The 144,179-nt window shown below is 41.2% G+C and overlaps 5 protein-coding genes across 6 annotated transcripts; 1 reads left to right on the plus strand and 4 right to left on the minus strand.

Annotated features, from left to right (window-relative positions):
• The first annotated feature begins 35,760 nt into the window (after positions 1 to 35,760).
• On the plus strand, positions 35,761 to 39,482 carry NOBOX (NOBOX oogenesis homeobox). The gene is made up of 7 exons (XM_003791616.1): positions 35,761 to 36,184; positions 36,595 to 36,803; positions 37,018 to 37,130; positions 37,408 to 37,493; positions 37,717 to 37,945; positions 38,226 to 38,530; positions 39,181 to 39,482. Exons 1-7 carry the CDS (start codon positions 35,761 to 35,763, stop codon positions 39,480 to 39,482), a joined length of 1,668 nt encoding a protein of 555 aa, XP_003791664.1.
• Positions 39,483 to 54,360: 14,878 nt separating this feature from the next.
• On the minus strand, positions 54,361 to 77,689 carry ARHGEF5 (Rho guanine nucleotide exchange factor 5). Of its 2 annotated transcripts, none has more exons than XM_012806298.2 (15): positions 77,583 to 77,689; positions 68,207 to 71,399; positions 67,670 to 67,727; positions 67,111 to 67,175; positions 66,683 to 66,936; positions 63,814 to 63,974; positions 63,088 to 63,240; positions 62,680 to 62,809; positions 62,334 to 62,408; positions 61,844 to 61,933; positions 60,464 to 60,621; positions 59,695 to 59,856; positions 57,815 to 57,885; positions 56,073 to 56,177; positions 54,361 to 55,254 (listed from the first exon to the last, which is right to left on the minus strand). In XM_012806298.2, the coding sequence occupies exons 2-15, from the start codon at positions 71,385 to 71,387 to the stop codon at positions 55,097 to 55,099; spliced, it is 4,821 nt and encodes a 1,606-aa protein (XP_012661752.1). In that variant the 5' UTR covers positions 71,388 to 71,399; positions 77,583 to 77,689; the 3' UTR covers positions 54,361 to 55,096. The 2 variants fall into 2 exon arrangements, with proteins under 2 accessions (XP_012661752.1, XP_023370003.1); XM_023514235.1 differs by having other exon boundaries at positions 57,815 to 57,924.
• Positions 77,690 to 100,307: 22,618 nt separating this feature from the next.
• On the minus strand, positions 100,308 to 101,292 carry LOC100958499 (olfactory receptor 2A1/2A42). Its single transcript, XM_003791532.3, has one exon. It carries the CDS (start codon positions 101,278 to 101,280, stop codon positions 100,333 to 100,335), a length of 948 nt encoding a protein of 315 aa, XP_003791580.1. The 5' UTR covers positions 101,281 to 101,292; the 3' UTR covers positions 100,308 to 100,332.
• An 8,176-nt stretch (positions 101,293 to 109,468) lies between these two features.
• Positions 109,469 to 110,543, minus strand: LOC100958820 (olfactory receptor 2A7). The gene has a single exon (XM_003791533.2). It carries the CDS (start codon positions 110,523 to 110,525, stop codon positions 109,542 to 109,544), a length of 984 nt encoding a protein of 327 aa, XP_003791581.1. The 5' UTR covers positions 110,526 to 110,543; the 3' UTR covers positions 109,469 to 109,541.
• Positions 110,544 to 131,173: 20,630 nt separating this feature from the next.
• LOC100961432 (olfactory receptor 2A2-like) lies at positions 131,174 to 132,107 on the minus strand. The gene has a single exon (XM_003791618.2). The coding sequence runs from the start codon at positions 132,105 to 132,107 to the stop codon at positions 131,175 to 131,177; it is 933 nt and encodes a 310-aa protein (XP_003791666.1). The 3' UTR covers position 131,174.
• Positions 132,108 to 144,179: the final 12,072 nt, after the last annotated feature.

Below are 144,179 nucleotides of genomic sequence, written 5' to 3' on the forward strand. Positions count from 1 at the left end.
GACTTTGTGTTGAATGATTGTGCCCGATTGTCGGCTAATGTAAGTGTTCTGAGCACATTTAAGACAGGGTAGCTAAGCTATTCTGTTCAGTAGGTTGGATGAATTAAATGCATTTTCAACTTTTTATGTTTTCAACTTAACAATGGGTTTATCAGGATGGGACCTCATTATAAGTAAAGAAGTCTCTGTATACCGAAGTTGTCTTTGAGCGTGTCCCTCAGTGCTAAAGTGCTAAAGATAAATGTTCTAATTCTACATTAGATAGATCTGGTTAGATCCTATTGGATCACATATCTGAAAAAGAAAGTAATGTCCACAGGGCCAAGGCCACGCTCAAAGGCATCATCCAAGGCAAAAAACATTCAGCTAGTAACAAAAGAAAGTCAAAAGGCCAAGGAATTTCAAGTTACTCAAAATAAATAGATAAGGAAAAGTGAAAGCCTCAAGTGATAACAGAGGGTTGGAACACTGGTATGGGTTTAGGATCGAGGTCAAAGTTAATGTGAAGAGTGGGGGGGGTTTGTTTGTTTATTTTTTTGTTGCAGTTTGGCCAGGGCAGGGTTCAAATCTGCCACCCTCGGCATATGGGGTTGGCACCCTACCCACTGAGCCACAGGCGCCACCCTTTTTTTTGAGCCATAGTCTCACTACTTCACTTTTGGTGGAGTGCGGTGGCATCACAGCTCACAGAAACCTCTTAGGCTTAATTGATTATCTTGCCTCAGCCTCCCAAGTAGCTGGAACTACAGGCCCCCACCACAACACCCAGCTATTTTTTTTGTTGTTGTTGTCATTGTTGTTTGGCAGGCCCAGGCTGGATTCAAACCTGCCAGCTCTGGTGTATGTGGCTGGCGCCCTAGCCACTGAGATACAGGGTGCGGAGCCAAAGAGTGGATTTAATTAGCCTGACCTACCAGGAAAAATGGAAGATTAAGAGGTTAATAGAAAAATTTCAGAGTTAGAAATCTTGTAGCTAGAGTAGTTTCCAGATGTGAAGGTTTAAGGCCTGACCATAGCTGAGACTCGTTGAAGTATTCCAGAAAGAGTACGTGTTATTTTCAAACACAGTAGAACCTCCATACTTGACCATCTCCCTACATTGAACACCTCCGTAAACTGACCTAATTTTCTTAGACCAGACACACCACATGTACGTATCAGTACAGTAGGCCTAGTTCCTTATGTTGACCACCTCCCTGTGTCAGTAAGCTTATTAGAGCCTTGGTGGTCAACTTACCGAGAGGTTCTACTCTACTTTGTAACCACGACATTCAATTCAGAGGTTTTCTTGTTTTGTGTTTAAATCTACTTGTTCCATGAATTAAACTTTTAACATGCATATGAAATTAGCCTGAGGACTCTAAGACCATAAAAAAAGAAATGGTAAGTTGTCACCAACTGAACTATGCACACTAAATCTTATTATTTGTGATTTTGATTTAATGTTCCCCACCAAATAAATAAATGTTACTGTTATCTAACTTTTGAAACATTACTAAGGCCATAGAAGAGTTTGTTACCCTAAAAAAACCTTACTCAAATAACTTTATATCACTTTTATTAATGCAAATAATTACTCAGCAAACATTTGTAGAATGCATGAAAAAGCTTTCTATGTAATATTATGACACTCTACTCACCTCTTGTAGAAATTCACATGCTTTGTTTTACCATAACTTTCTGAATAACCCTAACAATTTTAGGATCATAAGTGATGAAATTTTAAAATTAATGAGGCTTTCAATACTATAGCTATGGGAGCAAATATATGAAGGAAATAGAGTAAGGGATTTCTTGAAATAAAATAAAAATTTTACTGTTTTGTACTATAGAAAAATACTTGGGCACCCATCAATTCTCCACTGTGTCAACTTCATTAATTTAAGAGATACCATTCACCGTTCCGTTATTTCCTTATTCATGAAAAGGACTTGGGCCCCAATGTTCCATACATTCTGCTTCTTCATTTGCACTGCTTAAAATTCAGGGATGCCTACATGAATAATGAGATGAAGAGAAATGATGCAGAAAGTTGTTGGGATAGCTTTTAGTGAGTGAATTTATTATGCATATTTTAAAGTTGACCTTTTAATCCAAGTTTTTATTCAATTCAATTGCAAGGAACTGGGCAACATGGTCACTTTGAATATTTGTATGCCAGTGGCATTGAACAATGAGTTACGTGAGGAAAAAGTCACAGATTTAATCATGAAGAAGCCAATATATTCTTTTTAAAGCTAAATGGAGATTGGCAATAGAGATTTTTTAAGGAAGAAAGTTTTACACAGGAAATTTTTGCTCTAAATTTTAAAAAGTGGATATGCAAATCATTTTCATAATTCCTTCTCTAGATGAGATATTGCTAGTAATTGTGTATCTGTATAAATACATTAATGATGTTAGTCATATTGATGCCACTGTTCTTCACTCCTGATTTTAGGAATGAATAACTTTTCACAAGTTGCTCTGAGGCTTAACCTTTCTCTTGGGTACATGTGTAATTTATAAGAGCTGAGGCTTCACAGAACTAGAATCAAGTAAATAAGGTTAGAGGTAAAGGTGAGACGATAAATGGATTGATAACAAAGAATTATAGGAGTTAAAGAAGCCCCAAGTTACTGAAGTTTCCAATTACTCACATTCTAGTCTCCATAAAAAATTGCGTATACCAGGACCTTTTCATAGACTTTGTTGGAGGCACATTTCATCTTGATGTAAAAAAAGACTCTAACAATGTTGCCATCCAGGAACCACAGAACTATAACTTTCCTACCTAGACTCATTCCTATTAGACACTGCAAACTCCCAGCAAATGCTTCTGGGGGATCTGTCTCCAAAATTACCCGTCAAATTTCTGTGTTGAGTAACACCCTTGGAAATCCAAGATTTTATAGCCATATGAAGTTTGATGTATATACTTCCATCTGGAATTGTGCTGCTTAGCTAAAATCATCACAAGCAATCTTAACTTTATATTTCTTGCAAATGTATTCTGTTGGCCTGGTTGAAAATGTTCTGATACTGTATCTGCTGTTCGGTTTCTTGGTCGAAGATTTAAGACTTCAGCACTTGATCTATGTAAAAATGCACACGAAAGAATGTAGGTAAAAATGAGTTTCCCTGGGTAGATGAGACACAGGGCAGGAAGTTAACTAACCTTGTGTCATTTCACAATAACAGTGAGTTAACTTTCAATAAAATAGAAAATTGGTTAAATGGATATTCCATATTGTCCTTAAAGACAAACCTGAATGCCTACTGTAAGGCAGACACTGGGGACACTATAGTTAAATGAATGAGACAAATGAGAAGGGGAAAGGCAGGAGGGAGGGAGAGGGGAGAGGAGGGAGGAAAACAGAAGGGAGATGGGAACACAGACAAGAAAGACTGCAGAGAGGATGCAAAGTGGGCATTAACTTCAGGCAAAGGAGAGAGGAAAGTCTCCTTCCTCTTTCTAAACCACTTTGGAGAGCCAGTTCGCACGACCATAGTGACACAAAGGTTGCCATAGAAGTAAGATAGACTTCCATGCATTCAGTAAAAAGGATGTTTGTGAGAAGTTTATAATAATATGTTAATGTTAAGTGCACAAAGAAGTATGCAGTGATAAGAACATTTTGACCACAATTATGTAAAGATGAACTAATGCTAAAAGAGAATATATTTAAATTTTTAACATAGTTACTTTGAATAATGATATTATAGGTAGTTTTTCATTATACGTTAGCTTCATTTTTCTGTTTTTTGTAAAAAAGTATGTATGATTATAAATCAGATTTTTTTAAAACCACCTAATTGTATTATTCAATTTAAAATATTTAAAAATTTCTTTATGTAACAAAAAAATCATTAAAATATTTTCATAAAAATGTTTTGAACATTGTGAAGACACTCACGGAAGCAGAGAGGTTCAAAGACAGGCAGAAGCAGACTGGGTCAGATTCTGAAAGGCACCGAGAGAGAGAACTGTGTAGACAGAGGGAGAACTGGGTGGAGCCTGACAGCACACACAGGCTATCAACCAGCGTGAAGCCTCCCGGGCTGACTCCTGCATTTTCTCAGGCACTGAGATAGCATTTGTTCTTCTCAAAAGCATTATTTTTATCTTTGTCATAAATAAAAGTTTCAGCTTTTCATTATTTACTTATTTAACAATCATTAAGCATCTCCTCCTTAAATTCCATTTCAATTATTATATTCATGCCCTTTTTATATCCCCCACTCTTTGTGCTCACTGTTCAAAGCCAAAACCCAGTTGAAATCCAGCTCTCCACCTTTCACTGGTATCATTGCCGTGATCACCGAAGAACTCGCAGACTCCACCACCCCTCCCCACCCTAGCATGTGCCCCAGGCTCTCGGCTTTTCCACCTGTTTCCACAGATGACCTATCCACATTCCCACCTAAGCCAGCCCCTCTGCTAGTGTTCATTCCTCCTTTCCCACCCCTTCAAGGTCATTCTGCCATCTGCCCCCCTCTGTCCTGCATCATGGCTTTTCCCCTTTCCTGGACCACTTTCCATTGGCATTAAATTGTTTCATGGCCCTACTTTCCTTGCCAGCCACTACCTCATTTCTTTATTTTTCTTTGCAGCAAACTTTTTAACCCACTGCAGGGATGCCTTGGCCTTAGTACTTCACCAAAACTACTGTCTTTATGGGCACCGAGGACAACCATGTTGCTAAGATCGCTGATCAAGCCTCAGTTCTCACAGGACACGACCCATCTCAACATTTAATACTGTGATCATGGTGCCCTTGATTTCCAGGAAGCCACACACACACACACACACACACACACACACACACCCCGTGTTACTCCTACCTCACTTTCATTCCTCTTCACCCTTTTCTGTTCCTCACCTTTTCCTCCAGCTTTTAAATGTGGGGTCGCTCCCTGCTGAGGCCCTGTCCTTTTCTTTGTCACTCTCTTAGTGATTTCATCTAGTACTTACGGCCTCTAACAATGTCCATGTGGAAACCCACGTATTAAACTGTCTACTTGGCATCTCTGCTGTGATGTCTAATCGACTTTTCACATTTAACTTGTTTAAACCTGTGCTCTTCTCCCAAAAGCCTGCTCCATCTGCCTTCCCATCTCAATAATGGGTAATCCCAGCCTTCCAGTTGTTCAAGCTCAAGCCCTAAGTCACTCTGCTCTCCTCTTCACACCTACTGGCTCTAGTTCCACAACCTACTTTGAATCTGACCACTTCTCCCCTCTCCACCATCAACCATTACCACCGGGTCCAGGACACCATGGGCTCTCATGTGAATTACTGCACCAGCCTCCTAGTGGCCACTGCTTCTGCCTCAGGCTCCTGCTCAACTGTTCCCAGCACAATAGCTGTGCCCCATGGTACCTTTTCTCGACTAAAACTCCTGCCTTGGCCGTAGGAAAAAAAGCAGTGTTCACAATGGACTGACATGCCCCAGATGATCCCACCACTTCCTTCATAAATTCTCCAGTCTTATTTAGACTCTCCCAGCTGCTCACTCTGTTCAAACCCAGGGGCTCCCGTGTTCTTCCTCTCACCTCCCCCCCTCCTCCCTGAGGCCCTTGTACTAACTCTCCTCTCTGCCTGGAATGCTCCTCCCCAAAAATCCACCTGGATGGGGCGCCGGCCATTTGTATATCATTTTTCAAATCTCACCTTCTGCAGAGGACCTCCCTGGTATATCCTATTTTTGTGTGATTTCTGCATATTTTTTATCTTTTATTTATTTATATTTCATTATCACTGCCTCACATGTGATGCAGAAGCATTCTATTTAAAACAGAAGTGGGCTCACTACCACTCCACCTCGCCCTATCCCTGGCACTTTCAGTATCCCTTACATTACTTTTTTCAAAGAATTTATCACCTAGCAGATCACATATTTGACTTGTTTATTATGTTATCTCTCCTCCCTGTGCTAGAATAGAATCTCTATGAAGGCAGGAATTTTTGTTGTTTTCACTGATGTATCCCAAAGCCTTCAGTGGTTCTCAACCTGTGGGACATTCCTGCATATCAGATATTTATGATTTATAACAGTAGCAAACTTATAGTTATGAAGTAGCAACGAAAATAATTTTATGGTTGGGGGTCACCACAACATGAGGGACTATATTAAAGGATCGCAGCATTAGGAAGGTTGAGAACCACTGCCCTAGAGCCATGTGTAGTAGGTGGTGGATTCCTTCATTCAATAAATGTTTATGGAGAATTGGCCCAGGGCAAGGCCTGGGGAATTGAGCATGGCATCACAACTGTGGTGCCTGTTCCTTTAAAACTTACAGTCTCAGGGCAGGGCCTGTGGCTCAAGGAGTAGGGCACTGGCCTCTTATACTAGGGTTGGTGGGTTCAAACCTGGCCCTGGTCAAAACTGCAATAAATAAATAAAACTTACAGTCTAGAGTTCTTATTGAGATTTCCTGGAGACACTTAATTTTAAAAATATTCAAACATGGGAAAGTACTAAGAAGAACTAGATCAGCCACCTTCACAGCAAGTTCACTGCTCTATCAAACCATCAGGTTCTGTTTATGGAAATAAATGCTAAACTCCTGTGCTTTGGGCTTCAGGCTCCACTGCTATCTCAGATGATTAAAAGAAACACACACCAGGACCTCACAGTTCCGAACTTGCCCTAATGACACTGGATATAATTAATGATGAACAAAATAAAACAAATAATAAACTATGTCTTCCTCTCCCCTGGATTCTAGGCCCTTAATAATCTTTGTCTCTCAAATAATTCCTCCCCTAAATTAAAAAGAAAACATCCCCGTTTAAAAAAATTCCCCTGATATGGTAATCAAGTCTTATGCTTTAGTCAATAATTAGCTGGACTGAAGTCCTTCCATGCCCATTTTTCTGCAATTCTGGCAGCAAATTGATAACCCCAGGCAATTTTTAATTAGCACCCTTTTAAAAAAAATGGTTTGCTAAATTAGCCGACTATGAAATCACCTCACCCAAGTGATTAAGTTCAAATTGCATTTCAAATCCATCACCTGTTTTTACTGTACGAACGCGCCATCACTCCAGGACGGCTAATTACAATGTTTATCTGCCCATGTTCTAATGCACACAGGGCACAGCACGCAGCAGATGCCACCGGTACGTCCCTGCTCTGCTGCGACAGTGGCCTGCCGGCTGCTTGGCATCGACATTTCTATTACTAGCAATAGTTTTGGCTCCATCCTCAGCCCAATGGAGACAGTCTTTAAAGATCACCTTCTTTATGTGGTGGCCTTGCTTACCTGGCATGACGGCTGTCTCATTCACTCCTTCCTCACACCCAAACAGCACCTATTATTTGGCAAGTAGCATCATATGATTTCATTTAATTCTCAAAGGAAGATTGGGAATCAGGCAGTTTTAACTCTGACCTGAAGATGAGAACATGGAACCTCAGGAGGCTTAAATAACTCACCCAAAGTTAGCAAAAGAGTCAGAAGAAGCTCTCTGGGCACCTGACCTCAAGACAACTGCCACCTCCACCCTAGTGCCAGCACCACCCCCAGCTTCCCCCTCCCACCCATCTCCTTACACAGCTCCCCTCCTCCACCCTAGTGCCAGCACCACCCCCAGCTTCCCCCTCCCACCCATCTCCTTACACAGCTCCTCTCCTCGAGTTTTGCCTCCCTCTAATTATGTCCATCACTGCAGAGAGTGAGCCTTACAAGGCAAACCTGTTTGCATCACTGTGGCTTAGATGACTCTCCACTGCACTAAGGCTAAGGGCCAAGGTCATTATACCAAGCCATGTGTCACCTTTGTCTAGCTTCCTCACCTCACCTACCACACTCCAGCCATGCTGAACTCTTCCAGCGCTCTGGACTCCCTTTGCTCTCCAAGACCTTTGTACAAGGTCATCCCTCTGCCTGTAACCCAGTCCTGACACGTGCACTTCTGCCAGTATTGTCATGAGGCCTTCCAGGCAGCCACCAGGAAGCACTTCACTGAGGTCTCCACTGGCCTCCCTGAGGGGAGTGTGGGCTCTAGCGCAGCCTTCACTGAACTTGTCACAGTGGGAGCTACAGCAGTGCTGGTGCCCACACCTGACCTGACTACACCCAGAGAGCCCAGCCTTCCCTCTGGAGAAAATGAAGGTGGATAGTGGTGTCAGGTGAGGAGACAGTACGGTGGGACTCTGCAAGAGCAAGCAGCCAGTGGTCTAGGAAAAGGGGACCCAGGAAATCCTGGAAAGGATATAATTCTGATTCAGTATATTATTAATCTTTTTTTTTAAGAGTCAAAGTCTCACTTTGTTGCCCTTGGTAGAGTGCTGTGGCATTACAGCTCACAGCAACCTGCAAATCTAGGGTTTAGACAATTCTCTTGCCTCAGCCTCCTGAGCAGCTGGGACTACAGGTGCCCGCCACAATGCCCAGCTGTTTTTTTGTTATTGTTGTTATTGTTGCAGTTTGCCAGGGCCAGGCTGGATCATGCCATCCTTGGTATATGGGGCCGGCGCCCCACTCACGGAGCCACAGGCACTGCCCTATTATTAATCATTTTATAATACAATATCAAGATGCCTTTCTTATACCCTAGATCAGTGTATTTCAACTTTTTATATCTCATGGCACACTTGCACCTATAGATAAACTTTCTCAGCACACCTAAGATTCTCTCACAGAACACCAGTGTGCACCAGAACACCGGCTGGAAATGACTGCCCTAGATGATGCCATAAGTCAAAGCAAATAAATAGATCACTCTCCTTGTTTGGGGTGGTTCTTTATGGCACTGGTAAGGAAGAAATCAAGTTAGGGAACATGAATCAAGTGCTTTGCATCATTAAAATTTACCTTTCCTGCTTTTCCATGAGGATTCCTCACCCACTTCCTGTAGGTATTTGTTCCATGAGATCCGTTCTAAGAATGGGTGGTTTCCAGGAGATTCACACCTGGCATGAAAATGATAGGATTCTATTCTAGCTTCAGACGGCAGTAAGAATCCTAATGATTCTGGCCTCAAAATTGTTTTTAAGACCTAGGTCTAGACTTATACAACCTCAGAGCTGGAAAAAATCCGAGGAGACCCTGGATGTGGTACTCAAGTGTTATTTCATTAATGAGCAGCTATTGTTGCAGATAGCATGACTTCACATACACGCCCTAACACAATCACAGTTACAAGTGTTTAATTCCCCTAAGGCAACAGAATGATTTCAAAATATTTTCAGGTATCCAAACATACGTAATGTCAAAATTAACATATTACAGAATTTTCTCCACTAGGTGGCAGCCAAACCTTACTAAAATACAGTGTTTAGAGGTCCACTTTGGCCATGTATGTGGAATAGAACTTATGCCTAAGCCTTTGTCAGATTTGTAATAGGCAAATATCTTTTCCCATTCTGAAGATTGTCTGTTTGCTTTGGTTTTTGTGTCCTTAGCTGTGCAGAAGCTTTTCATTTTAGTTAAATCCCATTTGTTTTTGTTGTTGTTGCAATTGCCACAGAACTCTTTATAAAATCTTTTCCCAGGCTGACATCTTCAAGAGTTTTTCACACATTTTCTTCTAGGATTTTTATTGTTTCATGCTTTATATTTAAATCTTTTATCCATCTAGAACCAATTTTTATAGATGGTGAAAGGTGTGGGTCCAGTTTCAGTCTTTTACAGGTGATTATGCAGTTGCCCAAGCACCATTTATTGAATAGGAATTCTTTTCCCTTGTTTGGTTTATCAAAAGTCTATAGATAACTCAAATTAATCAATAAGAAAAGAGATAACAATCCCATCTATCACCAGGCAAGAGACATGAACAGAACGATCTCTGAGAAAGACAGACAAATGGCTAACAAACATGAAAAATACTCGTCATCCCTAATTATCAGAGAAATGCAAACAAAACCACCCAGATTTATCACCTAACTCCAGTAAGATTAACCCACATCACAAAGTCCCAAAGCTACAGATGCTGATGTGGATGTGGAGAAAGGGAATACTTTTATACTGTTAGTGGGACTACAAACTAATACAGCTTCTTTGGGAAGAAGTATGGAGAATCCTCAAAGAACTCAAAGTACATCTCCCATTTGACTCCACTACTAGGCATCTACCGAGAAGAAAAAAAATCATTTTATCATAAGGACATTTGCACTGGATTGTTTATCACAGCTCAATTTACAAACAAGTTAAATGCCCATAAACTCAGGAATGGATTAACAAATTGTAGTACATGCACACCATGGAATACCATTCTGCCATAAAAAAGATGGTGACTTCACATCTTTTGTATTAACCTGGATGGAGTTGAAACACATTTTTCTTAGTAAAGTATTACAATAATGGAAAAGCAATTATCTGTACTCAATACCAATATGAATGAAACCAGTATACAATGTATGTCCACATAGAAGAAAATGTATGTATGTATGAAGCCAGTATACAATGTTATGTCCACATAGAAGAAAAATTCATTTCAATTCAAGTTGGGCAGAGGAAGAATAAGGGAAGGTGAGCAGGATGCTGAATGGACACTGTGAGGGGGTGTTTGGCACACTTTTTGAGTGTAGGACATAACTACAAGAGGGACTCTATCTAACAAATTCAAATATTTTGATCTGGTGGTTTGGACCCTCACATTAACCTGAAATTTAAAAAAGAAAGTTATACTCATTATTTTCAGCTCAGTTCAGGAGACCTACCATCTGCAAACCCTATGAAGAGTTGTATGGTGTGTCTATTATAGTGATTTCTAATGACAAAGTACTGAGAAAATGGGGAATTGGGAAGTGTGGCATTCTTAGGGTACTAAGGGCTAACCAGCTGTTCTGGGTTAGCTGTTGCAAGTCCAGATTGAATTGGGTTCATGTCCCTGATAATCTTCATTTAACCATAGACACTGAGGATATCAGTAGTGGAGCACTGATGCAAGCCTAAGTATAAGACTTCCAGCGAATCTCAGGTGCCTCAGTTCAATAAACCATGCACTGCTTGGTGGCTTTTGTCAACCAGGATAGTAGACTCCACTATACACAGATGTAGTCCTTGACTAAAAAAATATGTTCATATCTGTTGGGTAAAAAATAAACTAATACACAGTAAGAGGAGTAAAATTAAAAAGAAAATTATCCTTATGAATCTCTCTTCTAATCCTTCCTGCAAATAAAGTCTTTGAGCAAACTACAGAAATACTAAGAACAAGAGGTCAATGTATTTAGTTCTTACATAAATTGTGATGTATGATGGCTAGGAAGACCATCCACTGGGTTTAATGTAAGCAAAGAAAGAGAGATGGTAGTCTATGGAAACATATTACCAGAGATGCTAACATTTCTTTCAGTGGGAAAAAGTCTATAAATTTGATATGGCTTTCTTTCCCCTCTTGCTACTCCTTTTAACCAAACCTTGCCTGTCCTGTCCCCATCTCCCAGAGTCCTGTAAGTTTGCAAGAGTGGACAGAAGAGGAAAGTTCACTCATCAGACACAGTGCACTATGTGTGTGATTGTGTGACTTGCAGGGACTGCAGCATGCTCTCAATTCCTGTATTAATAGAGAGTGGAAATAGATGTCTCTTTCAGACAGCTGATCTAAACAGATCGGAGATGATCACATGGAAAGTGAATGGTCTGAAAGGTTTTCTCAGCTCACAAGAGTTTAATATGAGAAAAAGCTTAAAATAGAAAATGTTAAATAATTACAAGCACACCACTGAACCTCATTCCCACATTCAGATTGGCATCTACAACATCCTGTCCCATTGTATCTAAATGCAATTGCAAGTACTTGCCAGTATAATGCTTGAAGCAGCCACTTCTAGTCAACTGCAATTTGCACAAGAGTTGAAAACTATTTCCCAAAACTCAACTATAAAGTTAACCTATACACAAAACTCTTTTGATTCTAGAACTGTCCAGCATGGGAGCCACTATCCATTATGGGTCTACCAAGCACTTGAATTGTGGCTAGTGTGAATAAGGAGCTAAAACTTTTATTTTATTTTAATTAAAGTTTAAAATTAAATAGCCACATATGATTAGTGGCTACTGTAATGGACAGTGTGCTTCTAGAACATTTCCATAATCACAGAAAGTTCTATTAGACTACACTAGTCTGTTCCATAGCTGTATTGGAAGGCTCTAGATATTCACAGACCTCACAACCAGAACTTTGTTTTATTATCTGAATATCCCATTTCAGGCAATCCTGCAACTTCTTTACAGGTTAATGCCTACATTTGTAAAAACACTTGAATCAAATCAAGTGTGATTCAGGGCTCACATGCCCAGCACATTGAGAAACTCAAATTCAGTAATGTTTAGGGCATGAGAATCTTTAGTATACATTGCTGCTTAGATGCTGCTTGTCTAAGTTGATGTTATCCATTCATAGATGGCTGGCATATTCCATTATGCTAAGCCTGGGCCAGGAGATCCTCTTAACTCTGTTGTAGGGGCATAAAAGACCACCCTCCCACTACTGTCTCTGGTCTTGGATTCAAATTTCTGCTAGCTAAGTAAAGGCAGTATTTGCTGCCTTAAATGTAGGGGATGAGAAGGTTGAGTTGCCCACAAAGAAATAATGGCTTCCATTCTTTTAGCTTTGTTTACAGTGGTAATACCAAAATGCAGATTACTACTTTAATAAAGTTAGTCTTCCAGACTGATCAGATGTTTCTATTTTCTAAATAGCAGTGGTACATAGTAATAAAGCTATCCAACATGTTGCATTATGTAGTCAATACTAACTGCCCTGATTAATGAAAACAATGCAAATCAATGCAAATGATATGTCATTTTCCCAACTCAAGTATGACATTTCACCACTGACAAGAAAAGTTGCAAGAAAAAGAATTTTAAAGGAGTTTCCCTACTTAGAATGCTCCACAGTTTATGCAAGGCAGCCTGTTTTCTTCCCTCTTGTCCAGTAGTAGTATTTGATCATCAGCATTGCCATTGTGTGAGCTTTTAAAGGACCAGAAACATAGCTTAAAACCATCCTTTTTCTATGAACACCTAAGCTGTCACTGTAACTAAGCTATGTCTTCCTTTATGAGTATAAAGGTCTAGTTCCCACCTACCCATAAAATACTTTAAGGGTGGCTTGGCACCTGTGGCTCAAGCGGCTAAGGTGCCAGCCACATACACCTAAGGTGGCGGGTTCAAATCCTGCTGGGGCCCACCAAAACAATGACAGCTGCAACCAAAAAAAAAATAGCCGGGTGTTGTGGCAGGCACCTGTGGTCCCAGCTACTTCGGAGGCTAGGGCAGGAGACTCACTTGAGCCCAGGAGTTGGAGGTTGCTATGAGCTGTGATGCCATGGTACTCTACCCAGGGGGACAGCTTGAAGCTCTGTCTCAAAAAAAAAAAAATCCTTTAAGGGCAAAGACCAGATTATTCATCTTCGTTTCCCTTTCTCCAACTTCAGTGGCTGGCCTCTATTTATTTTCTTAAGTTTCTTCTCTCATTGATCTGGCTAACTCCATTTCATTTGTTTTTTTCTTTTTGTTTTTTGTTTGTTTGTTTGTTTGTTTATTTCTTTGTAGGGGGGGAGATTTCCTGATATCTTTAGAACCTTTTGCTTAAATTTGTAAGAATTGATTTTTGTTGATTGAAACATTGAGCCCTGCCTGATGGAGGTAAAGACAACAATATATACTCAATGCTTCACAGGGAACCTGAGAGATAGCCAGCACCAATTCATGAAATGAAGGAATGAATGTTAAACTTCATATGTCTTAGGAACTCAATAAATGCCTGAATGTTTGAGACTTCTAGTATCAGCCTTCTCTACTTTGTTTTCCTTTGCTGCACTAAAGGGTATAATGCAAATACTCTCCCTCACTTTCGAAGCCTTTATCCTCCACATTCTCAAAGTAAAGGAAATCTAAAATTTTGGTCGTTAATGATTCAGTCTAAGAACAAGGTTTGAGGAAATATGTAAGAATGGACTAGAGAAGCAGACAGCAGGAAGGAGATGGTATGAGACAGAAAGAGCTTTTCCTAGGCTGTGGGGGGTGGTGAGTGTCAGTTCAGGGAGGGAAAGAACAAGACCTCAGAGAGAAGGACCATATACTACTTCTATGGAGATAGAATCACTGAACTGGTCTAAAAAAGACTTCATTTTCCCAACCAGAAAGATCCCAGACCTAAAGGAAATGTGTAGACAAGGACAGTGATGATCTATCTCAGTGATGATCTGTAAGGACAGATGACAGAAAAGCAGGTGACAGGTGGCCTTTTTTATATAAAGCCCAGAATCTAGAGAAATTCTTAGATGGCATGCTGAATTTCTTTCCAACATAGAAAGATAACATCCTTAGAAGTCAAAATAAGACTAGAGAATATTTAAAATGGGGGTGGTGGTGCTGGTGGAGCAAGATGGCAGACCAGAAAGATCATTTAGCTGAGCTTTCCTAGAATGACTGGGGAAAAAGAGAGAACCCAGCCATACTTGGCAGGGACTTTACCTAGAGTCATAGCTCAGGGAACACAGTAAAGAGGAAGTGAGCTAGATACAGTGTATGATCTGGAGAGGTGGAAATCTAATGAATTAGGCAAGTGATTGTGAACTGCTGGGATTGGCTGGCCCCCCAGAGGCCTAGGAGAGGAGGAAGCCATTCTAAAGTTTTCAGTTGTTTGGGGAAACTGCACATTCATTGCAAAGCTTGGAAGAGTGGGCAGACTTGAACAGTATACAGCAACCAGATTTGAATGCCAATTGGAGCAAACTTGCCATAGGTTTAGTGGCTGGTGAGGCAGCCACATTGAGAAGGTCTCAGTGGCCAGGAGCTGCCTTTGTGGGCAGGTCAGGAGAAGTCTTAGCGGGAGCCTAAAATTCGGCCATCTTAATTCCGCCTGCTGGGATCAGAACTCCACTCTTAGGACAGGCTGAGGGACTCCCACATCCCATGGGAACTATAGTCAGGGGGCACTCTGAGACCTGCCCCTGAAGTATTCTTGTGAGATTTAAGATCCCAACTGAATAGACTCTGAATGCTGAGGAAATAATCAGGCAATAACTGAGGGCAATTAAGTTTGCAATAAGGACTATCGAGGTTGCTGGCTGTACTCTCTGTCTTCTAAAAATCCCACAGGGCTTTGTGGTGTCCCAGCAACATATTGCAACATACTGTCATCAAGAGCAAGGGCTTCTGTTTAAAGCAAAGGAGGCAATGAGAAGTAAAAAGGAGAACGAGGAGATGAAAAAGAACAAATACATGGGAAAGAACCAACAGAAAAATTCAGGCAACTGAAAAACCAAAACAGAGGAACTCCCCCAAGGGACCATGAGGCAGCTACTGCAGAAGAATCTACCTATAAAGAATTAATGGACTTGGCTCGGCGCCTGTGGCTCAAGTGGCTAAGGCGCCGGCCACGTACACCCAAGGTGGCGGGTTCAAATCCAGCCGGGCCCGCCAAAAAACAACGACAGCAGCAACAGCCGGGCGTTGTGGCGGGCGCCTGTGGTCCCAGCTACTTGGGAGGCAGAGGCAGGAGACTCGCTTGAGCCCAGGAGTTGGAGGTTGCTGTGAGCTGAGATGCCATGGCACTCTACCCAGGGGGACAGCTTGAGGCTCCTGTCTCAAAAAAAAAAAAAAAAAAAAAAGAATTAATGGACTTGACAGAAAGGGAATTTAAAATATGGATGATAAAGACAATAAAAGGAATGGATGAGAAAATGGAAAGACAGAACCAAAAGTCAGATGAAAGGTACATAGAATACAGAAAAGATATGGTAGAGCTTAAGGAAATGAAGAAGACAACTAGGGAATGTAAAGCTGCAATAGAAAATATCATAAATAGGTTGCAACATGGTGAAGAAAGAACTTCAGAGCCAGAGGATAAAGTTTTTGAGTTAACCTAGGTAGTACAAGAGGCAGGAAAGAAGAGAGGGAAAGCAGAATAGGCCCTTAGAGCACTATAAGACAACATGAAGCTTTAAAACACACAAATAATAGGGATTCCTGAAGGGGAAGAAGATTGTCTCAAAAGAATAAAAGCCCTACTGGAGACTATCATAAATGAAAACTTCCGAAGTTTTACTAAAGGACCTGACACACTCTTTTCAGATGGATATAGAACCCCAGGTCATCTCAACTCAAACAGAGCCTCTCCAAGTCACATTGTAATGAACCTGTCCAAAGTCAAGACAAAGGAAAAAATTCTGCAAGCAGCCTGGAGTAAGCACCGACTGACCTACAAAGGCAGAACCATTAGGATGACAGCAGACTTTTCAACTAAAAATTTCCAAGCCAGAAGAGCAGCATGGTCATCCACCTTCAACATTCTTTTTTCGGGGGGGGGGGGGCGGCAGGTTTGAACCCATCACCTCCAGTATATGGGACCGGCACCCTACTCCTTTGAGCTGCAGGCGCCACCCTCACCTTCAAAATTCTTAAACAAAACAATTTTCAGCCCAGAATTCTATATATCCTGCTAAACTAAGCTTCAAAACTGATGGAAAAATCAAATATTTTGTGTATATCAAACACTGAGGAAATTTGCCACAAGACCAGCTCTACAGGAAATATTTAGACCTATTCTCAACACTGACCACAAGCAAAGTAAATACCCAGAAGCTAAAGGTCAAAACATAGCTTCCACAATGGAGCAAAGGAAAAAATACACAATGGACTTTCACAAAAGAAGATGAATAGAACTCCACCACACTTACTAATTCTCTCAATAAATGTCAATGGACTGAATTCACTACTGAAGAGGCACAGGCTGACTGACTGGATAAAAAAGCACAAGCCATCCATATGCTGTCTCCAGGAGACACACATAGCCTTGAAGGACAAATCAAGGCTCAGGGCTAAGGGATGGAAAACAGTATTTCAAGCAAATGGAAATCAGAAGAAAGGAGGGGTTGCAATCTTATTTTTAAATATAAGTAGATATAAAACAACTATAGTTAAGAAAGACAAAGATGAACACTTCATACTGCTCAAAGGAACAATAGAACAAGAAGACATTTCTATTTAAAATATTTATAAACCCAACTTAAATGCTCCCAGATTTGTGAAACAGACCTTGATGTGTCTGAACAATATTATATCCCATAACACCATAATAGTCAGGGGCTTTAACCCTTCTGGCAGAACTGAACAGATCCTCTAAACAGAAATTAAACAAAGATATAAAGGACTTAAATGTGACCCTAGAAAAAAATGGGATTAATAGACATATGTGAAACACACCATCCCAAAGGTAAAGAATATACATTTCTCTCTTTAGCCTATGGTACGTACTCTAAAATTGACCACATCCTAGGATACAAATCAAACCTTAGCAAAATTAAAAGAATAGAAATTATACCTTGTATCTTCTCAGACCACAAGGCTATAAAGGTGGAACTCAACTCCAAAAAAAAGTTCATCCCCACATAAAGACTTGGGAATTAAATAACCTTATGCTGAATGATAGTTGGGTTCAGGAAGAGATAAAAGAGGAAATTGTTAAATTCCTCAAACATAACAACAATGAAGACACAAGTTACTAAAACCTGTGGGATATAGCAAAAGCAGTCTTAAGAGGGAAATGTATCACATTGGATGCCTACATTTAAATAAAAGAAAGAGAGCACATGAACAAACTCATAAACCATCTTATGGAATTGGAAGAAGAACAATCTAATCTCAAATCCAGCAGAAGAAAATAAATAACCAAAATTAAGTTAGGATTAATGAAATTGAAAATAAAAGTATTATACAGAAAATTAACAAAATAAAAAGTTGGTTTTACAAAAAAAATAAATAAATAAAATGGATAAATCTTTGGCCAGATTAACTACAAACAGAAAAGTCAAATCTCTAATAATCTCAATCAGAAACAATAAAGGAGAAATAACAAGAGATGGTGCAGAAATACAAGAGATCATCTCTGAGTACTACAAGAAACTCTATGCCCAGAAATTTGACAATGTAGAGGAAATGCATCAATACCTGGAATCACACCCTCTCCCTAGACTTAATCAAGAAGAAATAAATGTCTCAAACAGACAGATTTCAAGAACTGAGATCAAAGAAACAATAAAAATCTCCCAACAACAAATAAAAACCCTGGTCCAGATGGCTTCACACCAGAATTCTATCAAACCTTCAAAGAAGAGCTTATACCCATACTGCAGAAATTATTCCAAACATTGAGAAGGAAGGAATCTTCCCAAACATGTTCTATGAAGCAAACACCACCCTGATACCAAAACCAGAAAAGGACCCAACAAACAAGGAGAATTTCAGACCAATTTCACTAATGAATATAGATGCAAAAATTCTCAATAAAATTTTAGCCAGTAGATTATAGCCACACATTAAAAAAATCATCCATCACAATAAAGTAGGTTTCATCCCAGGGATGCAAGGCTGGTTTAACATATGCAAGTCCATAAATGCAATTTAGCATATCAACAGAAGTAAAGACAAAGACCATATGATCCTCCCAATAGATGCAGAAAAAGCATTCAATAAAATGCAATACCCATTTCTAATTCACTTAAGGCAGCACATTTCTGAATCTGATTGAAGCCATCTACAACAAACTCACAGCTAATAATATACTAAATGGAGTAAGACTAAAAGCTTTTCCACTTAGAACTGGAACCAGACAAGGTTGTCCTCTATCACCACTACTTTTAAACCTAGTGCTGGAAGTTCTAGCCAATACAATCAGACAAGAGAAGGAAATAGGGCATCCAAATGGGTGCAGAGATCAAACTCTCGCTTTTTGGTAACAATATGATTTTATACTTAGGGAACCCCAAAGACTCAACCACAAGACCCTTGGAAGTCATCAAAAAATACAGCAATGTCTCAGGACATAAAATCATTGTCCACAAATCAGTAGCCTTTGTATATGCCAATAGCAGCCAAGATGAGAAGCTAATCAAGGACACAATTCTCTTCACAGTAGCTTTGAAAAAAAATGAAATACTTAGGAACATATATAACAAAAGAGATGAAGAACCTCTACAAGAAAATTACAAAACCTTAAGAAAAGAAATAGCAGAAGATATTAGCAAATGGAAGAACGTACTATGCTTGTGGCTAGGAAGTATCAACATTGTGAAAATGTCAATACTACCCAAAGCAACCTATGATTCAATGCAATCCTCATGAAGATACCATCACCATACTTTCAAGATTTGGAGAAAATAATTCTTCATTTTGTATGGAACAAGAAGAAACCCTGTATATCCCAGGCAATTCTTCATAATAAAAACAAAGCCAGGGATATCATCCTACCAGACTTCCAGCTATACTACAAGGCCATAGTGATCAAAACAGCATGGTATTGGCACAAAAATAGACATTGGCATTTGGAACTGAAAAGAAAAACATGAGAGGAAACTAACCTCTTACAGCCACCTGATCTTTGATAAACCAAACAAGAACATAAACTGGGTAAAAGAATACCTATTCAATAAGTGGTGTTGGGAGAATTGAATAAGCATATATGTAAAAGACTGAAATTGGACCTGCACCTCTCACCACTTACAAAAATTGATTCAAGATGGATAAAACATTTAAATATAAGGCATGAAACTATAAAAATACTTGAAGATATTTGCCTAGGGAAAGATTTTATGAAGACAACTTTCATGGCAATTGCAACAAAAACAAAAATAAACAAATGGGACTTAATTAAATTGAAAAGCTTCTGTACAGATAAGAGAACAACAAAAAGCAAACAGACAACCTTCAAAATGGGAAAAGATATTTGCATATTATGAATAGGACAAAAGCTTGATAACTAGGATCTAGAGAATTCAAATTAATCAACAAAAAAATACCAAACAATCCCATATATCACTGGGCAAGAGAGACGAATAGAACCTTCTATAAAGAATACAGGCAAATGGCAAAAAAAAAAGCCCATCATCCCTAATCATCAGAGAAATGCAAATGAAAACTACCCTGAGTCTCAAAGCTGTAGAGGCTGGCATAGAGGTGGTAAGAAGGGAATACTTTTAAACTGCTGGTGGGACTGCAAACTAATATAACCCTTTTGGAAGGCAGTAGGGAGAATCCTCAAGGAACTCCAATTAGACCTCCCATTTGATCCTGCAATCCCATTACTAGGCATCTACTCAGAAGAAAAAAAATAATTTTATCATAAGGACATTTGCATTACTGTTTATTGCAGCTCAATTTATAATCGCCAAAATGTGGAAACAGCCTAAATGCCCACCCATCCAGGAATGTATTAACAACCTGTTGTATATGTATACATGGAATACTTTTATTCAGCCACTAAAAAGGATGGAGACTTTACATCTTTTGTATTAACCTGGATGGAGGTGAAACACATTATCGTTAGTAAGGCATTACAAGAATGGAAAAGCAAGAATCCAATATACTCTATTCTAATATGAAGGCAGTAGATGAGCTAATAGAAAGAGGCAGTAGAAGAATGAGCAAGTGGAGAGGGGGGAGGAAAGAGGAGGATGGTGTCATGGTGTATGGCACACTTCTTGGAATCAGGACACAATTATAAGAGGGACTATATCTAACAAATGCAATCATTGTAATCTAATTCTTTGTACCCTCGATGAATCCAAACAATAAAAATATAACAATTATAAAAAGAAAAGAGGTATTTCTCACATACCCATGTGTGAACCTAAATTCATATATACCAACTCATTAAATAAATTGAAAGTCCTCAGCATTATTTACTTTTTGCACTGAGCTGCTAGTTTTACTGTCCCTTGATGTGACCAGGAAGAACAGATCTTTAATGCACAGAGATAAGGGATCAGTATTGCCATGCATGTTCCTACTAGCTGCATAGGACAATGCCATCAAGGTCAATAATATAGATCCCATGTGCGTCTTTGGGGGTGTTTAACATTCTTGTAAGTCCAAGGATAGAATTTAGATATAGAATCTAAAGGATAGAATTTATGATATAGTATCTTCCCAGAATAAATGGTACTTTCTCACATCCATGCCTCTTAAGATTTATTACAACCATCTTCTAAGTCCAAGTCCAAAGAACCAAGGAAATCTTCACCTTTTTTTTTTTTTTTTTTGAGACAGAGCCTCAAGCTATCCCCCCTGGGTAGAGTGCCATGGCATCACGCTCACAGCAACCTCCAACTCCTGGGCTTAAGCGAGTCTCCTGCCTCAGCCTCCCAAGTAGCTGGGACTACAGGCGCCCGCCACAACGCCTGGCCATTTTTTGGTTGCAGCCATCATTGTTGTTTGGCGGGCCCGGGCTGGGGATTTGAACCTGCCACCTTAGGTGTATGTGGCTGGCACCTTAGCCGCTTGAGCCACAGGCGCCGAGCCATCTTCACCTTTTAAATTAAAATCTACAAAGAAAGTTTCAAGATGAGAAAAGACATAAAGAAAAGACATAAAGAAAGAAAAGACAAAACAAAAAAAAGTTGTAATATTAATAAAAAGACATAAAGAAAAGACATAAAGAAAAGACATAAAGAAAGAAAAGACAAAACAAAAAAAGGTTATAATATTAATAAAACATTGTCAAGGTGGATGAAAGCAGCTTCCTTATTCTAACACAACTTTCTCACCCCTTACAAAAAGGAAAGAAAGTAAAGCTGTACTTTTGAGCCAGACCAGTGAATAATGGAAGAACCCTCAAAGTAATTTTATACCGATAGCTCCATGGTGAAAAACAACACTTTGAACCATCTACATGCAGTGTGATCATAATGTACCCAAAGAAGAAAGCACTCACTGCAGGTCATGCTCAGCACACAGTTTGCCAAACATCTCTTGAGCAGGGAGGGGTTAGAAGGTCACAATGATAAATAACTTGATTTATTGCATGAACTGTGTAGATCTGCCTTAGTGAAGATCTGTTGGGTTGTAGAAGCCCAGTCAAAGAGTTACTATAATCAGGGTTTAGGCCAGTTTTGTATCAGTTGCCCTAATATTTATAGTCAACATCCATTCTAACTGGTTGGTATTTGTGTGCCTTTCCAGCTTTTCATGCTATACCAACCAGAGCAGTCACGCAGAAACCAGCTCTGGAAATACAGCCAAATCTACAGGGAAGCAGAAAGTAGAAAGCAGTTTCCCTGATCTCTCTGTCAGTTTCCCTTTCTCTCCAATGGGCTCTTTACCGCATAGGCAAAGATGCCTGTGAGAAGTTCTGCACTGGCAATGGAGGGACTAATAAATTATAAAGCCAATTTTAGAGAGGGATGGCTTGAACATAGACTTTGTGATAGAGAAGGAAGATTATTTTAGGGAAAAGAAAAGGGAAGACTTGAGAGATATGGCAGAGAAAATATTAGCAAAATTTTGTAACAGATGAGAACCCTGTTTTTGAAAAAGAACAGCCATTAGTTAAAATCTACAAAGAAAGTTTCAAGATGAGAAAATTAAAAACTGTTAGGCTGGTCTAAAAGCCATTATTAGTATGGAAATTTCCTGGGCCCTGTTCTACAAGCTCAAAAATCAGAATTATGGATGAGAAGGAAAAGGAAATCTAGGGAATCTTCATTTTTACCTAATTTCTCCAGGTATTCTTGAAGAACGAAAAAAGGTAAAGAAGAATGATGTGCCCAGTCTTTATTCTAGATGAGTTCAGAGTCATGGAGATTCCAAGAGGAAGCCCCTGAGTACATTTGGAAAGGCAGGGTTCAAAAGGGCAGAAAGTCAGACCTGCCCTTAGGGTCTGGGATGGATCTGAATTTTCTGATAAAATGTAGGCAGGAAATGGCAGTTAGAAGGAAAAGCTGTTTGTTTATATATTTCACATCCAAATACTTTTCTATTTTAGAAGAACCCTTATGGTGAGGATTTTGGTGGGAGCAAGGCTCCACTCCTCACTATGAGAGACATGAAGCCAGTTATTTCCTCTCCATACCCTCTAAAGACTAGGCTGTGGCGCATATTAAGGCTAGTTCAACCAGATGCTCCCACTCAGGGCTCTGGGTGTTAAAGGAAAGACTCAAAGTTGAACAAAGATTTGAGAGAAGACTTGTGGCAACAGCCACTCTAGTGTCAAGGTGCTCGGGATAATACCCTACCTAAATGGTCCATTTCCCTATAAAACATTGATAAAAAGATGTTGGAAATAACATACACAAAAGTGAAAAGATACTATGTGCCATGTTCACGGATGGAAAGAATCAATATTGTTAAAATGGGCCAGGCATGGTGGCTCATGCCTGTAATCCTAGCACTCTGGGAGGCTAAGGTAGGTAGATTGCCTGAGCTCAGGTTCAAGACCAGCCTGAGCCAGAGTGAGACTTAATCTCTAAAAGTATCCAGGTGTTATGATAGGTGCCCATAGTCCTAGCTACTTGGGAGTAGGAGGCAAGAGAATCACTTGAGCCCAAGAGTTTGAGTTTGCTGTGAGCTATGATGCCAATGATGCCACAATACTCTATCGGAGGTGACAAAGTGAGACTCTGTATCAAAACAAAACAAAAAAAATTGTTAAAATGTTCACATAAACTAAAATGATCTACAGATTCAATGCAATCTCCATCAAAGTACCAATGACAATTTTTCACAGGAATAGAAAAAACAATCTTAAAATTCATCTGGAGATCCAGAATATCCAAAAGTATCCTGAGCAAAATGAACAAACCTGGAGGAATGAAATTACCTGACTTCAAATTATATGATGGAGCTATAGTAACTAAAACAGCATGGTACTAGCATAAAAACAGACACGTAAACCAATGGAACAGAATAGAGATCCCAGAAATAAATTCACACATCTATAGAGAACTTATCTTCAACAAAGTTACCAAAAACCTACAGTGGGGAAAAGACAGTCTCTTCAGAAAAAAAATGGTGCTGGGAAAATTGAATTCATATGCAGAAGAATGAAACTAGACCCTTATCTCTTGCACTATATGAAGATTGAATCAAAATGGATAATACCTCAAACTATGAAATTACTAAAAGAAAACTCTGGGGATGTTGTTCTGGGCAAGGGCTTCTTGAGTAATAACTTCAAAGCATAGGCAACCAAAGCCAAATTGGACAAATGGGATCATATCAAGCTAAAATACTTTTGTACTACAAAGGAAACAATCAAAAAAGTGAAGAGACAACCCACGGAATGGGAGAAAATACTTGCAAGCTACCTATCTGACAAGAGATTAATAACTATAATATATAAGCAGCTCCCACAATTGGATAGAAAAAAAATCAAATAATCTGATTTAAAAAATTAGAAAAAAAATCTAAATAAACATTTCTCAAAAGAAGACATGCAAATGGCCAACAGATATATGTAATTATGCTCAACATCATTAGTCATCAGAAATGCAAATGAAACCACAATGAGATATTGTCTCACCCCAGTTAAAACACTTTTAATGAATTCTGGGAAGAATGTGGAGAAAAGGAGAAACCCTCACATACTGTTGGTGGGAATGTAAATTATAACAACCACTATGGAGAACAGCATGCAGGTTCCTCAAAAAGCTGAAAATAGAACTACCATATAACTCAGGAATCTCACTGCTGGATATGTATCCAGGGGATGGTAAATAAGCATATCAAAAATATCTTTGCACATCCATGTTTATTGCAGCATTGTTCACAATAGCAAAGATTTGGAATCAACCTAAGTATGCATTGGCAGATGAGTGAATAAAGAAACTGTGGTACGTACACAATCAAATATTATATAGGCACAAAAAGAATAAAATCCTGACATTTGCAACATTTGATAGAGCTGGAGAACATTATGTCAAGTGAAATAAGCCAAGCACAGAATGACAAATCCCTCCCCCCCATGTTCTCATTCATATGTGGGAGAAGAATATTAAAAACAATTTGTCTTATGGAAACAGAAGGTAAGTAGAATAGTGGTTACTAGAAAGTAGGAACAGTAGCAGGGTGGGGGGGGTAAATCATGCCTATAGTTAATGGGTACAAAAATATAGTTAGATAATTAGATGGAACAAACAATATCTGATAGCACAACAAAGTGACTATATCAACCCTAAGTTACACTTTAAATTAACTAAAAGAGTGGATTGGCATGTTCCTAACACAAAGAAATGGTAAATGCTTGACATGATAAATAACCCAATTACCCTGTTTTGATTAATTCACATTGTATGCCTGTACCAAAACAACATATGTATCTTACAAAGATATACAGCTATTATGTAGTTATAAAAATTTTTTTAAAATTAAAAATTTAAAAAGAAAATGATACCAGATAGTAGTCTGAATCTATCTAAAAGAATGATGAACATTAGAAGTGGTAAATATGTAAGTAAATATAGAATACCATTTTTCCTTATTTTAAAAAAGATAACTAACTACTGAAATAAAAATAGTAACAAGTTATTATGTTGAAGGGAAATTTATGACCATAATACCACAAAGGCTAGAAAGAGAGGAATAAAAACATAATGTTGTAAATATTGTAAGGTTGTTATATTTTAGTGAAGTAATATAATGCCACGTCAAGGTACATTGCAGTAAGTTAAATGCATATTCCATAAGTTCTAAAGCAATTGCTAAAAAAAAAAAAGAATGTTACAAATCAGTGGTAGAGACAAAAAGCTAACAAATGAGACAAAATTGAGTCATAAAAATACTCATTTACTCAAGAAAAGGAAGAAAAGAGGACCCAAGAACAGATGTGACAAATAGAAAACAAATAGATTATAAATTTATACTCAGGGATGTAACTAATTATATTATATATAAATAGTCTAAATTTCCCAATCAAAAGTCAGAGGTTGTTGGTGTGGATGAAAATCAGACTGGATAAAAACCAAGGTCCAACTATATACTGTCTGCAAGAAAGCCACTTTAAATAAAAGGTTGTTTGTACCCATCTCTGAAGGCTGCATCAATCCAAAGAGGCTGAAGCTCTACCTCTTACTCCTCAGCTTCTGAAAAGCTGTGGCCTCCAGTGACCATGGATTTTACCAAAGGGCAATGCCAAGTCTCAATGTATTCTCTACAATGTATATCAAAATGCCACAGTTTGTTCCTAGTTTCTGGATTCTTCAGATGTCAAAATGGCCAACCAATATTTTCAGGAACCATTCCAACTTACCAGGCCTATCAAATACCCTCTTATGTAAAAGACTGTGAATTACCACAAACTGAAAACTGTGTCATGAATCTGGTAAATCTTTTGTTCTCTCTTACAACTAAAAGACCCACATTATTAGTTCATTCATTAACTCATTCAACATATAATAAACACACACAGCCCAGCCACTATGTCAGATACATGGAATACACGGGTGAAACAAGCTGGTGTAGTTTCTATACTCATAGAACTTAAACTATAGTAAAAGAAACAGACTGTAAACACATAAAAATACAAAAAAAGAATACAATTACATGTTGCATTAAGAGTTGTAATGAAACAACGAGAAAATATTAGGAGGTAGTATTAAGTAGATAATGTGGCCAAAGAAGTCAATAATATTTGGGGATAACATTTAGACTAAGACCTGAACATAAACTGGTCACAGAAAGAAAAAAGAAAAGAGTTTCCAAGCACAGGAACAGTAGATGACATGTTTTAGGTGCTTGAAGAATAAGAGTCATTTGAGATGAAGTTAGAGCTGTAAACTAGAGCCAGATCACACAGAATCACAGTAAGAATTCTCCATGTCCCTTAGGTAGAACAGAAAATCACTAGCACATGTAAATAGAAGAGTAATGTGCATAACTTAGAACACATTGTAAGACTCTCTCTTGCACATCTGGGGAGAAGGGATTGTGTGCAACATGAGTAAAGACAATTAGGAATATGGCAGTTGGTACACACACTGTAAAGGAGGCAGTGGAATCAAGGATGACTCCAGCTAGGTGGGTGATACAGGATAGGGTGGCCTGAAGGAGTTACAAATTCAGGTGTGGGAATAAGGTTAAATCTGAAAAGTTTAAAGGGTATCAGAGCTTGCCCTTGCTCATGAGCCCAAAGCAACATCGAAGCTGAAGAACTGGAACTTGGAGCAGGCTAAGGGTCCAATCAGAAATTAGATCTCCTGAGTAAAGAATGCCCATCTCATCCTGTCTAGAACATGTCTAAGTCCAAATATGGCTTTCCCTCTCTGTTGCTCTGTTCTCCCTTTCTGCAGCACTGCTCTGAATGACAGCCTGAGTGAACACCCTGAGTGAATGTCAAAGTGCCCACTCCCGATCCCACCCTCCCTGTCCCCTGCACTGACTTAGTAACACATGTAGCCACTCAGCCTGTAAGAGAGGGACACTCAGAAGCCCTTTGCAAAATTAAGAGTGGATCTAGTAGCCTATCCAGTTCTTTTGTTTCCTTCCAACAAACTGAATGACAGGTTTTGCAGGTCTCCTTAGTTCTCAGGTAATCAATCTAGTCTGCTATCGTCAATCTCTCCACCTCACTAAACTAGCAAGCCTAGTATTTCACCATTCCCAGCTCCATGCAAAGCAAGTTGCTCCTAGCTCCTAACCCACACTAATGATCTTGCTCTTGATTGATATCAAGCAAAGGAGACATTTAAAGACAGGCTCTGGTCATCTTCAATTTGAAAGATCTAGAATTGTCATCACAAGGTTAGTGGGCCTACAAATTTGTTGTGTCAAAAGGACAGAGGAGTCTGCTCACCATAACAAGACTTGGACACTCTATTCACCAGACCTGGGGTGGTACCTGAGTCACAAGAGACAAAGAAGGCTTCAGAGCTGGGAGGATGAGCCTGGATCTTGAAAGCAGCAGCAAAACTGTGAGAACCATGCTCTGGGCAGAAGATGAAGCTTTCTTCCTGCATACTCAGGATGCCCGCAGAGCCCATCCTCTTGGAAGCCACTGACCCTAGACCCAAACAGTAAAACCACCAGGACACCAAAGGAGAAAAAAAGACTTTGTCTGTGGCCACTTCCTGCCTCTCACTAAAGCTGTCTGGCTGGCCCTATCAAGTTCATGACCCCGAAATTCCAGGTCCATCCTTAATTCTTCAATTCAGCTGTACATCTGCCCGTCAGGCAGCCTGCCTATGCCTGTAAGATGAACAGCCGCATGGCTTCTCATGTGCCTGGGACTGGAAAAGATGTTAATCAAAATCCAAATGGAAGAAATTCTTTAAAAAGCCTTTAAGAGAGAAAAAATAGAAGCCTTGTTTCAAACTTGCCTTTCTAACTTTTAAAAAGATAGATATTTAAATGAAAAGGTTTTGTTCTAACAGTTGGAGAATAAATTATAGTACTGCTTCTCAGTAAATTCTGAGGGCTCCAAAACAATACAGAACTGTACTTTTCACAGAACATTTTAAGAGAGAAACACTGGAAATTATATATGAAATGGCATCAGAATCGTGAAGAACATACACAAAACAACACTAGGCAAAAATGCTGTGAGGAAATGCACCCAATCGTTAATAACTGATACTGTTTGGTGAGAAATAATAGGTTTTTCCTTTACTAATCGTTCCACATCTACCTTATTTTTGTGACAAATTTGCATTCCTATTGAAAGACTTATTGTTTTATTTTTAAAGCAAATTATGTATTAAAAATTCCTCTGCTTGCCTACCCACACCCCTGTTAAAGATATAACTTACGCATATATTTGAAAATCACCAAAGTTAGCAATGCTACTCTGTACACAGAATATTTCTGTGAATTAACTTTAACCAAGGCCAGACTGGAACTTGTAGTCAGAACACTGGGATCAACTTTTTTCCTACTTCTTAAAATAACTGTAGATTCACATATAGTTGTTAGAAGAAATAATATGAAGAGATTTCACATACCCCAAAGAGTAACCATTCTGCATAACTCCAGTACAATATCACACCAGGGGCTTGGTGCCTGTGGCTCAAGTGGCTAAGGCGCCAGCCACATACATACACCTAAGGTGGCGGGTTTGAATCCAGCCTGGGCCTGCCAAACAACAATGACGGCTGCAACCAAAAAATAGCCGGGCGTTGTGGCGGGCGCCTGTGGTCCCAGCTACTTGGGAGGCGGAGGCAGGAGACTCGCTTGAGCCCAGGAGTTGGAGCTTGCTGTGAGCTGTGATGCCACAGCACTCTACCCAGGGGGACAGCTTGAGGCTCTGTTCCCTGCCCCCCCCAAATAAAACAATTATCACACTAGGACACTGATTTTGACACAAACCACAGCACTACTCAGATTTCATCAGTTTTTGTGCCTTAGAGTGTATGTACATGTATTTGGTACTATGCAATTTTATCTGGTTTGCAGAGTTGAAGAAACACCATAGTCAGGATTCAGAACAGTTTTATCACTCTTGCCACACTATAAAGGCACAGCTGCTTCCCTCCCCTGTTTCCTAACTCCTGGCAATGGTGATCAATTTCTGGTCAATGAATAATTGTTAATACCCCATGTGTGATTCACTATTCCAAATTTAGTAATTGATACAAATCAAATAAAGAGTGAAGCCTGGTGGTTAGGAGTGCAAGCGAGAACCAGACTAACTGGGTTTAAGTTTGGGGTGGCTACTTTGTGACCTTTGGTGAAGTATTTCAACTCTCTATGCCACAGTTTCTTCAAGAAAATGGGGCCAACAAGATGTAATATTACAGATCATAGGGTGATTGGAATTCAAGGAGTTAATATTTGTAAAGTGAGTAGAACGTTCCCAGCACAATCTGCCATCTAAGAACTCACAACACAGGCAAGAACACACGAAACTCTAACTAGGTCAGCCTGTGTGATGTGATGTAACAAATATGAACTCAGTACAAGGGGAGATCACGAGAGACAGCAGTGAATTCTGGCTTCCCAGGAAAGAGATTATTTGTGTTGGGCTTTATGAGTAAGACTTTGATGGAAATAAAAGGGAAGGAAAGATGTTCCATGCTGATAAAAACAGCTTGCTGTGTGGCTCTGGGATGTGAGAAGGCACCAGCCTATTCCAAGAAAGATCTAAATAAATTAGAACAAAAGCCTGGGAGGAGACTGGGGGTGGGGGAGGGGTGGTCCCAGAAGTCCCAGTGAAGGTGGGGGCCAGGTGGAGAGGTTTTTGAATGCTGCCAGGCTGTAATTAGCACTACAGCTTTACAATCCTGGACAAGGTTAGAACAGAACAGAAAGAAAAAAGTGCCTCCCAAACCCAGGCGTATTAAGAGGAGAGGATTAGAATGCACGTAAATGTACTCTATAAATTACAAAACACAAACAATGGCGATTTACTGTAAACAATAATAGCAGTAGCAGCAACATGGTTTAAAGGGCGTCATCATTCTTGTTAGAAGCACAAATCCTGAGTGTTTGGTGCGAGGGCAGAAGTAATTACTCTGATTCGTGCCAGAACCTGCCTGTGCGGCACCAGGGCAGTTTCCACTTCAGCCAGGTGTTCTCAATTCCCCTCACTGGCAACCTCAAACCATCCTTTTCCTGGGGTTTTCAAAGGAAGTCCCCCAGACAGAGACTTTGGTGGTTCCCAGGGTTTTCCCAGTCACTGGCATCACTGCCTTTGTGTGGTGGGTCTACTGTGTTTTCCCTCATCACCCAGCTGCTCCTTCTTGGCTCAGGAAGTCCTGGGCCCTGAAGCCACCCGTGCCTGGCCTGGCTCAGGCTTCCCTGTTGCTCCCCTGCCTGGGACGGCACTCTTCTTCCTGGTTGCTTCCTCAGAGCTCTGACCTCCCGTGTTTGCTGTGACTGTGACTTCCCCAACCCAGGCTTGTGTAGATTTCTGCCTATCTCTCACAATGTCATCTTGCTTCTCTGGTCCCAGGCCTTCCAGTGACCTGTTGTTGCCTACACTCGGGTGTGGCACATAGTAATAGAAGGAGCACAAGTCACCATGTGTTTCTGCTTGGGAAAATGTTCTCAGTCAGCTGCCTTCTTCTGGTTACGTTTCCCATTGTAGAGAGGGAAGGAGAAGGACAAAGAGGGCTTATGTCACTTGCTTAACCTAGTTATGTGGTCAACTCTATGTAGACTGGAAGAAAGATTGCCTATATTTTTTAGTAACATCAGGTATGTTTCTTTCTATTCTGTCATTCTCACATCCATGAGAAGAGAAAGACGTTGCCATAAATGGCTCTTGCTAAGTGGGCAGTAGTGGTGGTGGTTTACAATTTGGCTCTGAAAACTAAAAAACGAAAACAAAACAAAACAGAACAAAAAAAACTCCCTTCCCTCTAAACAAAGTTGAGTATATGAACTAGTCAAAAGACCATGGAGAGGAAACGTACCCAAACAGGACTCAGAAAGAAAGATCCTCAAATTCCCCTGAAACAACAGTTTGTTGTCCTCCGAATAACTGAGCAGTCTTTCCTCAAGCAAGTATTCTAATTTCCATGGCAAATCTTCATTCTGAAGTTGATCATGGCAGATATGACTTAATAGCATGTGTGGTAAACGCAACACCCTCCCAACAAAACACATGAAGACATTTTCCCAAGTCCATGTACGTCTGAGATAAAACACACTTGCAGCCATTAAATAAAATTTGTTTACATAAACAAAACACCCAACTATATCACTTATAAAAACATTCTATGATGTGTCTGGAAAAATGCCAGAATTTTCAGTTCTCTACGTCCCTAATGCAAACCTTTTTGTACAGTTAGACCCCATGGCTTTTTCCAAGTTCTGTGTAGGGAGGCATCTGCTCTAGGGGTGATCTTTGCTTTTGGATCTTTGCTTTTTGATTTCAACCTGGCAGAAGGCAGCCAGCCAATGAGAGGAAATACAGCAGAAATGAGGTAGGAGGGCAATGCTTTATTTGTAACTTCATGCAATAGGATAATCTGTTAAGAAGTTGTGTCCAGTTTCTGGCTCCAGCAGACACCTTAGTAAAGGACAAAAGGTCACTTCCTTTCCCCACACAGGCCCCCACTCACACTCCCAGTATAGTTTTAATTGACTTTGCTTTGAAAAATCTAAGAGTCTCTTGCACTCTGACATGTATAAAAATCACCTGAGGGGCTTGTTAAAATTGTGTAGTTTTATCTGGGTCTCTCTTTGGACCTGCCCATTAGGAAGGATTTCTTGGCTGTGGGGCATGGGAGCCTCATTTTAAACAAATTCCCTCAGAAATTCTAATCCAGGGGGATTTAAGAAAACTGTTTGAGAAACATTAGGTCCAAAGAGACACAAAATAAAACAAACAAACACACTGAAATGCCCAAATATGGGACGAGGGGAGCTGAAAATACAGAGGAAAGGGCCAGACTTTGGAAGCCTCTTCTCTCAAGTTAAGGAGCTTGATCTTTACCTGGCAGTCAGGGGCCACTGTAGTTTCAAGTGGGACTGTGCCATGGTAAACTTTACAGCTCATAGTTCATGTATCACCCTTTTCAAGAAACCTCTATCTTAACCCAGGAGAGGTTCCTGCCCTTTCCTGCCTGTATTAGCCTGTGCATAGCTCTAACTCTCCACCGACCACATCATATTGACATGATACATTTGACTGTGTTATTGTTCTAATCTGTCAATTGCAAGTTAGCTTCTATGGGTAAAGAAATGATTTACTGGGAGGTGCCTGTGGCTCAAAGGAGTAGAGCGCTGGCCCCATATGCCAGAGGTGGTGGGTTCAAACCCAGCCCCGGCCAAAAACTGCAAAAAAAAAAAAAGAAGTGATTTACCCAGAGTCCCTGGTATACAGTAGGTGTACTATAAATGTTTAACAAAGCAAACAATTTCCATTTACCAAATAAGATTGATTCTTCACATGGAAAGCAACTTCACTGCCCCCCTCACCTTGCTCACACGGCCTAGAATACTTCATTCCTTTTTTCTTTTTCCTTGTTTTTTTAGAGACAGGGTCTTGCTCTACTGCCCAGGTTGGAGTGCAGTGGCATTATCATACCTCACTGCAGCCCCAAGCTCCTGGCCTCAAGCCCTCCTTCTACGTCAGCCTCCTTAGTAGCTGGGTCTACAGGCGCTCACCAACATGCCTGTCTAATTTTTATATTTTTCTTTATTGTGGAATTCAGGGTCTTGCTATGTTGCCTAGGCTGGTCTTGAACTCTTGGCCCCAATTGATCCTTCTGCCTCAGCTTCCCAGTGTTGAGATTACAGACATAAGCCACTGTGCATGGCCAAATTTTTCATTTCTAGCAGAAAAACTGAGTCCTATTTTTAAATCCTTCATAAACCAGAGAATCTTCATTTTATGGAAGGAGTTAGAATGGAACATCAGATGCCGGGGTTTTGATCAAATTGGTGTGAAGTTAATCAGTTGACATTTTTATGTTTCAGGGGGAAAAAAAAACAGAGCTCTCACAAAGTCCACACGTGTAGACCAAGCCGTTCAAAATGTCCTGACAGCTGATTGTAGCACAAAAAGCACTTAGTGTCCATAGTGTTTTAAATCCTAAAAACAAAACACCTGGGTTCTGTCCTGGAGCACCAACCCCCTGCGCTCCAAACACCTGTTTCAGTCTGGCCAGCCCTTCCACTCACTACTTCCTCCTCACTCAGCAGCAGAAGGAAGAGGCAAGAAGTACTTTTAAATTCTGATTTTGTTTTTATAAAGCAGGTAGGAAACATTCGATGAAGTAGGAATCAGAAAAATTCACCCTTGTGAGATCACTCCTAAGAGTCTCTTCTATTCTCGGAGAATCATACTGAGATATCAAACGGGTAGAAACATAATAACCAAACCCCAGCTGGCGAGTGCCTTCTGGTTTTACCTGCGAACCTCCTGGCCTCACACAGGCGTGTGCTCTGTCCAGCTTCCCTTTTATTGTGATTTCTTCCAGCTCACTTGTCAGCATTTGAGTGCAGCTAAGGACCCTCAAATCAGTACAGGACTTTGGGTTCATTAATCCTGAGGGTTGGAGAGATTCCGGGGGTGGGGGGTAGGGGGAGATAGACAACCCAGCGTTTGGGTTTCCTTCGTGACACCAGAAGTGGTTTTCCATGTTTCACGCAGAAGGGCCCCTGTGTTCCAAGCCCAAAGCACTACCCAAGACCTAGTCGCCAAGGCTGCAGGTGAGCCCAGCCAGGCCTCGGAGGGCCCCCCATGGTCTCGCTTCCCCGCCCCCGCCAGAGGAGACTCGCACCTGGCCCACAGCCCTCGCAGCTGCCCCACGCCCGAGCCCTGAGTCCTGGGCCGGCCTCGCCCCGGGGCTGCGGTGAGGGGGGCAGGCTCGGCGTCTCCCCAGGCGTGTTGGCCGCGCACCTGCAGGCCGGCCGCGCACCTGCGGGCTGGCGAGGCTTCATTAGGCAGCGACTGCGCAGCTGGGGGCGGTGGGAGTCCAGGCCATGGAGCCAACGGAGCAGCCCTGCGAGGAATCGCGGGGTGAGCAAGCGGGGCGTCTGCAGGGCCTGGCTTGGGTGGCTCCCAGAGTTGGGTGGCCTCTGGCCTGAGAGCCTCGGTAGGCAGAAGGTCTGGAGATGGGGTGGGTAGGGTTGGAAGAGGCCGCCCTCACCTCTCCCTGCTCTTTGGAGTTAGGTTCTCCTGGGAGCCCTTCTGTCTAGGTTCTGACGCCTGACCTCTTACAAATGAGGTAAATGGCTGGGGTGATCAGGTAGGTACTAGGTACCACGCACCTGGTTCATTACTGCTCTGCAAGCTCTCTGAAATGCGGGAACACTCCTTCCCCATCCCACCATCCGCCTTGCCCCATCACCCTATGGAGTCAGGCCTGCGCGCCCTCTTCACTGATTTCAGACACCCTCCTGAAAGTCGGGCCGAACCTTCTGAGAAGTAACCATAGCCGCGGTCCTTCCATCTTTCTTTACAGGTTGTTAGGAGTCATCACTTAAGACATTATCTCTCATTCAAGTTTCATTAAAATAACGATAGCTCTTAGTTCCTAGTGAACATCCATTTACAAATACTCTAGTTTAGTTGGAAATAATGAAGTAGTTGAGTGAGTTGGGAGGTGAAGGTGGAGGCAGCATTTGGTGGCCCTGGAAAGGCTCTGTATCAGAATATGTGCTCACTGTGCTGGGTGATCTTGGACAAATTACTGAACTTTCTAATCCTTTCTTCATCTGTTAGGAGATAGTAATAGTGCCTTTCTCACAGGGATTAAGGGCATACTCTGACCTTTGTGGGGTGCTCAGCTCCAAGCCCAGACATAATAAGGGCCTCACCAACCCCTGGGCTCAGAGAAAGGAAGAGAAAGATCAGGAAGGGTGAGGGGGTGGGTTGGGGAGTATGGCTAGTTCCATCTGGTCACTCCTTCCTTACCTGAAAAAGAGAGTGGCCTGGGAGTGAGCTTCTGTATTGCAGGGAGGAAGAGAAAACGGGTGTGCTTTTGGGAGAAATAGGGCACATATGGGGCAGAGGAGGGTTGGTGGAGACAAAGTGGGTTCTCTGGAAGGTGAGGTGCTGCCTACTTTAATGTCCTTGCTTGGGCTTCTGCAGAGGATCTAATCCTGCCTTTTCCTTTCTCCCAGTGAAAATTCCTATTCTGTAGCAGGAGCAGAATCTCAGTCAGTCTGTTTCCCTCTATCTTCCTAGTCTATACCTACCTGAAACATTATTCTTTAGAAATCCCCAAACAGATATCTGTCCCTCAAACTCATACCCTTGGTGTCCAGGGAAAAAGGAGCTCACCAGGAGTGATCACCCTCAAATTAGGAGGTACTGTAAGCTAAAACCTCTTAGTGCTGCATGCATTTGGTTTAATTTTTCAAAGCCATTGGGTTCTCTAATTTGATTCTCACAAAAGTCGAGTTAGGAAAATAAGCCTGGAATTATTAGCTCATTCATGAGGTTGGCAAAATAAAGCTTAAGATCAAACAAGTCGGTTGTAGAATAGGAAGCACACTTTCTCTTAGTCCAGGCTTTGCCTTCTCCTTGGTGCTAAGGTCAGTGGATGCTGGCTCCCCACAGGCCGGGAAGGAGGAAGCAAGGCCCTGGCTGCTGAGTTGTGGGGTTCAGCCGCTCATGCCAGTGATGCCCCACACAAGGATCCAGTACTCCCCTGCGCCATGTCAGGAGAGAAGACACCAGAGGTCTCCACAGGACTAACTGGCGCTCGTGCTGGGAGACTGTGGCAGCCACCCAGCTCCAGGGTGCTCCACAAAGATAGAACTCTGGCTACGCCTGGACCCCAGCCTCATGGGGAAAGTTGTTCCCTCCCAGGAGAGGTGAAGACAGGGGAAAAACCCTCTTCTCCAGTCTCTAGTAAGCAGAAAAAGCCTAATGCTGTGGCCTCAACATCATCTCCGGGTGTCTCTAACTCAGTCTGCACCCCACACAACCCAGTACCTTGTGGGTCAGGCCGGGGGCCCTGCCACCTAGCCAACCTTCTCAGCACTTTGGCCCAGAGCACCCAAAACACAGACCAGAAAAAGCGGCCCCCAGAAGTGACCTGCCAAGTTCGGAAAAAGACTCGAACCCTGTACCGCTCAGGTGAGATCTGAGAAATCTGGTGCCATCCTGGTAAAGGGGCCACACAGAGAATGTAGCCCTAGGACCCCAGAGGGATATGGTTAGTTCATATGTCACTTTGTCCTGGACCCTCTCTTGGGCTATGGCAGTGCCACCATCTCTGACCCTCAGAGGAGAAGTTTGAGTTATCTCACCAGAAAGTGAGGTTGGGACCAGGATAGAAGGGTAAGGACAGTAAAAATCACACAGATCTCTGCCATTATGCCCAAGAGCAAGAAGACCCAGCCCAGTGGGAAACTTAGCTGTGTAAGGTCCTGGGGAGGGCCCGGGTTGGGTACAGTGTCCCATCTGCTAGAGACACCTGGGGGCATCTCCTCTCCTGCCCTGGCAGTGGTGTTCTACTTTCTTGTGCAAGTTTCTTCTTCTTCCAGACCAGCTGGAGGAGCTGGAGAAAATATTCCAAGAAGACCACTATCCTGACAGTGACAAACGCCGGGAGATTGCGCAGACTGTGGGGGTCACCCCCCAGCGCATCATGGTAAAGGGGCTGGGCTGGCTGGTGGGGGGTGCAGAGGACCCCACGACTGGAATGCCCCAGTGGCAGAGGACTATGCTCAGTGGCAGCCTGACTAGGGCTTGGGTGCCGCTGTGCTTCTACCTGAGTCTGCAGTGCCACAGACTTTGGACAAGGAGAAGAGAAAGGCACCATGGAGGCCTGTTATAAAACCAACCTGACAGGGGCAACTGAAGCAAAGGGAAGTGACCCCCTAAAGTCCTATAGCTCACTGAGTGACAGTCGGCCCAAGTCTCTACCCTTTTTCTCAAATGATCTTCAAGTGCCTCTCCCCTATTAGGTGTGGTTCCAGAATCGCCGGGCCAAGTGGAGAAAAATGGAGAAACTAAATGGGAAAGAAAACAAGGACGGTTCTGCACCCCTGGCCCCTGGCCCTGCCAGTGGTCAGAGCAGGTGACAATGTCTCTTTGCATATCATCCCCATGGGTAGAAACAGGATCCAAGCTGGGATCCTTCAACCTGGGGGAGAGCGTTGAAAGGATGGGCTTGAGTCCAGGGGCTATTGGCTGCTACTTAGAGCCAGTTTGGCTGAGATGGGATTGAGAAGTTGCCAGAGCCTTTCAGGAGGCAAAGTTTTGGAGTCTGGTGGGGTTTTTTTTCCCCCTGAACTGGAGTCCAGTCTAAATCCAGAGACCACCAGAGCTTCAGTCTCCATTCTGTCTGCTTCTAGCTCTGCAGCCAAGCTCCTGCCTACTGTGCCCTCAGACCCAAAGCACGATCCTTTCCCTCAGGGGACACCTCTGGACACCTTTCCAGGTTAGCGCCTACCTTGGGAGAGTTAGTTGGGTAGAGTAGATGCTAAGAAGATAATGAAGACAGAGTGGCTTTGCTTGATAGCAGTGGGAGTGGCCAGAGCCCTCCAGTATAGCTGGTGGGACTGGTTCAAGCAGGGCTGGGCATTGCTCTAACACTCAGCAGTCCCAAACCTGCCTCGCCACATTCTTACCCCTGTAGCCCCTCTTTGTTTTCTGCCTTTCAGAGGCCCCCATGCTGCTGACTTCTGACCAGACTCTGGCTGCCACCCAACAGAGTGAGGGTGGTCAGAGGGTGGTGACCCCTCCGCTCTTCAGCCCCCCACCTGTTAGAAGGGCCAACTTTCCTTTTCCCCTTGGCCCTGTCCACACCTCCCCACCGATGCCTTTGCTGATGGATGTCCCTGGTCCTGACGGAAGCCACAAGGATGGCCCATGTGGGTCCTGGGGGACGAGGTATGCAATCTAAGGCTCATGTTATCTTGGGGTGGGCATAAGGGGAGAAAAGGTAAGTAGACTCTGGGAGGGGAAAAGCTTAACTGAGAGGAGCAAAAAACAGTATATAAGATGGGAATAGAGAGATCAGTGGGTTTAGGGTGGGAGCCATCTAAGATATCAAAGCATGTCTCAGGAAGAGGAGGAGGCAGATGTGGTGCGCAAGCCTGGGGTCACCATGGAGATGGCAGGAGGGAGGGACGCCCCTGTGCTATACCAAACACTCCTCTGTCCTTCGCAGCATCACTATACCACCTCCCTGCTCATTTTTGGAGGATCTGGAGCCCCAGGATTACCAGCAGAGCAACCAGCCAGGCCCATGCCCACTGCCCCAGGGCCCTCAGAGTCGACGGTTTCAGCCCCCACAGCCCCAGTTCCCATCCCTCCCTTATTTCCCCTACTCTGGGCCCAGCTCCCTGCCACTCCCGCTGCCAGAAGCGTCTCTCTTTACATTTCCCTGTGGCTCTGGTGGGGGCACGTCACAGGGATATTGCCCAGGCTTCCCGTCAGGGCAGATGCTGCTGCAGCCACCTGCTGGGAATATGGGTGAGTTGGGACTGGACATGGAAGGGCCCCTTTGTGCTTAAAGAAGGGGAGAAGGACAGGGAGCCCCATGATGTGGAGGGCAGGCTGCAGCAGGGCATGGGGGCCCCCTACTGCTCTTTATTAAGCTCTTCTTTGAATTTCTTGGAGGCTGCAAAGCAAAGTAAAAACCAGCAGGAGAGCTTTGGGGTTTGACAGTAGGGAAACTGAGGCTAGAAGTCCTGCTTGGCCAGTTACCAGCTAGAGTTTGGTGAGGATTAGGAACAGGTGAGTGAGAATACTTGGCACAGGTGTGGGCCCTGCATTAGTCCTCTGCTGACCCACTGGGACCTCTGAAATCCCAGAAGCATCCATCTAATTAAGACTAAATTCTAACAGAAGGGGATGAAGGACATGTCCAGGTGGTCCTGGTCTCCTTGCTGCCTGTGTGGACAGGGTTATCCACTGTGCTGATGTTGCCAAACCACAGGACCTTGAGTCTGGGGACATGTCTGGTCCTGAAAGGAGAGCCCAGTGGTGTTGGTGTTTCATTCACCCAGACTTGCCCGGGGGTCTTACTGTTTTTCTGTGGATGGGGGATGCTGATCTGTCTCAGAACACACTGAGTATGTGGTAGTCCTGTCCAGTAATTCCTTTCCTCCTGGACCCCATAGGCACGATCTCCTGGACTGACCCCTGTATGCCAGAGCTGCCTTTCTCTGCTTCATTCTGCCCACAAAGCCTGGGACATCCCCCTGGAGGAGATGGCTACTTCTCTGATCTATTTTCGGCTCCCTTTGCTCAGACAACGAGTAGGCAGCTGTCACCAGGACTCACCCAGCTGCCTGAAGGGGCCAGACCAGGAACTGGTCCCTTACTCAGCAAGGTACAAGGAGAGCAGCCCACTGCTTCCCTGGGGCAGCCCTCGGCACTGGCAGAGGCCAGAGAAGGCAACAGGAGCAGCCAAGTGTCCTAGCTGCGAGTTCGCAGAGTGAAGAGAGACGCCTCGGTGGGACAGGGCGGGGCCCGTGCAGAGGACCAGTGACTAAAGTGTTTGAAAGTCTGTGGACTGTGTTGCCTGGGGTGGGAGGTTAATGTCTTCTCTCCCCCACCCCCTGTACAGACTTGTCTTGATGGATGTTGATTTGAGGAGGAGGAGGGCTGGCCCTTCCTTCTCTCTACACCCCTAAAGAAAAAGGGTGACCTGTGTTACTTCTGAACATTGTATCAGGTTTTGTTTGTTTCCTGTCCTTGCTAAACAAATGAGGCAGAGTGTCCAGTGTAACAGTAAACTGGTCCCACCTTGGGTTTTTCTCATGCTGAGTGAGAACTCTGTTCCTTCCACACAGCTGACCAGCTGTGGGATGTAATCCTGTCCTTGGGCGAGGTCTCCATTGGGCATGATCCCATGAAGTCTGGTATCTTCCCTGGGCCCATCTCTCCTGCCGAAGAAGGAATTGGGTATCTTGTGCTTTTCCTTTGGTTCTGCCGTTTAACTACGTTCTATTCCTAGACCCAGACTAAACCTGAGCAAACCTGAGTCTAGGCCTCACTGAAATGTGGGCCCCAAGGATAGGATCACAAGAGAAGTCTTAGGATATTTGAGGTCAAGTCTCTAGTATTGTGAACTGTGATTTATTTTCCCAAAGCGTTTATGTTTTTTGTGGAAGTGCAGGGAGGGAGGAGGAGTGAGGGGTAGGAAGCACCTAGAATGGGACGGCAAGTAGTTCCCACCTGTACAGGAGTAGGGCCATGGCACCCCCAGGAAAAAGGCACCCCTCTGTCTCCCTGCCCCAGCTTGCAGAGGCAGCAAAAGACAAGGCACGATGCTGGACACCTTGATTATCTCCTAACTGATCACTTGCCGTTTCTTACTTGACTCTCACCTATAGACTACAGTTCACCACCACCGTGTTTATGGTCACCCTTGGAGTTTGGGTGCTAATCTGGGAAGCTCTGGTGGCAGCTTGAGGTGTGGGGTATGAGGAGAGGAGGGAATGAGAGAGACTTTTTAAACACAGATCGAGTATGCCCCCTTGTCATCTGGACCAGCAGCTCAGAAATGAACGGGCGTGAGGGGGATGGGCCCATGTACACCTCCCTCCTGTTCCATTGCACAGACTGGTTTGCATCCACATGGAGCAGGAAGAGCTTCTATCCTCATGGCGAATCAAATTAGGCCAATGATAAAAAGGCAATGAAGGAGGAAACATCAGCTAGACCTTCCTGGTTCGATGCTTCAGGTCCTGCTTCAGTGTGTTAAGGGACAGAGGGACAATGAGAGGAGTGTAGACAACCAATCTTTATAAAAAGGGAAGAGGGCTGGTGCCAGAGAGATAGCAAAACATCAACTGGGAGAGAGAAGGAAATAACCATAGAAGAAAATATATCTTAAAATAAGTTTAGATAGCAGAGAAAAAGGGCACAGATCTGGAGATTGGGGGGGAAGGGGCCTGAGGGTCTAAGGTAGTGATTTTCAACTGGTGTGCCATAGGAAATTTTTAAAGATTGTTCATTATTTTTGAAGTTCAAAGCACAGTAAGCATATTCTTTTTTTACTTTTTTTTTGATCAGCATAATTTAAGTGTGCCACAGTTTAACTGTAGGTTCAAAGTGTGCCATGAGTTAGATTGAAAAACACTGCTCTAAAGCAAGAAATCACAGATCACAAGGAAATGAATTGAGGAGTAGACAGGTGCCAGGTGGAATGGGAAATTGAATTATAAGGAAGGAGAGAAAGCTAATGGCATGGAAAGATGAATAGGAAGCGAGAAAAAGTCAGAAAACAGTCATAAAGGTCGATATTCTTCCAACACACAAAGAAGAGGAATGATTGGGGATTAGAGTGATGGACTGAAAAGTTAGGAAGACATGTGCAAGCTAATGGGAAAATTACTCAGAGGACACAAGTCCACCAGGGGTGCACTTGAACAGGAGGGTGCGAGAGAAGATGAGAGAGTGGGCTGGTGGGATATGAGTAGGCCAAGGAGATGTGTGGGGAAGAGGTGGAGGGAGGATAAGAAGGAATTTGGGGAGCAGGTGAAAAGGCAGCAGGATGATGTGGTCAAGTAGAAACACGAGAGGATTCGGGAAAAGAAGGTAAGACAAGCGTGGGGAGAACAGGCGCTTGAGGGGAGCAGCTGCAGAGAGGACAGTGAAAGGGTTCTGGCCACAGGAAGACAGATGGTCACTCTCAAGTCTGCCCTCTGTAGGGGGCAGCAGGTTCATCTCACCCCTGGGAGAGTTAGGGATTGCTGTGGTCCTAACAGATGAGCACATTTCTAATGAGGAAAACAGAATAGATGGAACAGACTTAGATGGTCTGAATTATATCCATGAGGACAATTTTCTTTTTTTTTTTTTTTGAGACAGATTCTCACTATGTCACCCTCAATAGAGTGCTGTAGCATCATAGCTCACAGTAATCTCCAACTCTTGGCCTTAAGTGATTCTCTTGCTTCAGCTTCCTAAGTAGCTGGGACTTCAGACACCTGTCACAACACCCAGCTATTTTTTGTTGTAGTTGTCATTGTTAGCAGGTCTGGGCTGGGTTCAAACCCTCTAGCCTGGGTATGTGTGGCTGGCACCCTAACCACTGACTTACAGGCACGGAGCCACACAATGGAATTTTTAAAGAGGTCTAAAGAAATACCTCATTGGAAGTTGAATGCTGGGAGAGGGAATACACTTATAAACTAGTCTACCCCAATTGTAGGTCCTATCTCTTAGGCATAGGGCTAAGATGTTCATTTACTTCAATGACAGATCTAAGATAGTTTTGTGGGTAGGTTGAGAAGCAGCAGCAAGTTTTGTTAACTTTAAATTTTTACAGCTGCTATCTCCTGGGATCAAATTACTATCTGATTAAATGACTTAAGATGTGGAAATTGTACAGGAAAACATCTGACACACAAAGTACGATAAATGCTAACACCATTCCTCTTCTCCTAACCAGTGTTTTGCAGCTTTGATTTGATCTATTTAGGGGCATACTTAAGGCAACCCCACATCTGATGGCTGTATACTACCCAATACAGCTGATTCTTGACCATGGTTTTGAACTGGGAGGGTCCACCTTTTTTGCAAACTTTTTTTTTTTGTCTCTCTCTTTACATACATATATATATATATATATATATATACACCTACACACACACACACACATATATATATATATATATATATATACACACATATATATATTTTTTGTTTTGTTTTCTTTAAGACACAGGGTCTTGCTCTGTTATCCAGGCTGGAATGCAGTGGCATAATCACAGCTTGCTGCAGTCTAGAATTCCTGGGTTCTAGCCATCCTCCTGCCTAAGCTTCCCAAAGTGCTTGGATTACAAGTACAAGCCACCAGGCCCAGTCTGTGAAAATATTTTTCAACCAAACATACATTCAAAGAATGCCATTCACAGCACGTGAAACCCCCACCCCCCACAAAGGGCCATCTTAGTTATACTCATGAGTTACACACTCATGTTCATGTATCCGTTTGGGTTTTACTGACCAATAGTCTTAACAGCTCTGGTCTAGTATTCTAACCATCACTTCTTATTGCCACTCAAGGATTGTAATAGCCAGGCTTCAATATCCTTAATTTAGGAATCAGGCTGTATACGTTGAAATATGACATGTCTTACGATATATAACTGAGTCTTTAATACATTTCACATTCTTCTTTTTATTTGCCATAAGCCCCTTGAAATGGGCAACCTAAAATCAGACATGGGGTGGGAGACTATAATTTTCTGTTCCAATAACCACCAGAGCATTTTGTTGTTTTTAGAGTACCACAGGGAAACTGGATGTTTTCTCATTCAACTGGTAACTGATGAGGCTCTGGCCATGCAGTATTAGTAGCACCTTTCTATGGAGCACATACAGTATCTAAAACCAAGAACTGAAGGGTGGTCACCTGTAAGATCTGTGCTTACATGCAACTCTTAGATAAAAAGTGTTAGGCTAACTAAGACTTGAGTTAATTGAGAATTAAAAATGAATGATAAGACTAAACAAAGGGAAAATGGTGGAAACCTCTTGGAAGCATAAGAATCTAGAGGTAGAAAAAACTTACAGGCTGCCGAGTTCAAGGTCCTGACACGCAGGAATCCCCTCCATCCCACCATTGGTGGCGCATCATTCAACCTCATTTTCCAGGGCAGGGCCGGCCAGGGGTTGAGGCTAACTCTTTTACATGAGAGCCTATAGAATTTTTAACAGTTTTATTTTAAAGTTCTTCATTCTCCAAGGAGGAAATCAATACCTACTTTAATTGATTTGAAGTTTGTTTTCCAAGTGCTACAAAGAATAAATCACAAAATCAAAGGAGTATGTGTCTTTTTTCAAAACCTTTTCTTCTCTAGGTGATGGTGGGAGCTCTTTCTGCTGGCCCTTGTGTAGCCTGGTCACCAGACTCGTCAACACCCTGGAGTTTGTTGAAGTTTCTTCTAGGAGTGGTGTCAGAATTGAAGCTCTCTTTGAGTGTGGTCTGATCAGCTGGTAGAGCTGTTATCTCCAGCAAACAGGATATTCTCCCAGTGGTCTCTCTATTTCAAAAGCATTATTATTATTTATTTTTTGTGTGCTACCAGTTCATATCTTTGGTTCAAAACTTTAGGTCATTTTAATAGAGAATGTTTTAAAGCCAGTTGACTCCGATTTTGTACTTGAAGAACTGACATTTCTTATCTAAGTACATAAACATTTATATAGCCTGCTCAGTTTTACTTTGTTAGTTTTAGTCCATTATTGGGCTTTTTAATATAGTTTGGAATCTTCATATAATAGCTATTTTTTGCAATTTTGTTCTTTCTGCGAATTTAATCAATATATTCTGTTTCTTTTATAGTCAAATCATCATGTCTTTGGATATGGGTAAATACAGGATTCTGGCATCCCTTCTTGAAAATACTTTACTAATGGACGCTGTCTTCAGGAGCAAGTTAAACTAGCTACAAATCTTCCTTACCTGTTTTGTCCTCCTTCCAGAAGAATTTTAAGGGAAAACTTCTGTATCACTCAATAAAAACATATTCCCTGTATAGTACTCTGATAATTTAGTATCCCTCTAAACCTAACTACAAAATGATTGAGATTAGTTTGGCATGGCTTATACTTAAGGAACACTTGTTGTTTTTCACGGTTTTAAAAAAACCTAAATGTTCACAAACCATTTTTTCAATAGTCTGTTACACAAGTCTAAAAGAATTTCGCATTAAATTTATTCTCCTTTAGTTTCTATAAAACATCCCTTTAAAAATTAGGATATCTGCCTCAATTAAGTCTTAGAGACCTTTCCCTGTTTTGTACTAGAAAAAAATACAGGATTATTTAAGCCAGCTGTAAGACTTCTGTTTGGGTTTTAAGTCTTTTTTGTTTGTTTGTTTTTGACTTTTGTCCAAACCTTTAAATTTCTATAATGGTTTCCTTTCTTTGAGAAGACAGTCTGAAATAAGAATCAAGTGCTTCTGTGTTCTTGGTATTAGATGCTGATATGATGTCTGCCTGGAAGAGGATATTTGTCTTTGCTCATCCTGTTCCAAGTTTGGCTTTTTATTATCCTGGTTACTGTGTGACAGTGTGACTGTCAGTGTAGTTGGCCTTTGGCATTTTTGCACCACAGAGTTTCTTCCAGGCCTCACTTTTTGAGATACTATCCTTGGAATTCCTGGGTGTGCCTCCTGTAAACCTTTGTATCTTTTCATCCCCCCAACCTCTGAGCCTGCCTGTGTAGCAACATTGTTACCTTTTGGACGACTTCCTGCGTTACAGGTTGTAATGATCTGAAATTACATCTGTAGAATTTCATTTCTGAAGATTCCACATCCCTCTGAGCCATCTTCATTGGAAGAATCTTAAAACTTCTTACAGGTAGCTCTAGATTTTGCTTTGTTTTTGTGAGGCAAGAGGGAGAAACTGGAGACGCACAGTCAGGCACTTCTCCTCTTAGACTATGAGGCTTGGGCCTTGCTCCTTCCTGCCCTGCCCCCAGCCCCCATGTCCTCCTCCCCTAGCAGGGGACATTGCAGTTGGCCTGCAAGGACAGAATCTGTCCTTCCAAACTTCAGAGCTCCTTGTAAACTCCTCCAGTTTTTGCTCTCACTACAAAGATATTTCCACTAGATGGCAATCTACCACCAGTTTCACTATGGCCCTGAACTAGTCTGGTTGTTTACAATAAGGAAGTCATGTGAATTCTTTCACAAGTCTTTCTCCAAAAAGCTACAGGGCCCCCATCCTGTTCAAAGTTATTAAAGTCATTTGGGTTGTGGCTTGGTTTGCCAGCTAAAACATAGTATGTCTAGTTAAATTTGAATTTCACATAAACAACAAATCTGTGTGTGTGTATAGACATATGTGTGTGTGTGTATGTAAGTATGTTCCCTGCACTATTGGGGTATCCTGTATTTTGATTAGCTAAATCTGGAAAATCCTACCTGTAGCTATTTATTAAGGATATCTGTATCCATGTTAGCATCACGATTCAGAGATGGGCCCAGAGTTGGTCTTTATGTCTTACCCAGATTTCTTGTTCATAGGCAGTCCTGGGATCATTACTGGCATTCTCATAGCTGCCTTGCCCTACCACCTCCCCAACCCTGTTTGTATAGGGCCTACAATTGTCCAAGAAAATACAGTACAACCCCCATAGCTGGTCACCTCCCTACACGACCACCTTCATAAGTTGACCTAAGTTTCACTGAGCAGACATGCACCACATGTGCGTATCAGTACAGTATGCCTACTTTCCTATGGTGGCCACCTCCAGACACTGGCCAGTTTGTTATAGTCTCTTGGGTAGTCAATCTACAGGTTCTACTGTAATTTCCTTTCATGTTCTACAACTTCTTTGGTTCCCATTATATTTTCTGTTCTTGTAAACTATATATTTTATATCAGTTACTTAGATAATTTTACAAGATAGTCCATTAAAATGTATTTTTAAATGTCTATTAAGCACCATTTACATAAATGGAACACAGATTGGAAACAGGCTACAAAGGACAATTTGGCCTTTGTTGATTCCACCTTAAGTCTTAAATGGTCTTGATTAGTTAAGAGCAAATCTGATCCCCCAGAAGCGATGATCTCCTTCATTCACCCAGAAGTGGTGTCATGTGAGTCCAGAGGGACAGTCTGGAGATTTAGCATCCTTATATTTGTAGTCGAGTTCATCCAGTTCTTTCACAAATACGTTTTTATTTGAGTTTAACAAAGCCCTGAGAAATAAGGACAGATATTCATTCCATCATTCAGTGGGGGATTTATGGGCACTGACAGTACTGGGTGAACACGAAGAGAAACATAGTATCTTTTCAGCTCTTAGGAACTGCTAGTCTCACTGGGGAGTCTGACAACACACATGACCAGTTAGAAGACAGAGAGAGAATGCTTGGCAGGGCCCTCCTGAGAACAGCATGGGGGGAGCCCGCCGGGGAGCAGCCACCTGTGCTGGGGCAGGTGAGCAAGCTTCAGAGTCTCAGGCCTCAGAGCCAGCTCAAAAAGGAAGAGTAAAATTCAGATAAGCAGAGAAGGGAGGATGGGGTATTTCAGGCAGAAATCATAGTTGAGTGTGAACACTGAGACTGGAGAGCTGGTGAGGGAGAAGTTCAGAGTGGTCAGGCCTGGGTGGCGGGGGCTGCGGTGGAAGACAAGGATGTGTGGGAGGTGGGGAGGCTGACTTTGTGCCTGGGTGTTTGGCTGCACACTTTGGGCCAACATTATTTTTTAACTGTGTTTTATCAGCTTTAGTGCTAGAGGTAAAAACTACATAGACAGAATACTACGGAGACAGAATAGCAATGTCTTTCAAGTTATGAAAATTGCCTGTAGTTTACTTAGCTGACCCCTCACTCTACCTCATCCTATACTCCTCTCAGGGAAAGGAATTATAACCATTCAAGTCTTGGCCTGAACAGGGAAGACAAACATATAATTGCCAACCTAGCCACAGCCTAGTGGGCCAACAGTTTTAACACATGGACCTTACTTGCCCAAATTTGTGCTTTAGCAAGATGAACAAAGAGTGAGACTGAAAGATTTAGAGAGGAGATGCAAGGACAAGTCCAAGGCTACGGCATTGACCTGAGAGATGCGTAGAGTAAGGCAGAGCCAAGAGAGAGAAGGGAACAGTCTTGAGCAATATTTAAGAGTGAGAATCGACATGAGAGAGTTAATTGACAGAAATGGGGAGGAAGGGAAGAGAATAAAGATTGTGCTAAGAAATGCTATAATTGAGAAAAAATAGTGCAGAGGAAGCACATTTGGGGGAAAAGAGAAGAGGGCTTTATTTTTTCTACATATGTTGAGGCCTAAGGTCCTGTGTGGGGAGAAGAGGATGGAACTAGGGTCTGTAGGAGAGATGAGGACTGAAGGTTGCTATGAAGCTTATTCAGCACAGAAAACACCAGTTGCAGTCAAGAGACCCCATGACATTGCCAGGCACAGGAAGAAAAGTGTCCTTAGCACACACTCACTGTTTCCTACAGATGACACCAACATAGGGAAGGGGCATGAGACGGAAAAAAATGTGGCATTGAGATTGTTTAGGGGTGGCCTGAGAATTGTGGTTGAAGAGGTGCTGGGTCAGGAAAGAATCAGAGCCTGAAAGGGGCTGTGAGTCCTGGAGGGGAAGCCGGACCCGCAGGTGTGCAAATCAAGAGGTCATTGTCCAACTATGAAAAGCAAGAAACTGAGGTTTAGATGATTTCCTAGAAACTCCTTAATCAAGTCTAGACAGAGGTCTTTGGGGTTTGTTTCATTGGCCACTTTCTCAAATGCGGGTAACAGTGTCTTGCTTTGTGAATCCCAATGTATCATTCAAAAAACCAAAAGAACCTTAACAGCTAAAAGCCCATTAATGACAGCCAATTTTGTGTGCCTGTATGTTTTACAAGACCATTAGGAGCTAGAATAGCTTACTTACTTAACCCAGAAATTGATCCTCAGGCAAAATATTAATGATGGTGATAACTATTTATTTAGCATTTATCTGGCTCCCTGCCAGGTCATTTCATTTCACAACTACCCTATAAAGTATTATCCACTTGACAGGTGAAAATATGAGAGTCAGAGAGGTTTAAATATTTGCCCAAAGTTGTAAAAGAAATACATTTTGGATGGGATTTAAATCCCTACTAGGACGTGCCAACTTCAATAAACAATGTCAACTGACAGTTTCAGAGGAACATAATACAGAAAGTCAGAAGGCTGGCAGGGAGGACATGTCATGAAACAATGAGTGTAAACTAAATTAGATTTAGAATCAAATCCTTCTATAGGCTCTAGGTCCGTGTTTAAATAATTTAAGCATAATTCAATACTATCTAGTTTGATTTGAAAGAAACAGGAAAAAAAAGAAAGGAAAAAAAAATAGGAACATTGGGGTGGCATGGAAGAGGAAGGAAGAGAATAGTCACCAAAGGGAAGAGGAAGCAAACTGTTGCAAAGTTGGGGAGACAAAAGGAATGTGTGGAGAGAGCAGGTAAGGAGGGATGTGCAGGTGTGCACAGTTGCCGCGTGTGAGGGAGGAGGGACGAGCTTGGTCCAGTAGGAGAGAGGGACGGAGGAGGCCACTTAGGGGACTGTGATGGATGTCCTGCTGTGACAAGCCTTTCTATCTGGTAGATAATGACAGGGGTACAGAGTATAAAATGAAATTTGAGATAATGGAACACTTCCAGAAAGACTGTGAGTGAAAAGAGCAGGGGTAGATAGACAGGTCGGGGAGTCATTCTAGCATCCAGGAGTGAGGCGTCAGGATCCGAATAGTGACAGGGAAGTAAGTGGGAAGGAATCGATCATGTGAGCAATGCCATGAATAAAGCAGCACAGAGCCACGGTGCCGGTGGGGAGGAGAGAATGTCAGGCTGATCCCCGTGTTAGGGCCCGGACACCTGGGAGTAAGCTTTACACAAGGTGGAAGCCCACAGCACAAGCGGCTTCTGCCTCTGCATCATGGCAGCTCCCTCGCCTCACTTCATCTTTGTTCTGTAGCTTTCACGTTTTGTTTGTTTCTTCCTCTCACTGTCCTGGCAGGCTGCCTCTGTGCATTCCTCCTGCCATAGTTTTATTACCTGAGAATGGAATTTCCACCCACAGAGATTCCATGGGCCTTTCTGGGACACCTTCACTCTCTTGGTTTTATGTCTCCCCTTCCAGCTAATCAACTGCAATGCCCCCTCTAACTCCTGGACCCGTGACCCAGTCTAGACTCTTGTAGCCCACCAGGGATGTAACCCTGTTTGTCAGAGGCCCCTTCTTCTGAGCGACCAGCCACAGCAAGCGTTCCCATTCGCTTTCACCTCATGGCCTCACATAGAACACATTGTTCATTTTGCTTTGACTTTTTGGTTATTTCCTATAACTGCAAATCATCTGAATTGGTGAAATCAGACACATTTTCATATGTTCCCAGGACCATAGTTAAAGATAACTGTCAAATATTTTACATGAAAATCTTGGCTCGGTGCCTGTAGCTCAGCGGCTAAGGCGCCAACCACATACACTAGAGCTGGCAGATTTGAATCCAGCCCAGGCCTGCTAGACAGCAGTGACAACTACAACCAAAAAACAGCTGGGCGTTGTGACAGGCGCCTGAGGTCCCAGCTACTTGGGAGGCTGAGGCAAGAGAATCACTTAAGCTCAAGAGTTTGAGGTTGCTGTGAGCTGTGACGACACTGCAGTCAACAGAGGGTGGTAGCTTGAGACTGTCTCAAAATAAAAAAAGAAAAAAAAAAGAAAATCTCCTTTTTTGTCTCCCCCCCCCTTTATTTGTTAATGTCAGTACCATTTTATTTTGGGAGGAAGACTTGTCTTTCTGTATAAACTCTCTCTCTAACATCCTTTTGTACTCCTCTCTCCCAAATCGAGTCATCTACACACGTGCATTCTCTCTCCCTCTCTCTCCCTCAACCTTTCACTACTGGACTTTTCAGTTCTCTAAGCTCTGCTTGTGCAAGGATAATAATTGCTGCAAAAACCTCCATTCTTCTTTCCAGCCCATTCCCTGGTCACGCTTAATTTTATCACCCCCCAAATTCCCGAAGTCTGACTACCACCACCTCCTCCTCCTCTTTAAAAAATATTCTGTCTACTTATTTTCTGTTTGCTCCATCTTTGCATCATGTCACAAGTTACCCTCAGCCTTTTGGTGATGAGCACAAACTCCACAGATCGCTTGCTTCAGTCCTAGTTGCCAACACCTGCAGTTCAAATCTGTAGTTTATAATTAACTGGGTGTGTGACGTTAGGTAAGTCACTTACCCTCTGGAGGCTCCATTGCAACAAATAAGGGTGTTAGGCACAATGATTTTCATGGTTCTTCCGCCCCCACCCCCGTGGGTGATTTTCTCATTCCTTTCACAAGTTGCTATCAATGACGAAATAGTCTAAAACTGGCTGGTTGCCTGCCAGCTCAGGGCCCATCCTTTCTTTCCTTTCTACATTTCCCTTTCTCGCTGAGATTGCTTCTGTGGTAGCCTAAGGACTCTCGTGCTGGGGTTATATGATTCTACCACGACATTCCACCCTCTGTAGCTCCCAGCCACCTTTTCCTGAACAGTCTTGAGTTTCCTCCCTAGCGTTTTGGGGGAGGGAGGACTGCAGATGTAGAGCCTCAGATTCAGCGCGGGAAACTGCTTCCATCCCATCTTTGGGTTTCCATTTGCATTATTCAGAGACATCTGCGTCTCTGAAATGCTCACGTAAACTGCCGGGAAGATGTTTACCGGTACCTGCCCTGGTGCTCCTGGAGAACTCTGTGGGCCCAACGCGGCCCCTCCCTGCAGCGAGCTCTGCCCTCCGCGGTGACTCATTCACCCGCCAGCAGGCAGCAGCCGCCGCCTCCACCCTCACCAGCTCAGGAAAAGTTTGCAGCACTCCCCGACCCAGCTTCTTCACAAACTCCCAGTTCACAGGCCACCCAGAAAGAATCTGTGCCCTCGTTCGCCACCTTCACTAAGCGCGATTTCCTCCTGCCCTGACTTAGCCTGGTGTTTGCAAAGCAGACTGAAAGGACGCCCTTCCAAGGAGGAAGCTACGGAAATTTCCACTCCAGGATTGTCACGTACAGTGGGCGGGTCGGAAAAATGGGTCAAAGACTATTAAGTGTAGAGAATGTTCTCAATCTAAGCAAGAAGTGGGTTTGAATCATGACTGAGCTTGGCATCTGTCTCTCTTCAGCTCATTTACTCATAACCTTTGGCCCTTCCGCACACCTGATTTCAGAGCTAGAAGATTAAACTGTAGGTTAGGAGCTGCTGTAATCACAGGGCTCCTGAGTCATGTTTACAGCAAGTGCGGTTCTGGGGTCACTGGAGTGTGTTAGTGGTAGAGCCAAGTCAACACCACAGTCTGAAAAACCGAGTAGGAACATGCACAAATCTCAGCGATGTGCCTTGGGGGGCAGGGTGTGGAATAATTGTGGCTATAAGGGGCCACTGTACCAAAGGACTGGATTTCTCATTGGACTCCTAGACAAGAAGAGTGTATGATAAAGCAACATCACTAAATACTTAGGAAGCGCACAGACTATTGTGGGTAGACCAGCCTGGGTTCCAAAAGGGCATCAAGTTTATTTTAGGGGGATAAATAATGTGTGCCAAAGAGGGGGAACCACTGAACGTATTTCGATTTTTAAAGACTTTCAAACAACTTCTATCCCAAAGACTAATTAAAAAAATCAGTCACCATAGAACGCAGATTCATGTTTTCTTGTGTGGTGTAGATATAGAAGATAGAAGTTATATAAGAGACAGAAAACAGAATCAGGGGAGATAAACACATCTCAAACTGTGAGCCTTCCAGATACTAATGGGAAGCCTGGTCTTATTAATATCATTACAAACGGCTGAGACAGAGTAAGTAGTACACAGTTAACATCTAAAAGTCATGGTTAACTTTAAGTAAAAGTTGGTGGTAAAAATAAAGTTTAGTGACTAGCTTTCTAAGCTATGTGAGTAGTTAAAAATGACATATTGTAGGGGGCACAGATGAAATAATTCAGCATGTAAGAGTTTAAGCTCCAATTCAGAGAAGTGTCTGTAAACAGAGCTATTGTTGACATCTCTTGAAGACACTACCTTATGCATAGTTTTGATTTTAAAAGCAACAAATACTGTATATTGAGATATACTTCAAATGCAGTTCTGTCCAAAAGACTGGTTTTCACAATCTCTTATATGAAATTGCTGTGTTTTTAACCCAATGATGCCAGTCAGGACTGAATAAGCTTGGTTAAACCCTGGAAGTTTGAAGAAAGAAGGAATAGTGAACCTATGCTCAACTTTTCCAAACTCAAAGTACAGAATCAACTCTAGAGAGATTACTCATGCCTAAGAGTCTCACTTTGTCACCATCTGTAGAGTACTTTGACATCACAGCTCACAGCAACCTCCAACTCTTGGGCTTAAGCCATTCTCTTGCCTCAGACTCCTGAGTAGCTGGGACTACAGGTGCCTGCCACAACCCCCAGCTATTTTTTGTTGCAATTCTCATTGCTGCTTTAGCTGGCCAGGGCTGGGTTAGAACCTGCCACCCTTGGTATTTGGGGCCAGCGTCCTACCCACTGAGCCACAGGTGCTGCTCCTTTTTTTTAACCAAGGAGTTAAAGACAGGCAAAGCCAAATGTCTTTTAATTTCCCAGATTAGATGGGAATGATCTAATTAAATGATTGCATATTAAATATCTAAAGAACAGTTGCAGTTAGATGTCTTAACAGAATTTAGGTTCAAAGGGATCAGAAAGCCTTAGCAACTTTAAGCAGCAGTTGTGCCACTCAAAAAGTTATTGGCATGTGCATCATCCAGAAGTTGATATTTTGTCTCTAAGAAAATAGAGAATTTGCTATTTGAGCCATACAGGCAGTATTTAATACTGCTTTGTACAAATGGTTTGGATAATTATCATTAGTGTAATCAATAAGAATCAGTTATTCATTTAGGTATTAATATATGTACAAATATTATATCACATATTAATAAATGCTATTTATTGTTAAAATCTGGCTTTATGAAAATAGTGAAAAACTTTACATTGAACTTCTCTAAAACCATTCTTATTTTACATTTTTTAGCATCATCCTGCTTTTTTGTGTCATCCTTCTTCTGTAAAATATTAACTTTCATCTTAGTTTAATAACTTTTTTAAAAAAGTAAGCAAACTAACATTTTAGGATGGGTTAAAAACAGAATGTTATCAAAAGTAGTGCTATGTCATATCATTGTTAATTGGACATAGGGAAACTTTTGTAGTGCTGTTCTTAGTTTGTTTTATGCTACAAAGCCATTCTACTTTTGGGCCCCCTGCAACATAGAATGTCAAAGGCCTATAATAATCAAGCTTCAAAGATGGTGAAAAAGATGATCATGTTATTGTTATGTAAGGACTGAATATGAGAAAAAATTCAGAGTAATTCTCTTCAGCTGAGAAAAGCAGTCTGAAAGGAGGTAGAGAATAATATATTTTTAGAGTTGGACAGGACTTTGGAGGTTGCTTGGTCTAACCCTGCATTTTACATTTAAGGGAACAGGGACATGGACTTGGGTTGAATCATGGCAGGTAGGTTACTGCAATTTGGGTCCCTTCAACTTGGATTCTAGGACTCCTTCCATATATCATGCTGTCTTTCACAAAGACTAAAACACAACCAGGAGGATAGCTTATAACAACACAGGTCAGAAGATAAAATTATGGATGGTGTGAGTAGAATGTATCAAATCCTCCCAAACTAGCCTACACCTGTATCTTATGGTTATAAGCAAAAAAAAAAAAAGGTTTGAATGGGGTTTTCATCACCCATCAATTACTTTCAATTTTCTTCTACAACTTCTGAAGTTGTAAACAAGTCAAAAATCCGTCCGAAATTGTAGGGGTTATAGCTGCCATGGGCGGGAATCAGTAGCTGCCATAACCTATGCACCTTCTTGGTCTTTCATGATGCCTACATCAAATAGGTGGGAACCTTCACGGAATTCCATGTTCTGAACCAGGCTCAGTGCTGAGAAGAAAACACACGAAGAAGTACCAAGTTTATTAGAGTGAGAGAGTATTACCCTCATATTGCCTCCAACATAGAGCTTAGAGATGTGGGCACTGACTCTCACAGACAACTACGGAGAATCTCTAAGGTTAGAAGATACCTTAGAGGTCGCCAAATTGACTGTCCCATCTGATGTTAATCCCTCTGAAGCACCTGCCTGCAGTGGACTGAGGTCAAATTCTGTTTACCATTGATCTGGTCATGACTGAAACTTTGGCCAGCTCTGCATCTGCACTCTGGAAGCAGAGAATGTTGAAGTACTACACAGTCATAGAAGGGAAGTTCCTTGTTTTGGGCCTAACTTGTCCTTTTTTCTAAGAAAAAAGGTTCCCAGTATCCAGTACAAAGTCCCTAAAAATCCCCCCACCAAGCACAAAGCACAAAAGGAGGCCTGGGACGAGCAACTGGGTTAGCTAGAGTCTGTCCTTGGGCTCTCAGAAGGCCTAGTTCTTGGTCCATCGAAGGTCCCTGTAGTGGGGCTCTGAGGCCAGCCCTCTCAGGAGCAGCTTGTTCTCCCACTCAGAACACTCCTCCCAGACATCAGCTAGGCTTGCTGCTCCACTAGCTGTAGTTTGGCAGTCTTCACTCGATGGGCTTCCTTCAGGTTCCGTGCACGGACCTCAGGATTGGAAATGAATTCCACTTGTTGCATGGGAAACCAGCCTCGCTCCCCATCTGAGAGCCTCACACCCTCCAGCCAGCCTGTGGGCACAGGGTAGGTGGGAAAAATTACCTGGAAAAGGCTCACAAGAGTTTCCCCTGGGCCACCTTCCTGGAAACTTTTCTGAATCCTAAGGCTAAATGAACCAGGGAGCCTCCAGCATGAGAACTCCTCCCTATGTGCAAACGTAACCACAGCTGTCCTGCCCACTGCTGAGCCACTGAAGTTTTAATCCCTAGTACCTTAAAATGTAACCTCATATGGGAATGAAGTTGTCAAAGATGTAACTAGTAAAGACAAGATGAAGTTAGATGGTCATTAATGTGCATACAGTAGAACCTCCATGGGTGACCATGTCCCTGCATGGACCACCTCCTTAAATTGACTTGATTGTCACTGACTGGACATGCACCACACATAAGTATCAGTACAGTAGAAACTAGTAGGCCTAGTTGGCCACCTCCATATGTTGACTAGTTTGTTATAGTCCCATGGGTGGTCAACTTACAGAGGTTCTACTGTAACTGGTGTTCTTAGAGGGGAATTTGAACACAGACACAGAGGGAAGGTGGCTACGGGAAGATGAAGGCAGAAACTGGAGTTATGCTGCCACAAACCAGGAGTATCTGGGGTTGCCACCCTGGAAAAGGTAGGGAAGGAGCCTCTTTAGAGGCTTTAGAGAGAACGTGGTTTGCCTGCACCTCGATCATAGACTTCTTACTTCCAAAACTGTGAGAGAATGTCTTAAGCCACCCCATTTGTGGGACTTTGTTATAGCGGTCCTGAGGAACTAATCCATGCCCCATGGTATCCTGTTCCCAGGGCCTGGCCCCCGCCCCTGGTGGACTCCCCCTCTTACCATCACTGCTTTGCTGAGTCAGCATCACCACGTCCGCCTTTTCTAGTGCCAATTCATCATTCTCTCGGGGTTTGTAGGCCCTTAGGCATTGTACTTGTGGAGAGTCTTTGGAAGAGAAGAGTGAAGAGACATTAGGAGAAGCAGAGGGCTGCAACACGGACAAGGAATTGCGGGGAGCAGGACTGGAAGGACTCACTATAGAGATAAGTTTGTGCTGTTACAGAAGAAAGAGTAATTGGGAAGACCTTCATCTCCTACCACAGACCAAAAATGTTGATAGAGAAATAGAAATGCCAAAACTGAAATGGACCAAAAATTCTACTTCTCTGGCAAAGAAGAGTTGAGAATTATGTTGTGACCACCTTTAGTCCCCCATCATCATGAACACTTGAGACTCAGCTAGAGCCAGTTTCCTCTGAAACTTTCCCTCACTCTTTAGCCTTCAATGGATTATGAACTTCAAGACTGATTCTCTACCAGGGTTCTCAACCTTTTCCCTAATGCCACGATGTATTTTCATTGTTACAAAGGGGTTGTGACCCACAGGTTGAGAACCGCTGGCTTAGACTCCAAGCCAAACCACTTGCCCCTTATCTAATGGCTTCCTGCACGTGTTCTGTCTCTCTAACAAGATGATAACATCTGAGTCTGCTTCATTCATTATTTTCTCAACATAGAGATGTGGGGCCAGAGGAGGCTAAACCAGTAGGGTACCAGGTATGCTATACACAAGGATCTTACTTCCTGTTAGCTTCGGTTTCCTCATATATAAATGACCAAGATGATTACTGATCAAGGGTGATCAAGACGATTTTTGAGGAAATTCTGGACTTCTCCGTTTATATTTTTGTAAACCAGGGGAAATTTTTATAGACATGAAGCTCTTGAGATAGGACACTTCAGAGGATGCCTGACCTATAAGTATTCCATCTAACTTGGGTTTATTGGTCTGTCTGTTATCGCATTGAATCCGTTCTCTTACAGAACAAGCAGAATACTGCTTTATGATTTATACTTCTTTTTCTAACGCTTATCTCCATTTACCACTCACAGGATCATAGTGAAGGAGGAAGAATTATCTTGCCCTCTTTACCCACAGGGCAGCGGACACGCAGCAGGTGAAGCACACTGAGCAACTTAACAGAATTCAGTTACTGGGTGGTTCTCCTAACTCTCTTTCCAAGCGTCCTTCTCTTTGTTCTCAGTCTCTAAAGGCTCAATGTTCCATTAAGTTCAGATTCTCTCTGGGTATAAATTAGGGAATTCTTGCTGAAAGACAACTGTGGGATTGATAGGAGAACCTGAATAATTCTGGTCTTAGTGTGAACACAAACATATTTGTAACATGTGCCTTTGGCTACCTGGGGTAGGTGTGGCATAGGAGGGGTGTGGCCAAAACAGGTCTGCTTTGCTATTCTCCTACACTTCCTCTTGCAGTTATGCTTTCTTCTCTTGCTTCTCCAAGACCTTTAAGCAGGTAAAATCTAGGCAAACTAACAGCAGGACACACTAAAGGGGATAAAAATTTTAATGGGGGAAGGGCATTGTCATGGTGATGGGTAATCTTAATTAGATGCATCTCAGGTATTTGAGCTCCAGCAACCAATCTTCCACCCTGACATTTTGGGGAAAAGCAATAAATGGAAGGCTCCTGGGGTTATCACCCAGTTCCTTTCATCTGCTGTATCAAAAGGAAATCTCTGACCCTGCCTCTTTTCTCTCTTCCTTAGGCTCTCACTCACCATAACACTCCAGAAGGTCCAACTCCTCTCGTGGCATGGCCAAGGCTGAGATCCATCGCAGCTTTTCACTTCTGAGAACACAAAGCAGAGTCACAGCTTCCACTGCAGTTCTGGGGATGCAGGAGAGGGCCAATAATAGGGAAGGCCAATGTCTGTGAGAGGGACTTGTCTAATTCAGAAAGTTGCCTAGTTTCATGGCTTCTATGGCAAATGTAAATGGGACTCAGCCTGGTTGGAAATACGACAAAATCTTGAGCTATATGTCACCCCTTCTTTTTACAGGATATGGTGTCTTATATCTTCCAAGTAGGGACATAAACTCACCTGTCAAGGCAGATTTTGCATTTTGCAAACTATACTGAGCAAAATGTTCATCTCAGTTTACATTCCCTATATTACTCTGCATGATTCTTGACACTCCCTTGCCCACCTCCCTTTAGTCAAATATCTCAAAAATAAAAATTAGTCTGCAATAATAACTAGATAAGGGAGATATATCTTTTTACATATATATATAATAGTTGTACAATGTAATCCAATTCAAATTTTTTTTTTTTTTTTAGAGATAGTCTCATTTTGTCACCCTTGGTAGAGTACCGTGCATTACAGCTCACAGCAACCTCCAACTCTTGGGCTTAGGCAATTCTCTTGCCTCAGCCTCCTGAGTAGCTGGGATTATAAGCACCTGCTACAACGCCTGACTATTTTTTGTTGCAGTTTGGCTGGAGCTGGGTTTGAACCCACTACTCTTGGTATATGGGGCCGGCGCCCTACTCACTGAGTCACAGGAACCACCCTCCAAGCTAAATTTTTGCATTCTCCTAGCCTTTGCTCCAGGAAGATGCTGCCCAAAGCACTAAACAAAGAACATGAATCTGCTTCTGATTATTTGACTTATGTGATATTTTTCACACAAACACCTGTGCCTGCTCTCCTGTTCCATAAGTGATGACAAGTATTGGCTCGGCGCCTATAGCTCAACCGGCTAAGGCGCCACCCACGTACACCTAAGGTGGCGGGTTCGAATCCCCAGCCCGGACCCGCCAAACAACAATGACGACTGCAACCAAAAAATAGCCGGGCGTTGTGGCGGGCGCCTGTGATCCCAGCTACTTGGGAGGCAGAGGCAGGAGACTCGCTTGAGCCCAGGAGTTGGAGGTTGCTGTGAGCTGTAATGCCATGGTACTCTACCCAGGGGGACAGCTTGAGGCTCTGTCTCAAAAAAAAAAAAAAAAAAAAAAAAAAAAAAAAAGTGATGACAAGTATTATTGAGCCCACCCTGAAGTGTCTTCCAAGGGAAAAAACTAAAAAAGTGTCTACAACATGGGGATCCTTAAATCATCAAATACGTCAAACTTTATAAAGAGAGACTCTTCTTATATTTTTTATAGCAGCAATAATAGCTGTACTCTATGAGATGTTCATTACTACAGACAGTGTGTCCCAGATTTTAGAGGTTGTTATTAATATTTTCAAAAATGTATGTATGTGTGAATGTGTTTTTTTAAATTGTTATTGAAAAGATGGGCAAATCAAAGTTCTCAACACTATGGACTTATGCTCAATAGAGGAGGGGTTAGGAGGGGGAGGCAAGGAAAGCAAAGGTACCCAGTGCTTGTCTCCTTCAGACACGCCCCCACCAGCCTTGTCCTATGAGAGTGAAAGGTACAAAGTAGGTGCCAAGCCTTGTTGATGACTTGTAATGCTCCCACCCCCAATCTCCTGCAAGTTGTCCATTAGCTCCAGGAGTTTTCTACAGACGTGCCCCAGGTCAGCACAGGCCAAATGCTGCTATGGCTACTTCCTGGACATGTTTTCTGCCTTGGTGCCACCTCCTTCCCCAGCTGCCCACCCAAACTCCCTGCCCAGCCCCATCTCACTGAGTCTCGGTCCGGAACAGGAACTCAGCCTGGGTGCCCTGTGCATTGTGCAACAGAAAGAGTCGGAAGAGGTTTTTGTGGGGTCCGTGTAGCTTCATTTCACACTTTTCCCCCCGGATGGAGGAGAAGGGAGCATGGTCAAATACCAGGAATCGGCTGCCCCTGCAAAACACAGGTCTTTTTCATCCTGATTCTAGATTTTTTGTATTTTATCCACCCTCATTCCCATCCTCAGAATATGTAGCCTACACATTCCCCTAACCCCCTTCTGATGGCTCTAACTTAACTCCCAAGATGGTAGCTCTAACTTAACTCCTCAGGGATTTGTCACTAGTTTGCAAACCACATATCTAGTGCAATGGACACACAACCACTTCAAAACGTACAAAGACAGAACTAACAAATTTTCCAAGGCCCTTGGGATCTGAGAGTTAAGATCAGAATTATTAATAGCTAAGTATCTCTAGGCTGGTAGACTAGCCCAATCCAAAGAAGTCACAAATAAACTGATTCCAGAATGGGATAAGCCAAATTGCTGCATTTGTTCCTATCTATAACAATATACATCCTGCCATGTGACCTCATGACAATTTGGTGGGACCCCCTGTTTACACTGGGCATTTTTTTCTCTTTTCTAGGTTATGACCTAAACACTATGGGTTAAGTCATTGAGAAAGTTCCCTCTAGGAGCATGACACTTTTCTGTCCCTTTCCCTCTTGCCTCATCCCATCCCTTTTTGTCCCCTGGCCTCCCACTCCAGCCACTGACTCTCGGGGCCGTGACAGCAGCAGACAGTCATTGAAGAGGTGCAGGTGAACTGGGCGTGTGTTCAGTTTCCTTCGCAGTCCTGGGGAGACACTGAACTCCAGGGCTGTGAGCTCCCCACTCTTCACCAGCCAGCGTGACTGTGAAATGAGTGGGAATATCTATAGGGCAGGGGAGAGAGAGAAGGCAGTGTCACAGGTGGGACAGGGTGAGGCTGGCTCTCTTGCTTTCAGTCCCCTCGTCCCCAAGCCACTTCCATACAAGTTCCACCTCTGACAAACATCTCTTCCATACCTTCCCTCTTGCTCATAACCCACCACTTAGACTCCCTTTCTTTCTGAGCTCTTTAACTACCATTGTCCACTGGCATGTGGCTCCCGCATTTCTACACTCAGACAAACAGAAGGTGCTTATGGCCCCACCCAGGTCAGGGGCTGTGTGGGAAAGCTCTGCCCTGGAAGCCTGAACTGAAAAAGAGGTGGAAGCACCCAATTAGAGCATGTGGCACAGTAAGGCAGGGACAGTATGATGCAGTTAATAGTTTAGGGGCAACTCTGGCATCTGTCCCCTCTTGGATTGTAACCAGAGACATCAGAGGAATCAGATGTGGGGATGAGAATAGGAAGTCATGGGGTCTGCTGCAGTGTGGGTAAAGATGAGGGTACTGCACTAGAATTAGTATGCAGATAAAAGATTTCCTTCCCCTTCTAGGGACATAAAGATGGTGTCTATTCTAAATGGGATGTCTGCTTTAAATCTGTGTTTGGATGGAAGACTTGGGTCCTATACTTAGATTCAATTTTATGTTCTTTTGGGTGCTAGACTAGAAGGAAACTTGATAAAACAATGAATGGTTCAAACACCAAAAAGACTTTTGTAAAAGCTCACATTGAGAAGTTCTCTCTCGTGCCTTCCTTACCTACACATTTCCCAAATGTACCTGTTCCTTTTTCTCTTAATATCCTTCCAGAGTTTCTTTACATACACACAAGCAGACATATAGACATATGTACAGATTTGCTCTTCCCACTTTAATACAAAAGGTGACTTAAGATACACACGGTCCTTTGCTCTTTTTCATTTAACCCCAGATTACAAATGAGATAGGTTCTGTAGGTTTGTTCTTAAGTTGAATTTAAGTTGGAACAGGTACATTCACCTATCACCTATGATAGCCCCATTTGTGAGCTGTACATCCATTGGCTTTGTAACTCAGAGACTGCCTGTGTCTTGGGGACTGAAGCAGGCCTCCCAGAAATGGGACAGAACGGAAGGTGGGCAGACATGAGATGAGAGACCAGGGGCAGTGTGAGCAGGCCGGTTCCATGTTGGAGGGTGCTCTGTGGGACCTGCCAACGGTGGGGGCACCTGGGACTCACTCACTTTGCACTCAAACTCAATCTTCTGGCTCAGGTAGATCAGCTCCTCTGTCCGGCGCATCCTCTGGACGTTGCTATTGCAGTCTCGGATCAGCTGAGAATGAGGAAGGGGAAGATCTGGGTTAGAGCCTTTCACTTTTGAGACCCTCTCAAGCAACCTGGAAATAGGTTGTGACAGCCTGGCTCTTTCCCACCAGACTAAAATTGAGTGAACGCAGCATTCTGTTTCAGTTCTAGGACTCTGGTACCCTGGGTGTGACCTGGCAGAACATTACTGGGCTAAGTGAAGGTAAGATTTGACTGTGGGCTGTAATAGTGGGTGTGCCCAGGCAGGAGAGGCCATGGGGTGTGCACATCTGGAGGTTTGGTAGACCCAGTGAGGTGGCTGAGCCCTCTCACCAACAAGGTCCCACCAGACCGGGGGCTGGAGCGGGGACAGGGAAGGTCTCTCTGTGACACACACACAGGCGGCAGGTGGGGTGGTAGCTGCTTACCTCTTCCAAGGCATGGTGTGCCTTGGTGGCCTCTGCTTCCTCGGAGGACCCTGGCTGTGTTCTCTTCAGAATGTTCTATTGAGCCAAGAGCAGGCAGGGGTCAGACAAGAGGAAGGAAAGGGAAAAAGGAAGAGATGATTTGGGGCTGGCTAATGCAAAAGCCCACGGGTGACATTTCAGCAGAAGATATTTCTGAGAAAGAGGGTGTGGGGCGGGGGAGGGGGAGCGCTCATGTTATACAAGGGACGTGAAAACGTGGCAGAAGAATGGGCGGTCCTCTGCCGAAGGGCTTCCCGAGAGCACCCCTTTGAGTTGAGGGGAGAGGATAGGGTGGGCAGGGCTGCACCTGGAGCAAGAGCTTGAGGCGGGTGATGCGCTGGAAGGGCAGAATCAGAAAGGACTTGAGGGACAGGCGCTGGCAGACGGGGTCGCTCTCCAGCTTCTCCAAGACCTCTCGGAAGCTGCTGTTGCTGCTCCTGCATGAGCAGCGAGCCTGGGGTGAGGAGGGACGTGGGGAGCAGTGGGGACTCAGAGGGACTTGGGGAGTGGAAGCTTAGTGGATTATCTGGGGGTGGCAAAGAACGGCGGGAGCTGACAACCAGGGGCCCTGGTGGGGTGGCTGAGGGTGCTGGCTGAGAACCTGGAGAGTCTCAGACAGGCACAAGGACACATGCTCCCAGGGTGACACCCTGGGCTGGGGACTGGCACATGGTGACGGCAGGGCCAACGGGGATTGAATGGGGATCAGTCTCACAGTAGGCTTTGGAAGGTGCGTTCCTGATAGGTCTGGTTGGTGACGTAAGGCAGGTAGACCCGGCGGAAATCTGGGGCGTGGCTCAGGACGACGTCACATACTTGGAAGGAGAAGATGTTGTTCTCTAAGTTCTCTTCCAGGTCTGAGAGGAACCTGTGTGTTAATTAAACAAGTGTCGTGAGACCTCTGGGCCTCAGCTCAGCAGTAGGCTGCCTGCTGCTGCGCTTACTTGTGATGACTTCTCTCCCTTGACCAAAATGTCTATTGCTTCCCTTGGCTGTCCGCCCTTGCTGTGCACTAGAACTCTCTCTATTCCATCCCTAGTTTGCCGACCTAACTCTCTGATCTTAACATTCCGTTTCTTGTTCTTGTCTTGACCCGGTTCAAGTTTTCTGATTTGGGATAATTTCTACACTCCATCTCCAATGCCATCAGTACATCCAAAATCTCAAACCCAGGAAGCCTGTCTCATCCACTAATTTATCCATCAGTGGATCTCTTCATACACATGTCCTCTCTTCTTCTTGGCTTTTCCCATCCCTACATAGGGAATTTTCCCACAACCATAGGGAATTGTGGAGGGAGCTGAGGCCAATTTTTATCCTGTGACTGTAGCAATAAGAGGATTTCCAAGAAGAAGGAAAAAAAAAAAAAACCCCACCTGAAGGTTTAAAGGGTAACAACAGTGGGGCAGAGTGAGTGGCATTGGGGAGAAGGGGTGCTCACGTGGTGCTGACATCTCGGACGTCCTGTAAACGAGAGAAGAGCCACTGGTGCTCCTGGTTGGAAAGGGTGGCCCGGAGTGCGGTTGAAAGTTGGAAATGATCCACAGCTACATGGAGACTGCGCAGGTATGAGGCCTCAGACAAGATCAGCTCAAATTTGGCCTAGGAGTTTGAAGAAGAAGAAGACTGACTAAGAAATGCTATTGACTCTCAGATGTATGCCAGCCACAGCCAGTGTGCAAGGTTTCAGGGGTAGAGCAGTGAATGAGGTAAGTCTGATTATGGCTCACAGTCACACCAGAACCTAACTTGGTCTGTGGGGAGAGGGGAAAAACACTTGAGTGAGATTAACCTTGGCCTTTAAGACCAAGTATAAGTCCCCAAAGGTGTATGAGAAGAACATGTTTTTAAAAAACCTAAATAACAAACACAAAAAGTGAGTCACTATGGGAGACGGATATGTTAATTTGCTTCATTACTCTGTCAATAGCTCCCATAACATCATGTTATATGCCTTAAATATGCACAATAAAAATTATTTTAAGACATTAAATAAATTGGCATTTTTAGAACCAACTATACAGCAGTAGTGGCCAGAGACAAAGCTGGAGAGGCCAGGAAGAGTTATGTAAACAGTAAAAAATAGTTTGGACTTAAGACAAAGGGAAAAGAAAAACAGGGAAATAGCTTGATCATATTTTTTTTTTTATAAAACTATTTCTGACCACAATGCAAAGTAAAGATTAGAAGGAACAAGAGAGCTGTGTTGGGAAACAGCTCTAATAATTACAGATGAGAGACGAAGACTTGAGCAGCCAGGGGGATGGAGAGGGGTAGAAGAATTTCATAATTAATTAGGGGGTAGATTTGGAAGGGCTTGGTTATGTGATAGAAATGGAGCTTAAAAGAGGAAGACGGGTCAAAACCAAAGCGTTAGTTTTTTGCTTTGGGTAACTTGTGAATGATGGAGTCATTTACTGAGCTAGAGAACAGATTTAAGAGATCAAGGTTGTAGGTTCAGTTTGGGGTTTGAAGATAAGTGGAGAGAAACAGGGTATTCGAAAACAAGATGGTGTAGTTATATTTTAGCAGATAAAGGCCAGCATGTGAGGACTTATTTAGAAGTTCCAGCAGGGGGCACCATGACTCACAGAGGTGACCCTTGGTGGGTTCTTCACATTTTCCATCCAGACATGTGGTCTTAAGACAGATGCTTGTATAGAAAAGAAAAAGACATGTATACCTCTTGGTGAGGACTTGAGTGATCAGTGACATGGTGACCATTGGTCCCTCCCATACAACACCCCTGACCAGGACACTGAAGTTTCCCTTGCATCCTCGCTCTGGCATTTGCTGACCATATGATGGCTCATTTAGCCTCTCTGAACCTCAGTTTTCTTGTCTATGTAGATATGGTGACCCCACAAAGATGTGACAGTCAAAGGAAATGACAGATCATGGGGGAGATATCTTATGAAATGAATGTGTGTACGAGAGGTAGAGATGTAAAGGTCTCTCTTATCACGCAGGTGAGATCAGGAGTGGAACAGAAGCCCTAGTGGACTTTGCAGTATGTTGGGGGTTGATGAAAGAAGGTAGAGTTCCTGGCATTTCCCCACTGTTTGGTCAATAAATATAGGGAAGATTGGTGATTTTCTTAATACCTTCCATGTGCATTAAAAACTTCAGTTGGAACAGGGCACTTAAGTCTGAGCTTGGGAAAGCTTAAAAATATGTAACTGCTTATGTTTGACTTGGCAAGAGCAATGCCTATCCATAAGTCCTCATGGCTCAAATTTTACTCCTCCTAGCCTGTGAAAAGCAGAGAGTACAGCACTGATATTTAACTAACTATGCACCATTTACTAGGCAAAGCAAGATATGTGTTATTTCCTTTAATCACACAGCAACCCTGCAAGGTAGGCATTATTAAGGTCAATTTATTGATGAGGAAATGGATTTAGTGAATTTATATAACTTGCCTGGGGTTTCACAGCTAGTAAACTTTGAAGCCATGATTCAAATCCAGGATTGCCTTACTTAAAATGAAAATAGTCATCATGTTTGAGTGATCACTATGAATCAGTCATTTATCTTGTTTTGATTCTTCCAATATCTCTTTGTATTTTAGTTTTACAAATGAGGAAACAGAGGCTTAGAAAGAGCAAGTCATTTGGCCAAAGTTAAATAGAAAATGTTAAAGTGGGCTTCACATCCAGTTCATTATCTCCAGAATCTAATTCTTTAAACATCATTCTATTCCACTGTGCCATACTATCTTCTTAGGAAGAAATTTTCTACCCCTTATTTAAGACAGATTATTAAGAGAAGCTCTCCATGTAAAACTTTTTAATGGTAATTGCTTAAAATCAGACAAATAGCTTCCACTTAAGTTTTGTTATTGGGAGTATGACCAAGCCTGTGTTAGATCAGTGGGCCACATGACAGCTGCAAGGAGTCCTCCTCAAGGGATCCAACAGCAAGCTCCTGGGTATGTGCTTTGAGCACAGAGGAAATCTACAGTGTAGCCTGAAACCCTGGTTGAAAAGGGACAATTTCATCTGCCCTAAAACAACAGTGATGGAATTTCCAGGCTCCTAATAAAAATTCAGAGGCTTGGTCACCCTGAATGAGCCCAAACCAATAGCAGGTGGGAGTAACTGGCTCAGGGCATGAGGAGGCAGGGATGAGGGATAGTAGGACACTTAATAAATAATCAAATTCTTAATGGAGATGACTGATGGTGTGTGTGCATATGTGATGTGTGGTGGGAACAGCCTGCTCTTGGTGGCAGTGGTGAGTAGGAGGTAAGAATGTTAGCAAATGAGACCTTTTCTGCATTCCCTCCCCCACCCTTCCCTGCTCGGCACCTCCTGCAGTTTCTGGTCTTCGTGGGTCATGGAGAGCAGCACAGTGCTGTTGCGGACGACAGGGATCTCCTGCCAGAGGGAGCTGCTGGAGGCCACTGACAGGCGCTGCAGGTACGACTCAGAGGACACCAGAGCCTTTCGAGGCTGCCGAGGGGACATAGGCCCGGGCACCTCTGCCAGGCTGTCCAGCCGCTGCTGGCTCTGAATCTCCTTGTTCAGGAAGACATCGCTGTACTCCTGGTAGAGCACCTGGGCTAAGGAGGGGGAAGGAGGCATGGGCCAAGAGAGAAGTGGGGCGAAAAGGGGGTGAGCGGAGACACAGATACCTCCCAACAATTCCCTCTCCCCTTTGACACTGCTGACCACAAGCTCCTCTTCACTCCTGGCAGAAGAGCCACCTGGGTCTAGAGCTGTTTCAAGGTACTCACAAGAGTTGATGAGCTTAGAGCAGCGTCTTGAAAAGCCTCCTGAGGTTTCCTTTGGTTTTTTCTCCCTGTGGAGTAAAGAAGGGCTCTGTGGGTCAGACACAGAGCAGCCCCAGGTGATGGCAGGTGACAAAGGCTCTAACATCTCTGGGACATGCCCTGCAGAGGCACAGAGATGCAGCTTGATCACTTGGGAGTAACATGAAACTTTTTTTTTTTGCTGTTTTTGGCCGGGGCTGGGTTTGAACCCACCACCTCCGGCATATGGGGCTGGTGCCCTACTCCTTTGAGCCACAGGTGCTGCCCAGTAACATGGCACTTTTACATGGACTTGATTTTGTGGGCAAAGGGCTTGGGAAGACAGATGAGTCGGATTGGGCTGACAGAATGAGGTAGATACCATGGGATTCTGGTGTCTCTCTCTTCCCTTCCTACCCCCAAAAGAGATAGGTATGAGCCATCCAGGATCCCAGAATCCTCATCAGCAGACATCCTAATTAGGAAATCTCAGTATTCCAAATGGAGAGTACAATTGTGTGTATCAGGACAGAGGGTGACTCACCGGAAGACAATAGTGTCTGAGGGGTTAGGGAATCTTTCCACAGCTGGACCTTGTGAATCTGAAAGTGGAAATGGGCAAGCTAAGTGAGATTTCAGAGGGACATTTGGAGACAGCTGAAGAAGGTAAGTCCGAGAGTGGGGGAGAGGGAAGAATGGCAAGGCAGAGAGCCATAGAGGAGACCAGCACCAGCTGTGTCCCTAGCCCTCGCCCTTGAGTCAAGATGGAAACTGACTTGATCTTAGATGGGGGGGTGGGGGCGGCTCTGTATTCCCTAGGGGGTCAAGCAGGTGAAAAGTTGGAGGGAGTCCACAACAACCTGGGGAATGAAGGTGATATTCAAGGAAGGCCCTAGTGGAGTGAGAGATGGAGGACAGAGGGGAAGAGAAGGAATAGTGTGGGGGGTGGGGGGCCCAGGGCTTCCCCCAGTCTTGAAGTCAGGCTTGTGTGTGAGGAAATCCAGCAGATGCAATGGGAAGGACCCTGGGACAGAAGGGTTGAGGTGGTAGGAGGATGAACCTTGTGACAGTCCTTGCTCACCTGAAGCAGCCTCGGGCAGGATGGAAGGTCTGCGCAGGCCCTGCCGGTTCCAGCCCTTGTGCTTGTTGGGCCCCTCTGCAGGCACCACAGCTTGTCCACTGCCGCCCCCAGGCTGTCTTCCTGGGTCCCGCCGGTGGGGCCAGCTGGATGCCTTCTCCAGCTGGGGATGGTGTAGATGGCTGGGCTTTTCTGGCTGCCTGGCTTGGCTCAGTGCTGGCTTCCTGGACCCATTGACTGCATCTCTAGAGACTGTTCTTCTCCAAGTTTCTCTTGCAGGGGCCTCAGACTCTTCTGAGAGCCCTGGTGCAATTGCAGGGGTGGGTCCTGGAAGCTCTTGAGTCCAGGGAGTAGTAGGGGAAGAGGGCCTCAGAAGATTTGTCATATTGCTAAAAGCCATGCTAGGGGACACTTCACTCTTACTCCTGCTGGTGGAAGCCAGAGACTCTGTAGATCTGCCCACAGCCGGGGGCCAGGAGGTCCGTCCAGCAGAGGGGGCAGTGGAGACCGTCCAGTCCTGACAAACAGGTCTTGCTTTGGCTTGGCTCCCTGAGTTCATCAGTCCTTCCTGAGGGGTCCTGCTCTTGCCCCTGGACTTTGGGGGCAGTGGGGGTGGCTCAGAAGGAGGGTCCATGATGGGCACAGGGGGAAGAGGCCTATAGCGTCTTGAGATACTGGAAGAAACAGGAGAATGGTGGGACTGCTGCATGTCAGGAGTTGGGGGTAATGGTTTGTTGTACTTGAGCCTAGGGGAGAAAGAGGTCTGAGTGTGCTGGGGGCTGTCTGGGGTACATGGCAGAGGTCGGTGCTGCCTTGACACAAGGGGATCAGGAATTTGTGGGCGTGGGCCTTTAGGGGGGCTATGTAGCCCCAAACCTAGGACCAATGGAGGAGCATGGTTATGCCGCTTCAGTGTGGGGACCGCAGCACAAAGATGACCATCTCTCTCCACCATGGAGGGGGGCACGTGCCTCTTCTCTAGGGGAGGAGGGGGCAAGGGGTCCTTGCTCCTCATATCCATAGAGACAAAGGGTAGGGAAGAACCACAGGCAGGAGACTCGGCGGCCAAGTCTGGACTGAGTGGGGCTTCCCATGGCTGACTGCTGGCAGGACCACTGGGCTGCTCTACGCTTGAGGCGAGTTCTTGAGAGTCCTGCCTGGAAACGGGTAATGCACTGGGGGATTCCAAAATGATGTTGCAGTCTCTTCCACTCCTTCTGTCCCTCCTTGGGATTACAGAGCCATAGATGGCAGGTTTGGGGGGTCTCTGGGGCAACTCTGAATGGGAGAAGGAAAGTGACATTCCCAACAGGTCTGGATTCTGTGCTGTCCTGTGGGAGCCAGGGAAGGAGTTGCACCGTATGTGTGGGATAGCCCCTGTGCAGTTGGCAAAGGGGCCATCAGGGTCGGCCCCATCAGAGCTGGCACATGGATCTAAGGTGGCCTCTACAGAGGGGAAGTCATGGAGGGAGGCAGGGCGAGGCTTGGAAGTCCCAGAGGGAGAGGGCTTGTCTGTCAAGAGAGAGGCTCTGGAAACTTCTAGAGAACATGCAGATGGAAAGTCAGATGGGATACTGGCAGATGACCAGGAAGGTGTGACAGGGGAGACCTCAGCAAGGCTAGATGGAGGAGAATCCATTGTTCTTGGAGGAGTCCCAGATGCATTGGCAGAAACCTCCTCAGGCTGCTGGCAGGACATTGTCCCCTTCCCCAGCTCAGATGCCTCTTGCTGGCTGTCTTGAGTGGTTTCATTGTCCAGTGATTCACCAGTAGGAAAGGAGCTTCTTAGAGAAACCAGCTGGTGAGAACATTCTATGTGCTCCAGTGTAGGGGGCAGAGCTAAGGGGGACAGTTCCTCAGCCCTGGGCTCTGCCTGAGTCCCAGGACTCTGCATTCTGGGATATAAGGCATCTGGGAACAAGTCATGGGGAGAAGAGAGCTCAGCGGTGACCAGAGCCAGTGTTGAAAGTCCATGATGCTCTTTCTCCTCTTCCATGCCCCCTTCTTCTCCCACTCTGGCCAGGCTGCCTCTGCCCCAACCCCCCGGCTCCTCTTCTGACCCATCCACTGGTAACACATCCCCCTTTAGACCCTGAGCTCTTTGCTTTCCAGTTACTTCCTCTGATTGCTCCACCCAGCTCTGACACTGCTCAGAGCAAGAATCCCCCCTACTTTCTTCCAGCTCCTTTGAATCCCTCCTGCTTGGTTCCCCCTGTTTTTGACCTTCCTGGCCCTGCTCACTGCCCTTCACATCCTCTTGCCCCCATGCACCATCCTTTGGGCCCTCCAGTCCCCTAGGGAGCCACTCCCTTTCTCCCATCCTCCTGGGTGGCCCATCATCTTGTGCCTGGTTCTGCTCTCGCCTCTGTACTCCCTCTTCACCATCTGTCTGCTCTACCCTCTGTGTCTGCTGTCCCCAGAGTCCATCATCACAATTGTCCCCACTCAGGGCTCCCTCTCCCTGGAGCCCCACTTTCTGCTGCCCCTGTCCTTCTAGCCCCTGGGCCTCCTGGGGATGCCAGAGCTCTTCTGGCCTCCAACTTCCCTGCACCGCCCTGAACAGAAGCTCTTCCTGCCCAACAGTTCCATCTTCAGGGTCCTTGGTCTCGCTGGTCTCTGTAGGGTGCTCTTTGCAGGAAGGAGAATATCTGGTTGGAGTGAAGGTATCTAGAGTGGTTTCCTCCTTCTCTTCAGCCTGTTCAGATCCCAACATTGGAGTAGTGAATTCCGGCAAAAATTCTACCTCCACTCTGCTGTCAAGATCACTGGATATAGAGACCACGTCTAGATGTTCACCCTGCAAGGGGCAGGCACAGGGCTCTGGAGGAAATATTGTCCTTGCCTGTCTGTCTGCTGGGCTCTGGGGCACTGCCTTTGGTTGCTCTGGTGAGTCACAGGCCTCAGTCACAAGGGTTTCCCATTTGGTCCCCACATGTGTAGGACCTTCCTTGGGGAAAGATGCCATACTTGTAACTGCATAGTCAGTCACATCCCCTGACTCTCTCTGCTGTGTCTCGAAGGGTCTGCATTCCTCTCTCCATGGATGGGACAGGTCTTCACCTTCTTGAGCTTCAGGCTCCAAGGCAGGGATCTGGCTGCTCCCCATGGGCACTTCAGGGACAGTACTGAATTCCGCTATAGCAGGGATTGGGAAAACTCCATGTGGGGGCTCCTCAGCCTCCATCAGGGCTGAATCCTAAGGAACAATGAAAGACAAAGGTTTCTAACACCTCTACTTTTTCCACTTAGAGGGGGTGGCCTTGACAAAGAAGAGTGACTCATTCTTTGGTTCCATTTAGGGTCATTCTTTGAGACAAAAGGCAATCAACAAAATAAGCAATAGCCTTGATAAAACTTACCATTTATATACAGTAGAATGTCATAGTTGACCACCTCCCTACATTGACCACCCTCTTAAGTTGACCTAATTTTCATAGACCAGACATGCACCACATGTATGTATTAGCACAGTAGGCTCAGTTCCTTATGGTGACCACCTCCATATGTAGACCAGTTTGTTCTAGTCTTTTGGGTGGTCGACTTACAGAGGTTCTGCTGTGTTCATTTAATACGTATTTACTTAGCGGTCCTTTTAAGTGTGGGGCATTCAGTGGTGAATTAGACAAGGATCCTGTCCTTATGGAACTTGTAGTCTTATGGGGGAAATAGATCATAAACAATTAAGAGTACAAGACCATTGTCAAAGAGTACCAAATACTCCCAGTGGCCAGTCCCCTCTGGACTGTATTATGTCACATTCTGTCTCTCCTGGTTTGCTCTCTGGACACCCACAATGACTCAGCTTCATGGAGCTTCCAGATGCAGTGCATGACACACCCGAGATCTAATAGCCTGGAGAGACAGAGTCAGGAGGGGATCTTCTTCCTCAACTGTGGACATGGGCAAAAACAGGTCAGGCTGTTACAGCCAAAGTGTGATTGCTACATGCAAGGGGGGCTGGAGGAGAAGCAAATAATGCTGTGGGGCAGGAGAAGAGGATTCCAGGTAGAAAGGGGTGGGGGTGAGCTAAAGAGATGGAAAGCTGGTGGGGTAGGACAACTGCAGTTTCATCATCCTTATACAAGGTCTGGATTGTACTCACCCTTTTATTCATAGTGTCCAGTGGAGCCTTGTAACTAGTGAACAGTTTTATTTTTGATTGTAGAGGCAGTTCTTGTAAAGGAGGATGATAACTAGACTTTGTGCTGTAGCAGATACAATGATTGCCACCTTCCATGAGGCCTTGACCTTCATTACCTCACTCTTCCCTTTTCCCCAACAACCACATAAACTCTTCTCATTCTCAAGATGTTGACCTCCTACCTCTCTTCTCAATTCCAGCTGGATACCTCATCTCTTTCGGTGCAAAGAATTTAGAAACTGTTGCATGTCCACTCTTGCAACTGCTTGCATGTCCACTCTTCCTATCTTCCCTCCTTACTGAGCCCCATCATTTTTACCCTGGCTCCTCACACCTTCAGCTTCTCGGCTGTAACCACTCGACTGGTTTTTAAGCATCCCCACATCTTTCTTGCCTTTCAAATGTCTACGAGTTGTTCCTCTCTGTTGTCCTTATGCTCTCGCAACACACCCACCTCCAATCCAACTTAAGTCAGTACATTCCTGCCAACATTCTCTACAATAATCTTCATATCATTAATTACAAAAAAGGCTCTATGCACTCTTACTTTGTGTGGTTCTTGTTAGTACTTGAGACTACTGATGTTAGAAATGCCCCTTGTTATTTGTGATACTACCTTTTTCTTGTTTTATTCCTTAAGTTTTTCCCAATCTTTTAACTGGGCTAAACTGTAGTACTTCTCTTTCTAGTACTTAACAACTATAATTCACTTGACTTTTCCTTCATAGCATTTACAAAACTATAATTATGCATCTATGTATATATCTTGATTTACCCTCTATCTCAACCAGTGGACCGTAAGCTTTATGAGATGAAACACTCCACCTGTTTTGCTCAATTGTCTATACTTGGCACAATACCTGGGCCATACTAAGTGTTTCAAAAATATTTTTCACATAAAGAATGCAATTCTTTATTTCCTTCTTGTCCCAGATTCCCTATAGCTAATCGAGCGCCAAGTCCTAACTGACCCCACCTGCTAAAAATCACTCAAGGCTGTCCACTTCTGGCCATCTTCAAGGCTACAATCTGGTATGAGCTGCTGCTCTCTTGCCTGAACCAGTGCATCTGGGCACAGTCTGGTCACTGGCCCTCACCCATCTTTATTCCAGTTCATTCTCCATGAAGCCCCTGAGTGAGCTTCAAAAGTACCACTTCTAGATTACATTCTTCAGTAGCCTCTGAATGCCTTTGAAATGAAAGCCAAATATTCCCATGGGTTGTTCATTCTGCACCATCTGGCCTCTGCCTTCCTCTCCAACAGTCTCCTCACCTGTCAGCACTAGCCCCACCCCACCAGCTTCTGGTCTCCTTAGCCCACCCTTCTGTCTCTCAGTTGCAGACTTTACATGCACTGCTCTTCTGCCCAGATGCCTCTTCTTCTGCCCCAAAGAATCTTTTGCTTGTCTTCAAATACCAATTACACTTGCAATGACATATTTAATGTCTATTTTCCAGGCTAGCACATGAGCTCCACGAGGGCATAAACACTGCAATAATAACCGCTCAATCCCCTCCATCTGAAGCCCTTTAAGGAGGGAAGACAGGAAGAGTGGACGTATTGCACAAATGAATGAAGAAAGAATAGAGACTAAAAAGAATGTGGTTCCATTTTTAGTTCTGCTGCTTTGTATTTTTGCTAGTTCTAAAACAATTATGGAAATCATTTAACTTATTTGTCCATTTTCTTATCTTTACAAAGGGGATACAATGACTCCTTCATAGTTCTAATACAGATTAAATGAGTTTACATAAAAAAGGCATTGTTATCTTTGAGAGACGCTGGATATTGGAATTATTGTTGACCTGAGAATGAGTGTAAGAGAGAAATGTAGGATTCAAGAAGAATGTTTACTGAAATACAAAAAACTTTGCTCAATTTACACACAAGGAAACTAAAGGTCATAGACTCTAGATACTTGCTCAAGTCTTCTGAGCAAATGGCATGAGTAAGCCAGGGAGTCGCTTGACTTAAGTGTACTGTAAGCAACCAGATGTCCTCCTGTAATAAAGCTAGTAAGCCTACTCCAGAAAAGACCACAGAATCCCATGGACCCCTTTCTGCACCTAACCCTGCATATTTCTTGTTTGGTCCAACTCTGAACCAGAAGCCCACCTTCCCGGAATGCCTGCTGTTCTACCAAGCCACTGCACACATACATGCATGCATGCACCCACACACACACACCGAGGGAGGCGGCTTTGCAGTCTCAATGCAATAGAGCCTGACATAACCCAACAGGCAGGTCCCCAGCCACCCTGCAAATGCACAGTATGCGACATGTTCCTGGCCACCCCACAGACACAGATACTATCTATATAGGCCAAAGAGGTATGTCTGACATAATTGTACCCATGGAGAAGAACTTTTATTTCCTTTTCCAGTTAACTGACATAGTATGTGATTTGCTCCTTCTATCTAGCCTGCAATGCTTATACAAAGTATGATAATCACTATGGGTGATTCTATGATGTGACCCTCTTTTTCACATATTAAATAATATGCTTGCTCACTGCAAGACACTTTCTGAAATTTGACTCCTGCCTGCCTAAGGAGATCATGTGACTAAACCTGTAGTCTCCCCTCACCCACATCTCTATTGTGCAGGCCCTTTCCTCCATATATACCACCATGTTTCCAAACAAATGGCCGCTAATATGGTGTGCTTCTGCCATATCCAGGCTATGTGTTACCTGGACACTTTTGTTCCAACTTGGTGGCATAGTGTATGTCAGTCTGCAATGCCACTGACACCATTTCTAACAGTCTTTTATTATTTGGAAGTATCAGTGGTCACCTGCTCTGCCACCATTTACCCCAAAGGGAAAATATACCCTATGTTCTCTCTACTTGATCCTATCTTAGTAATCCTGCTGCAATCAGGCATGACAAAGCTAAAGGAAATCTATAAAACTTGGTCTTACTCATGTAATGGCATCAGGAGAGAGTTTTTTTGCAACGCCATTATGTTAAAAGCAAACATCCTCATCTCCCTCTCCACTAGTGGTGAATAATCACTGTTTATCTGAGCACAGGCAAAGGCAGGAAAGGACATCCTAGGTACACAGCTTTCCTTCAGACCACCAGTATTTTGCATCTGACCTTATCCATGTGTGTGTGACTTCTTACCAGGCAAAGGTCCACGTCTCCCCATTACCACAGTGTGTGACAGAGCTCATCATCTTCCTTAAAGTACCCCAGCTCTTGTCCATTTCTAGTCACCAGACATAAAACTATATTTCAGAGATATAACCCCCTCCCCAATCAAATTACTCATTCTTTGAACTGATGTCCACTACATTTTGAAGACCATGTTCTCTGTATTTCCTAGAAATGCCAGTTTCAAATATTCTGACTCAAAATCCAAATCATTAATATACTCTTACAATTGAAATAAGATCACCACATAGATGTGTAACTTTATTCACTCTTTGACACTATTACCTCCAATACTACAAAGATAACAAAATAAGGGTAACTTTCTGGACCACTGACTGCTATGACCCCTGTTCTATCCACTGTATAAGGCCCTACCATGTCAGGGAAAACCATAATAAACATATCTATTCTCTAATACTGAAAATATATCAACTGCCTTATATAGGCTGGGTGTAGAGGCTCATGCTTATAATCCTAGCACTATGGGAGGCCGAGGTGGGTGGATAGCTTGAGTTCATAAGTTGGAGGCCAGCCTGAGCAAAAGTGTGTTCCCATCTCTACTAAAAATAGAAAAGCTGAGGCAAGAGAATTGCTTGAGGCCAAGAGTTGGAGGTTGCCTTTTCAATCCAAGACTCTATGAGTGACACCATTCTTGTCCATCCAACATAGTGACTGACCACTCCAGACACCACAAATGGAATGACGTGTTCCTGTCTATCCCACAGACGCCGTGGGTAACGTGGCCACAGAACCTCAGACAAACGATGTAATGGGCAGCCACACTCTCTAAGGACCCTAATATGTGAACACTCTTGGCTCTGTTGAGAATCATTGTGTCTTTTGATGGAGGGATTCCTTTGTGTCACTCCTGACTTCTTTCTCTGGACTTGCACATACATTCCTTTTGCATAACAGTCAGAACTGAAACCCCAATTCCACCCTCCCAGCTCCCAAGAACCCCTTCAAGGGCCTTTGCTTCACTTTCAGCCCCATGGATTGGTTAACAAATGATACTTTTTTTCTAATGCCTAGGTCAACAGCTTCTTCATACTTTTTAGACACAGATAACACAGGAAGTCTGAGACAGAGGCCTGGTGAGGAGTTTTTCAGCTGGGAGTTGGGATTTCTGGAGGAGGCCAAAGACCCAGGACCAGGGAGTCCCATAGGAGGAAGGACGCTGGAAAGGAAAACCACTCTCTCTTATCTGTCTGACAAGCCCTTCCTCTCAATCTGACAAAAGTCCTGGCCATAGTTCACTTCTAGGTAGACAGAAGGGCAAATCTGTCTTGGGAATCCAAGATCAAAGAAGGGGAGAAGCGCACTGAACCCTAACAATCAAACAGCATCAGGATTTGCTGTCCTAGGACAGCCTGGCTGGAAGGCAATGGTCAGTGGTGCTCTGAACTGGGGATGTGAACCCCTGTTCTAGCACTCCCACTGCGGCCCCAGACTGTACAGGACATCTAAGAATGCCATGTGGTGGTCAACTGAAAGCTTTGGGAAGCTCCCCATAAACAGGGAAATAGTTAGGGAGACAAAGCAGGAGTCGCTGTTGCAGATTCAAAGAGGCTCGGTGAACAGGCCAGAGGCAGATACCTAAGCACACGTAAATATGCAAATACGTCTGAAGATAAATGAAGGCAGGCCTCAGCCTGGTTAAGAAAAAGGAGACAATAAAACCTCTCTAGGTAAGGAACAGTGGAGAGAGAGTCTCAGTTATTCCTCATGGGGTTTCGCTTTCCCCAGCGCCCAGACATTGAAGCACGATCCCTGGTACTGGCCTAGGGACTGTCTGGGGTCAGGGTGCTCCTTTCCAAGGCGGGACTCCACCGGAAGCATAATGTTTAGGCAGGAGCACTCCCTCCAGCTCCTCTCCTCTTCCCGGCTGGGTGCTCGGCCACACGCCCAAGGGCCCTGCCGGTAGGCCCAGCCCCCCATTTCCGGAGCGGGCGCCCGGGACCCCGCGGGGGCAGCTCCCCGGGGAAGGCCTAGTTTCCTGCTCCTTCCCGCCCCTGCCTTACTCCGCCCGGCTCCACAGCCGCCGGAGCCCCGAACTGAGAAGGAAGGAAGGCACGCACCTGGTTCGGTGTCACATGCTGCTGCGGCCCTGGAGTCCCCTCCAGGTCCCAGGCGCCGGCCACAGTCCCCAGCGCAGGCCTGGCCGCTCCAGCCGCCGCACCCGCGGCCCGCCCCAGCCCGCCCGACGGGAGGGAGGGAACGGGTCCTCCTAGGAAGTTTCAGGTGAGGAAACAGGGACACACCTTCCCGGGGGAGGGGCAGGGCCCCTCTGCGCAGGAGCCTCATTGGCGTGAAGGAAGCTCCCGTCAGAGCTGGGAAGGGCCGTCCGGCTGGGAGGGAGCCCGGCGCACCGGGCAGGCCGCGGGCAGCCGGAGGGCGGGGAGCCGTGCGGCCGGGCAGGGACAGGTCCCGCAGAGGCCAGGAGGGACGGAGGGCCTGGAAAAAGAGGGGAGAGGGCTGGGACTCCTAAATCTTCCTGTGTCTTCGGGTCTTCACCTGAGCCTGACTCGGACCACGCCGTCGTCTCCGGCCTTCGTCTTCCGCGGGCGCGTCTGGCTGTCTGAGATCCTGTGTTCGTCTGTGCTTGTGTCCGCAGCTTCAGGCCCTTGATAATCTCTCTTCCTTGATGCCTACTTGGCTCCCCTGTGTTATAATAACGAGTGTCTCCTGCCTCCCCCTCCCTCCTTACTCTTTCTCCTGGGGCCTAGAAAGTACGTCTCTGAAACAGCCTGCCCCTGCCTTTCCTCGAGGTATCTCCCTTGTTCCGGAGTTCCTTTCAGAATGATTAGACATCCCAGGAAGTCTAGGCCTCTGTGTGTGTGTTTATGTTTGTGTTTGTATTTAAGTCTCTCGCCTCCGGTCTGTATGTTTTCTCAGGTTTCTGATTCTTCCAGGAAAACATTGTGTTCTACGAGGCCAAGCCTGAACGGGTTTTATCTCAGTGTCCCTCCAGTGACGTCAAAGAATGCCAGAAGTCTCTCTCTAGGGTGTGCGTGCACTCAAACACAGAAAGAATCCTTTACCTAGGGGACAGAGATTTTTGATAGCTTTGGGTTAGTCAGACAACACCCGTCCCCCCAGCCATTCATGACCCCAGGGGTTTCCATGGTGATATAAGCCAAGTAGAATCTTAATGGGCTTTTTAGCTCTTTGGCTCTTAGGAATGCCCTGGTTTGTAAGTCCAAACAGCTGAGTTAGACGATTCCAGATTACTGTGTCTACTGGCTGTTGCACTGGTGTTGACTGAATGTGCTCACCAGTTTCTTAAAGGTGACTGTAAAATAGAACGTAATTAAGGAAGCATAGTCTCTTCTCTGATACAGAGCCCTGAACTGCTTCACATACTAAGAGCATGCTACTTCTGCCATGTTAGTCTGAGGGGTTAAGCCCTTAACAGTGCCGCAGCCATCAGGCTGCTCCAAGTTGCCATGAAATGTATGTGAAACAGTAGAAGAAACCAGGACTAAGGTTCAGCTGCATTAGGGCAGGCCTAGCATGTGTCATTAGCCCAGCAAGGGCATAAAAGCAGGGAGTGCAGGAAGTTCAGTAGTTTAAAGTAGAACTTTCTCTATTTCTAGGCTGGCAGAGAGAACTTATTCCAAAGTATGAGAGGGCCCTTGGTTTCTAATGGGTAAGAATGGCTGTTAGAATACACGTCTGATTCTTAGGCAGAAGTTGTTGCTCTCTGGCATATTCATTGTCCATCACCGGAGTGGGCAGTGTGGGCAGAGGTGCCTAAACTGCCTCCAGAACCAGCCTGGCTATTGTTCCTGCTTCACTCCAGCTTCATTTGGTTCTCCTTAGTTGTAGCTCTCCATCTCTTGGTTCCTCTGAATCTCAGATCGTACAGCCTTGACCTCCTTTTATTTTGCCAGCTCTGACCTATTGGCATTTTGGTTTTTAAATTCACCACTTTTATTTCAGTGACATCTGTGTGCTTGTCCAGAGCATTAAGCATACAAGGCTTGACCTGACTTTTCCACTAGTAGAAAGGAAGATATAGTCGTGTTAAAACTGATCATTTAGGGAGTTTGCTCTTTGCATCAGGTCTGTCCCTGTCCACAGGGTACATTTGCATATGGGAATCAATCTTGCTCTCCCAAATTTTCTTTCATTTACTTTGTGACTCTAGTTTTTATTATTTTATTTCTTTCTTTTCTATTTCCTGGTACTTGCTCTTAGTAACTGGGCTTCTTAATCAGACCTGTCATTTCCTCCTGAGATTTTGATGTTTATTTAGCCTTATATTTTTTCTATAAAGGTTTAGAGAGGAGAGAGAATGATACAGTGGGAAGAATGGGATTTGGATTCAGGCAGGGTAGATTTGAATCCTGCCATTACCATCTACTTAGAGTGAAATCTTAGGCATATTAACCTTCTTGTGCTTCATCTTAATCTTCCCATGCTTCATTTCTCTAATGTCTTAAATGAGAATAATAATTAATAATACCTACCTCACTGGTGATTGATACCTACCTCAATAGGGAATATATGGAAATCACCAGAGTAAAGTACTTGATGTGTACAGGTGATCAATATGGCTTAGTTTTCTTTCCTACAGCACCTGACACTTATGTATGTTGAATGAATGAATTTACAATAACAAGGTGATCGGGACTGGGAAAGATAAACAGATTCAAAATAAAGTTATTTTAATATAAGACCTGTATTAGATGGGGAGGACTAAAAATAAGTTCTGGAATTTGGGACCAATTTTATTAGAGACAGGTATTTTTGAGATCTAGTTATAGGATGAGAGAGTGACAGGGAACTGTCCTGTGTAGTTCTAGGTATGGAGACTAAAGGATTAAGTCATTAAATATGAATTGTCTGATTTCCTTACATACTAGGTTTGACCTTTGATATCTCTGATGTTTCACTTTGACACTTCTTGGTTTATTTTTATTATGAAGATACATCCTCAATTCTTTCAAACTCATGTTTTGGCTTGTGATTATATTTAAAATATTTTTTAAGAGCAATTTTTGTGTAACCATATATGAGTCAAAAATTTGTGTACTTTTGAATATGAGTTCTATCGTGGAACCAGTGCAAGGGCAGGCAGCTCAAAATATCAACAGAGTGTTTGAGAAAGATAATGTGGCTAATGACCACACAGTATGCCGATGGTTCGCAAAGTTCCATTCTGGTGATTTTTTCTTGAAAATGAGTCACATGGGCAACCTGAGCCCGAGGGGGATAATGAAGAGCTGAATACTGTAGTGGAAGCAAATCCATCTCAACCTACATGAGAATTAGCAAGCATCAAGATTTGGCATTACTATTACAACAGCATTGGACCATTTGAAACAAATCAACAAGGTAAAGAAGCTGGGTAGATGGGTTCTACATGAATTAAATGAGCACCTTTGAGAGGTTTTCTTTGCCTTTTTTGCTGTCATTACATAAAGATGAACCATTTCTGTACTGTATTGTTATGTGTGATGAAAAATGCATTCTTTTTGACAATTACAAGCATGTGGCTCGATGGTTGGGTAAAGATGCACTGCTGAAACACAGTCTAGTACCAAATATTCATCAGAAAAAGCTACTTGTGTCTGTCTGGTGGTCCAGCACTGATACTATCCACTACCGCTTCATGAAACCTGGTCAGTCAACTAGAGTGGATGTCCACTGCAACCAGTTGGAAGAAATGATGAGGATGCTTGTGATTAAGCAGCTGAGATCAGACAGCAGAGACAGGCCATTCCTCTTACAAGATAATTCTTACATGGCTGCATCACACATCTATGCTTCTCAAACCACAGAAGCTGGACTTGGATACTCTCTGTCATCCACTTTATTCACCAGATCTCGAACCAACGGACTACCCCTTCTTCCAAGACACTTCTTGAAAGAAAAAATATTCAATTCTCAACAAGCTGTAGAAAATACCTTTTGTGATTTCATCACCACTCACTCTTGAGGCTTTTTCGCTACTGAGGTAAATAAGCTACTGTTGAGTTGGCAAAGCTGTGCTGGTGGTTTAGGTGCCTTGTTTGATTAATTGTACTGCTTTTTGTTTGAGATGTAATAAAAATTTGATTTGGAATACACATTGCATATTTAATGACCTAAGAATTATAGTGACCCGTTTTAAAGCAAGAACTCATCAACATTATCCCTGGGCTGTCATTGTCCTGGTCAGATGTCACACTGCCACTGTCCCATGTTATGGGCTGCATGGTTCCCACTTGGTGAACCCCCAGCTGATCCAGCACTAGCTTTTTATTTATTATTATTATTATTATTTTTAACATTGCTCAGGGCTTTCCAACTCAGTTTTTTTCCTGACCCACCTTTGGACCTTTTGAACTGATTTTGAACTCAGTTTTTTTCTTAACTGGGCTAACCATGGTCTGTCCATCTGTGTCTTTAATTCCAGCTGTGTTGGCCACAGGTTCTTAGCTATTGTGTTTCATTCTGATGAGTACATTTTGTTTCCTCATCCTTGGTTTCTCCTTATTTATTTTCTCAACCTTGGACATTGGCACTAGCCTAAATTTAGTCCATTCAAGGCATAGATACCAATTGCCTCATTCATTTTTTCTTTTATTCATTTATTCAATATATTTTATTAGAAGCTAGATAAGCAAAGACTGTGTCTCAGTTCCCAGGAAGCTGTCAGTATGACTGAGAAGAGAAACAGGTAGCTAATAATGACGGTGCATCACAAGTGTTACGTTGAGATGAACACATAGGGCAATGGAAGCATAAAGGAGAGAGTGAGTGTCATGTCCTAGAGAGTCAGAGGAGCCTGAATACGGTAATAGGTGATATTTGAACTGACTTGTCTTAGAAAAGTACTCTGTTTCCTGGTATAAAGGAGGATAGGCACACCACCAGCAGAGAATTAATTTGCACAAATGGAAGTTTGAGCCCCTTCTGTTTAGGGACATGCAAATAGTGTGGGCGTAACATGTGACATCATGAAGAAACGGCAGAGCAGGAAGCTGGAATAGCAGTCAGGCAGCCATGTTGTGAGGGTCTTGTAGGCCATGCTGGCTACTGAGTTTGAACTTTATTCTTCTGGAGTGGGGCCTCCTCGGTAGGATTTTAAATAAATTCATGATGTGATTACATTAGAAGGTTAAGGAAAAAAACACTGTAAGGACCATGTAGAGAATGGATGGGAGTGGGTGGTAGAGGGATAAGCCAGCCCTTTAGTTAGATGTTGTGCCAGTTGTGTGTGTGGGTGAGAAGAGATGGCATGATGATGAAGGCAGGGGCGGTGAGACAGTCAGAGAGCGCTGGGTGTCAGTGCATACTGAGTCTGGTTTTTTTTTTCTTGGTATTTTTGAAGCTGATATAATAAAATTGGATTTGAAGAATTGGCTATTTGAGGGGTTGGTAAAATGATGAGCTTTCTGGTATTTTTACTCTGGAGACAGTTCCCCAGTGGTGCCCCCATCAAAGCCACCAGGGACTCTCAGCCCTAGTTCTGCTCTTGCTTCTGCAGTGCTGTCCACACGGCTTTCTGGGTCATTCATGGGAGGAAGCTGGATTACTTTGCTGCTCACCTTGGGTTTGCATTTTACAGCTTGGCCCTTTCTGTCTCAATGTGAATACTTTGCTTTCAAGATTTACAAGCTGATAGACTGAACAGACACATTACAAAGCCTTTCCTAGGAGTTTAGCAACAGTTCTTATCTGTGTCCTGGATCCAGGGGCTTTGGCTTGCCTGGTTTGGTTGGGATCATCAATTTTTTTCCACTCAGTATTGGTAAGAGAGGTGGCTCTGGGGAGGGTTCCTGAGGAACTGGTCTGTTTGGCTTGTGAAGAGACTGTTTACATTTAATAGTAGCTCAGATGTTTTAGGATTCAATCATTCTTCGAGATGTCAAGTCCTATTTGTAGGAAAAATGATGGGAATTTAAGAAGTTACAGAAGTTAAAGAGGCCACTCTGGCTTTAAACATGCCCGTGGATTGTGTTCACTTGTGAGTTAGTCATAATGTATAAACAACTAACTATATAGGGTCTCAAGATGTAGCTTATGGTGGTGCTTCTACATTTGCTTCCCCTGGAGGTGCTTGTCAAATCTTTGTGGGTCATTCTTAAGCACAGTAAAGCCTGGGATTCATGGTAGTCTAGCTTGTGGACAGGTGAGATGTACAATGGGCTTCAATGTCTGCTTTAAGAGCATCAGGGAAATAAAAGAAGAGAGATTTTTGTGCTTGGTCACATTAAGTATGAAGTTTTAGAGCCTGGGGATGAAAGGAAATTAGAACAGGGATTGTAAGGCCGAAAAGGAGGAAAGTGGAGAGAGTTTTCAGACAATTTCTTTAGGCAGCAAGTGTGATCCTTTGTTGTGTTGTTACACTGGACATGTGCGTCTGATGTGTGTGTGACTTCTTACACACATGTCCAGTAAAAGCAATCTGTTGTTCAGGGATCACCTCGGGGTACCAGAGGCAATGAGTAATGAGCCTGTTGCAGTGAAGAAGTAAATTGCCACATGGAGCTGGGCCTCCAGACTGGACTTCTTCACATCTCTTAGAGCTGGGTTAAGAAATGCTGTGTTAGCATGAGCAAAGGTGACTTGGAATCTTTGGGTTAAAATTTTTTTTCTTTTTTTTTTTTTTTTGATTTTTTTTTTTTTTATTGAATGGTAACTATGTACATTAATGCACTTCTGGGGTACAGTGTGGGGTTTTCACATGCAATCCGAAATACTTCCATCAAACTGGTCAACACAGCCTTCATGTCATTTTCTCAGTTATTGTTTTAAAACGTTCACATTCTACTCTTAGAAAGATTCACTTGTACCCCTAAAAATTTTTTTTCTATTCATGTATTGTAGTTCACTGAACTTCTTTAAGGAGAGAAAAGTCCAATTTGGGATCATTGTATGGTATAATAAATATTTATTCAAGTTCTAAAATGAACTAAAAGTTCGATTTTAAGTTCTAAAATGAACTTTAAAAAGTCCGATTAGCAAAGTTTAAAATAGTTGATGTTCTTCCTGTTTCTGTATTAGGGGTGGGGACAGGTAGAATGGTCTAGGAGGGAGAAAAAGAAAGGGTGCCATTGCCTTAAAAAAAGAATGACCTTTGACTTACTCTACTGGGATCAAAGAGATGAATATGCCACCAATGTTGATGTCAAAGTGCTCACAGCCTAATGGAAGCCACAGATAAGCAAAAATAATGCAGGGTGGTGTTCTTTATGATACAGGTGTGTGGCAAGTGCCCTGGGAGTTTGGAGGAGGAATAGATTATCCTGTTGGTGAGTTTGTAAATCAACCTCAAAGTGATGGTGGCTTTGTGTTATGTTAAAAGGGCAGCAGTTACACCAGCCCACTCCCTAGGTTGCCAGAGGCTCACGGTTCTTGAAATGGCTCCTGTATGAAGACATTTTTAACTTTATCATAAAAAACATATATGCCTCTAAATCTTATTCAGTTGAGCACCTACCAAATGTCTGGTAAGTAATGTCTGAGGATGACGAGGTCTTTCCACAGTTGTTTCTAGCTGTGGGAGTTGCTGGCAAGAGGCAGCAGAGTCCTGACCTGCAGTTGAGTGTGCCAACCTTGGAAGTGCCATTATTCAGGTTGCCCTGCTCTTTGGCTTTTAAAATGTAGAACCTCCATAGTTGACCACCTCCCTTGCACCGACCACCTCTTTAAGTTGACCTAATTTTCATAAATCAGACATGCACCACATGTACACATCAGTACAGTAGGCCTAGTTCCTTATGTTGACTTCCTCCGAATGTTGACCTGTTTGTTACTTTCCCTTAGTCGGTCAACTTACAGGAGGTTCTAGAGTGTGTGTGTGTGTGAATGACATTTGGAGGGTTTGAGAAATCGATAGTTTGCAAATGATATTCTCCTAAACTCTGAAGGATGGATACTAGGTGAAAAGAAGGAGGAAGAAGGTTCCAGAAGGGAAAGCGTTAGAAAATCCTCAAGCATGAAGGCTCGCTCCAGGAACTAAAGAAAAGCTGGAGTGTTTCAGATCCAGAGGGCAGGGGTGGAGCCACCATACCTCAAGATGAAACTGATGATAAGGGTGGAGCCCAGCTATAATCTGGTCCTAGTAGACCACGTTAAGGAATTTGGTCTTAAAGGAGAGTGACAGAGCCATATTTGCATCTCAAAAAAATCACTTATAAGTGTAGCAAATTATATTTATTCTATTTCTTCTCGTCTTTGCTCAGACTTAGATACTTCTGCTTCGACAATTGTCCTCAGGTTACACTTTCTATTTCCTACTTTCTATTAACTATTCCTTGCTGAAGTGTCTTCCGAATATCCACACCCCTTAGAGCTAATCTCTGTGTGGTGACACACCTATGTTTTATCATATTTTTCCTGTTTAATTTTTATTTGGGGGGAAGTCACCTGCAGAAAGTAGAATTATTTACAATCTTTACTTCATGACACCCTGTCATTTGATTCCTTTGGTTTGTTTAAGGATTCTCCCTTATTTTGTTTACTTCTTTTTTTAATTTAAAGAATTCTGTACTGTTTGTGTGCATGAGTTTTAAATTTACATAAATGCCGTTGTGCTATTTGGCTTTTAAAAACCAGAATGAGTTTAAAGATTGACTCATTTTTCTCCATGTATTTAGTTAGTCGCCTCTAACCGCTGTGCGGGGCTGTGTATTCATAGTGCTTCCCCTTGCCTCTCTGGTAGAGACCGTCACTCACAGTGTTTCAGCGTCCCTGTATCATAAATGGCGCTGTAATGAACATCCTTGTTTACATGCCTACGGATCTGTGTGAGAATTCCTCTGATGTATGAATATCCAGAAGCAGAATCCTGGAGTCGGAAAACAATAACATGCTTGTTTACCCAGGTCCCATGGATTACTCCGTAGGATGGCTGCCTGGCTGTGTGCGCACTGTGGTGCAAGACTCTCATAACGACTATGGTCCCATATCCCCGGTGACACACTGTATTTGGATTAATCTGGTAGCTTCAAAATGATATTTCATTACTGTTTAATTTTTACTTCTCTGATTAGTAATAGTCATGAGCATCTCTTAGTAAACTTGTTAGCATTTTGGTATACATATTTCCCATTCATATTCTTTGCACTTTTTCTGTTGGCTTCCTTACATTTTCTTATTGACTTTGAAAAACTTCTTTGTATAGTCTCAGCATTAGTCCTCTGCTAAGGTTTAGATATTGAAAACATTGTCACCTAGTAACTTAAGCAGAAATATATAATTTTGCCAGACACTATTTCTATATTATTCTGGATTTATTTTCCATTCATAGCTCATTTTTTATATTATCTAGGTAGGTACTCAATTTTATTTTTCTCCACCCAGTGTCAATTTTTTTTTTAAATATCAGTGTTTTGTTTTTTCCTTGACTTATGCTACCAACTTTATCATGTATTAATTTCTGATAAGCAGGTGAATCTGTTTCTGATTCTTGCTCCCTATTCTGTTCATTGGAATGCTCTTGCTTCCAGCTGTCTTTGTGAGAGTAGCTTTGTAGCATGTCTGTATATTTGGCTCTGACAGCCCTTCCCTGCCTCCACTTTGCTCCTTTTTTTTTTCACATTAACTTAGTTATGTGTAGACCTTTATTGTTCCATAACAATTATACATTAGGTTTTCAGGGATCTCCAGAAAACCAACTGAAATGAGGGTTGAGATTAATTTAGAGGAGAATTGATATGTAAAATAATAAATTATCCTTCACAAGCATATAGAATGTCTGCTCAGTTGTTCTTCTTATGTGATCTTTAATACATTTAAACTTTTTCTCTGTATTTTTATTACAGTAATTCATAGACACTTTATTTTTTTATGCTGTTGTGAATTAAATTTTCTTTTCAACCATATTTTTCTAGCAGTGTTTCCTAATCTGTAGAAATGCTCTTGGTTTTTGTCTTTCTTAGGCTGTGTTTCTCAAGAAGACAGGCTATGTGTTTTGTCTCTATATTCTTGGTGTTTAAAACATTACCAAGTAATAATCAATGAATGTTTGCTGAACAAATGAAAGAGTAGGATACATAAAACAGAATGGGCAGCTCTGATATTTGTGTGCATGCAAAAGGATCATGATGACATCTGTAGCAGTTGCACCAAACACTCCATCACACAATGACCAAGAGCAATCAATCCAGCTCTTTACGTGATGGCGTTCCTGGGTGTGATCAGTTAATTCCTCAAAGTGGCTTACTTACTCTCAGTTGATACCTCTCCCAGTAGTCCTTAGACTACATGAATTCTTTTCAACATAGCATGTTGTATTTATTGTGGCCTCTTCTGGGCACATACCCTTGATTAAAATTTACATGTACATTTTGGAACCTTTCACTATCAGACTGGTGGTCAAACTAAAAGGCATGACTTGGATCTTCAAGCCATAATTCCGAAATAACTACAGCCCTATTAACTGGTGATGAGAAAACCTTGCAGCCTTAAAAGGGGAAAAGACAGCTCGGCGCCTATAGCTCAACTGGCTAAGGCGCCAGCCACGTACACCCAAGGTGGCGGGTTCGAATCCCCAGCCCGGACCTGCCAAACAACAATGACGGCTGCAACCAAAAAATAGCCTGGCGTTGTGGCGGGCGCCTGTGGTCCCAGCTACTTGAGGCAGGAGACTCGCTTGAGCCCAGGAGTTGGAGGTTGCTGTGAGCTGTAATGCCAGGGCACTCTACCCAGGGGGACAGCTTGAGGCTCTGTCTCAAAAAAAAAAAAAAAAAAAAAAAAGAAAGGGAAAAGACAATTTGAATACCTAAGTTACCCTTAGGAATGGAGCAAGATTAGACATGGGTATAAATGTTCTTGGTACCCACTGTTGGGTACAGTGGCTTACACCTGTAATCTTAGCACTTGGGGAGGTGAAGGTGGAAGGGTTGCTTGAGGCCAGGAGTTTGAGACCAGCCTAGGCAATATAGCAAGGTTCCCATCTCTAAAAAAATTTTTAAAAATCACATCTATGGTCCTAGCTACTTAGAAGGCTGAGGTGGAAGGATCACTTGAGCCCAGGAGATTGAGGCTACAGAGAGTTATGATTGGACCACTGCACTGCAGCCTGCCAAGTACAACCCTATCTTAAATAAATAAATAAATAAAAATAAAAGGAAGAAAGAAAAGGAAAATTCTTGGTAATTTTAGACAAAGGCAAAGATAACACACAAAGGAAAGTCTGGCTTTTAAAATGAAAGTTCATTTGTTTAATAAAATTCTGCCGAATGCAATACAAAGGCTTTTTATACCCCAACCTTTATTCCAAGGCACCCCGTCAGCCCCTGTCTTTCTCCTCCACTGCCCCTGCTTGGTGCTTTAGCTGTACCTAATTCCTCACCAAACTGTTAAACTGCCAGTTATCTTTTTACATCTTGATCTTGTCAGATGGTATTCTCTATGTCTGAAATGCTCTTCTACCTTTCTCTTCATATCTTTCAAACTCCCTCCAATTCTTTTCAATGATGAATTCATGTCACCTCATCTCTTAAATCTTTTCTGATTTTGTCAAATGGAATAGTTAATTTTCATTCCTGGCTACCATAACATAATCCCATGTAGTCTTTATATAGTGCATTTACAATGCTATGATATTGTAATTAATTTTTTAAAATTTGTCTCTCTCACCTGCTAAATCACAAGCTTATTAAGGTTGTGGACCATACATTATCTTTCTGACTTCAAAGCTCAGCATGGCTTTTGGCATAGATTAGGTGATCAATTAATATTTGTTCAACAAATAACTGAGAAAATTCACCATGAAAAGAATGAGGTTTTGACCCTACATTGATCATGAGGTTCTAGACAAAGAACTGATCTTTCTATTCATTTATAAAATAAGAGGAATTTATTTCTATATTTGCTCAGTTATGGAGATGCTATGAGAATTCATTGATATTACTTAGCTTGAGTTGCTGTAACAAAATATCAAAAACTGGGTGACTTAAACAATAGACACGTATTTCTCATGGTTCTGGAGGCTGGTAAGTCCAAAATCAAGGTGCTTAATTTGTTTCATGGTGAGGGATCTTTTTCTGCTTGTAGATGTCTGCATCTCATCCATCATATTCTGCAGAGAGAGGAAGCTCTGGTGTCTCTTCCTTAAGATATAAGGGCACTAATCCTGTCATTTAGGGTTCCACCCTCATGACCTCAACTAAGCCCAATTTATCTCTTAAAGGACATAGAAGTTAGAGTTTCACATGAATTAGGGGGAGGAGACACAAACATTCAGTTTATAATATCTTCTAAAAAACTATGAATCTAGTTAAAGACTTTGGAAGAAAAATGCTCCAACTATGGAGCATAGTGAGCAATAAACCTTGCCCTAAAAATAACAATAAGGAAATAATGAGTATCCTCCTCTTCCCTGCCCTCCTTCTTATATCATCTCTAATTTGCTTGGCATTTGGGGGGTGTCATTCATTGCAAAGTTGGGGATTCACCTGTTCTGCTACTTCCTGCATATCAAAGCAATTTGCCAGGGCTTTGTTTTGCATAAATAAAGAAAGAAGATGCTAGAAGAGAAGAATTAAGATTATTCTATAAAGGGAGACAGTGGTTACCCTTTAGCCTCTGAGAGGGATATCCAGGTGGGCATCAAACTAACCTTGAGATAGGAAACAGTAGAAATTCCCACACCCAAGTGAATTTTTAGGACATTAGGTAATTTTGGTAGAATGTATATCTGAGTGGGAAGCTATGAATCTCAAGTGACATTTATCCTTGATGTACTTCTATTTTCTAAAAAATTGCATTTTAATGATAAATTTTATCAACATTCATTCTAGAAGAAACTGAGAAAGCAAGGTCAGTCTGAGGAAAATTTATTCTGCTCACGTTTCCTCTTCAAACTAGAGAACAGAATTCAATACCAAAACTATAATCTACCTTTCAGAGATGTGTTGGGAAGTAAAGTTACATATTGTAAACTGTATATTCTTATTGAATTTAATTTATTTAGTTTTATTTTTTTAAATTAATATGAGGGTACAATTTTTAGGTTACATTGACCTCACTGTCTATTCTTATTTTTCTAAGAATAATAATTATTTAGTTTTATTTTAATAAATAATAAATAAATAATAAATAAATAAATAATTATTTAGTTTTATTTTTTTTAATTAATATGAGGGTACAATTTTTAGGTTACATTGACCTCACTGTTTATTCTTATTTTTCTAAGAAAAAAGCCCTGCTTTCTTTTTTAAACTATCTTGAATTTAATTTCATCTTGTTTTGTGTACATCTGTATGTGTGTATGTATGTTGGTGAGTCATATTATATTCCTTTTGGCATAAGATAAGAATCCCACATGAGCAAATACATATTGATGATACACAAATGTTTGCCCTAGCTCTCACATAGGTAGGACGAGGGAGTTGAGGCTTAAAGCCAAAATTTTTGCTATCATTTTTATCCATATACCTTGTATTTTTTTTCCTCCTATTTGGGAAAAGTTGAAAACATGCATTATGTCTTTACTTTTCATGTATCTTATCTTTTTTTGGACTAAAATCCTTACTACTATTCAAAGAATAAGTTGGGTCTTGTGTGTTATTGCTTCTTCTGATAGACCAGTGATTTTCAACTGGGGTGCCATGGCATACTGGTATGCTGCAAGAGGATCTTAGGTGTGCCACAAAAAAATTTTAAAGATCACTAATTAAATTATTTTCAAAAGAATTTCAAAGCACAGTAAGTACATTCTTTTTTTACTCTTTTTTTTTTGATCAACATAATTTGTGTGCAAGGGAAATTTTACTATAGGTTCAAGTGTGCCATGAGATAAAAAAGGTTGAAAAGCACTGTGATAGATATGAGACAAAAACTGATAACAACAGGCTTTTGTATTCTTAGTTCATCCCCTACTGATCTAACACTGTCTTTCCCTTTGTCAGTAGTAAGTTGTTGGCATTATCCCTCATTTCAAGCCCTTGATGTTTGTTTCTGCAGGTTTTTTATTCCACTGTCAAAGTCCCCAGTGATTATTGTTAGGACTGAGTATCCCTCTTCTACCCTAATGGATATCGTCCTGCTCTCCTTCCAATAGGCAGTCACTACTTATTTCTGTGGCTGCACAACAGTTTCCTCCCTGTTGTCAGTAGTGGCCCCAGAGTATCCTGTGATCTCTGTGCCCTAGGCTGCCACCTATCCTGTCCTTACTTCTGGAGATGTCATAGTAACAAGAGAGAGAGGGAGTCATCAACCACATGCAGTCATCTCTTGGTTAATATACACACATGCTTCTGTATACTTAAAATCACCTCTATATTACTTAACTACCTAATAAAACATAAATGCTTTGTAAAAAGTTGTTATACTGTAATGATTAGGAAATAATAAGAATCCCTGCCCCATATATGTTTTGTATAGATGCAGCTTCCTTCCTTCCTTCCTTCCTTTCTTTCTCCTCTCCTTTCCCTTCCCTTTTCCTTCCTTCCTTCTTTCCTCCTCCCCCTCCTTCTTTTTTTTTTTAGACAGTCTTGCTTTATTGTCCTGGGCTAGAGTACCATAGCCTCAGCCTAGCTCACAGTAACTCCCTGAGCAGGTGGAATAGGCGTCCCCCATAATGCCTGGCTAATATTTTTATTTTTAGTAGAGTTGGGGTGTCACTCCTGCTCAGGCTGGTCTCGAACTCCTGAGCTCAAGCAATCCTCCTACCTCAGTCTCCCATAGTGCTGGGATTATAGGCATGACCCACTGTACCTGGTCCATTTTTTTCCCCAGTATTTTCAATCGGTTCTTGGTTGAGTCCATGGATGTGGAGCCCACGATACTGAGGGTTAACTACATAGCTATGTTACCATTTTGATTGTCAAGGCACAGAGGCACAGAATGGAAGATAGAAAAATGGAGACAAGAATAAAAATGAATAGAGAGGAAGAGAACATTCACTTCAGCAGAACTTCCTTCTGTTTCCCTTCTGATACAAATATTCCTGCTTGTATGGCTCTCTCAAGGGAGAGTTACTGAAGATATTAGAGTCATACAGGCAGAATATTAAAACAGCAACAACGCCGAATTAGGATAGTTCCATCCTGGCCTTTTAGAGATGACCAAGCAACTCCAGAGAAGTTATGACTTCTAAGACCATATTCCTAGCTATAGGTAGTGGCCACCTGAGGCTAACATCCTCAGGCTACCAACCAAGTTTGTTGAACATTTACTTTAGATCTTTGGTGTTCATTTTATCATTATTATGCATAAATTCAAGGCAGGATGCTTGTTACTGTATATTATACAAAGATAATAACAACATACATAATTGGGACTCTTTCCTAAAGGAACTTGAAATGTTTAGATGGAAATGGTAAAAAAAAGTATTGGCAAGCTGTGACATATGAATACCATAGAATAATATTCGGCCATTAAAAAATGGAGATTTTACAGCATTTGTACTAACCTGGATGGAGATGGAACACATTATTCTTAGTGAAGCATCACAGGAATGGAGAAGCATGAATCCTATGTATTCAACTTTGATATAAGGACAATTAATGACAATTAATGACCATTGGGGCATGGGGGAGGGGGAGAGCAGAAAGAGAGAGAAGGAGGGAGGGGGTGATGGAAAGGAACAAAAAAAAGAAAGAAAAGAAAAGAAAAGAAAATAGTGACTAATTCTCATGTAAATTGGATTTAATTTTGATCAAAGTACATTACTTGAACACTAATTTTTAATTCAACTTGTTAATATGTTGTTTAGGATATTGCATCTTCATTTAAAGTGAAATATGTTTGTAATTTACCTTTATAATAATATATTTTTTCCAATTTTAATATCAGATGTATCCAGATGAAGTAGAATGATTTTGAAGTATTTCTTCTTTTTCTATTGTCTATAAGATTTGGCATGATCTGTTTTTTTAATTATCTTTTATTTTTATTTATAAATATTAGTTGCCTATTTTTTGAGACTTTGGAAAAAAAAGAAGTTAACTGATGACTCCTCATGAACTTCAGAGTCAAAGCATGATAGACATACTCTTATCTGACCATGTGAATGTTACTTTTTTTGCATTATTATTATTATTGCTCAATATTTTGTTACAGCAATTGTCTGATTTCTTTTCTGAATGCATTTATCTTCGTTTGTTCTTCACAAGGTTTTTGTTTCTAGTCCTTATCTTAAACATTGTTATTGTTATTAAATTTTAAGCCTTTTAAATTTTGTGAAGGCAAAAAGTAGAAACCAAATAAACACATGCATACGTATAGAGAGGGGAACAAATACTAATATAGAAATTCAAAGGGAGGTGTGATTAGGTTGGGCCAGAGTGGTAAGGAAAGGTAAGGAGTTGCCCTGGATGGAAAGTGTGCATGGGTGGGAGCTCCATGTCCATGGTCATTGGCACTCTGTGCCACTCCCAGTATCCACATAGCCCTGACAGTGGGAAGAGCAACATTTTGGAAAAGGAGGGGGCTGAAGGTTCAGCATGACACCTTGAGACATCAACTCAGGTATGTGTGGAGGTGGTGGAACATAGAATGTTATGTTACCTGGAACAATTTCACTCTTTAGGCCCAAATCATCCTCCACCAGGATGTTCTTGCTCAATGTGTTTCCTTGACAGATTCACCAGAGCACACGATGATTTGGTCCCAAATCAGAAATATATTTCACATTTCTAGTTCCTGAAAGAAATGTGAGTTTGTGCTTGGCAGAAGTTACAGCACCATCTTGTGGAAATAAATGCCTCAGGTCACAAGCTTTTTCTTTTTCTTTTTTATTAAATGATAGCTGTATACAATTATGGGGTACAAGGTGCTGATTTGATATACAGTGTGGAATGCTCAGACTTATTCACATAACCATCATCTCACTTAATTATTTGTTATGGTAAGACATTTATACTATACTCTTAGTAGTTTCGAAATGTGCTATTGCATTATGCACAATAGGTGAAGTCCCACCAAATACTCTCCCTCCTCCTGCCCTGCCCCAAACTTTTTCTTGTTTTGAATATTTCAGTCATCTTAACAAAAAAGTCAACCTTGGGATGCCTTCATGGATCTACATAATTCTTGGAATGCACAGTCTGTTAGTAATAAAAGACTTCTTGTATATTTTAATTCTTTGATGACTGAGTTAGCTCTTTTGACTAGTGGCAGATTTTTTATTTGCACAATAATCCCACATTCTTAGGATTCAATATGATCCACCTCTCAGACTTGTTTCTTTTAGGATACATGTCCTCAGATTTGTGTTTTAACTATGCCTCAAGGGACCCTGCCTTTTGAGAATTTAGCAAAGTAATTCTAAATGCTGAACAAAAATAAAGTCTCGGCAACTTCTTCTCGGCCTCCTCTGGTATACCAGACACCTCCATCCTTAAACAACAGGACTCACTGACATAGGACTTGGGAAAAGAAGGTCCCTTAATCATTGAGAATCTAAAGCAACTGTGTGGGAAACTTACAGAAGAATTCATAGCGGATGGGTTCTTACATAATTTCCTAGAAATTTTCTTTGGTCCACTAAAAAAACAATGTCTGGAAAAAGGTTCCTTTTACAATCATAAATTCATTGAATCATTAAATGATGAATAAGAGTTTTAACTGTAAGTAGTCTACTTTTCATGGGTGGGCGGGGGGAAACACCCAATCTAATCTTTTCGATTGTTCTTACTCCGGTTTGGTCTGCATTGAATGTGGACTTGATCTACCTGCCAAGGTTTGAGTTAGGCATTATTAGTTTAAGGCAGGTGTGAATTTTGTAGACTTTTAAAAATATGTCTTTTCCACCTAAAAATTACATTCGGAAAAAGTTACACATTGACATATTTCAAAACTTAAAAGCACAAAAGTAAATTTTTCCCTTCACACATATTCCTCAGCTAGCCAGCTCCCTTCCCTGGAGACACCTATATTACAAGTTGAGAAATGCTTCCAAAATAATCTGTGCTTACAGGATGTATGTTACATCAACAGTAGCCCACAAAATATTTTGAAACTTGCAATTTTCCCTTAGAAATATACTTTGAAGATTGTTCTGTATTAGTACATAAGGAGTTCCCTTGTTTACTTTTCTGCTGCACAATGTTTTATTGAGTGGGTGTAGCATAATTTATTGAGCTGGTCTCCTATTAAGGTTGTTTCCAATACATTATTTGGCAGTACAAACAATGATGCAATGAATAATCTTTACATCGGTGGCTTTGCACATGGGCTGGTCCCCCTGGGGGACATATTCCTGAAAGTGGAACTGCTGGGTCAAATAGTGCATTTGTAATTGTGGGAGACATTGGCAAACTGTTCTCCATGAAGGTCATTCATACTGAATTTTAGCAATGTATGACAGTCTGTGACCTCACTAAAGGTGTTTTTAAAACCTTTCAACTTTGCTAATCTGATAGGTGAAATTTGATATTTTAGTGAGTTACTATTATAGTTTTTAAAATTTTCTTATCAATTTGAGTTCTATGAACTCAATCTATGAACATCCATATTGTCTCTTGTTTGTTTCTTGATAATTGAATGACATTTCATTGTATGGAGATCATCTTTACTCAATCAGTCTCATGTTGGTGGAACTTAGTGCATATTTGTTTTGTTTTGTTTTTGCCATGTTTAAAAAAAAAACAAGTGGTAAGTTTCAGAGACTTAAATGGCAACTAAAACTCTGGTAGGGTCACAGGTGTTAGAAGAGGTCAGTATTAAAACAGGTGAAATTGGCGGAGGCTGTCCTAACCTCCCTTTCTCCCCACCCTCTTCAGGCATCTAGGGCTGTTAACCCTTATCAAACAGGTCCCTGAATACATGTGTCTGCCATTCACAACCCATATAGATGAACATATGCGTCTCTCCATGGTATGAAATATGAAGAAACCAAAAAGACAGGGATTTAGAAAACCAGGAGGAACCTTATAATTTGTCTAGTTCAAGATTTTATTTTATATAAGTTTGGGAACTGAGGCCCAGAAGCGTTGAGTAACTTTCTTAAAGTCACACAGAGAGTAAGTGGAGGCATGGGAAAAGAACCCAGATAACCTGACGCTGAGCCTGTTGACTAAATCATACTGTGCTCAAGGGTCCACTTCTTCTTTTGGCCCAGTGTTATTTCAAAAATTAAAAGCAACCAGAGAAACGTAGGCTTAAAAAACAAGTGAATGGTATTCAAAATTTGTGAAGCAAGCAAGGTATGTGAGACACTTCTCTGCTGGTTAGGAAAACCTTACAGCTGTGCAGTCCAGTGAGACAGCATTCCAAATCTCTTTCGTTTTTGTCTACTCTTAACAACCTACATTTATTAATGACAATGATACTCTACGCTCACAGCAAATAGTAAACAGCAATCTTATGGGTTGGTGGCTGGCAATTCCTGGTCCACATGCCAAAGATGCTGGAAGTGCCAATTTCAGGTGGCAAGTGAACTGACTACCACACACAGATCCCATTCCTATCATTTCCAGTGGTTGTTTCCCACAGTTGTCTCCACCCTCTTGTCAGAGTTTTTCAGAGCGACATCCTCAGGGCTTCCCATCTGATGGCTCCAGCATCATCCTGGTCTTTTAGAATCACAGGGTCAGTAATATGGCACACTCCTTTGGGAAGATAATGGGTCATCGAACCCCTGATAAAAGTAAATAAACATTCTCAGGACTTTAATTTAGAGGAAGGTGAAAATTATCATCTGTGGTTCAATTTCTGCTGAACTATCACCCACGAAGGATTTAAGGAAGACCAGAAATGAGAAGGTAGGTTAACAATGAAAATTTGGAAATGAGACCAATAAATCGTGTCCTTTAGTTTTTCAGCAGGGTTTTGGTGAGCACTCACTGTGCACTAGGAAGGCCTGGTGTTGAGGATAAAAAGATGAACCAATTCTTGTCTTTTCCCTTGTAGAAAAGATGGTATATGATTGAGATATATGCTGTAAATTTTGAGTTAAAAAGTATAAGCTGTTAGAAACCAGGAACAAAACATCTTGTTTTCCTACTGGGTGGGCTAGGGCCAGGTTCAGTGGAAGAGAGGGTCACCATGGAACCTTTGCCAGCTGACTCACAGAGGGGCTCTGAGTGTGGGTTGCAGCTCAGGCTCCTATCAGGTTGTCCCCTCTAAGGCCAAATGGCCTCCTGTGCCTCCGGAGGGGACATGGGACAAACCTAAACCAGGAGGGAAAAGGTTTGGGTGACCTATAAGCACCCATACTCTTCCTGTGTAAAGGGCAGTCTTGGTCCCAAATCAGAAAGTATAGTGACCCAACAGGATTAAAATAGTTTGAATGATGGTAATAATAATAGCATTTTCTTACATTTGCATAGCACTTTTATTTTTTGAGACAGGGGTTGGCTCTGTCACCAATGCTGGAATGTGACATGACCATACCTCACTACAACCTGGAACTCCCAGGCTCAGCCTCCCTGGTAGCTGGGACTATAGGTGTGGGCCACCATGCCTGGCTAACTTTTTTTGCTTTTTGTACAGACAAGGTGTCTAACTATTGCCCAGGTTGGTCTCAAACTCTTTGCCTCCAGTAAAGAGGGATTACATACAGGGTGCACTCTGCATAGTACTTTGAAGTCTTCAAAACGTGTGCACTTGCACCTCTCCTCTGAAGGCAAGTGGCTCTCATATGCATACTTTGTGAATGGTGGACTAAGACTCAGGCAGTTTAAGGGACTTCTCTGGAAAGAACATAGCTAGCTAGTGGTAGACCTGGGTCAGGGCCCAGATCACTCAGTACAAATCCTACGTGTTTAAGGACAGCATCTTGGGCTTCCCGGACACTTAGGCCTACCCTAACAGAGCTTTGCACACAGAGTTTAGGATCCTCACAGGTGATGCCCTGAGCATGGTTTCTGCCTCCCTTGATTTTCTGCTGCAACTTGTACCAAAGTAGCTTTCTTCCCTTGTCTTGCCACTTGAATGCAGCCCTCCAAATGTTGTGATGCAACATGCAGCCTCTGCAGTGAAACTAAATAAGCATTTAAAGACTGTGTTAGGATATAGTGGATTTATGAACGATATAATCCACTTTGGATACGAGAACACCCACTGATGCTCTTCAACTGGTGAGCCATCAATCTAAAACTAAAACGTTAACTTCTTTCTTCCATTCTGTCTCACTGTCCTGCCAGTCAAGAGGCTCCTTCATCCCTGATCCCTGGGGTCACTGTCCTCTGTTGCGACCTCATCCTCATTTCCACACTCAAGCATGACATCAAGCTGTATTACACCTTTCAGCACTTTTCTGTTTTGAGCCCAATGCCCGTCTTTGGCTACATATTGAAAATTCCTTTTCATTTCTCCTCCTCTTCCTTCTTCTCCTTCTGGAACTGATCATGTGAATTTTTATATGGTGGTTATGATTATGGGTTTAGCACTCATATTGCCCAAGTTTGATTCTGGAGTAGGTACTAATTAGCTGGGGGTATTGGTTAAATTATGTAATTTCTCTATAGCTCTGTTTTCTCATCTAAAATCTGTAATAGAGACTATAAATAGTCTCTATTTATAAGGTTGTTATGAGGATTTAAAAAGTTGTTTAGAACGGTGCCTCACCAAGTACTCAAATGGGGGTGTGTGTGTAAATGTGCACAAACAGGTGAGTGTAGCATTTGAAACTAGAGATGTCATTCTGGGTCCTACCGGTAACCCAGCAAGGACCACATTCAGTTTTAAACTAGGTCTCTAATCTTGGTGAGAACAGTCTTCATCCCCGCCCTCTGTGTTTTGTGTTCTTCTAAAACTCTTAATCTCCTTTGCAACCATGCCCAGAAGACTTGTTGAACAGGATGAGAATTTTTCCATAAATAACACCTGGTTCTCCTGGCCTCCTCATCATGTGTATTAATATTAGGATGAGGAGAAACCTGCATTCACCTACCATATCATATGCTAGGATAAGTTAGACTTATTCTTAATTTAGTAACATTGATAATAATGTTCTGTGTTGTCCTAGTTAAGTAGAGGAGGCTTGAGAGTCAGATTGTTTGGGTCTAAGTCTAACCTTTTCCATTTGCTTAATGATTGCATCCATAAAAATGGTGTGATAATGGGGAATGGATTGCTACAATGACAAAATGAGGCCATCTTTGTAAACTATGTGTCAATGTGAGTGAATGGCACAGAATACATACTCAATAATGCTAACTATTAATAATATTATGACAATCCTTCTTTCCATTGAATTTTCTCTGCCTGGAGCTTTCCATTCATACCCAGCAATTAAAAGCTGGATTGTGGCACTTGCTAACTGCCCCAAATGAAGAGCATGTGGCTTATTCAGGGAAAATCATGGACACTCTTGAGGAAAAGGTGAGAAGAGTTTAGAAAGAGGTGGCCATTATAGTCTCAGGGCACATTGGAAAGTGTATTTTGCTGTGTAATTTGCTGGAGTTTCCAGCTGGATGTGTATAAAGTCAGCCTCTGACCGCAGAAATTGTCAGGCAGATTATAGGATTTATTCAATAAAAATCAGTTGTCCTCCAAGCCTAAGTAGGGATGTAGGTACATTTACGACTTGTAATAGGAAATAAAATTCAGGGGAAAGATCCAAATGAAGGATGCAACTAGACAGAAGTATATTTGTGTTCTAAGGCCTTTGGTTGCAGCTGCAGCACTTTAAAAAGATTCTTACTGAGGTGACTACATCTGGTGATGCCCACGATTCTGCTATTTCTGAGCACACTTGACCAAGTCAGAGGTGGATTGTCTCTTTTCAACTATTGGGACTCAGAGTACTGTACAAAATAAATGTTCTCAACTCAATAAGCACCTAAATGAAAAAAGTTGCAAAGTATAATAAACATAATGAATGCAGCAAAATCTAAATACTTCCCAAAGGAGAGGGAATACTTTACAAGTATGAAGAGTAGTGAACTTAGGTAGTAATCAGTACCCAAAACTCCAGAGACTACTGGGGCTAGAGATTCACATGCCACCCAACTGGGAATGATTTTCTTTGCACAGTGCTCTCCTCAGGGCCCCCTTGACCTCTGCACTCCTCAGGCTATAGATCAGGGGGTTCAGCATGGGGTTGAAAAAGCTGTAAAACAAGAAAAGGATCTTCTGCTGCTCCTCAGGATGGCGGGACTTGGGGGCCATGTACATGACGATGGCGCTGCCAAAGAAGAGCCCCACCACACAGAGGTGGGAGGAGCAGGTGGAGAAGGCCTTCCTGCGGCCCTCCACTGACCGGATACTCAGGATGGCCAGCAGGATGTGTGAGTAGGAGCCCAGCACCAGGCAGAGGGGCCCCACCAGGATGAACACACAGGCAGCGAAGATGACCACTTGGTTGAGCCTGGTGTCAGCACAGGCCAGCTTGAGGACAGACAGGATCTCACAGAAGAAGTGGTTGATTTCATGAGGCCCACAGAAGGGCAGCCTCAGGATGAGGACCACATGGACCAGGGCCAGGAGGGAGCCACATGTCCAGGAAGTGATGGCCAGCACAGCACACATTTTCCAGCTTATGATGGCAGAGTATCGGAGGGGGTGGCAGATGGCCACATACCGGTCATAGGACATCACCACCAAGAGAAGACATTCAGTATGTCCAAGACTCAAAAAGAAAAAAGTCTGCGTCATGCAGCCAGCAAAGGAGATGGGCTTGGCTGGATCCAGGAGGTTCACCAGCATCTGGGGCACTGTGTTGCAGGCATAGGCAATGTCGACGACGGCCAGGTGTGAGAGGAAGAAGTACATGGGGGTGTGCAGTCTGGAGTCCAGGGAGATGAGCCCCAGGATGACCCCATTCCCCAGTAGGGTAGAGGTGTAGAATAGAGAGAAAAATCCAAAAAGGACCATGTGTATCCTTGGGCCAAGGCAGAATCCCAGTAGGATGAAATCTGTGACTGTTGTTTGGTTTTTCCCCATTTCACTGTGAACAAGAAATGGATACCTTAAGATAGTATTGTCTTTTTTTTTTTTTTTTGAGACAGAGCCTCAAGCTGTCCCCCTGGGCAGAGTGTCATGGCATCGCAGCTCACAGCAAACTCCAACTCCTGGACTCAAACAAGACTCCTGCCTCAGCCTCCCAAGTAGCTAGGACCACAGGCGCCCGCCACAATGCCTGGCCATCTTTTGGTTGCAGCCGTCATTGTTGTTTGGCGGGCCCGGGCTGGATTCAAACTCGCCACCCTAGGTGTATGTGGCTGGCGCCCTAGCCACTTGAGCCACAGGCGCCGAGCCAAGATAGTATTGTCAACAAATATCTAGACATTATTATATATTATTTTATAAGTTCAGTCATTAATGATTTAGTTACATATTGAGTTAACTACTGATTTTAAACATCCCGTATTATGAAGGGACTGAGTGTTAGATTAGGGTACATAGAGCCTTGATACTCGTGATGGGAAGGAAAGAATGTCAAGACAAAACAGGAAGTAAAAGTGTAGAAGTCGTCAGTAATGGAAGGACTCCCAATTTCAGAATTAGACTAGTTCCAGAAAAAGAAAGGTCATTTCAGTTTCTCAATGGAAATATTAACTGTGTTGCTTTCAACGTCTGAAATCAACCTTTGCTCTCTGGAGAAGTTTACATGATAACAAGAGGGGCTCAAAGATAAAAAGCAGCTTTTATGATAGTGTGATTGTTTAGGTTCCTAGGAAAGAATCGATGGATGTGCTGCACGTGGGCTCCCGCCATTATCTTTCTTTTACAATGGATGGTGAATATAAAATGATAATTACATTTGGCAATTAATCTACTGATTCATTCATGGTCACTGATTTACAGAATCAGTAACCATGAATAGCAACCCATGCAATTTGCAGGAAATGGATTTTTTCAGGTCTGTCCACTGTTCCATGTTGTGAGTCTACACTTGGCAGGGTTGTAATGAGGATGAAGTCAGGCATTTGTGCACTGATTTGAAGGCTGTGTGTGTGTGTGTATAGATGCATGTGAAAACATCCAATGTGGTTCCTCCCGAATGACTTGTGACTCATCCCTTCTCTACTGCTATCAAAAGAGCAGATCCTCAAGCTGATAGAAGTAGGGAAGCTCAGCGCCAGTGTGCTGGAAGACCCACTGTCTGTGCCAGGCTTCACGTTGTATCATACATGACAACCCAAAACATAAGAAACAACTATTCAGTAAAAAAACCCTCTTCTTTGTTTCATCAACATAAGAATTACTACATACTTTGCATACGGCTAATTAAAAGATTTTTGGCAAAGAATGAATTTAGTGAATTTGTCATTTTATAAATTACTGTTGCAGTACATTGTTAGTCAGGAAATTGGTCTTTTTGTGAATTGGTGATATGCCAAATAGTATTTGGATTTTTGTACTTATGACCTAGATAACATCTTGTTAAATATACCATGTAGAAATCCAACATTTTGCTAGTGCAAACATTTTTGTTAGTGTCTTTGCTAGGCAAAAGTAAACTAGGGCTAAATTGTTGAACTTGTGCCTGTTTGCCTCCGAATAAAAACATCTTCTCCAGGACTAATGCAAGGGAAGGTGCTGCTTTTGACAAGACCCTGGCCCAGTTGTCATTGATACCAGGGGAGACATCCGTGAGGTGCTCCCTGAAGAACTTGGAGATAAGAAAATCATTACTGCCTTTGGGAAGCAATATTTGTAAAATGCACTCATACTGGATGAGAAGGACTGGAGCAGGAGAACAGGACACATGAGGACAGGGCATCTGACAGTGCTTTTGATGTCATTTCACAGAGGCAGGGGAGGAGGAAGTGACTTTGTCAGGAAACTGAAATGGAGTCGGCCATGTGGGGTACTTGCCTCAAGAAAGACTAAGGAACAAATAAGGGAGGTGACCTGTGAGAGCAGAGGTTGCCAGCACGTCCTCACACTGTCCAGGGGAGTCTGCCTCTTGGCATGAAGGTGCCGTCCTCCTCCAGGCGGGTCCATAGGTGCAGCCCAGCTAGCCTGAGTGATCAGTGAAGGATAAACCTAGTCAACAGGCTCTTCTCGTGACCCTCTCTGCCCTGACCTCATGTTCCAATCAGCCTTTAGGATTATTGTGCTTTGTCGTGCAGATATTTTATCAAAGAAGAAATGTGCTGATCAGCAAAAATTTTGGACAGTTTTGCAGTTACATTTTTAAAGTAAATCAATTCTATTCAGGCTTATTCATTGTTTCTTTAGTTTGGATAGTTATGATACAATTGATAAATGTGGGTAGTGAAAAAAAATTTCCAAGGATGGATCTAATTACCGAGGGCCAGGCCCCGGGCTGAGACAAACTTGTGGAATTACAATCCAAAGAAGGCTTTTCTGAGCCTCTAATTCAGTAGTTTTCAGCTGATGTACCGGGGCATACTCATGTGCTGTAAGAGGATCTTAGGTGTGCCATGGAAATTTTTAAAGATTATAATTAAATTATTTTTCAAAGCACAGTAAGTATATTCTTTTTTTTACTCTTTTTTTGATTAACATAATTTAAGTGTGCCACCAAAGTTTCACTATAGGTTCAGGTGTGTGGTGAAATAAAAAAAGGTTGTAAAACACTGCTCTAAGCAGAACCCTGAAGGACATCCCCACTGGATCCTTTTCTACTGGCAACAAATGATTGTTTAGTTATATGTATTGTTAATAAGTTATTATATTAGCAGGACACAAATGAATTCTAGTGACTATTGTAAGTTCATTACACAAGACCAAGGTGCATATGTTTTTTTTTCAGAATTCTACAAAAAATTACTATGCTAGACCAACTTAATTTATGAACATAAAAATATATGGTTGTACAAATTCGTTTGAATTTACATTTTACAGAAATTTTAATGTCTTTATTTAGTCCTTGGTTATTTCCTTTTGTAACTTTCCAGATGCTTACATAAAGGGAACAAAAAATACTGTTTATGAATCTCTTTAAAAGCTAAATGGAGAAATAGGAAGAAAGGAGGGCTTAATGAATACACTATGGATCTTTAAGGACAATTGCCATTTGGGTTGAAAGTCTGTTTTGTTTGTTTTTACTGGACTGTATTGTTACCATACTCCTTGTGAACCAGGACTTGGTGTGCTCATTTTTGTAATGATGACGTTTAATAAATGTACAAATAAATGAATCAATAAATGCAAATGAGTGAATGCCTTCCTAATGATTATTTTTCAGACCATCTTTGGTCTGCATCTGAAATTTCTGGCTTGCTTAAGTTTTATTCCATTAAGGACATTTCTCTTAAGCCAAAAACAAAACAAAACAGACTTTGTGAAGTTTGACAAAAACAACTGTAGAATTTCCAAAAAGTTTAAACATTTAATACTTGAAAGACACTTCTATTTCTTCTTCCCTCCATATTTTATTGTATTTCATTCTGCATGATACTAAGAACATCTTACTAAAACTCAAAGGACTAAAGTTGCCCAAAGATTATAAGAGGTAAAATGAAAGACTAAAAAACAAATTAAATGTAACCCAGTTCCAAATGTAACATTCAGGCATTGCTTATGTTTTAAATGATATACTTTAAACGTACTTACTTACAAGTTAGTCATTTAGAATCCTGGCAGATTATTTGATGACTAATACATTATCCAATGTCTCCATGGTTTTTCAGTAAATATCTAAGACTGAAATCATGTCTTCACACATGCACAAACCTGTCAGTACTAGATAGTACCTGTGTTTCAAAAGGTAAAACTTAAGATCTAATGAGCTCACAAACTTTTTCTAATGAGTCACATAGCATTCCTAAAATGAAAGCTATTTTTAAATCCCCAGTTCATCTGAAGTATTAGATGGTTTACTTCAAAGTAATAGGAAATATTGTTACAGCTAACAGAACTAGAATGCTCTTCTGTCTGTCTTTGATGGCCGCGTCTCCCGCCTATGGTTCATTACCATACCACCATCTCTATCCTGACACATCTGTCCTTCTCGGGACCTCTTTTCTGATATCCTCTAAGCATTCCCAATTTCCATTCTCTCCAACAATTTCCCGTTCTCAAACTCTCTCTTTCCTACCTCCTCAATATACATCTCCACAATATTTCTAGAGATTTGTCAACAGTTCCAACGTTTGAGTGGTTTCCTAGAGGAATTTGATTAAACAGGAGGTTTGTATTCAGGGTCTCTGTCTAAGCAACCGTGGAAAATACAATCCTACAATTTATAATAGTAGTAATATTTGCCACTCACCTATCTGGGACATTGAAACATTCCCTCTTGACTACTTACTAGCCAAGAAGAACTATCTGATTTTACTTCAAAATTAATTTTCTCAGGAATTGTGTTTAACATCTACCCTTAGATTGAGGAAATATTTCTGATCTAGTAAATAATAAAAAATGCTATCCTTAGAATTTTTGCCATAAGTATAAAAAGAAAAAAAATGATACATTTGACCATACTTTGTTCCTAGAACATGGTAGGCGTTCAATCAATATGTATTGCCTGACTGGATACTGACTTGATTAAATATCAGGGAACAAAACATTCATGAGCTCTCCACATTCTGCTGTGAACCAGTTTTTCTGGCACGGAGAGCAGTGAAGGGCACCACAAAGTAGCAATTAGGAGCATGGGCTGATTGGCAGGCTGCACCCACATTTATTAATTGTATGACCTTGAGTTATTTCTTTACCTCTCTAAGCCTCAGTTTCCTCTTATGCAAAAGGAGAAAAATAATAGTGCCTATTTTATGGGGTTGTTGTGAAATTAATTGAGGTAACGATTTACACAGTGAGCGCATCCTTGGTCCACAGTGAGTACTCGGTCACTAGGATTCTTGATTATCCATCTTTAACAGCTTCTTAGAGAGCCTATGACCCTATGCGCCTGACAAGCGCTGCCTCTTCATGATTCTCAGTAGTCCCTGAAGATCATTCACTTTATTGGCCATTATCTTCCAAAAGTGGATTTTTTAGCCTTGATTATAACAGGATAAGTCAACAGAGTGATTTTGGGGGAACGTCTTGTTTATTCTTTCATCTAACATCAACATTCATAGGTTAGTTGCTTTCATGTGATATAAAACACAAATAGCGTAATTCTGTATATACTTCCATTATTTGTGAACAATATGATCAAAGACATTAGCATTAACTCCCCCCTCCCCGCCCCCAACTCTTCCTATAGCAGAATGAGAATGATCCCCACATATTTGGAGAAGAGAGGAGTGGATTTCCTTACCAGTGCTTGCAGTACAGGAGTGAGAGATCAGTAAAGACTGGGTGGCTACACACCTAAGAGGAATTTATGGTAACGTAAAATAAGGCTACCTGGCGGCACCCACATTTGGACTCAAGGACCTCTTAAGGGAAGCACCCGAAGGTTGGGACAGGGGTCCTGATTCCTGGGAGTTTCCTTGGGAGCTGCAGAACTCTCACCTCTGTTAGTGATGAAAATGCAACAGAGACCTCAGAAAAGAGGTTAGTCTCTGATGGGTTCAATCTAGTTGGGAGCTCCTGAGGGCTCACTGGAGGGGCTGGGTGGTGAAACCTCTCGCTCCCTCGTGCCCACCCCTGCTGGGAAGAAGAGACAAAGCTATTGTCTTTTCTATTTCTGTTCTCATCCCCAGTAGGATGCACAATTAGGACACACAGACAGCCACAAAGCACACTTCAGAGACAACACCTCTCATTACAGCCCCTGAATACTTAGCATTATTTGAATTTCATGAATCCTAGCACTGCCATTGTTCCCTAAACTCCACATGGTTCAGGTGATCTTTCCAGGAAGCAGGACCCATGTGACAATGAATAAACTCTTGGAGTTAACCTCTCTGCAGCTCAGCTTCTCCCTGATGTAATCTGGGTCCCTTAGGTTGCAGCAGAGGTGGAAAAAAAGGACCCCGACAAATCAGCTGAATCCAGGTGACACTCCAAGGTGCAGGGATGCTGTGGGTAGCTGGTTAGGGAGGCATGGAGCGGATTGGGCAGTCCAAAGAGAGGCCAAGTTGTCCCAGTGGAGCTTATTAGAACTTGCCTGAAGGGAGGGTCTTCTAGGGCAAAAACCAGCCTCCTCAGTTCATCTGTTGGAAGTGTTTTCTAACCTCTATTCTGCACGGGGGAAATTCTGAGTTCAGTCCCTCTTGGGAAGGGAGAAGAGGATCCTCTTTCAGAAGCTTTCTGCCTTTTGTAGGATGAGAAGATTTGCCACTTAAGATATTGTTATAATTATTTGCATTTTGCTGTGCTATTTTCCTGGACATGAGGTGGTCAAAGTGTTATCTGGGAAATATTATATTAATTATATAATTTACAAACAAATTATTTCCTTACAGTGTGATCCTTGACTTGCTAGGGTTATGGCATAAACTCGGGGGAAAATCTGCTAGTTACTGAGTTTTGAGATCATGCACATCTGTGCTCCAGCTCTGCACATCCACTGTGAAAAGAAACACGACATGAGGTGGTCAAAGTGTTATCTGGGAAATATTATATTAATTATATAATTTACAAACAAATTATTTCCTTACAGTGTGATCCTTGACTTGCTAGGGTTATGGCATAAACTCGGGGGAAAATCTGCTAGTTACTGAGTTTTGAGATCATGTTCATCTGTGCTCCAGCTCTGCACATCCACTGTGAAAAGAAACACCAAAAATGGCTTCTAATCACACAAAAACCTTGTGCATCAGGCCATCCACAACAATCAAAACCTTTCCTTTTCTTTTGATGTGCCAGGTGAACTTCAGAAACTGTAGAAATCAGAAAACTGGCATACAAGAGAAAAATTTGGTAGCAAAGTAAAGCAATGATTGTAAAAAACAATTATCTTATGACATCTTTTCACCATCAGTTATAAAAAGTTACTTCATGATATAAAAGTAAATTCTTTGAATTAAGATAGTAATAAATTACATATTGTACAAATGTTTATATGAACTATTTTAAACTTAGGAAAATGTACCATTTCAAAGTTACATGTTTTCTGATATAGCAAACTCACACAGCTTTTAACTGTGTAGGTGGTGGGTTTTCAAATTGTTCTGGATTTCTATGAGAAATTTGGCTTTATCTTTAAAAGTCTGAGACATAAAAACTAGATTGATTTCATGCAGTAGCAAACAGAGGAAAATGTATACACAATTATATATATTTTTATCTCCAATTTATAAGACTGTCAAGTTGAACAAGGTCATCTTCTGAGGCTTTTTTTAGGAATGTTGATCTTTGAGGAAGGAGAGAGTTGGATTCATAATCTCCAGATAACTCACCATTGATAATTAGTGATGCTCAGTCTCTTTGCCCAAACGGATCACAGATCTCACAGGCCAATCTAGGGTACTGTTCTCAGATTTACATCCTCTTTAGAGGCTCACTTTGTAGGGAAAAATTCATTCTGCTTCAGCAGGTGGTTGCAAGAAGGTGGTTGAACAATGATTCAAAAAAGATCATGCTCTCCTCTTCCAGGAAACTGTTAATATGTGTTATAGAAGTAATTTTATATGATAAAATAAGTTTAGAAAAAAAGGACTAAAACTGGAATATAATTCTTCTTTATACTTTTTTTTTTTTTTTTTGAGAAAGAGAGTCTCACTCTGTCACTTTGGGTAGTGCTGTGGCATCACATCAGCCTAGCTCACAGCAGCCTCAGACTCTTGGGCTCAAGCAATCCTTCTGCCTTATTCTCCTAAGTAGCTGGGACTACAGGCACCTGCCACAATGCCTGGCTCATTTTTCTATTTTTAGTAGAGGCTGGTCTTGAACTTTTGAGCTCAAGAGATCCTTCTGCCTCAGCCTCCTAGAGTTGCTAGTATTACAGGCATGAGCCCCCACAACCGCCTATAAAATGAATTTTTATAGCATTCACTATGCTCATAGGAATTGTGAGCCCTAAAGGGAAGTATCTAATGTGCAGTAATTCTCAAAGTTACTTGACTACAGAACTTATTTATAAAGTTTTCTGGAGGGATTAGTGTTTTGAGGAAAGATTAGGAGAGATAGGGGACTGGATCACAGCTTAATGGGGATATTATAAAGGGCATTGTTCTGATGTGGACTAGCTATGACATCACTTGCTATTGGTAATATTTGAAGACATATATGTTTAAAATTTATCTTATGTCTACTGAATCAGTCATCTAATGGTAGGGTAGGAGATAACTTTATTTTAAATAAGTGTCACAGGCAATTCTCATGCAGAGTTGGGTTAGGAACCTCTTGAAATTGTAACTTCCTAGTTCACTGTGAAATGTGATGCCATAATCTTTTCATAAAGCTCTTTCTATTCCCAACACCCGCTTCAAAGAATTCCTCACTTCTGAGTTCCTAAGACTGTAGATCAGGGGGTTGAGCATGGGATTGAAAAGGCTATGAAACAGCAGGAGATATTTCTTCTGTTCCTTGGGGTTTCCATACTTGGGCCCAACATACATGATCATGGCTGTGCCGTAAAAGAGTCCAACCACACAGAGGTGGGAGGAGCAGGTGGAGAAGGCTTTTCTTTGACCTTCCCCTGGCTGGATCCTAAGGATGGCACAGAAGATGCACATATATGAAACTATAATAGAGGACAAGGGTCCCACCAGCACAGAAATTGCTCCAGCCAAAACCATGTTTTCATTGATGAAAGTATCTGCACAGGCAAGTTTGAGTACAGCCATGATTTCACAGAAAAAGTGGTTGATCTTCTGGGGCTTACAAAGGGGTAAAGGTAGAAGCAACACTAGATGAATCAAGGCTAGAAAGACTCCAATGGCCCAGGAAGTCACTGCTAGGGAGATGCAGAATCTCCAGCTCATGACGACAGTGTAACGTAGAGGGCGGCAAATGGCCACATACCGGTCATAGGACATCACCACCAGGAGAAGACATTCTGTGATAGCAAATGTCAGGTAGAGAAAGGTCTGCATCATGCAGCCAGCAAAGGAGATGGGCTTGGCTGGATCCAGGAGGTTCACCAGCATCTGGGGCACCGTGTTGCAGGCATAGGCGATGTCGACGACAGCCAGGTGTGAGAGGAAGAAGTACATGGGGGTGTGCAGTCTGGAGTCCAGGGAGATGAGCCCCAGGATGACCCCATTCCCCAGCAGGGTGAGGACATAGAACAGGGAGAAGAGCCCAAAGAGAAATACCTGAATCCTTGGGCCAAGTGGAAACCCCAGGAGCAGGAATTCAGTGATGGTTGTTACATTGTCTCCCATATCGCTATGATGGAGGAAAACGAGTTTATGTTCACAGTTTAAAAAAAGCATTTAAAAACTGATTTATTTTAACTTCTTTAAAATAAATATCCTTTTTATGGGGGCAGAAAAGCATTCAGAGACAGCTGCAATGCACTTTTGTGTCTTTAAATGAATGTTTAAAGGCCTTATTTGGTAACTCTAAAATGAAATTTATAAATATATATATATATATATATATATACACACGCACACATATGTTTTGCATTTTTGGTATTAAGATTTTTAACAGAGGCCAAAAGTTCAAAATAAATAAGCTACTGCATGTTACTCTAATACATGATTTTTGTTTGATTTGGTAAACTATCCAATATTCCTTAAATTCTGCTTTTAATTTCTTACGTTATGCAGACTTCTTATCTGTTATTTTTTCAGAAAAAATGAATGCTAGCTGAAACAGCTGCCAAAGTCTTAAAACTGCATTAAGTGTAACCTTAAGTTAGAATAATTTATTTAGGGCAGGGTGGACTAGGTTAGCTAGACCATCAGCCAAAACCACCACCACCCATTCACCTCTTACTGGCTATCTAAACACATTTTTCACTTCTGCACTGTTAGTGTACAACAAATATTTTACAAAAATCTTCTCTTATTCAAGTGTAAAAGACTTATTTCAGCCTAAAATCTTACATTTGTCACTTAGTTTTTAACAATTCATATCTAGATGAGCATTTATGTGAATGACAGAGTAGATTTGCAGTGTCATCACCTAACCATGAAAACAGGTCAATAACTTTTGTTGGAATTTGGCTTAATATTGGTAAACACTCTAGAATTCACAGTTGTGAGCACTGCCTCTGCAGATGACTGGCAACAGCTAGTTGGTCTATGAGAAGAGCTACAGATAGGATCTCTGAATTCTCTGGGAGATTGAACTAAATCATCTTTGATTTCCTCAACAAAATGTGAGCACCAGCATGATATTGATCTTTAGTGATCAAAACTCTGAGCTCCTGCTCATTGCTCTAACCCTGTGTGGCCTCACAAGAGATGAGTGATTAGTACACAATCATTTGCACACTTATTTATTTGACTTACCTTTATATGTGACACTCTATGCCTGTTTTCTTAAAAGAAAGGGTTGGCTTTTCTTGGGAATATTAAATGTTTACACCAAGTCATTTTCACACACATATCTCTTCATCTTAAAAAATAACTGTCAGTCAAAAATAGCCATTAACATATGAATTATATTAATATATTGATTCTACCCTATTTATGACCAATAATATTTTTTACAAATATCATGATATTATCTAAACTATTGGCGAGCAGAATTTGAGCATCAAAAGAATAAAAACGTACTTTTGCATGGTAGTAAATGTGAAAGTCAAAGCTCCCAAGCAGTGGAAATGATGTTTGATCCTCTTTGACCAGAGCTCCCAAAGGCAATTAGGAAACCTGAGGTTCTAGAGATGGCTGTTGCGTGAGGACCTGAAAAATCTTCCTGCTGGAAAGGGAAACATTCCTGCAGGGCAGCTGGATGTGCTGAGGGCAGTGGAAGCCTTGCTGCTTGTCTGAGGACTGCCAAGCAAGGATCTTGGCTCTTCATGTTGTCTTTGAGAAGGGAAGGCTTTATTCATTCATCACCTCCACAGGGCACCCTCCCAATTGTCATGAGAACTTCCTGTAGTGCATGAGAAAATAGGTCTCAGTCGCACCACTTGGATTTCTATAGAGACATGAAGAACCCAAACATTGCTATTCTTCCAGCAGGTACAGGAGTGAGCTTGTGTCTGCACAGACATAGAGATTGTGAGATAGAGGTTAAGGCAAGCACAGGAAAGCCCTCCATAATTAATAGGCTACACCCATGTGAAGTCACACCCTAGGACCATATGAGTGTTACAGCTACCCAAATATATGAACTTTTCACTTTTAGTGTAATCTGATTTCCCAGCTACCCTGAAACTAGTAGAAGCATAAACTTGAATTCCAAGGTCTTAATTATTAGAGCATTTTATTTTTTGGTTCTTAATTATTTTTATTTTTATTTATTATAGGGATATAATAGTTATATATCTTTATAGGGTACATGTAATGTTTTGATACAGGCATACAATGTGAATTAATCAAATCAGAGTATCCTCACTGTATCCCCTCTCACTGCTACCCTTCTCAGCCTCTAGTAACTGTTTTAATACTCTGTTTCCATGAGGTCAGTTGTTTTTTATATTATCTCCTGCACATGAGTGAAAATATGTGAGATTTGTCTTTCTGTGCTTGTCTCATTTAACATAATGGTCTCCAGTTCCATCTATGTTGTTGCAAATGGCAGGGTTCATTCTTTTTTGTGGCTGTATAGTATTCCATTGTGTGCATGTACCACCATTTCTTATCTATTCATCTGCTGATGGCCAGTTAGGTTGATTCCAAATCTTGGCTATCATGACTAATGCTGCAATAAACGTGGGAGTGCAGAGATATTTTCAGTATGCTGAATTCCCCTTCTTTGGATATATACTAAGCAGTGGGATTGCTGACTCATATAGTAGGTCTATTTTTAGTTTTTAATGATCTTGTGAATGATAACTGTTCTCCATAGTGGTTGCATTAATTTACTTTCCTACCAACAGTGTGCAAGGATTCTCTTTTCTGCACATCCTTGCCAATATTTGTTATTGCCAATCTTTTGGATAAAAGCCACTTTAATTGGGGTGAGATAAGTCTCTGTAGTTTTGATTTACATTTCTCTGATGACTAATGATATTAAGTATTTTTTCATATACCTATTTGCCATTTGTCTTCTTTCAAGAAATGTTTATTCAGATCTTTGATTTTTTTTTCCTATTGAGTTGCTGGAAATGCTTTTGTGTTCTAGTTATTAATACCTCATCAAGCAGATAGTTTGTAAATATTTTCTCCCATTCCCTTTTTTGATTGTTTCCTTTGCTGTGCAGAAGCTCGTTAGCTTGATGTGATCTCATTCGTCCAATTTTTCTCCGGTTGCCTGTGCTTTGGCAGTGTTGCTCAAGAAATCATTGTCCAGACCGATGTCCTGAGGCATTTCCCCCAATGTTTTCTTTTAGTAGTTTCATAGTTTCAGGTCTTAGATTTAAGAATTTGATTTGATTTGATTTTTGTATATGGTGAAAGATAGGGTTCTGTTTTCATTCTTCAGTATATGGATATCCAATTTACACAGCACCACTTATTGAAGAGATTGTCCTTACCCTGCTGTACATTCTTGGCACCTTTATTGAAAAATAAGTTCACTACAGATCTGTGTATTTATTTCTGGATTCTCTATTCTGTTGCATTTATCTATGTGTCTGTTTTCTGCCAGTGTTTTGATTATTACAGCTCTATAGTATAATTTGAAGTTAGGCAATGTGATTCCTCTAGTTTTGTTGTTTTTGTTCACTATAATTTGGGCTATTCTGGATCTTTTACGGTTCCATACAAATTTTGGGATTATTTTTCCTATTTCTGTGAAGACTATAATTGGTATTTCGATGGAGTTTGCATTGAATCTGTAGATTGCTTTGGTTGGTATGATATAAGCATAAAATCCAATATATAAGCATAAAATATCTTTCCATTTTTTTGTGTCCTCATTTAGTTCTTTCTAAAATGTTTTATAGTTTTCATTATAGAGATGCTTCACTTATTTGATTGAGTTTATATCTAGGTTTTAAAAAATTTTTTAATTTGTGTAAAATGATGTTATTCTCTTGTTTTATTTTCCAGTTTGTTTACTATTGGTGTAAAGAAATGCTACTGATATTTGTATGTTGATTTGGCATCCTGCAACATTAATGAATTTAGCAGTTCTAATAGTTTGTGTGTGTGTGTCGAATCTTTATGTTTCTCTACATATAACATCATATCATCTGACAATAAGGATAATTTGATTTCTGTCTTTCCAATTTGGATGTCCTTTATTTCTTTCTCTTGTCTGATTGCTCTATTTAGAAATTCCAGCAGTGTGGTGAATAACAGTGTTGAAAGTGGGAATCCTTGTTTTAGATCTTAGAGAAAAGGCTTTCAGTTTTACCCCATTCGGTGTGATACTAGCTGTGGGTCTGACTTGAGTGGATTTTATCATGTTGAGGTAATTTCCTTCTATAAACAATTTTTGAAAGTTTTTATCATGAAGGGGTGTTGAATTTTAACAAATACTTTTTCAGAATCAATTGAAATGATTGTGTGGTTTTTGTCATTCATTCTGTTGAATCCCATTAACTAATTTGCATATATTGAACCATCCTTGCATCCCTGGGATGAATCCCACTTAATCATGATGAATAATCTTTTTAATGTGCTGTTAAGTTTGATTTGCTGGTATTTCACTGAGGATTTTTGCATCTCTATTCATCAGAGATATTGGCCTATCAAAGTTTTTCTTTGTTGTTGTTGTGCCTTTGTCTGGTTTTGTTAATCAGGGCGATAGAGGACTCATAGAATGAGCTGAAGAGTATTTCCTCATCCTAGATTTTTTGGAATAGTTAAAGTAGGATTGATATTATTTCCTCTTTGAATATTTGGTAGAATTCAGCTGTGAAGCTGTCAGGTTCTGGGCCTTTCTTAGATGGGAGAATTTTTGTTACCGCTCTGTCTCATAAGTTGTTATCAATTTCTTCACATTTTGGATATTTTTCAGATTCAATCTTGGTTGGTTGTATGTATCTAGGAATTTAGCCATTTCTTTTTTGTTTTCCATTTTATTGTCGTATCTTCTGTTATAGTCATCTCTAACGATCCTTTGGATTCCTGCAGTGTCAGTTGCAGTGTCTCCTTTTTTTATCTCTGATTTTATTTATTTGGATTTGAGTCTTGTCTCCTTTTTTTCTTAGTCTGGTTAAAGGGGTTTTAATTTTGTTCATCTTTTCACAAAATCAACTTTTTGTTTCATTTAACTTCTGATTTTTATTTCATTTATTTCTGCTCATTTATTTATTATTCCTTTTCTTCTACTAATTTTGGTTTTCATTTGCTCCTGTATTTTTAGTTCTTTGAGATGCATCACGTTGTTTGTTTGAAGCTTTTCTACTTTTTTGATGTAGGCACTTATTGCTATAAACTTTTCTGTATCCCATAGGTTTTGGTATATTGTGTTTTCATTTTCATTTGTCTTTTGAAATTTAAATAATTTTTTTCTTCACTGATGCATTGCTGATTCAGGAGCATATTATTTAATTTTCATATGTCTGTACACTCTCCAATGTTTCTCTTGTTGTTGTCTTTGAGTTTTATTCCATTTTGGTCAGAGAAATTACTTGATATGATTTCAAGTTTTTGAGACTTACTTTGTGGCCTAACCTATCACCTATTCTTGAGAATGTTCCTAGCATAAGAAGAATGTGAATTCTACAGCTTTTGGATAAAATCTTCTATAAATATATTTTAGGTCTATTTGACTTATGGTGTAGATTAAGTAGAATGTTTCATTGTTTATTTTCCATATGGATAATCTGTCCAATGCTAAAAGTGGCATGTTGAAATATTATTGTTTTCAGGTCTATCTGTCATTACTTTTTGATAATATTTTCTTTATAAATCTGGATGTTCCAATTGTATGCATATATGTTAAGAATTGTTTTATCCTCTTGCTGAATTGTCCTCATTATCATTATATGATAACTTTATAGTTTTTGACTTGAATTTTATTTTATCTAATAGAAGTATAACTACTCTTGTTCTTTTACTGTTTCTGCTTGCATGGAATAACTTTTTCTATCTCTTTATTTTCAGTCTATGTGTATCTTTATAGGTGAAGTGTGTTTCTTGCAGGAAGCATATAGTTGCCTCTTGTTTTTTATCCATTCAGCCACTCTGTGTCTTTTGATTGGATATTTTAGTCTGCTTACATTTAATAGTATTATTGATAGGTAAAGACTTAGTATTTCCATGTTGTTATTTGATTTCTGGTTGTTTGTGGTCCACTATTTTTTTCTTGCTTTCTTCCTTTCTTCCTTCCTATTTTCCCTTGTTAAAAGTTATTTTCCCTGGTAACATGTTTTAATTTCTATTTATTTATTTTTGGGGAGACAGAGTCTCAAGCTGTCACCCCGGATAGAGTGCCATGGTGTCACAACTCACAGCAACCTCAAACTCTTGGGTTTAAGCAATTCTCTTGCCTTAGCCTCCCAAGTAGCTGGGACTACAGGTGCCCACCACAATACTGGGCTATATTTTTGTTGAAATTGTCATTGTTGTTTTAGCTGGCCTGGGCCAGATTCAAACCCGCCAGCCTCAGTGCATGTGACCAATGCCCTACTCACTGAGCTATAGGTGCCACCCATAATTTCTTTCTTTTTATTTTTTATGTATCTTTTGTATGTTTTTTTATTTATGTTTACCATGAAACTTACAGAAAACACTTTGTAACCAATTAGTTGAAACACATGGAAGTCTGCTTAACAACCAACCAACCAACAATCAAAGAGGAATCTAATAGAAATTCTACCCTTTAACTCCATTCCCCCACTTTTTATCTTTTTATCAGTTCTAGCCATATCTTTTTATACTATCTATCTATCAAAAATTGTTGTTTTTGACGTGTGTATCTTTTAGTCTTCTATGTAAGATATAAGAGGTTTTTGCATGGCAACTGCAATCCTGGAATATTCTGTATTTATGTCCTGTTACCAATGAGTTGTATACTTTCACATTATTTCCTATTATTCATTAATGTCCTGTTGTTTCATATTGAACAATTACTTTTAGTCTTTCTTATAGGACAGGATCCACTAGCAAGCAGAGGGTGGTGATTTATTAAGAAAAAAACCAAGATCACTAAAATTTAAAACAGAAAAGCAGTAATGAAACCAATGAAACAAAGAGCTGGTTCTTTTAAAAGATCAATGACATGTACTGACCTCTAGCAAAACTTACAAAGAGTAGACACAAATTTAAGATATCATAATTAAACAAAGGATATCACTACAGACCTTGCTGCACATAACATGCTTTTATTAGCCCTTGGTAATAAAAGGATACCACAAACAAGTCTATACATACAAATTTGACAATTTAGAAAGGATGGACCACTTCCTAAGAACACTCAAGCTAGCTTAACTCACCTAATATGAATAACCCTATGAATATTAAATAAATTGAATTCATAATTTAAAATATTATGAAAAGTAATCTTCAGGCTTACATTATTTCACTGGAGAATTTTACCACATTAAGAAAAATTAACACCAATTAATCTTTCCTAGAAAATAGAAGAAGAGAGATAATTTTCTAATTAATTTTATGAAGCTATTATTATTCTGATGCCAGAACTAGAAAAATAAAACATTATAAAAAGAAGAAAACAAAGACCAATATCCCTCATGGATATAGAAGCAAAAATCCTTACTTAATATTCAAAAATAGACTTCCACAGTATGTAAAAGTAATTCTCCACCATGACCATGGGGGTTTATTCCAGAAATCCAAGGCTGGATAAATATCCGAACTCAATCAAAATAATCCACCATAGTAAGAAGGAAAAGAACAAAAATTACATGATCATATGAATTGAAGCATAAAAGCATTTGACAAAGCTTAATAACTATCCATAATAAAAGCTCTCTGAAGTTTAGGAATAGAGGGAAATTTTGTTCACTTGATAAAAAGCATCTTCAAAATGTTAACAAAGAGTCATGCACCACTCTATGACATGGATAAATCATAAGAAATGTGTAATTAGGCACATTTGCCATCATGAGAACATCATAGGGTGCATTTGCATAGACCTGGGTGCACAGCCCAGTATGCACGTCAGCTGTATGGTATAGTCTGCAGGTCATTGGCCACAGACTGCAGCATGTTACTGTTTTGCCTCCTTTAGGCAAACGTAACACAATGATAAGTATTGGTGTATCTGAATAGATCTAAACATAGAAAAATTACAATAAAAATATGGTTTCAAAGATAAAAAATGGTACACTTGCACTTACCATGAATGGAGCTTTCAGCAATTGTTCTGAGTAAGTCAGGGAGTGAGTGGTGAGTGTGAATAAAGGTGAAGAGAAGGCCTGGAATATTCTGTATGGTGCTGCAGACCTTAAAAACTCTCTGCACTTAAGCTACATACAATTTATTTAAAAAATGTCTTTCTTCAACAGTAAATCAACCTTAGATTATTATGTCATTTTAATATAAACTTTTAAATTTTTTAACACTTTGATTTGTTTATAATAACACTTAGCTTAAAACACACACTGTTCAGCTGTATAAGAATATTTTCATTCTCAATATCCTTGCCTTATAACCATAGCTTTTTTCCCCCTTTGGTTGCTTTTTATAGCTTAGCAGTTTCTCTAGATACTGCCTTGTATATGACATTATCACAGCCAATTGATGTCAGCTTTATAACAGTTTGAGTAAAGTATAGGAAACTTACATCATTTTATGTCTCTTTAATCCTCTCAGATTTAGAGTTTAATTGCCTTAGGTACATTTAGAATAACACTAGACATGCTATAGTTGTTTGGATCCTCAAACTTAATTAAAAAAATTAGACTCTATATCTATTAAAGTGAGCTTTCTAGAGCTGCCCCCAAAAGAAATCTGTCAAATAACCCATTTTGGCATTTATTTTTCCTTTACTGTCTTCATGTCAATCATAGATATGCTGATGTCCTGTTCACCCCAATATCTGGATGATCTGTGAATTCATTTCTAACAATCCATGTATTTCTTAATTACCAGTTTCTCCTGTTTTTTTTAATGTCAAGTAATATTTTTTAGAAAATATGCTGAAATTATAGACGACATAATGTAGAGATATCCAGAATTTTGCTTTTTTCACCCGGAGAACAATTAAATTTCTTGGAGATCACCTTGACCCTCTCAAGGCCTAGTTTTAACCTGTGTTATGGTAATTATCTTTCATTTTAATCTTTACTCTTTGGTCTAAGCCCCAACTTCTAGGGCACTGTGCATCTCCTAAGACATTGAATTTCTAGAGTCCTGAGTTTCCAAGTTGTTTACTAATATCTCCCAACCCTGACTGACTGTAAACTCCAATATTCTCCCAGGAATTTGTTAGCCTCCCATTTTCTGTTTGCTCCTAGTCTCCCAGAGGCTGCTCTCTACTAGATCTCTCCTTTCCTTAACTGACCTTCACAAACTTTCAAGAGGTACAAAAAGACCCAAATGGCACTTTCATGCGTATTTCCATGGCTCTTTCTCTATAGCTGTCTCTCTTATGATTCATCAACCCCTAATTCCCAATAAAACTAGCATCCTTGTACTCTGATCACCACTTCCTCTGGTCACCAAGAACACTAATCCCATATTCTGAGACCACAGTTCCCATACTCTTGTGCCAAATCCAGGCAGATTCCATCGTGGAAAATCTTGGGTAAATGTGGTATTTGCCTCATGTGCTTCAGTCCCCTTAAAGATCTCATACTTGACTTGGAATGAGAAAGTTCTTGTCTGATAAGACAAGTTTCTATATTTTGTGCAGATTATATAGTTTTTTATGGTGGGAGTATGAGTCTGATACACGCTGCATTGGTGTAACTAAGACACATACAAATTTATGTTTAATATAAAGCTATGTGATCTTTTTACACTTAAATTTTTAATTAAAAATTTAGTAGTTAAATGAAGACAATTAATGACCTAGTACACGGTCGGGGGTGGGGGAAGGGAAGAGCTGAGAGAGTGAAGGTGGGAGGGGTGGGGGGGTCACAGTATGTGGCACACCTTTTGAGGGCAGGACACAAATATAACAGGGTCTTATCTAACAAATGCAATCTTTTGTATGATTCTTTGTACCCTCAACAAATCCCCAATGATAAAAAAAAATTAGTAGTTGAAATATTACTGAGAATTTTTTTAAAAATTGATTTTATGAGAAATGAGGCTCTGTCAGGAATATAAAGTATGTTTTAGCAGTATTGGTCATTTCTCATGACATTGTGTGGTGGAAGCCCCTCCCTGTGTGCATCATTAGTGTGGTTTGAGAAGCCAAGTTTCTAGTATGTTACTATGTTCTATTACATATGAAGGCTCCTCGATTTACATAGGGGTTGTGTCCCAATAAACCCATAGTAAATCAAAAATATAAATTGAAGATACATGTAATCTACCTAAGCCACTGAATATCATAGCTCAGCCTAGCCTACCTTAAGTGTGCTAACAACACTTATACCAGCTTACATTTGGGCAAAGTCATCCAAACTCTCACTAGTCATCATTATCCCCTAGGATTCCTACTTCTCTTCCTTTGAATGTGACATTTATCTCAGGAGAGAATAACTTATGTCTCTGTCTTCTTCAGATTACAGCTTACAATTTATATGACTCTAATCTTGACAATTTCTTCAATATGTTTCCACTGTCTAGAAGTTCTGAAACTGATGATCAAGTGTTGCTCCGTTGGGTGGCAAATAGAAGCCATTGGAATTAGTTTTCATTTATCCCAACACATTTTGATCTACATAAAGCTGACATGTTAATATTTCAGAAATGCAAATGATAGTAATTCCTTCAAATATACTTTATTAGTGAAAAGCAGAGCCAGCACATTAAGCGATCTGATGGTAGAGATAGAGGAACCACAGGCCATAAAAAAAGTGTGAAACTGTAGCACATCATCTTTTTAAGATTACTTTATAATGATAACCAGATGAGATAATACTTTTAAAATAATTTATACTTTTCTTTATATTCCCTAATTCAATCTCTAGCAATATTTGGCCCTTAGGTAAGTCTCTCATTCAATTCAATATACATAAAAGTTTTCTACTCTTAATAGTCCATTTGCCAGAAGAATACCTATATTAATGCTTAACTTATGTTCTTCCGATTAAAGACCATATAATCCCAGTGGACATATAAGACTTAATGCATTACCTAGTTGAGAAGAAATATTAATATAAAGCAATGATTAAATGCTAAAATGATGAGTAAAAATTAGACATGGGATATAAATTTCATAGACAGGAAAATCCAGGGGAGAAGAATGGAGAAGCATATTAGAATTTGATAAGGAAAGAGGAATTAAATTTCGCTGGAAAGTTTTTTTCCCTTTTTCCCAAACATAGATGTGGTGACAACATTGTCTGAATGTTTGTCTTCTTTTGACACTTTCTCAGTTTTATGTGTTCTTCTCATTTACGACTCCTTAATTTCTAAAATAGATTTTTATTTTTTCATTTGTGTGCTGCCAAAATAGCCTGGTAAATTCCGAATTAAGTATCCTACCAGTTTTAGCATCACACTTGTGTACTGCCAATAGCATAATTTCTATTATGTGATGCTTTTTACTCAAAATACCCAGACTCTCCTGACTAGTTATACATCAGAAAGCTCATGTAAACCTCAAACAATCTTAAACATGTGAATTACATTTCTGTTTCACAAATTAAGACTGTAGAACAATGATAGTTTTTATTTAAAATTATGAAGGGCACAAGATAAAGACAGCTGAAGAATTCATGTCATATACTATCATATCATATCATATCAAAAGGTCATGTCATATAAAATATTTTAAAGAATGCTACATAGGAATTTAATGTAAAAATGAACAAAGTAGTATTACATGTGGAAACTGGCTGTCAGTGCAAACTGTATAAATCATATGTTTATAATTGTGATCTAAAAAAAAAGTTTCTGAGAGAGAAGAATGAGACAAAACCAGATTGAAGACTTTGGACAAAATTATTGGCCTAAAGCTTTTAACCATGTTGCTAATCTACCAACAGTTAATTTCCTAAGATCAAAAGAACAAAGATTATCAAGGAAAGAAAAAAATAGAAGAGGAAGAGTGAGGAGGAACTTCTGGAAGGGAAAAGTTGCTTTTACCTGGTATATGTCAAGGGGTATAGTAGGCAGAATGTCAGGATGTTCATGGCAAAACAACAAAGTATCTTCAGGAGGTGGAAGATCTGAGTTTCCTTCTATTTTTAGGATCATCCCTACCTGCCTCTAAGAAAATATAAAGTGTCATGATACTAGTTCAGATGTTCTTGAAAATAAATCAAGCATCCCAGAAACCCTACAGGAAGGAGTATCTGAGGGAATCAGGAAAGAACCTCTAATGGCTTCTGCAAAATCCTGGTGGACAGTCTGAGCAGACCTCTACCCAATGTGGCTTCAGGAAAACTCCTGAACTAAAAATAAGTTGTGGCTGGGAAGTGACAAATTCTCTGGTTCATGGACTTTGACACTGAGAGCTCATCTCCCTTTTCCTTTGTAAGCACTTCAGGTGTGAAATAGAACTAAAGTCTGGGCTTCAGCTCATCCCCATAACCTATTGTACAGTCATGTCACTAATAACCACACCAAATTGGAGCTTATAGACCAAAATGACTAGAAATCTATAAAAAATTAAAAATAGTAATTGCTTTACAATATCTATGTAAACAAATATTTTAACAGACCACCATGAAATGAATGTAAAAAAAATGTGAACTAAAATATCACATTTATTACTTCCATTTGATGATGGAGTACTTCTATGCATGTCAAATTTATGCTTTAATGAATCTGATGGTTCAGCTCCTCCAGGCATTACAGGCTACTTGATCACTTAGAGACCATGTTTGGGCACAGAGTTTCTACCGAGGTTCAGCACCAAGCCAGAAGCTGCATCTCAAAAGATAAGAGTTATTTTTACAAGAGAAAAAGATTTTACTCCAAGAAAGAGATGTTTATCTGTAGATGTTTCTATATGTCAGTTCAGCAAACATATTCCTCAGTTCCAAGGCTTCTGGATTTTTTATTATGTCAATCTCTGTTAAATTTCTTTGATAATTTTCAGATTTTCTTTTCTCTGTTGCCCAGGAGATCACTGAGTTTTCTTAAAACTGCTATTTTGAGTTGTTGATCGGAGAGCTCACAAGTCACTGTCTCATTAGGGTTGATCACTGGATTGTGGCTTTGTCCTTTGGTCATGGTTCCATATTTGCTGTTGTTTCTCGTGAGTATAAATTTTTTTTGGTAGGATATGAAAGGATAAGTTTATTTTATATTAGAGAGAGGGAAGAAGGTGGTGGGAAGATATGAGAAAGAGAGAATTATGAGTCTTGTAGGTGTATTTCTGTATCTTTGCATTGAAGAGCTGGAATTTTATTCCAGTTTTTTCTGTCTGCCTTGCCTTGGCTTTTATTAATTATTTTCTTTTTATTTATTTCAAATTAATATGAGGATACAAATTTTAAGGTTACATTGTTCTCATTTCCAAGATAAAGTTCAAATTATAGCTGAGCCTTTCACCCAGGGGCGTGCTGCACACCTTCACTTTGTAAACATTAGGCAAGATCTTGCCCGTTGCCCTCCCTCCTCCAGCAATCACCCTCTCTCCTCCCTTTTCCTTCCTCTCCCCTCCCCCTTGCTAGATTATATTTGTGTTTTTATCATTTGTGGGAGTATGTAATTGTTTATATATTGATTTCATGTTAGTATTGAGTATATGGGACATTTTTTGTCCATTCTTGAGATACTAAGCAGAATGTCTTACAACTCCATCCAGGTAAACATAAAAGTTGTAAAGTCTCCATCTTTTATTTATTTAGAGACAGAGTCTCACTATGTCACCCTTGGTAGAGTGCCGTGTAGAGTGCTGTGGTGTCACAGCTCACAGCAACCTCAAACTCTTGGGCTTAAGCAATTTTCTTGCCTCAGGCTCCCAAGTAACTGGGACTACAGGTGCATGCCACAACACCTGGCTATTTTTTCTTGCAGTTGTTATTGTCGTTTAGCTGGCTTGGGCCAGGTTCGAACCTGCCACCCTTGGTGTATGCGGCTGGCTCCGTACGGGAGCCTCTCCATCTTTTCTTATGGCTGAATAGTGCGACATGGTATACATAGGCCAGTTTGTTGATCCATTCATGGGTTGATGGGCACTTGGGTTGCTTACACGACTTGGAAATTATGAGTTGAGCAGCAATAAACATACTGGAACAAAAGTCTTTGTGGTAAAATAATTTTTGTTCTTCTGGGTAGATACCTAGTAATGGAATTGCTAGGGTCGGGATTAGGGCTAACCTTAATTAATTTCTTACTAATTATTTTTGCTTAGTAAATCTTTACTACTAGGTTACTTCTTCCTTTTAACCTCTAGGTGGCACATTAAGGCCCGGTTGGGCCTCAGATTTAGCAACAGTTTGGCCACTCTCTGTCCTGTATCAGGGAGATCCCAAAGAGATTATCCCAGCGCCGGGGAAAGGATGGATCATGTTTTATGGCCAGGGGACCAGGAGAACACACTTGCTGAGGCACAGCGCTGTTGTACAGCTGCTCTGACTTGGCATCTATTTGGCTGAGTGACAGGGCAGACCTTCCAGGGCTGGGAATGGTAGATCCCCTCTCCCACACATTGCCTTTCTCTGCCAGTCTTCATGGGTATTTCTCCCTTCCGACAGTGATGATGCTTCCCATGGGTTCAGGTCAAAACAGATCATCTGCCAGAGAACCCAGGAAGGTGGAGAAGCTGCTTAGTGCTGCTTGGTGCTTGGGGTTCAGGGTTGGGGGTACTTATTGCTGTTTGGAAGCACAGGGGTTTTCCTCTCTTCTGGTGCTCCGAAAACCGTCCCATCTTCATAGTCGAGTTCAGGGTTGAGGATGGTGAAAATCACAATGCTGTATATTTGTGTTTGGTTTTCTGTGTGTCTGTGTTGAGGATGAGCCTGGTTAATTCTCCATTGCCATTTTAGAACTGGAAGCTGGGGCTGGGGTTTTGAGCTAATCATTTTCTTTTTGTAAGCTGACCAGTGGAGTTGGAAGATGACACCTGTACATACATTTGTGAGTGTCACTTAGTGTTCCTAATTTCGACCTGCAGTGGCCACTAAATGTAAGAAATTTGTGTAGTAAATTAACAGTCTTTCCTCTGGTCCCATGGTCTAGTCCTGATCAGCAGTCCATTTCCTCTGTAGCTGAGGTCACTGTGACTTTCCAATATAAGGAGGCTGGATGACTAATTCCCGTTTCCAGCTTGGACTTCCATAGCAAAATTCACATCAGTATTTTCAATAAAATATAAACTAGTCTATTTAAAGCAAGAATATTTTGATGAAAGAGTTTTGAGCTTAGAGGACTATTAGAAGGGCCAGGTGAGTGACAGTTGGGATAAAACATGATTCTCCGTAAGGAAATTAGGAAGTGGAAGAAATCACAGGCTGACTGCCAGTGGTCTCAACGGCAACAGCATAAAATATAGATTTATTGAGATGTTAATTACATACCCTATAATCCAACCATCTGCAGTGTACTGTTCTGTCAGTGGGCTCCAAGTATCGAGCCCTGTGTTGGGTACCAAATCCAGGGACAGGTTCCTTGAAGATCTGTAGAACTGGCATGACTGACTGAAGAAATATAAAGTTAGGAATGGTGATAAAAAAAGAGACATGAGACACAGATTAGAATTTGCAAAGGTGGGAGCTCGGGGGACCACCACCTGTCCGTGGGCTCTGGTGAGTGGCCCTGAGACTTTGTTCCACACAGCTTTTATTGAAACCTCTTTGCCCAGGTGGTAAACTGAGGGAGGGAACAAAGATGCCAGTAGTTTCTCTGAGTGAGCTTTCAACTCCTATTGTTATTATTATTAACTTTAAGGATTTGAGCAGTTCTGGAGCATCTGAAACTTGAGCCTTGTGTGGGGGAAGCCTCCTGTCTGGAGTCACACACACAGATTCCTAAGGAGGTGGTAAGCTCTGCTAGTTCCCTGTGGAGTAAAACGCCACTGGTGTTAATCTCCTCTGAGGAATCGATGGGAGAGAGGCTTTTTCCTCTCATCACCACCACAGAGGATTTTCCTCTGCGATGAGGGGTGTTAAGCTTTCCTGCCCATATCTCAGGGCTTGAGCTATTCCCTTGGTCTCTTTAGCCAAATGCTAATCTCCACAATGGTATCTGCTTTCTCAGTTTAATAGGCAGGAAACTACCTAGGAGATGCATCTATTCTAGGTCTTGTCATAACCTCTTTTATGACTATCTACTTCGTCAGAGTGTTCACAGACTCAGCAGGGTTTTGGTGTAAGCTGTGTCCCCAGAGTTTCAGGAAAGGCTGAAAAATTGTTCAGCTAAGAAATTTATCAATGCCTGACTTAAAGGTAAACTAGCTGACTTCTCTGTTCTGATTCCTTCAGCTTACTTTTTGATTTTCCCTTTTTCTGGGGGTGCCCTCCTCTGCCAAGAATGGGGTCTTCAGTCCCCATTCTTCCTGCACTGTTCAATGGTTTTAGTATACTCATGGAATTTTAGAACATTTTCTGTACCTCTCCCTCTACATATTACTTATAGCCACAGTCCCCAGCTTGTGGATCTGAGACTGTACTGTACTGGTCCTGCCCAGTGAGAAGCCAGGTCGCACAGCAGGAGGTGCGTGGTGGTGAGTGTGCAAGCTCCATTTGCATTTAGAGCTCCTCCCCATAGCTGGCATCACTGCCTGGGCTCTGCCTCCTGTCCAATCAGCAGTGACATTACATTCTATACTGTAAACTGCCCATGGAAGGGATCTAGGTATGTGTGCTCCTTATGAGAATCTAATGCCTCGTGATCTGAGGGAAATGTAATGCATTTGAATCATCTCCAAATCATCTCCAAACCCGAGTCCGTGGAAAAATTGTCTTCTATAAAACTTGTTCCTGGTACCAAAATGGTTGGGGATCACTGCCTTATGGGGTAAAATACTTAATGTTCTCAGATAATATCTAACATTGGCCAACCACATAAATGTCTATGAAATTTTTTTTATATGTATCCTATGATACTTTTGAATACTGTTCAGACCTGATCTGGTTGTCTTACATTTTCTGATAAAAGTAAAATTTAGCATTCTATGAAACTGTTTAAATTTAGGAGAAACTGCTTCTCCTACTTTGATTTATATTTTCTTAGTCAGTACACAAGATATTATTTGTTATGGCTCATATCTTAAAAATAAGTCAATTAAAGGAGGAGCAGATGAGAGAACAACAATTTTACATCAGTGTACAGAAAGCCAGCCATTCTGTAGAGCAGTGGGAATATCTCCACAAAGAACTGCTCTCGTTCACTTTGTTACTTTTATACTTTCACAATAAAAGCAAGAATCAGCAATATTGTTAATCATCACGGTAAACATTAAACAGATTTCTCCTCATATGTTATAAGATTATAAAATATGTTCTTTTATCCTAAAGTGGTTGTATGTTCAAAGCATTCCTACTCTAGACTAGCTCCATAGTTAGCCAGTAAAAGAAACTCACTGTGTCCTTGACCGGGACCATGGTCCTTGAAAGGTCTAGTCTCTCAGCTTTATCTACCACAGAAGGCCTTACGTGTGAATGAACAGTTCTGAATGGTGGCACATGGGCTCATCCAGCCCTGCCAGGGCCTGTCCAGCAGTGCCCTGTGAGTAATGATCATTTAGGATAACACTGACTGACCTCCATCGCCTGGACCACATGCCTCAGGCAAGTGACCTGTGATTTCAGGGTGGTAATTCCCTGACAGGGTGCTTCTCCTTTGCACCCTGTGTTTGAGGAGTGTCTACCCACTTCCTTCACTTGTGCAAACTTCTGCACCCTATTGACACTTTGATCGTATGGGAAAGCCTACAAGTGCCTTCCAGATCTCTCCATTCCTTTCTGAAGTGACAGATAAATGGAAGTTGAAGTAGTCGTTAGACCCCAGGGGCTGGGAGACTATGTAAACACATTTTGGATTTTAAAATGTTAGGATTTTTACTGACCAATATCTAAACATAATGTATTTCTCAGATTAAATTATATAAAATGCTTTTGTATAAAAATTCTTTCATCTCTCTTACACACAACCTTTCTAGACAAAATGCCCACCTCAAAACAGTAAGTATGTTTTTTAAACACAAGGTTTGATTACTGAATTCAACCTGCTATGTGGCATAGCCCCTGCCTCTCCAAAGCTCTACACCGTCAGTGTTAGTGGAGGAAGCTCAGTTTCTTCACTATGTTTTGTGCTCTTGTGTGTCCTCATTTGCTCTCCCCACCACCCCCAGCCAGGCTTTGAGGTGAGACATACCAATGGTCACACAAGGAGTTCTGCTACTATGTCCCAGGGAACCCAAGTCCTGCCACTGTGTTCTGTGATAAGGTGGTGTCATAAATAAGCAAGACTGTTTAAGAATTTCCTCAAGAAGAGGCTCTGAAACTAAGGACTGAACTGAAGTATCTGAACTGGACTAAGAGCCCTAGGGCAGAAGGCCGTACAAAGGGAGGCCACATCTGGATCCCTGCTAACCTGGTTCCTGCTCTGGGGACCCTAACCTTGCAAACTGGGATTGTACTTCTCATGTGTGTATCAGGACACTGCCTCTGCCCAGAAGGCTTTATGTCAGCTTCAACTTATTGGCCAAATTCACACAGAAACTAGAGACAGCCTCCTGACTGTCTAAAGTAGTCAGAGAAAGGTTGACTGGGGCAGCAGTTGGGACTAACAGCCACGTTCACTCCTCCAGGCTGGCCTGGTCTTCTGATTGAGGTACACCCTGACCTCAGATTAATGTCATTGTTCTTGGTGCAATCTGGAAAATCTGACCCATTCAGGTTCATGATGGAGAAATGGTTTTGACTCCTGGTCAAAATCCCATGTGACCTTTCAGTCTGACTATGGGCAATCACAAACAGGTGACTCAGGCAGAAGCTGCCCTGACCTGGTGCACAGCCAGCACAGTTCCGTCTCTGAAAGGGAGCTGCAGTCAAGGGTCAGACCCCCCCCCCTCCCCGCCAGCCTTGCTTTAATATGGACCGTGTGTTCCTGGCTCATGCACCTACACTGGGAGGCCTGTTTACCTTGGGGACCTTTGGTAGAGACTATCCTCATCTGGGAAGTAGGACACAACTTGAAGACACTTTTTCTCCGCTGTGACTCAGTATTCTGTATTTTCTCACTCCTAGCCTTTTCCTCTCTCCCTCTCTCCTTGCCTCCCCTCCTATACTCTCAGATCCATCAAACAACAGCATTTTTGGTTTGGGGGCTCCATCAGCAGAGAGGTGATCCCAGCATCTGCACTGATCCACCTGATCTTTGCCCAGTGTGGTTCCATGGGATAAATGGAGCAGTGTGGGAGCTGGAACTCACTGGCTCAATCTCCAGCCTGTACTGTCACAGCAAATGACTAAAGCCTTGACTGGTCCCTTTTATTTTGGCTTGTTGCTTTATTTGACTACCACACACCTGCAACTCAGCTGATGTTTGAGTATAGAACTTTTATCCTGCAACTTTGCTGAATTGATTCATTCTACATAATTTAATTCTTAGCAAATTCCTTAGAATTTTCTACATATGGGATTATGTCACCTGACAATATAATTTTACTTATGCCTTTCCAATCTGAATGCCTTTAATTTCTTTTTATCGCTTAATTGCTCTGGCAAGAACATCTAGTACAACGGTGAATAGAGTCAGCAAGAGAGAATTTCGTTCATCTTGTTTCTTCTCTTATGAGGAATACATCCAGGCTTTAACGATTGTAATTTCTAGCTGTAGTTTTCTTATCTTCCCTTTATTCAATGGAAAAAGTTCCCTTATATTTCTAATTTATTAAGAATGTATGTGTGTGTGTATACATGTGTATGTATCATGAAAGAATGTTGAAAGTGGCAAATAATTTTATGTGTAATGAGTTGATTATGCTTTTTTCCCTCCCTTTATTTAATTAACATGGTATCTTGCATTGATTGAGTTTTAAACATTGAAACAAGCTTGCATTTCTGGAATAAATCTCAGTTGTATTTAACACTTTTAGTGTTTGCTGGATTTGGTTTTCTATTATTTGTCGAGGATGTTTATCTATATTCATAAGGAAATTGGTCTACCTTTTTCATTCCTTGTAAAGGCTTTGTTTCATTTAGGTGTCAGAGTAATACTAGCTTCACTGAATAAGGTGGAAATATTTCATTTTTTTATATTTTAAAAATTATTTTTGTGAATAAATAATGTTAGTTCTTTTAAAAATTATGTATAATTTACTCTCATAGCCATGTGAGTCCATGGCTCTATTTTGTAAAAGTTTTAAAATTACTAATTCAATTTTTTTTTAGTTACAAGTCTATTCAGCTTATCTGTTACATTTTGAATGACATTTGTAGATTGTGGCTTACTTGAAATTTTTCCTTTTAGCTATGTTTCTAATTGTTTGCATAGAGTTACTCACAGAATTGCTTTATGATCCTTTTTATATCTGTAAATTTGGTTATGATGTCACTTTAATGCCCAATTTTAATCATTGGCGTTCTTGTTCTTGATCTTATTATTTGTAAACCCAGCTAATTTTGTCAATTTTGTTGATTTTTTATTAAATGTTTCCTTTCATTGAGTTTATTACTTTTCTCACATCTATTTCATTTATGTTCCAATCTGTATTATTTTGTTCTTTCTGCTTGCTTTGAGTTTAGTTTTATTTCCTTTCAAAATAAGAGATTTGCTATAAAATTCTAAGAAAATGATGCAAATATCAGGGAAGGTTGCTTTTCCATCTCTTGCACTCTCTAACTAGGTGTGTCTCTCAGCACTGAAATTTAATCCAGAAACTGGGTTTGTACCCCATAGTGTTTTCAGTGGGGAGAGTAGTATAATTATAATGATATACTATTTTTTTTCACTTGAATTTTGTCCTCTTTTCAGAGTTAGAATTAGCACAATCACAATTTTTATATCAGACTTCTAATGGGAAAATTTGAGTTTTTGCTTTAGCAAAGCACATGTTTTAAAGCAGGCCCTACCCAGCCCACATTCTACACACCCTCACATGCACCTCTTCTTCTGCAGGGCTCTGAGGAAGGCATCCTTGACCTGAGCATTCCTCAGGCTGTAGATGAGGGGATTCAGCATTGGGTTAAAGAGACTGTGAAACAGAGACAGCATTTTCTCCTGTTCCTCTCGTTGCTTTGAGTCAGGCACCATATAGACCACCATGGCTATGCCAAAGAAGAGCCCAACCACGCAGAGGTGGGAGGAGCAAGTGGAGAAGGCCTTTCTGCGGCCCTCCTTTGACTGGATCTTGAGGATGGCCCAGAGGATGTGCGTGTAGGAGACAAGCATCAGGCAAAGGGGCACAACTAAGACAAAAACACTGCCAGCAAAGAGGACCACTTGGTTAACCCAGGTGTCAGCACAGGCCAGCTTGAGGACAGACAGGATTTCACAGAAGAGGTGGTTCACAGCCCGGGGCCCACAGAAGGGCAAACTTAGAAGGAGAATTACATGTACTAGGGACACAATAAACCCACATGCCCAGGAAGTGACGGCCAAGATGGCACACACTCTCCAGCTCATGATGATAGTGTACTGGAGAGGGCAGCAGATGGCCACATACCGATCATAGGACATGGCCACCAAAATCAGGCACTCCGTAGCAGCAAAAGCCAAATACAAGAATGTCTGCACTATGCATGGGACAAAGGAGATGGTCCTTTTCTGGTTCAGTAGATTCGCCAGCATCTTGGGGACATTGTTGGAAGCATAGGACATGTCGAGTATGGCCAAGTGTGAGAGGAAGAAGTACATGGGGGTGTGCAGTCTGTGGTCCAGAAGGATGAGTCCCAAGATCACACCATTTGCCAGGAGGCTGAAGACATAGAAGAGGGAGAAGATGCAGAGGAGGAGGAGCTCCATCTTCACACCTAGCTGGAAGCCCACTAGGATGAATTCTGAGACCCATGACTGGTTGCCTCCCATTCCCAAAGGACAGTCTGTTGAGGGATGAAGTGTCTCAGGAAGGTCCGAACAGGAGAGTCAATGAAAATTCGGGTCACTTATCTGAAACAGAGCTCAGAGAAAGGTCATATATTCTTATTAGGCAGTACCCCCACCCCTGACTTCCCAAGACTTGCTGTTTTCTGAAACAAACTTGTAGAAAAGTGTCAAGAATTTTGCAAACTCCTATGTTTGCAGAATCCACTTCATGCAGATTAGCAAAGGTCTACATTCTTTTCTTATTTGTTTTATTCTCTTTCTTTTTATATACCCTTTTTTTGAATTATTTCAAATTAAGGGTAAACATCATGCCTGTTTACTCCTTAATTCCTCAGTTTTCACCAGAAAATAAAATCATTCAGTAATTTGACCACAGTGTAATTATTAAAATTAGGAAATTTGATATTGACTTATTTCTTTTCTCCACTATCCAGTATTATCCCTCCACTCCCACCTATCCAGGGCCTCATCCAAGATCACACATTGTATTTAAGATCTTTACTCCTTGCATCTGTAATATTAATACCTAGTCTCTTTATGCCTTTCCAGATATTGATATTTTGAAGAGTATACAGCAATTATGAATATTGCACAAACTTGGAATGTATAATGTTCCTCATGTTCTTATTCAGATTATTCACTTTCCACAGGAAAAAATAGCATCCTCCTGTGTGCATTCTGAGTAAGTGTGTGATGGTAATTTGTCCCATTACTGGTGAAGCCAGGATGGATCACTAGGTGAAGATGGCACTTCCCGTCATGTATAATTGTTTCCACTGTATAATTGTTTCTCTCCCCTAATTATATTCTGGAGCATTCATTAAGATTATGAGAACTTGTTCCTCAAAGTTTCTGTCAGTCACTGGTTTTAGCATCCATCAACTATCTTGCCTGACTCAATTAGTAATGGTGATTGAGAATGGATTGTTCTGACTCTATCACTGATTTTACATTTATTAGTTGCAATTTTGGTATAAATAAAAGCTCTATCTGTGTATCTGTCATCTATCTATCCATTCATCTATAAGTATGGACTCAGACTTTTTTTATTCAATGAGTTATATCCTTCATTATTATCATTTTATTTCTGATGTTTAATTTTTCTGCTTGTAGACCCTCCAGCTTGCTCGTCTGTTCTTTAACATGTTCCTGTCATTATTGAGCACTTCCTTCCTCTGATGTGATCATATATTTTATGCTCATGTTGTACATTCTTCACTTCAGCTGCAAAATAGCCATTTCTCTCTAAAGATCTAATTACTTTTAATGAAGAAGGATTTTCATAAACCAATATCTGGATTTTATTGGATTTTTAATAATTTATATTTTTATCATTATAATTTACATTTTATCATGAGGAGCTTATTTTGTTATTCTCAATTAAAAGTAGGAGCATAGAATTTGAGAAGGTACACAAATTCTTACAGGGTATCATGCATTCCTAAGATGACTTCTGAACACAGAATGCAACTTAACTGACTTCTTTTAGGGAGTCACATCTATTTCATTAAATTAACATTAGCCTTGAAGGAAATAGTCTTGATATTATTTATTACTTAATTACCTATCATATTTGTAATCATATCATAATTGTATCATATTTGTAATCCTAATAACTTATTAGTCATCATGTTTTTATTATGTCATTTTTGTTCTAATTTAGACTCTTGAACATTTTAGATTTAGTGCAGGTCATTGTGTAAATAAGGTGGTACCAACCTTATATGAGATTTTCACATCACGTTTTAAAATCTTAGAAAAACATTATGACTGTTTGTTAAGCTTAACTATTGTTGGTATATAAAAAACTCACTGATTTGTGAGCATTGATTTTGTATCCTGAGACGCTACTATATTCCTTGATCACTTCTAAGAGTTTTGTAATTGAGTCCTGGTTATCATATCACCTGCAAAGAGTGAAAGTTTGATCTCCTCTGATCCTATTTGTACACCCTTGAGTGCCTTCTCTTGCCAGATTATGATGGCTAAGACTTCCATTACAATGTTAAAAAGCAGTGGAGACAATGGGCAACCTTGCATGATTCCTGATCTGAGTGGAAATGTTTTCAATTTTACTCCATTCAATACGATATAGGCTTGGGTTTGCTGTAGATGGCCTCTATCGGTTTAAGAAATGTCCCTTCTATACTAATTTTCTTAAGTGTTCTGATCACTGACAAAAGGATGCTGGATATTATCAAAAGCTTTTCTTCATTAATTGAGAGAATCATATGGTCTTTGTTTTCTATTTTGTTTGTGTGATGTATTCTATTTATAGATTTATGTCAACCAACCTTGGGACCCTGGGACAAAACCCACTTGGTCATTGTGTGTAATTCTTCTGATGTGTTCCTGGATTCTGTTTGCTAGGTTCTTATTGAATATTTTGGCATCTATATTCATTAAAGATATTGGTCTATAATTTTCTTTTCTTGTTGGGTATTTTCCTGGTTTGGGTATCAGGGTGATATTCACTTCATAGAATGTGTTGGGAAGTATTCCTTCTTTCTCTATGTTTTGGGAAATGTTAAATAATATAGGTACTAGTTCCTCTTTAAAGGTTTGGTAGAATTCTGATGTGAAGCCATCTGTTCCCAGACTTTTCTTTTTTGGGAGATTTTGTATAGTTGATGCTATTTCAGTACTTGATATAAGTCTGTTCAACAATTCCAATTCTTTCTGACTAAGTCTAGGAATGTGGCATGCTTCCAAGTATTGGTCTAGTTCCTTCGGATTTTCATATTTCTGAGAATAGAGTTTTTGTAGTATCATTAAGGATTTTTTTCAATTTCTGAGGTGTCTATTGTTATTTCACCTTTGTCATTTCAGATTGATGTTATTAGGGATTTGACTTTTCTATTTCTGGTTAGAGTAGGCAAAGGTTTATCAGGGACTCTATTCCTTTTACAGTAGTGCCAAAGAAGGTGAAATACTTGTCAATTTACCTAACAAAGGATGAGAAAGATCTCTATAAAGAGAACTATGAAACTCTGAGAAAAGAAATAGCTGAAGATGGTAACAAATAGAAAAACCTACCATGTTCATGGCTGGGAAAAATCAACATTGTTAAAATGTCCATACTACCCAAAGCACTATACAAATTTAATGCTATATCTATTAAAGCACCGCTGTCATACTTTAAAAATCTCAAAAAAATAGTACTTCATTTTATATGGGAATCAGAAAAAACCTGCAATAGCTAAGAGATTACTCATAAATAAAAACAAATCAGGAGGAATCATGCTACCAGACTTCAGACTATACTATAAATCTATAGTGATCAAAACAGCATGGTACTGGCACAAAAATAGAGAGGTAGATGTATGGAACAGAATATAGAACCAAGAGATGAACCCAGACACTTATCATCATTTGTTCTTTGATAAGCCTATCAAAAGTATAAATTGGGGGAAAGATTCTATATTTAAGAAATGGTGCTGGGTGAACTCACTGGTGACTTGTAGAAGACTGAAACTGAACCCACACCTTTCACCATTAACAAAAATTGACTCTAACTGGATAAAAGATTTAAACTTAGATATGAAACTATGAAGATTCTTGGAGAGAGTGCAGGAGATACATTCAAAGTAATTGGCCTGGGAGAATACTTTGTGAGGAGGACCCCCCCAGGCAATTGAAGCAACACCAAAAATCCATTACTGGGATCTGATCAAACTAAAAAGCTTCTGCACAGCCAAGAACACAGTAAGTAAAGCAAGCAAACAACCCTCAGAAAGGGAGAGGATATTTTCAGGTATGTTTCTCACAAAGGTTTGATAACCAGAATCCACAGAGAACTCAAACTTATTAATAAGAAAAGAACAAGTGATCCAATTTCATTGTGAGCAAGGGACTTGAACAGAAGCTTCTCTGAAGAAGATAGGCGCATGGCCTACAGACACATGAAAAAAATGCTCATCATCTTTAATCATCAGAGAAATGAAAATCAAAACAACTTTGAGATATCGTCTAACTCCAGTAAGAGTAGCCTACATAACAATATCCCAAAACTACAGATGTTGGTGTGGATGTGGAGGAAAAAACGGGAACACTTATACACTGCTGATGGGAATGCAAACTAATACGTTCCTTTTGGAAGGAAGTTTGGAGAATACTCAGGGATCTAAAAGTAGAACTGCTGTTCAATCCTGCAACTCCTGTACTAGGAGTATATCCAAAAGACCAAAAATCACTTTACAACAAAGATATTTGCACCAGATTGTTCACTGCATCTCAATTGACAATAGCCAAGTCATGGAAGAAGCCCAAGTGTCCATTGACCCATGAATGGATTAATAAATTGTGGTGTATGTATACCGTGGAATATTATTCAGCCTTAGAAAAGATGATGACTTTACCTCTTTTATGTTTACATGGATGGAGGTAGAACATATTCTACTTAGTAACGTATCTTTGGGTGGTGCCTGTGGCTCAGTGAGTAGGGCTCCAGCCCCATATACTGAGGGTGGTGGGTTCAAATCCAGCCCCTGCCAAACTGCAACAAAAAAATAGCTGGGCATTGTGGTGGGTGCCTGTAGTCCCAGCTATTTGGGAGGCTGAGGCAAGAGAATTGCCTAAGCCCAAGAGCTGGAGGTTGCTGAGAGCTGTGACACCACATCATTCTACCAAGGGTGACAAAGTGGGACTTTGTCTCAAAAAAAAAAAAAAAAGAAAGGAAGAAAAAAAAATCCAATGTACTCAATACTATTATGAAACCAATTTATAATCACTCACAATTTCATATGAACAATAAATCACAATTACAGCCCAGTATGAAGGAGGGAAGAGGAGAGGAATGGGAGCTGAGGGGGGAGGTTGGATGGAGGGAGGTTAAATGGTGGGACCACACCTATGGTGAATATTGCAAGGGTACATGTCAAATCTATTTAGCATAGAGTATAAATGTCTTAATAATTAAATAAATGAGGTGAAGGCTATATTAACTAGTTTGATATAAGCATTCCAAATTGTATATAAAATCAGCATATTGGACTCCATAAATGCATTAATGTATACATGATCTATGTGTTTATGACTTAATAAAAAAGTGAAATAAAATAAAAAAGAAAAACATTAGAAACCTAGCTAAAGACTGAAGAGATAACACCTTTAAACATAAAACCAAAGGTGATCTTCATTAGTAATTGTACAAGCAGTTATACCTTTTTACTATTATTCTATTTACTATATATCATGACTATAAAAGTTCTATGGAACAATGTTGCTTAGCTCGTTCTTGTCTATATCATGAACTACTGTCTATGTCAAAATATTTCTCTGCAACATACCTTCAACAATGTCTATTATTCCCTTAAATCCAAATATTGCAATTTATGTAATATATTATCTCAGATTATGTGCAATGGACATTACACATCAATGATTTAATTATATATGTGCCATTTGGTTGGTTTATGTTGTTTATGTCATGATTATAATGGTGAATTCTGAGACTTAGAAAAGCTCAGTCAAATCAATGAAACAATTTATCTATGTCTATATGTATTTATACATGGCTCTCTCTATTCGTCTATAAATTAAACAAGTAAAAATCCTAGATATATTAGAACTTATCACTATAAAGAGCCGCCCCATGGAAGAGGGTGTCAATTTAGCAATCCTGCTTCTATACTCTTAAATCTGCCTTCTTCATGTTGTTTTTCCAGTTTTATGGATGCTTCTTTCCTACTGGTTTTCCCTTTTAATGCTTTACTGAAAGACTATCTAAAATCACCTTCCTTTGATTCATTCTTATCTCAGCTTGATACTAGATAATAAGAAAGACGAAAATATATTAAATGTAAATTAATAATCCACAAAGCTTTAGTACAACCTGGTTTGTAATGTGTGCACTTACTTGGTTACCAGGATAAAATTATCTCTGATTCCACCTGCAACCCTGAACTACCCACCTGTAAGCTGAAGAGTGTGACACTGTTTTGTGGACATTTTTTTTGTGTGTTTTTTACTTTCCTGGTTCCATATGGTCCCATTGAAAAGGACTATTTTAACATTACTCTTAAGATGTCCTACCTAGATGTCTTTCAATTTATATTATTAAGAACAAGAGACACATATTTCTTGTATTGTATCTAATCCGTTGTTTTCTTCTCAATTCCAGTTTCTAGCTTGAGAGGAAGACCCATTTCATGGGTGAATGACACTGGAATGATTTGACTATTTACTATACATTAAACAGAAGGGAACCCTGGGCTATGTGTGGTGGCTTCTGCCTGTAATTCCAGGGATTCAGGAGACTGAATTGATAGGATCGTTTGAAGCCAGGATTTGAGCTGGGTGTCAGGGCAAGACCATGTCTTCAAAAAATACTGAGGATATCTTCACCCATTCAAGAATTATAAGTTACTTTAACAACATTTTAAAACAATAAATGGCATAACACTTAAAAAATGTTGCCTAAATATAATTTCATCTCATTAAGTCCTGCTTATAGTAAGATTCTACAGAGCAGATGATGCATTCCTACAGAGTTATGAGTTATAGCTCTTAAAATGGTGGCTATCATTTTAGTTTACACTTACTATTTACTTAATTTTTAATGTGTAAGAGTGTATAATAAAAAGTTTTGAGAATTTTGAATATCCCTTTGGAGGAAATGAGGAGGCACAATATAAATTTGCGGCCAGGCCATATTGAGGTGGAAAAGTCATTGGAATCTTTCACAAACACTCCGCTTAGCCTTGTGTCACCCCTTTGGGTGGTGAAATCCCAGATCTCTTCTTGGGAGGGTTTTCTTGCATGTCTACAAGTTACTACAAAGAGGAAGAAGATAGCCTACTTGATCTTGTCTAGACCCTGTTAAAAGTCTACTTTAGGGATGGCTTGAAAAGTAGGGGTTTCCTATTCTATGGCAGCAGAGGAGATTCATAAGGCCAAGTACCTTGCACATGTATAGGCAAGGTCAAAAATAATAGTTAGAGAATTCTATCCTCACCATAAACATATGAATAATCCTCAAGATAAAAATCAAAGAGAGGAGGCGTTGACATCAAATGCCATTTATTTGCATGGAGATGGTTCTTTACCAAATAATGAGAGCTAATGTGTCTTGTACTTCTTTGTCTCTTGGAACACCTGCTATAGGATTTATAGATAAAATCGATGTTGAGAAAGTGGTTATTAATTTGATGAATGGCATTTTAGTTAGTTGTATATTTATTAATTCATGTATATTAAATATATAGTACACTATATATAACTATATGTAACCTATAATAATATATATATTTCTCTATTGACCAAGATACGGTTAATACTTTTTTCTAAAACATACAATTACACTTGATTATGTAAAAGTTTAAAATAATTAAAAACAGCATTCATAAAGGATAAATTCAAATAAGCAAAAAGATAATGATAAAATTATGTAAATCTGTAGATAAAATGGCCATATGTAAATGTTTCTATAGTAGATTGAATGTGACCCAGAAAGATATGTCCTCATCCTAATCCCCAACCCTGGTGAATATTTGGAAAGAGGGTCTTTGTAGCTGTGATTAATTTAAGAATCCTGAGATGAGATAACCCTCAATTTTATCAGTAAGCCCTAATTCTAATCACATGAGTCCTCCAGAGATAAAGGCACAAGGAAATTTTGAACAAATGGGGAAGGGACTTGGAGGCAAGGTGATGTGAGGATGGAGCAGAGAGAGATGTAGCCAGAAACCAAGGACTGGACCAGAGCCAGAAGTTGAAAGAAATAAGAAATGCATTTTCCCTTGGAGTTCCCAGAGGGAGCATGATCCTACCAGATTTCAGACTTCCTGCAGACTCTAGAACTGTGAAAGCACAAATTCCTATAGTTTTAAGCAACCACAGTTGTGGAAATTTGTTACATTAGCTGTAAAAAACAAACAATATCTTACACCTGCTTTGAATTGATGATTGTAATGAGAATTTCGGAGGAATAGCGTTTTGGAGAAACTGCTTCACATGGAGGTAAAATAATGTACAGGTAGGCTTGAAGACATATATGACAATATTATGAACTTTTGCAAACTGTAAGTCTAAAAGGGATAAGTTTCATAGGCAGTGTTTCTTTGAGAATCTTGATTCAGTAAACAGAGAAACAAAATCAAACATATTAAAATTTATAAAAATATATTACTTTGGAAGAAGGTTCTATATATGTGTGCTTTAAATTATTTTTGCTACCATTGAAGATTATAGCATGCTTCGTGAGGGATAGTAACGTTGTATCATGAAATTTTACTTAGACACATTCGGATAAAATACTAAAGGTATGAAACACATTTAATTTCTGAATGGAAAGGTTGACAATATTGTTGAAGATAATTCAGTCTGTTGCCACCCAGTAGCAACATTTGTTACTTAGCATTTCACTCCAGTTCTTTTTCCTTGATTAATAAATCTCAGCTTTATTATCCTTTCCATTTTGTTATAAAGAAATTGGCAACATAAAAAATAAAATTCAAGATAGATTAAAATCCTTCAGCAACTATCTCCTTGGTGATACTTAACTCTTAAGAGAAACGTTGGCTGCTAATTTGTTCTAGCCTATTTTGTAATATGATATATATTGATATAAAATACAGTGATTTCAAATGTGATAATTACCATGATAGAGTGGTAATCTGGGATAGTTCTGAAAAATATTATATGGTAGACTTACCTCTTATGCTGTTTCAAATACAAAAAGTTTTACTGCAGCTGTTGCTAGAGTTGTCTTTTCCATTGAGAGAGGGTTTCCTGACCATTAATATCCTTACTTAGGGTAAGTAATTATATTTTACATTGATTTGGTTACTGGAGAACCTTATTCAAAGATGATGCTTGGAAATCAAGCTTCTCATTCTCTGATCTCCTTCTTATGGAGACAATGGTGCTAGCTCTGTCCAGCACCATCAGGACCCATGGGAGCAGGTGGTATTGAGAGGGAGCCTTGGGTCACCCTGTTCTTAGGACAGCAGAAAAAGTTCTCTGTGGAGAGGGGTCATTGGTGTCTATTCCAACTACCTGCAATAAATACTTTGATTCAGGAGGAAAGATTACTGAGATGTCCCTCCTCTGGCCTACCTATGATCATTTCTGCTGTCATCCTGTCCTTTTTCAACTACCTGTACTGAAAACTGCCACCCAGCACAAATGCATCCCTTCTACATAAGAATTGCTAGCACTGGACTTTCTCTCAGGAAAATACTTTGACCTGGAATAAACCCTACAGAGATGAGAAGCATACCTCTGAAATGAGTATAGAACACTACTCCCTCTGGCAGCCTTCATGGATTAAATCCCATATATAGACAGATTCAAAGGACTTGCTGAAATTTCTTCCATGAACCCCAAGAGCTTTGATCTTAGAATCAGATGAATAAAAACATTCTTCAGTTTCTCTTGAGAATTTGAATTCCCAGAAGAATCATAAGGTATCACACATATTTATCTTCTCCCTTAAGGAGCGGAGGGAAAGAGATCTCTGACTTTTCTCTCTGGAGGGGAGCAAAGGTTATGTCTGATTGTCCTCCAAGGGGAAGTTCTAGGGGAGCAGGGAAAGCAGATATGGCATGGTATGGTTTCTGCATAAACTTTCCGATATCGCAAGGATCATCAACTTGAGACAAGTATCACAAATCACTATATCTGAACACTTAAAATTATTGTTGTTTTGTGACTTTATGCTTCTCTAGAAAACCCATTAAGGTTTATGAGAGGCTGTGGCTTATAGATGGTTGAGGGATGGTTCCCATGAAACCTAGTTTGGCACAGAGCCAAGATGTATCTGTCTTCAGTAGGAAGTGCTGGATACAAACTGAGAAGCATTAAAATAGCAATAAGCAACAATTATTGAGCTCTTACTATGTTTCAGAAAATGTGCCAAATGCTATAAATGGACTATATATATTAATGTAATCACCATCTTTATTTTACAGATAAGAAGACTGAAGTTTAAATATCCGCTGTTTTTTAAGCATGGTTCAGGGACTCTGGGACTTGCTGAGATGCTTCTGAAGAGTCTATGGTATAAAAAATATTTACAAAATAATATTTAGAGAATTTTTATCTTTTTTACCCTTTATTTTCTCATGAGCCTATGTTTAATTTTTCCAGGGGCTACGAGATATGTGACATTACAACAAATAGAATGCAGGAGAAGATACGAAATGCAACTATGTTCTATTAAGCCAGGGATATAAAGATGCAAAAAGGTGAAACATAATACATTTATACTACTTTGATAAATGATAAGTATTTTTCATAAAGCATTTCTAATAGCCTATAATGGGAGCCACTTAAAATTAACTGGAAGTAAATATTTAGTAAATTTTCAAGTTTAACTTCTACATATATTATAACCAATCAGCAAATATACCTACATATGCAAAACATCTTCAGATCCTCAGTAATTTTTAGGAGTTTAAAAGTATCCAGAGGCTGAAAAGTTAGAGTCATTACATTACGTGATAGATCACCAATCTAGCAAGGTTGAGAGCTGGAAACAATTTAGAAACAGATGATCTTTATTTAATACCAGAAATGTATTTGTTTTCTATTTCCATTGCAATAAACTGATGAAAACTTTCAGTGACTTTAAAATAACATGTATCTGCTATCTCACTGTTTAAATCAGTCAGAGTTCCTGGTGTAGGTCAGGTGGAATCTCTACGTAGGTCTCAGAGGTAAAGCAACATTGGCTGGGTCTGCAATCCCCATCTGACATTTGGGATGCTCTTTCAAGTTTGGTCAGTGGTTGAACTTGATTCCTGTGACTGTGGGACTGAATCTTTGTCCATTTCTTGTTTTTGTTGACTGTCTACTGGCTACTACTTTTTGACCCTCACACACCCAGAAATGGTTTGTCAAGTCCTTCACATCCTTCAAGTCTCTCTAAGTTCCTCTTCTGTTCCTGGATGAAGAAACTTCCAGGTTTGGAAGGCTCACATGAGTGTCATCAAGACAACTTCCACATTTTAAGATGCATTGATTTACAAAGTCCCTTCACAACAGTACTCAGATTAGAGCTTGAATAACAAAATTCTTAGGGGACCATGTAGAGAATTCTGCCTAGTTCACAATCTTTTTCTTATACCACTGTGTAGTGTTTTCATTTAGTTTTGATCCTGTATCTTTCTCTCAAAAAGATGCCACCCTTTCAATGCTATATTTATTTTCAGATTCCTATTGTAAGAGCACTCCAGGGGCAGAGTATGTTGCTGTGCTAAAGAAAAGCCACTTGCTTCTGGTGTGCTTCTAGCTTGTCCTGTCCTTTCCTAAAAGTTGAGAGTGAGCCCGAAGCTTGCACAGCTAGCAGGCACTAGATTAGAAAACAACCTTGAGGAAAAATGATCAAGGTTCCAAAACAGGCCAGCCACAGACTGATGATGACAAGATCCTCCAGCTAAACTACTGTTTGCCTATAACAAGGAAGCAAGTCGTGATGACTTGCACAAAGCTTGCTTTCTGCCATGAACTCCTTTAATCTCTTCTCTTTACAAGTTGCTCAGTAAGCACAGAAAGATGAGAGGTCTTTGAGATGTCAGTGTGCATCTCCTCAGGCTGCTGAAACTTGAATAAACCATTTTTCTTCACCAACACACCCCACCATGTTTGGTTCTCAGGTGGTGGCAGCTGAACCTTCATTTGGTAATAATACCGTTCTAGGTGTCTTTTGAGTTTTGCTCATACTGAATATCTTCTCCCGGTAGTGATGTACATGATTGGTATACGGCCATCTGCCATCCCTTCCGATATTCTGTCATCATGAGTTGGAGAGTGTGACAAAGCTAACAAGTAGTGGAAATGTTGTGACAAGTCTTTGCCCAGAACTGACAGAGGGGGTTAAGGCAAGCACAGGAAAGCCCTCCATAACTAATAGGGTACACCCATGTGAAGTCACACCCTAGGACCATATGAGTATTATAGCTACCCAATTTTATGAATTTATTAGAGCTTTATGAATTTTGATGTTGTCCCACTCCCCAGACATTCAGGAGAGACATTAGGCATGCAGGATCCATGCCTGTCAGACAGTGAAATAAAATCTTAACAGTAATCCTGGGAATCATGTTTCCTTTA

Source organism: Otolemur garnettii, unplaced genomic scaffold (assembly GCF_000181295.1).
Source record: "Otolemur garnettii isolate 467f Iridium unplaced genomic scaffold, OtoGar3 scaffold00049, whole genome shotgun sequence".
NCBI classification, from domain to species: domain Eukaryota; kingdom Metazoa; phylum Chordata; class Mammalia; order Primates; family Galagidae; genus Otolemur; species Otolemur garnettii.

Excerpts from the sequence above, each read along its gene's own strand:
- LOC100958499 (XM_003791532.3), bottom strand. The coding sequence starts at position 101,280 with ATGGGGAAAAACCAAACAACAGTCACAGATTTCATCCTACTGGGATTC.
- NOBOX (XM_003791616.1), top strand. The coding sequence starts at position 35,761 with ATGTCAGGAGAGAAGACACCAGAGGTCTCCACAGGACTAACTGGCGCT. Across the intron at positions 37,131-37,407 it reads CCTGCCAGTGGTCAGAGCAG|CTCTGCAGCCAAGCTCCTGC; the intron begins GTGACAATGTCT and ends GTCTGCTTCTAG. Across the intron at positions 37,946-38,225 it reads TGTGGGTCCTGGGGGACGAG|CATCACTATACCACCTCCCT; the intron begins GTATGCAATCTA and ends TGTCCTTCGCAG.
- LOC100961432 (XM_003791618.2), bottom strand. The coding sequence starts at position 132,107 with ATGGGAGGCAACCAGTCATGGGTCTCAGAATTCATCCTAGTGGGCTTC.
- ARHGEF5 (XM_023514235.1), bottom strand. The coding sequence starts at position 71,387 with ATGGAGGCTGAGGAGCCCCCACATGGAGTTTTCCCAATCCCTGCTATA. Across the intron at positions 62,409-62,679 it reads GCCTCAAGCTCTTGCTCCAG|AACATTCTGAAGAGAACACA; the intron begins GTGCAGCCCTGC and ends TTGGCTCAATAG. Across the intron at positions 60,622-61,843 it reads AGATTGAGTTTGAGTGCAAA|ATATTCCCACTCATTTCACA; the intron begins GTGAGTGAGTCC and ends CCTGCCCTATAG.
- LOC100958820 (XM_003791533.2), bottom strand. The coding sequence starts at position 110,525 with ATGCTTTTTTTAAACTGTGAACATAAACTCGTTTTCCTCCATCATAGC.